The following is a 143,469-nucleotide window of genomic DNA, read 5'->3' as shown; positions in this document are numbered from 1 at the left end:
GAGGAATAATGTTATTATTGAACAACAACCATGTTCTCAATGAACCCAAAAAACTCATTAATATCAAAGCTGAATGTTTGTGGAAGTAGTTTTTAGTTTGTTTTTAGTTTGAGCTATTTTAGGGGGATATCTGTGTGTGCAGGTGACTATTACTGTGCATAATTATTAGGCAACTTAACAAAAAACAAATATATACCCATTTCAATTATTTATTTTTACCAGTGACACCAATATAACATCTCCACATTCACAAATATACATTTCTGACATTCAAAAACAAAAACAAATCAGCGACCAATATAGCCACCTTTCTTTGCAAGGACACTCAAAAGCCTGCCATCCATGGATTCTGTCAGTGTTTTGATCTGTTCACCATCAACATTGCGTGCAGGAGCAACCACAGCCTCCCAGACACTGTTCAGAGAGGTGTACTGTTTTCCCTCCTTGTAAATCTCACATTTGATGATGGACCACAGGTTCTCAATGGGGTTCAGATCAGGTGAACAAGGAGGCCATGTCATTAGTTTTTCTTCTTTTATACCCTTTCTTGCAGCCACGCTGTGGAGTACTTGGACGCGTGTGATGGAGCATTGTCCTGCATGAAAATCATGTTTTTCTTGAAGGATGCAGACTTCTTCCTGTACCACTGCTTGAAGAAGGTGTCTTCCAGAAACTGGCAGTAGGACTGGGAGTTGAGCTTGACTCCATCCTCAACCCGAAAAGGCCCCACAAGCTCATCTTTGATGATACCAGCCCAAACCAGTACTCCACCTCCACCTTGCTGGCGTCTGAGTCGGACTGGAGCTCTCTGCCCTTTACCAATCCAGCCACGGGCCCATCCATCTGGCCCATCAAGACTCACTCTCATTTCATCAGTCCATAAAACCTTAGAAAAACCAGTCTTGAGATATTTCTTGGCCCAGTCTTGACGTTTCAGCTTGTGTGTCTTGTTCAGTGGTGGTCGTCTTTCAGCCTTTCTTACCTTGGCCATGTCTCTGAGTATTGCACACCTTGTGCTTTTGGGCACTCCAGTGATGTTGCAGCTCTGAAATATGGCCAAACTGGTGGCAAGTGGCATCTTGGCAGCTGCACGCTTGACTTTTCTCAGTTCATGGGCAGTTATTTTGCGCCTTGGTTTTTCCACACGCTTCTTGCGACCCTGTTGACTATTTTGAATGAAACGCTTGATTGTTCGATGATCACGCTTCAGAAGCTTTGCAATTTTGAGACTGCTGCATCCCTCTGCAAGATATCTCACTGTTTTTGACTTTTCTGAGCCTGTCAAGTCCTTCTTTTGACCCATTTTGCCAAAGGAAAGGACGTTGCCTAATAATTATGCACACCTGATATAGGGTGTTGATGTCATTAGACCACACCCCTTCTCATTACACAGATGCACATCACCTAATATGCTTCATTGGTAGTAGGCTTTCGAGCCTATACAGCTTGGAGTAAGACAACATGCATGAAGAGGATGATGTGGACAAAATACTCATTTGCCTAATAATTCTGCACTCCCTGTACCAGTTTTTAAATTGTGTTGATCGGACACGTAAAACCAGAGTTATGATAAAAATATCTGCAATGTTTGGTTTTCTTCCTGAATACTGTCGTTGTTTATATTTATATATATTTTTATAAGGAAAACGCCTTGGCTGCATTTTTAGGTAAACAGCTGCAAAAAACTTAGTTGTTTGTATAACTCAGTTACTTTTTTTAAGAAGTAACTATATAATTAATTGCCCAACATTGGTCATTATATCCTGTATTTTGCAGACAGAGTTACAGACTCTCTCCCAGACCACAGACTCATAATACAAGTCAGAGCTTTATAAAAGAAAGAAAGTTGTGTTTTCAAAATTGGAGTTCAAGTTATTTTTACTTCCAATAGTGTTAACATGCTGCACAGGTCATTAACAATTTTTTAAAGAAATTGTCATTGTAAGTGGGCTAAAGCAGTTAATTAAAAGTCGTCTAACATAAATGTAAATGCTGTAATTTGATTATTTTAATAACCATGTAACTTGGATGGATTCGATGCTGGCGTGACCACAATGACCACGCCTGCTGTCGCTCACAGTGGTCCAAGTGTCCGCTCAGGGAGTTTGTGCGTTCGCTCAGACACATGAAACATTAGAGGGAACATTGCCTGTGACCCAGCATTTTTATACTGAGAGAATGTTCTAGTGTTATTATTGTGAGCTGGTCTTAGTTGAGCTTTAGTTTATCTTTATTCCATCTCCTGGTTTCTTTTCCTGTCCTCTGTGTTTCACCTTTAGTTATGTCCGTGCTTTCGTCTGCTTTATCTACGTGTCTCTCGCGTGTCTCCCCAGTCTGTCATGTGTTTCATGTCTGTGTGTTGTCATGTCTACGTCCCATTACGTTTCCTTTTTTATTTTGAAGGGTCCAGTGTTTCCGTGTTCAGTGTGTTTATTTTTGCTTCCCCTGTGGCGTTCATGTTCATTTGTGTCGACTGTGTTTCCCAGGTGTTTCCACTTCTCTCATTACTCTTCTGTGTTTTTAAGTCCTCTGTCTCCCTCTGTTCGGGGTCGGGTCGACTGTTTGTATCAGGTCATCATGATTACGTTCATGCTGTGCTTCAGGTTCATGTTTCTTATCACAGTTTTTGCATGCACATGTTCTGATTCCTGTTCATGTACCATGTCATAGTTAGTTTTAGTTTATCCCAGTTTAGGTTTTAGTTTAGTTTTTCCCCAGCTCGCCTTGTTGTCTGTTTGACATCAGCCTTAATAAACGGCTCGCTTTTTTTATACTTTGTTTTCTCTGCCGTGTCTGCCTTTGGGTCCACGACACAACACCTCAGCTGCTCAGTCATGAAAAACACAGACAGCAAATTTTAAGCAGCTTCAAAGATAAAAGACATTTCATGAAAGTTTGACCTTATCTGACCTTGATGAAGAGGTCAGAGGTCACATGTGACATGATAATTTAAAGCTCTATACAATGACAGGAGCGTGGATGTATGTGTGTGGGGTGTCAGTAATTATAGCCGCTGACTCAGGTCGGTGCTTGTGATCCCACCAGACGCACCGCAGCGTGTTTCAGAAGCAGTGCTGCTAAAACTAGCAGCAGGTGTAATTTTCACCGCAGTCACGTCAGAGCAGGTGATGACAGGAAGGCAGAGCCAGGAGCAGAATCCAGGATAAACACTCCGGCGTGGTCTGCAGCGATGGAAGGTACAACAGTGTCAGAGACGTTCGTCTCACAGTCAGCTCAGACGCAGCGATGACTCCGACTCTGAGTCACAGAGCTCCATCAGGCGTCCATCCTCTGTCTGCCCGGCAGCACCCGGCAGGTGGAAACAGGTGGGACAACTCTCAACACATTGACTTTGCTGTGTGAAAATGCTGCATCGCTGCACTTCAGTACCTCTCAATACATTTTAAACTTAACCTGAATTATCAGACTGCTCAAGGCCAGGAAAACAAAAAATATACACGTTTAATCACTTTCTTTGCCCCCCCGAGTATAAATTCTAGATGTTCATCTAGAGTTTATACTCGGGGGGTTAAAGTAGGCTGTCTGAAGGTGCCTGTCAGCTGTGTTTGTGGTACCTTAGAATACAATTCAATTCAATTCAATTTTATTTATATAGCGCCAAATCACAACAAAAGTCGCCTCAAGGCGCTTCATAGATACAGAGAAAAACCCAACAATCATATGACCCCCTATGAGCAAGCACTTTGGCGACAGTGGGAAGGAAAAACTCCCTTTTAACAGGAAGAAACCTCCGGCAGAACCAGGCTCAGGGAGGGGCGAGGCCATCTGCTGCGACCGGTTGGTGTGAGAGAAGGAAGACAGGATAAAGACATGCTGTGGAAGAGAGACAGAGGTTAATAACAGATATGATTCAGTGCAGAGAGGCCTATTAACACATAGTGAGTGAGAAAGGTGACTGGAAAGGAAACACTCAATGCATCATGGGAATCCCCCGGCAGCCTACGTCTATTGCAGCATAACTAAGGGAGGATTCAGGGTCACCTGGTCCAGCCCTAACTATATGCTTTAGCAAAAAGGAAAGTTTGAAGCCTGATCTTGAAAGTAGAGATAGTGTCTGTCTCCTGAATCCAAACTGGAAGCTGGTTCCACAGAAGAGGGGCCTGTAAACTGAAGGCTCTGCCTCCCATTCTACTTTTAAATACTCTAGGAACAACAAGTAGGCCTGCAGAGCGAGAGCGAAGTGCTCTAATAGGGTGATATGGTACTACAAGGTCATTAAGATAAGATGGGGCCTGATTATTTAAGACCTTGTATGTGAGGAGCAGGATTTTGAATTCTGGATTTAACAGGAAGCCAAAACAGGAGAAATCTGCTCTCTCTTTCTAGTCCCTGTCAGGACTCTTGCTGCAGCATTTTGGATTAGCTGAAGGCTTTTCAGGGAGTTTTTAGGACTTCCTGATAATAATGAATTACAGTCGTCCAGCCTGGAAGTAATAAATGCATGAACTAGTTTTTCAGCGTCACTCTGAGACAGGATATTTCTAATTTTAGAGATGTTGCACAAATGGAAGAAAGCAGTCTTACATATTTGTTTAATATGTGCATTGAAGGACATGTCCTGGTCAAAAATGACTCCAAGGTTCCTCACAGTGTTACTGGAGGCCAAGGTAATGCCATCCAGAGTAAGAATCTGGTTAGATACCATATTTCTAAGATTTTCAGGGCCGAGTACAATAACCTCAGTTTGATCTGAATTAAGAAGCAGAAAGTTAGCGGCCATCCAGGTCTTTATGTCTTTAAGACATTCCTGCAGTTTAACTAATTGGTGTGTGTTATCTGGCTTCATGGACAGGGGCAGAGACAGGTGAGAACTTTCCAGCGCTTGCGGTGAATTATCGCGAGGCCGCTGCCCTTCCCGGAGTTGCGAGGTATTAGATATAAACAAACTCAGATGGAGTGGAGTAATTAAGTGAAACAAAATCATTAGGCTGTTGCCTCGTTTCAGTCAGGCAAAAGAAAAATCCAACTTACGGTCCGAGAGGAGATCCTGGACGAGATGCCCCTTACCAGTAAGAGAGTGGATGATTAATAGACTGCAGTTGATGCTGGAATTACCATGTGTGACAGTAGGCTTAGCTGCCCTAACAAGGTGGACCAGCATGTTGTGGACAACACCCCGATCGGTTTTGCAGGGAGGATGACAAGTTTTGGACCAGATGGACACTATTGAGTTAGTGTCATTGGTATTGAGGTTTCGCTGGAACCCACGGTGGATGTACCTGCAGCGGGGCTTGAAAGCGATTGTACGTGTTTTGGTGTTTGTACGTGCTTTGTCTCTAGGGGCCACCGTAAATCTATTTTTATTTATTCACGCCACATAAAATGCAATAAAACAATTATAAAATACAAAAAGCAACTATTTAGATTTCAACTTTTAACTATTTAAATTTTCAGCTTTTTCTTTTAAACAAATTTAGAGTGAAACAACACAAAACACTGCAAACCAGTGGCGGCTGGCCCATAGGGGGCGCTCGGGCTCCGCCCCCCCAAATGTGGAGGAGTAAAAATATATATTTTTAAAAAATTCATCAATGATAGTTTTACTATGTGTGTGCCCATATACAGCCAGGCGTATTTTAACATTTTCACCAGCTGACTCATTAAAGTTCAACCAACAAACGGTGTTTTTCTTCTTCTGGGGCGCTCGTCAAAGCGCCCTTGATATGCAGCGAAATAGCCTATCATTAAATGGTTGCCAGGGGAAAATAATAAATATTTGACCTATCAGCGTCGCTGAATTAAATGGTTTGGGGGCGCTTAAAATTGCGCCCCTGCAGAAAACGCGCGAAGATTTGCTGTTCTAGAATTTTACCTCAGTCAGTAGCCTAAGTGAGCTATAAGGTCAGAGAGAGACGATGGCAGCGGTATTGTTAACGGTTGAGGCACAGCCTCCCCCAAATTCGGTTAGATCGCTTCTAACCTACCCTTTTGCCAGAAGGACAATGGCAGAAAAACTGCAAGTTAAAGAGTTGGGACCTGACAAGCCCGAAATTCAACTAACCCAGGCAACGAAGGAGAAGTCAAAAGCATACAACAGGACTTTTTGTCGGAGTTGGTTCCAGCGCAAGTCGTGGCTGACAGGCTGTGGAACAGCTAATGCACTTTTTTGTTTCCCGTGCATACTGTTCAAAAGTGACAAGTGTGATTTGACGTGGACACAATCTGGACAAACCGACTTAAAGCACCTCTCCGAACGAATCAAGAAACATGAAAGCTCACGAGTTCATATGGACAACAGTGTAAAGCTAGCTGTGCTAGGGAAAACTAGCATAGCGGCGCAGCTAGATGATGGACATCGGATTGCTTTAAGAAGGCACAACGAAGAGGTAGATAAAAACCGTCATATTTTATCTAATCAGTTTACAGTTGTTGTTTTCAATAGTTATTTTTCATTCATTCAAAAAAAAAAAAAAAATCTGTTCATGTTCATTTTTACAAATCTATACAAATGGCCAGAATATGGTTGTTCATTTTAAATTTAAATTAAAATTGTGTTGTTTGATGTACTCATTAAATGGGTCATTTTAGTCGATATCATAAAAATTGCCCCCCCTGAGATTTTTTTCAGGAGCCGCCACTGCTGCAAACCACAACACAGTAAAATATAAATTAAAATGTGCAAAACAAAAAGAAGATGCACATTCTCTGTCATACAGGCCTGGCATGATTTTTGGGAGAATGTTTTCCTGCTTGGAACTGTATACATAGGATTCAGTGCATGAATAAACTTTCTGAATCCTTTATCATCCGCAACTGAAAATAGTTGTGGATGATTACTATACCTTTCTAATGTGACGTTGTTGTCCCTGCTCTCTTTCTCTCTCTCTCCCTCCCGCTCTGTTCCTGTGCTACTGCGAGTGTAACTACCGGCCCTCCCCCCTCCGCTCAGCGCAAAGCACAAGGCTCGCGTGCGGAGTGAAGCGGGAAAAAATGCGACAGAGAGAGGGAGGGTGAGAGAAAGAAAAAAAACACGGCTCCCAATAAGGAGCCGGCTCGCGTCGTTCACTTCAAAGGGTCGGCTCTAAGATCCATTTCGTTCGCAACCAACACATCACTAGTGCTTAGCTTGGTGCAGCAGCACGGGGTGCTGTGACTGTTTTAACCTCCTAGGACCTGTGTCCACATATGTGGACATCACATTTTGGGTTATTTAGACCAAACTACTCAATTTTGCTCTACAAGGGCCTGATATTCACTTACGAGGACATTATACTGCTACTGTTCTATCAAAATTTTAAACGAATATCCTCGTATGCGGCTCTTATTTTTCTTAAAAACAAAAATAAGGTAAAAAAAAAATCTGGTAATTCTTTGTTTTTACATTCATCGGGCCCCAATATGCCCAAATATCAAAGAGAAATTAAAAATGCATGCCATGGAAGAGTTCGGGTCTTAGGAGGTTGAAGCTAAAAATGGGCAGAAAAGTCTCTGAAAAGTGTAGTAACTGTGATCAGCCTTTTACCATGAAGCTGCTTGTACAACAATGGTAGTGATTTTTCAGCAGGAAGTGGAGGATTTAGATCATTTCTGGCCATGTTGTTTCTGTTCATGTTCTGGACTGTGATTGGCTGCTGATTCAGAGGAACTCATTTTCAATGAAAGTGCCTATGTTGAGTCCCTGAATGCACCATAAGAACAAAAATCCATCGAACAAAAACTACCCAGCACATCTGAAGGGATTTATTCAGTCCTGGGTGCGGCCTCCATGGGTTCGTGTGGATTAGGATCCACGTAGTCTTGGTTGAACATGACGGTGTCGGCTCCCAATTTGAACCTGTGGATGGCAAGCAGGCTCTGCAGCACCTGCAGACACACAGCATGCATGTTAGGGGTTGTTAAAAGCAACCACAATAATCAGATAAAAATTCAGAGAAATCTCTGTGTAAGGCCCAGGTGGACGATAGATGATAACAAGTAAGACTGGTTTCTGAGTTTTACAGCTGGGGTGGACGAGGCTAAGCATCAGGCTTTCAAATGAATTAAAAGTCTGTCTGGGTCTTTGGTTGATTAACCCTTTAAGACCTACCATAGAACCAAGTCCGCCAGAGCTTATATTATATTTTTACATGCTGTGGAGCCATTTTTTGGAGCATTTCAAGTTGCTATACATCAATACAACCATTATAGCCCAAATTTTAATAATATGTCTGCATTAAGTGCATAGTAATTACATAAGTTGCAAAAAAGTGCAATAAACTACAAAAAAATTTAAAATCGTTTTTGTTTTTTTAACATATATTTCTAGTTAGAGAAATTTAAGAGGCTTATCCCTCAAAACTGTAAATACAAAAAAGTTGCACAAACTAGTTTCCCACCAAAGGAAATTTATTTTAAGTGTCTTCATAGTTTTATTTTTGAGATACACCAATTTTCATATACTGCAGGAAAAACGAAAAAATATATTATAGTGCAAATTTGCAAAATAACAGCATATGCATCAAAATAAAATATTTCCACCAGTGCAATATGAGTCCTAAGCATCCCAGAAACGACACAGAAAGTCATAAAGTCAAACATAACTTTTAAAAACACAAGTATAGGCTCATAAGGCCACGATGGTAAAAAAAACTACATTTCCTCAAAATGACGTCACTTCCGGTTTCGGGCAGGTCATGCCGGACATGCGATAGTTCACGCTGATGGACGTAGGAAGTGTTACAAACAGCTGATCGGATCGGCAAAGCGTGTTTCTGGAATATTATGTTTTTGTTGCTGCAAGTGCTTTTTATGCAGTTTTTGCAAAGCTATATGTGGAAGGAAACTGTGACCGAGGACAAGCTGATGGCATAAGATGTAAGTACAACTCCTCCGGTTTTATATGCAAAAAAAATTATTGCGCTAGCTTACGTGGTTGCACTGCTACCGGGATTTAAAAATAGTTACGCAAAACAGAGCGTGTCCGCTCCGACCGGCTCTAAAGGGTTAATAGGCTGGTGTGAAAAATTGCTGCCACACCTCCCCCTCGGCCTGTGCTTCGAGGTTTCTGGTAGTTAGAATGACTCGGGGGTGTTGATTCATTTAAACTAACATAATCATCCTGCTGCAAGCAGGTTTCTGTAAGGCAGAGTAAATCGATTTGTTGATCAATTATTAAGTCATGTACTAACAGAGACTTGGAGGAGAGAGACCTAATATTTAATAATCCACATTTCACTGTTTTACTCTTTGGTTCAGATGTGGATACTGTATTGTTCTTTCTTTGTGATTGTTTATGTTTAAGTTGTTTGTTGCTGGTTTTTAGTTACTTTGTCTGTTTGGGAGCTGACACAGTCTCTATGGAGATGGGTTTTTGGGGGGGGGGGATAGCAGGAGGAGAGAAGCTGCAGAGAGCCGTGTAAGACTGCAACTCTGCTTCCTGGTCCCAACTCTGGATAGTCATATTTTGGGGGGTTAAATAAATTTGTCCATATTTCTAGAAATGAGAGCTGCTCCATCCAAAGTGGGATGGATGCCATCTCTCCTAACAAGACCAGGTTTCCTCCAGGTTTGCCAATTATCTATGAAGCCCACATCATTTCTGGGACACCACTCAGACAGCCAGCAATTTAAGGAGAACATGTCTGTGAAGGTTCTCAGTCATCCAGGCCATCGTAGTCTAAGTAGCTGTCATGGTCCTGAGTCTGGGGACTGAGTGTTTTGTGTTTCTTTATATTATTTTATGTTCTTGTTTATTCTGTTATGTCTTGTTTAGGTTTGCTATGTGTTAAGAGTTTTGTTTTATGTCTGCCTATGTTCCCTCTGTCTGTCCATGGTGTCACTGTGTCTGCTCGTGAGTCTGTCTGTTAAGTTCAGTGTCTTGTCTGGTCCTCTGTGTCTGTAAGTTTCCTGTTTTATTCTGAAGGTCCTTGTCTTATGTGAGTGTGTTCAGTTTACAGTTCCCTTGCCACGTCAGCTGTGATTTCTCCGAGGTGTGTTCCTGTCCTGTCTCCCATCCCTTGATTACTGCTGCGTGTATTTAAGCCCTGTGTGTTCTCCTGCCTGTTGCTGGCTCGTCTGCGTTAATCTCCTCCGTCATCCTTAGTGGTTTCCCTGCGTCTGTCTGCATCTCTCTGTCCTTTTCCACGTTTGGTTATCATTTCATGGTTTGCTCTTTAGTTTTCCCAGTTTAGGTTTACCCAGTTCTGTTTTTCGCCACCCTTGCCTTGTATACTTTCCACCTCCTTTAATAAAGCTTCCCCACATCAGAAGTGCCTGCATTTTGGGTACTTTAACAATTCCACACAGCTCATCCTACGAGCCATGACAGGAGCTTGGAAAGAAAAGCGTCTGGACTTCTTTGAGTTGCTTGAAAACGTTTCACCTCTCATCCGAGAAGCTTCTTCAGTTCTAAGGTCAAATGGTGGAGAGTGCCAGATTTAAACCCAGTGGGAGTATCCCCCCAAAGAGGGACAAAGGACCCCCTGATGATCCTCTAATCACATGAGCCAAGGTGTAAAAACGGGTGTGGGTCACATTCAGCCAGGGTTTCGGGTGAGCTCATTGTGAAACCTGGCCCCACCCTATCATGTGATTTCCTGAGGTCAGAAGGCCCAGGATGTGAGTGGGCGTTAAGGCGTCTGGGGAGGGAACTCAAAACTGGATTATAGATGGCAGACAGTTGGTGTCGTAAGCCCCGCCTCTGTTCAAAGATGGTCGCTCACAGTGGACATAGATGCTTCTTTCACTCCTCTTTCAAACCATCTGTCCTCTCTGTCCAAAATGTGAACATTGGCATCCTCGAAAGAGTGACCTTTGACCTTTAGATGCAGATGGACTGCTGAGTCTTGTCCTGTGGAGGTGGCTCTTCTGTGTTGTGCCATGCACTTGTGAAGTGTCTGTTTGGTCTCTCCAATGTAGAGGTCTGGGCATTCCTCGCTGCACTGTACAGCATACACCACATTGTTAAGTTTGTGTTTAGGAGTTTTGTCTTTCGGGTGAGCCAGTTTTTGTCTGAGTGTGTTGCTGGGTCTGAAATGCACCGGGATGTCGTGCTTGGAGAAAACTCTCCTGAGTTTCTCTGATACACCGGCTACATAGGGGATGACAATGTTGTTGCGTCTGTCCTTCTTATCCTCCCTCGCTGGTGTCTGGTCTTCTTTTCTGTGCCTCTTTGCTGACTTTATAAATGCCCAATTAGGATAACCACATGTTTTAAGTGTTTCTTTTACATATAAAGGAAATCAGACCCAGATTTCAGACCCAGCAACACACTCAGACAGAAACTGTTTCATCCCAAACACAAAACTCCTAAACACAAACTTAACAATGTGGTGTATGCTGTACAGTGCAGCAAGGAATGCCCAGACCTCCCCAGACGCCTTAACGCCCACTCACATCCTGGGCCATCTGACCTCAGGAAATCACATAATAGAGTGGGGCCAGGTTTCAGGATGAGTCCACCCGAAACCCTGGCTGATTGTGACCCACACCCGTTTTCACACCTTGGATCATGTGATTAGGTAGAGGATCATCAGGGGGGTCCATTGTTCCTCTTTGGGGGGAAACTCCCACTGTGTTTAAATCTGGGACTCTCCACCATTTGACCTTAGAACTGAAGAAGCTTCTCGGATGAGAGGTGAAACATCTTCAAGCAACTCAAAGAAGTCCAGGCGCTTTTCTTTCCAAGCTCCTTACATTAAGGAGAACATGCGGCTAAACATGTCACTCCTGGTCTGATTGGGGAGGGGACCAGGGAAAACTACAGAGTCCGACATTGTTTTGGCAAAGTTACACATGGATTCAATATTGATTTTAGTGACCTCCAATTGACATAACCAGGTGTTCCGTCAATCGGCCGACGTGAATTATGATTTTACTGAATTTACGTTTACCCTTAGCCAGCAGTTTTACATTTCCGCCAATGTCACCTGCTCTGGCCCCTGGAAGACAATTGACTATGGTTGCCGGTGTCTCTAGCTTCACATGTCTGAGAACAGAATCGCCAATTACCAGAGTTTGACCCCCGGTGGGTGTGTCACCAAGTGGGGAAAAACTGCTACATACATGAACAGGTTGGTGGTGTACCTGGAGCTTCTGTTTAAGACTATGCTTCTTCCTCACCGTCACCCAGCCGCCCTCTTTCCCCAGCTGCTTGGGGTCTGCCGAGGAACAGCTAGCAGGACCTACGCTGTCTTTGGGTGCACCGCCTGCAGGGGCCTGGCTAGCTACAGGTGTATCAAGGGTGCAAAGCCGAGTCTCCAATTCAGTGATCTTAGCCTCCAGAGCTGCAAATATGCTACATTTGTTACAAGTATCCTTACTGCTAAAGGAGGCAGAGGAGTAACTAAACATCTGACACAATGAGCAGGAAAGTTCAGGAGGGACAGGTGAATAGGCCATGCTGCTAGCGACTTTGCTATGAGCTAAGCTAAGCTAGTAAAACTCAAAAGAGGCAGTGAGTGAATACTGTGAATGTAAATTAGCGAGTGAATGCACAGAGAGTGAGCTTTGGATAAAGCATGTTCCACTGTTACCTTCTCCCTCCACATCTCGTCCAGCTCTTTTCTGAGCCCTTGGTATTTCTCCTGCTTCTTGTCTTCCTTCTTTCTGATGTTGCTGTCATTGGGAACTGCTACATCTATCACTACAGCCGTCTTCTGATGTTTGTCTACCACCACTATGTCCGGTTGGTCAGCCACCACCATTTTGTCTGTCTGTATCTCGAAGTCCCACAGGATATTAGCTCGGTCATTCTCCACCACCCTTGGGGGCATCTCCCATTTTGACCTCGGGACTTCCAGGTTATACTCGGCACAGATGTTCCTGTACACTATGCCGGCCACTTGGTTATGGCGTTCCATGTATGCCCTGCCTGCTAGCATCTTGCACCCTGCTGTTATGTGCTGGATTGTCTCAGGGGCATCTTTACACAGCCTGCACCTGGGGTCTTGCCTGGTGTGATAGCCTCTATGGATCTTGTGCTCAGAGCTGCTTCCCGTGCTGCCATAATTAGTGCCTCTGTGCTGTCTTTCAGTCCAGCTTTGTCCAGCCACTGGTAGGATTTCTGGAGGTCCTCTATCTGTCTTCTGTCTGGTACATGCCATGCAGTGGCCTGTCCTTCCACGATGGCTCCTCCTCTTTCTTGGGTTTCTGCTGCCTGAGGTATTCACTGAGCACACAATTGGTTGGGGCCATCTTCCTGATGTACTCATGGATGTTTGTTGTGTCATCCTGGACCGTGGTGCTGACACTCACCAGTCCCCGGCCTCCTTCCTTCTGCTTAGCGTACAGCCTCAGGCTGCTGGACTTGGGGTGAAACCCTCCATGCATGGTCAGGAGCTTCCTGGTCTTGATGTCAGTGGCTTCCATTTCCTCCTTTGGCCAGCTTAATATCCCAGCAGGATCAGTGGCAGGGAATAGGTGTTGATTGCCCAGATCTTGTTGTTACCGTTCAGCTGACTCTTCAGGACTTGCCTGACCCTCTGCAGGCAGTGATTGCCCGTTTGCCTGTGGGATTCTCAGGTACTTGTAGGTATCCTCCATGTCCGCTCATTTCTGATTGCCCTTTCCTCTCTTCGATACTATCCAACTATACTCCATGAGTACATCAGGAAGATGGCCACAACTGACCATCTGTTCAGTGAATACCGAAGAAAGAAACAGGAGAAAGAAAAGAAGCAAGGGGTAATAGGAGGGGCCATCATGGAAGGACAGCCCACTGCACGGAATGTACCACCGGCAGGTGGCTGACATCCAGAATCCTACCAGTGGCTGGACAAGGGAATTATGTGGTTACAGTTGCTCCAAGACAATACAAGTAACAGACTGAACTAAATACTGCAATATATTACAAAGTTTAAAAATTAAAAGAAATAGCTCAAATATACAAATAACTCAATTATAAATATCTAGAATATTACAGAGGAGCACAAGATCCATAGAGGCTGGGGTCTATCACACCAAGACCCCAGGTGCAGGCTGTGTAAAGATGCCCCAGAGACAGTCCAGCACATAACAGCAGGGTGCAAGATGCTAGCAGGCAAGGCATACATGGAACGCCATAACCAAGTGGCCGGCATAGTGTACAGGAACATCTGTGCCGAGTATAACCTGGAAGTCCCGAGGTCAAAATGGGAGATGCCCCCAAGGGTGGTGGAGAATGACCGAGCTAAGATCCTGTGGGACTTCCAGATACAGACGGACAAAATGGTGGTGGCTAACCAACCGGACATAGTGGTGGTAGACAAACAGAAGAAGACGGCCGTAGTGATCGATGTAGCGGTTCCGAATGACAGCAATATCAGGAAGAAGGAACACGAGAAGCTGGAGAAATACCAAGGGCTCAGAGAAGAGCTCGAGAGGATGTGGAGGGTGAAGGTAACGGTGGTCCCCGTGGTAATCGGAGCACTAGGTGCGGTGACTCCCAAGCTAGGCGAGTGGCTCCAGCAGATCCCGGGAACAACATCGGAGATCTCTGTCCAGAAGAGCGCAGTCCTGGGAACAGCTAAGATACTGCGCAGGACCCTCAAGCTCCCAGGCCTCTGGTAGAGGACCCGAGCTTGAAGGATAAACCGCCCGCAGGGGCGTGCTGGGTGTTTATATATATATATATATATATATATATATATATATATATATATATATATATATATATATATATATATATATGGATTGATTACAAGAAGGCCTATGACTCAATGCCCCACAGCTGGATACTGGAATGCCTAGAATTGTACAAGATCAATGGGACCCTAAGAGCCTTCATCAGGAACTCAATGGGGATGTGGCGTACAACACTAGAGGCCAACTCCAAGCCCATAGCACAAGTCACCATCAAGTGCGGGATCTACCAAGGAGATGCTCTGTCCCCACTGCTGTTCTGCATAGGCCTGAACCCCCTCAGTGAGATCATTAACAAGACTGGCTACGGATACCGACTACGGAACAGAGCAGTTGTCAGCCACCTCCTGTACATGGATGACATCAAGCTGTATGCCAAGAGTGAACGAGACATCGATTCACTGATCCACACTACCAGGCTATACAGCAATGACATTGGAATGTCGTTCGGACTGGAGAAGTGTAGTCGGATGGTAACAAAGAGAGGGAAGGTAGTCAGAACTGAGGGGATTGAACTACCAGAAGGCAACATTGCAGACATAGAGGACAGTTACAAGTACTTGGGGATCCCACAGGCGAATGGGAACCATGAAGAGGCCGCTAGAAAAGCTGCAACCACCAAGTACCTGCAGAGGGTCAGGCAAGTCCTGAGGAGTCAGCTGAATGGTAAGAACAAGATCCGGGCCATCAACACGTACGCCCTGCCCGTGATCAGGTACCCTGCTGGGGTAATAGGCTGGCCAAAGGAGGAGATAGAAGCCACTGACATAAAGACAAGAAAGCTCCTTACCATGCATGGAGGGTTTCACCCCAAATCCAGCACCCAGAGGCTGTACGCTAAGCGGAAGGAAGGGGGCCGGGGACTGGTGAGTGTCAGCACCACAGTCCAGGATGAGACAATGAACATCCAAGAATACATTAGGAAGATGGCCCCAACTGACCGAGTGCTCAGTGAATACCTCAGGCAGCAGAAACCCAAGAAAGAGGAGGGAGACGAGGAACCATCATGGAAGGACAGGCCCCTGCACGGTATGTACCACCGGCAGATAGAGGAGGTGGCTGATATCCAGAAATCCTACCAGTGGCTGGACAAAGCTGGACTGAAAGACAGCACAGAGGCACTAATCATGGCAGCACAAGAACAAGCTCTGAGCACAAGATCCATAGAGGCTGGGGTCTATCACACCAGGCAAGACCCCAGGTGCAGGCTGTGTAAAGATGCCCCAGAGACAATCCAGCACATAACAGCAGGGTGCAAGATGCTAGCAGGCAAGGCATACATGGAACGCCATAACCAAGTGGCCGGCATAGTGTACAGGAACATCTGTGCCGAGTATAACCTGGAAGTCCCGAGGTCAAAATGGGAGATGCCCCCAAGGGTGGTGGAGAATGACCGAGCTAAGATCCTGTGGGACTTCCAGATACAGACGGACAAAATGGTGGTGGCTAACCAACCGGACATAGTGGTGGTAGACAAACAGAAGAAGATGGCCGTAGTGATCGATGTAGCGGTTCCGAATGACAGCAATATCAGGAAGAAGGAACACGAGAAGCTGGAGAAATACCAAGGGCTCAGAGAAGAGCTCGAGAGGATGTGGAGGGTGAAGGTAACGGTGGTCCCCGTGGTAATCGGAGCACTAGGTGCGGTGACTCCCAAGCTAGGCGAGTGGCTCCAGCAGATCCCAGGAACAACATCGGAGATCTCTGTCCAGAAGAGCGCAGTCCTGGGAACAGCTAAGATACTGCGCAGGACCCTCAAGCTCCCAGGCCTCTGGTAGAGGACCCGAGCTTGAAGGATAAACCGCCCGCAGGGGCGTGCTGGGTGTTTTATATATATATATATATATATATATATATATATATATTAGTGCTGTCAAAATTATTGCGTTAATTGTTAAGATCAACGCGAAATGTTTAATGCATTAAAAAAAATTTAACGCTGATTTTGTTTTTTTATTAATTTCCTGTAATCTAAGACCTTTAAATTCATGAGCACCTCTGGAGGAGGGGGCAACAGTGTGCTATGCTGGCGTTTGGCCTGACAGAAATGATTAGAAGAAGAAGTGACACCATGCTACTATCTAGCTAACACTAGCTAACACACGCAAGCATGGACGAGGGCGGACTTTTGGGTGGAAAGTTTCTCTTTAAGAAGTTGCCTGATGGCTTGTTGGACAAAACGAGAGTAAGATGCACAATTTGCAAAGCTGAATTCAAGTACCACAGAAGCAGTTCATCACTGGCGTATCACCTGAGAGCAAAACACCCAACTGAATCCACCTCTACGGGACCTCGCCAGTCTACGCTTCAGGAGTATGGTGCTTGTGGACGAATAACAAAAAATGTGAGAGAAAAGGTAACCAATTCCTTGGTTGTTTGGATAGCTAAAAACTGCCGACCAGTTAGCATAGTAGAAGATGATGGACTGAGAGAAGTCATTCGTGCTGCATCAGGAGATGAGTGTTACAATCTGCCCTCGAGAGGAACCATTGTGTCGAGACTGCACACTTTGTATGGGGACCAGAGGGCTCAGCAGTCCAGCAAGCTTGTGCAAGTAAGGAATGTCGCTCTCACCGGAGACCACTGGACTTCGGTGAACAACGATAATTACTTGGGGGTCATGGCGCATTTTATTGATAACGACTGGACTATGCAATCGTTTGCACTAACAGTGAGTAAAACTGAAGAGAGACACTATGCTGAGGCGTGTGCTGACCATTTTCTGAATGTTGCAAACGAATGGAAAATCAAGGACAAGGTAACCACGCTTGGCACCGACAGTGCTCGTAACATGGTTGCAGCCGCCAGACTACTTCCATTTGAACACATGCCCTGCATGGCCCACATTCTGCAAAGAACGGTCACAGTTTCTCTTAATGACAGCGCATTTGAAAGGGCTCTGGCCAAATGTCGCAAGATTGTTGGACATTTTAAGCATAGTCCAGCAAACGCTCAGGAATTAAAGGCACAGCAAGCTGCACATGGACATCAAACAGAACCGCTTGTTCAGGACGTTCCAACAAGATGGAACTCCACCCTAGAGATGATCAAGCGGATCCAGAGAAACAAATTTGGGCTGACCACCATCCTGACTCAACAAAACAGCAAGGTGACTATGTTGACTGACCAGGAGCTTGACAGACTGCAAAAGCTGGAGGAACTACTGGAACCTTGCAGGTAAATCATTTTGTTTCTCATGATTGTGTGTCTATCTTTGCATTCTAGCTTTGTTTTCAAGTATGTTCTCCACCTCCACCTCTCTGTGTATTTTCATATGTAGTTTTTATGTTTGTCTCTGTGTGATTAATAGAAAAATACAGACTTGATCTTTCTATTGCAGATATGTTACCGAACTGCTGGGAGGAGAGCGGTATGTCTCTTGTTCCATGGTGTTGCCAGCCTTGTGTCATTTGTTCAGGATTATGGAGCCCTCAGATGATGACCCAGTCTACGTTTTGAGGTTTAAGAAGATTTTTACCACAGACCTAGCTCAGCGGAGGGACAGCAGCAATCTCACATGGCTGAAGATCGCTACTGCCCTTGATCCCAGGTTTAAAGATCTTAAATGCCTTTCCAAAGATGAAAGAAGAGAGGTGTGGGCATCAGTACATGACCTTCTGATGTCAGAGACGGATGCACACCAACCATCTGCTCAGACAACAGAGGAACCCTCACCAAAGAAGAGCAAGATGTCCATCTGCTTGCTGGGTTCTCCTGATTCAGATAAAGAGGAAGAGGAAGATGCTATAGACTGCTGTCTGAATCTGTACAAAGCAGAGCCCAAAATTGACATAGGAGAGTGTCCACTACAGTGGTGGTTAAAGAGAGAAGGAGCACATGCCAGGCTGGCACCTATTGCACGCAAGTACCTGTCAACCCCTGCAACCACAGTGCCTTGTGAGAGATTATTCTCACTCTCAGGTCACATCATTCAAAAGAAGCGTGCTTCTTTGTCATCAGACAATGTAAACAGAATAGTCTGCCTCAGTAACTGGCTGAGTGCAAAGAAGGACTAATCCAGATTGCTCCTTTGAAGTGAAAAATGTTCAACATTCTGGGTTTTCAGCTGTGTCTTTTTGTGTTTTAAATACTGAGTTTTGTGCACCCTTTATTGTTATGATATTCACTTTAACCTGTAGGCCTGGGTTCAGTCACTGTTGATGGCCTTAAAGGTTTTTTGTAAGTTTTCACTGTGTTAAAGATTGATGAAAACTATTAAAATTCTCTTTGAATTTCAGCATACATTCTTTGTGTTTATTCTGCATTTACTTCATTGTGTTGCATAAATGTCTGTTACAATCTTAAAATATAAAGAATAAAAAAAATGTAATTGGAGCCAGGCTATTAATAAAGTAATTGAGATTAATCGCAATTAATAACAGAAAATTGTGAGATTAGTTAGTTAATTTTTTTTAATCTATTGACAGCACTAATATATATATATATATATATATATTAGGGGTGCAACAATACTCGTATCGATATTGAACCGTTCGATACAGTGCTTTCGGTTCGGTACGCATATGTATCGAACAATACAAAATTTTTAATTTATTTTATCAACTTTCCTTCTGACGATGCTGTCTGTGTTGAGCGCTCAGTGGATCTGCGCTCGACAGTGCAGCCTAGGCGGAGTAGTCGAACGCAGATTCACTGAGCGCAGGGCAAGCTAGCGAGACAGAAGTTAAGCTCTGCTTGCAACATGGCAAATTGAACCTCCCTCACCCTCATTCAGATCTGGCGTTTGGAACTATTTTGGTTTTCATGTGACGTATGACCCTGAAGGTAAGCGCGTCATGGACAAAAGTAAAACAGTATGTTGGATGTGCCACGCAATGCTCAATTATATTGGTGGGAACTAGTGCGTTAGTGCAGTTAGCTCGTTAACGTGTTGGCCGTCCAACCCCCATGCACGGGGCGATCCGCGGTAGCTCGTTAACGGAGATTTGCCATGTTGTGGCGTTAAGGTCATTTCAGATTAACGCTGACAGCACTAGTGGGAACACAACAAATATGACTGCACATTTACTCCGACATCATCCTAGTGCAAAGACAAGTGGAAGCAGACAAAAACAACAAGCACGCCTGCTACTAACTTTACCCAAGTCATTTAGACAGCCGTTAGCACAGGATTCTCCTTATGGGGACCTGATATGTTTAATATGCTGCTGAGAATATTGCCCAGAAGAAGCGTATAGTATAGCTTTTATTTTGGAAAGAGACATTTCTCTGTAATAAACTCTGTTTTCCAAAGATGAGTGATTTCTCCATCAGATAGATTTATTTTTTTATTACTCTGTTATTTCAGCAACATTAAATTTAAAAACTGTACTTTTGAGTTAAAATATATATTTATAATTTTAATAAATGAGAAATTAAAAAGGCATGAACCTTTTTTTTTCTATCGAAAAAATATCAAACTGTGATTTGTCTGACTGTATTCTTTTTCCTTTTTTAAAATATTTATTCTTGTTCATCGGGCGATCGTGGCTCAAGAGTTGGGAGTTCGCCTTGTAATCGGAAGGTTGCCGGTTCGAGTCCCGGCTTGGACAGTCTCGGTCGTTGTGTCCTTGGGCAAGACACTTCACCTGTTGCCAACTGGTGGTGGTCAGAGGGCCCGGTGGTGCCAGTGTCCGGCAGCCTCACCTCTGTCAGTGCGCCCCAGGGTGGCTGTGGCTACAATGTAGCTGCCATCACCAGTGTGTGAATGTGTGGATGACTGGATGTGTAAAGCGCTTTGGGGTCCTTAGGGACTAGTAAAGCGCTATATAAATACAGGCCATTTACCATTGTTCTGTTCATTGCACATGTTATAAGGACAATAAAGATATTCTGATTCCATTACTGAAGCAGCGTGGAATCACCCTGACAGAGGACAAAAGGCAGAAACATCCAAACAGGAGCTTTGAATGTCCTTCTGGAAGCCTGGAGAGCTATTTCTGAAGATCCTCGTAGAGATGAGAGAGTTGCTTAGAGAGTTCAGATGGAGCTGAAGGATGAAGCTGCTCACACCAACTATTCACTTTCAAGCTCGTTAGAATCATTCAAACTCATTTACTGTATTCCACATACGTTTGCACAGGTTTCAATAAATCACCGCATCTATTCTTAGCTATCCTAAGAATGACTCAAGAGTTTTGCTTAGTACAGTAAGTTTGTTCTTTAGTGTTGCACATAAACCCGACCAGGTGACAGCCAGCAGCAGGGAGCAGTCCATTGTCTCTCCATGGACCATGCTTCTACTTTTAATATGTTAATCTTAATGTCACTTTATTAGATCTTCATACACCAAAGTACATGGTGATATCACATCACACACAACGACATCACTGCAAAAAGAAAACGCACAACATAGTTCATGAATGACTCAGTTACCGCAGCAACAGTAAGGCACTTAGAATAAGAGTTCAGACTGAGCTATGAGGAGGAAACAGAAAGCACATGAAGGCTCGCCCCTGATTAACTAAAAGAGACAAGTCAAGTAAGGTTTGAGTTTCAGGCAAGAGGAGAGCTGAACAGTTTGTTGTATTCTTCCTCAAAGGAGACTCTCTTCAGACGCTCCAGAGACAGCAGAGTGAGACCGCCCTACATACAACACGTCACATCACATGACATGAGGCACATCACATGACATGGGACACAACACACATACGACAACACAGACAGAAGGAAACAGAATCATATGAGTTGTTTGTTACATGTACACAACATATCTTATACATGTGCAAGGGTTTAAATATTTCTAAATAAACGTGTTTGTGCAGTAGTCTGACCAGCAGGTGGCAGCAGTGGAAGCCTTCACATACTTACCCAGGTGAAGATGGAAAAGAAGGAGAAAACAATGGTTGCTCTGGCTGCGTCGGCTCCTTCGTTCAGAGGATTGTCCTCTTTTTTAGAGACCTGCCACTGATTGGCCAGAAAACAGAAGCCCACAAACCAGATGAAGGCCCATAGAGCTGCACACAGCACGGAGGAACCACATTTAACAAAATGCACAAAACACACGTGCCTAATCCCACCGACTACAAAGCACAGGAGATGGACACTCACCTGACACTACAATGTCAGCCATGACGGCCTTCTTCCTGTCCTTCACGCCGCTGATCTGGGGGAAGTAAACATCCAGTGCCAGGAAAGCAGCGCTGCATAGGAACCCCAATGTTCCCATGGTGATGCCATAGTTGCAGGCGTTCTGGTTGCGGTTGAAGATGCAATACGGCTCCACCTCCTCTGGCCTGTTGACATAGCCCTCGTTAGCAACGCAGCCGAGGATGACGATGGAGAAGAGCTGGAGCGAGGAAGTAAAGTTTATTAATGAGCAAGTTTAAACACAGCTTTTACTGATCAAAGTGTACTGACCTTGTTAGAATGTAATTTTATATTTAAGGCTATATATCTCATAATTTGTTCGTTTTGCCTCTGAAAACACTACATCCACATGAACAGGATTTGGTATGGTAATGAGAGTGTCATCTCCACATAAGGAGATGTCTAGAAAGGCGCAGAGGAAGAAACATGAGCTGACGTCAGATGTCAAGGCCACGCTCAACAGTTTTGACCAATCACGTTAACGTTCTGTTTCTGTGACCCGCAGTAACACTGTTTACTGGCTGGGTGTGGGGCTCTTTCTTTCTTTTGGGTCTCCTGAGTGACCAAAGAGACACAGCAGCCATTTTTATCTTGAACCTTTATCTGCTTAATATTCTTTTTTATAAATGCACTTTGAGCATATTTGTCTTCTCTCTCAAAAATAAACCCAACAACCTATAAACATGCATGAAATTACATATTACATGAAAAAGCAAACGCAGACACGGAACCATTACCAGGCCATCAACAGAGGACAGCAGGGAGCAGACAGAGTTTCAGCGGGAACAGCCAATGGGAGATCAGTGGCTCAAAGAGAGAAATGGTGGATTCTTTGAGGCACACAGAATGTCTTTTTCCATGGCCTCTCCGAACTCCTCCCACACAGGAGTTTTTGCGTCGGCCACTGCCCAAGCCACTTTCTGCTAGGCCTGTCGGTACCTATCGACTGCTTTCGAAGTCCCACAGGCTAACCGAGCTCCATACAGCTCCTTCTGCATGATGGACTCCACCACCTTGTGGATGCAGCTCAGTGCAGCAGCTCCAGCAATGTGCTGAACATGGTCCATTTGGACTCAATGTCCTCAGTCTGCCTTGGAATGCTGTCGAAGCTTTACTGGAAGACGGAGGTGAAGATCCTGTGGACTGGGGTCTCTCCCAAGCAAAATCTCGGGTGTGGGAGGAGTTTGGTGAGGCAATGAAAAAAAAATAAACTGGAACATAAAAAAACCCAAATCTATTAGCAGCAACCAACCAACCCAGTGATGTCACACTGTGCTGTAACACAAGATGGCACTAATCACGGTTTAAAAATGTTAAGCACTTATTTTTTAGATCCAGCAGGGTTATCTATGTCAGTTTTTGAGAGCAGGACTCCTTGGTGTGAATTTGCTTTCATCAGAGATAGCAAAGTAGGAACATTCTTTATTTAAGTAGAAGTACGGCAGCACCATTGCTGGAGCTGCTGTACTTCTACTCGAGCTGCTGGAGTATTTTGAACCTGTGTTAAAAAATACTCCAGTAAAAGTTTAAGTACTGAAGCAACTTTTTTACTCAAGTAAAAGTTTAGGTTTAAAGTACAGATTTAACAACATGAGGACTTCCATGTGAGCTTTAAATGAGCATCCTTCCTTTGACTCTAAGCTCTCTGCTTCCTCTCCTCCTTTCTTATCTGTCTCCATCTCTGAGTGAACGTAGCTCTCTGTCTTTTCTGTCCCTGACAAATAAGCAGCTGGACGTTAGCTGCAACACACTGTGGGACAAACTGCACACACACAGTTTGTGTGTTTGCTGATGTTTGTTGAGCTGCTTTGATTTGATTTGACAGTGTTTGAGGTGAGCTGAGAACACTTTATCATCCGTGGTATCAGTCAGAATCAGCTTTCTATTTTAACCTGACTATTATGTGAGTAGCAGGTCACTGTTAACAGTTTCGGTGCTATGAATGGCTCTGAGGCCCGACTGAAACAGTTCCTGTTTCTCGCCTGAGCTGGGACCCGACTGCTGTTGTAAAATGAAAGTTAACTTAGCAACAGGACGGTATGTCCTTGGCATCAAGGTTTGATGTTTTTGTGCCATGGCTGGATTCTGGAAGCAGAGTGGGCATGATCACATGCAGTCTGATGACTTCCTCAAAGAAAGCACTGCAGTCATTAAAAATGCTATCAACACAGCGCAGCTCGAGTGGATACACGGCTCCTGTCACACTTTAATACATTTATACAAAGACAATCACAGTTTTGGAGAGTGTTTTATTTGTGGTCCTTGAATAGCGTCTGTAGATCTGTAAATATTTCACATCAGAAACCTGTTAATAAAGGAAGGTTTTCAGCTTTTAAACAATCAATCATGTACAGCTGGACCTAACAGAGCTCCATGTGACCTTTAACCAGCAAGCAGCTGTTACCCTGCAGCATACACCTCCCAGCTCCACAATTACCTCTTCCATCCTGTGCTATGGAGGCGTGGAGGACTGCATGTTTCTATCCAATCATGGCAGTCTCTCTCCTGAGCTGTCCAATCAGAGTGGCTGCAGAGTCAAACAGTGAGGTTTTGTTTGAGCAGTCTTGTGTTGAGCTCCAGGAATTTTAACACCAATCTCATGACTGAATCACAAAGGACTCTCAGGACCCAGCAGCCAGTAAAGTGACAGCTGACCCCAAACAGAGAGAGAACCGACCAGAACCAGAGCCCCTCAGTCACACATTAACACAAAGGCTGATCACTTAAACATCAGAACAGGCAGACATTTGTGAAGATGCTGATCTCCTGAAGTTTTACTTCCATCATCTCTCAGGTCAGAGGCACATCAGAGGAGGATGGACATCAGCAGACCAGGTGGACCCAGACTCACCTGAACTGGATCAGAACGACAGATCTAAGAGGTTCTGTCAAACCTCAGACTTCATTCAGAATTCGGACAATTCGGGACTCCATTTAAATTTTTTCTGCCTCACTTTGCTGGATTTACTCTAACCTGTCAGACATTCATCCCCCTGCTGGAGGGAGCTTAAAACACGTGTTGGGGAACATGTGGGGCATGTTTTGAGAGGAAGGCATTCAGGGAGGGGGCCAGGCACCAGCGCGGATGTGAGACTGTGCGTTCAGCAGATGAGACTCTGAAAGAACGTGAACTCACCTGAACGCTCTAAGATAAAACAGGTGAGCCTGTCACATGACACCACAGCTTCTTGGATCTGATTGGATGGCACCGTGAGACCTCTCAGGTTTGTCCATAACACTAATGATTGGTTTGTTTAGAGACCCATCTATGACATAATTATGACATCACAGGACTTACCCAGCACAGGATCCTAACGACAGTCTGCGGCTGCCTGATGAAGGTCGCAGGGTCGAACGCTCCGCCGGCCTTCCCCGCCCCGTACGCCTGGAAACCATCCATCCACTTCCTCTTCCTCAGACCACTGCAGTCCACCCCAACCCTCCAGAACCCAGCCAAGTCCAGTTAGTCGCAAACAGACTGGTTCCAGTTCACTGCATCAGGACAGGCCCAGTCAGGCCAGTAGGCTCAGTTGGTTTGGGTGTGCCTCTCTCTTCTTCTTCTCTGCTGTTATAAACTACTCTGTAATCTGTAGTAATCCTCTTCATCCTCCCTCACTGCACAACAGCCTTTAGCCCCCCCCGCACCGACTCACAGGGTGGCCACTGCTGCACCAATCAGAGGAAGCGGCCACAGCTATCCAACCATAGTGAAGGAGGCGTTACTCTGCCTGAGAGGAGGAGCTGCCTGTGAGGCAGAACTCAGGGTGGAAAACTACTCATGTCTGTCTCCTCTTTCCTTCCTTCCTTCCTTCCCAGTAGCTTTGTAAATCCCAGCGATTAGAGGTTTGCAGTGATGAACTCACAGACCGGGATATCATGGCGGCGGCTCTGAGGAAGACCTCCCATCTTCATTGTCCAGTCTGGAGATCAACCATCAGCTTGATTGTCCCTGATGGTGTGGTTGAGGGGTGGGGGGTAGCTGTGACCCCTGTGAAGGCCTCATTAATTAAAAGTACATCTGCAGAGCAACATCTGCTCCTAACCCTAACACCTCACTGAGCTCCATTCCTGACCTGAGTACAGCCCAGCCCCAGACCATCACCCACTGAAACATCTGGAGCTTCACAGAACCCAAAAACCACAAAAACATCTGATTTCAACCTGCAGAAGCTGGTCTCCTCAGTTCAATCAGAGCTGTGGCCTGAACAGCTACAAGTTTTTTATATTTAATGATTGTTTTGATCTTTACTCTTTGACCCTGAACCAGCAGCGATGCTGCAGCTGAGAGAATAAAGACTCCGAGTTTCCTCTCATTCGTTCATGTGCAGCTTGTTCCTGAAAGCAGGAAATGAAGCTCCAGCTGCTCAGACTGAACATCCATGTGATAGTGCGCTGATCCAGACCATGGTTCTGATCTGCTGCAAACACACACCTGAGTATCTGTTCAACCAATCACATTCATTCACTCTGATCTGCGACATACTGCAGCGAGTTCCACTTTAAAGTCTGAGCGCTCTGATGGGGGACGCTGTCAGAGTGGCTGTAAGCATCACAAGAACTTTTTTCTGCCTTGGTCTGTATCAGCTGTTCCTCTGATGATGTTGCCTTGTTTGATGTGAGCATGCTCACCACGGTGACCCCTGTTAACCCCTGAAACAGGCTTTAGGCTTGGTCAGACAGCACAAAGACAGCACAAGGTCAAGGTCAGACCTTGACCTTGACCAAAGAAAGCCTGGGTGAAGTTTCAGTTCAGGGTGACTGAGTGTCCTCACAACGGAGGAGAACAAGTGTGTGTGTGTGTGTGTGTGTGTGTGTGTGTGTGTGTGTGTGTGTGTGTGTGTGTGTGTGTGTGTGTGTGTGTGTGTGTGTGTGTGAGATCAGTGGGAGCTTCGTGTGTCATCTCATTCTTATTTCCTGTTTGTTTGTTTACAGATGGAGACGTTTGTTGTTGAGTTTTACTGAAAGTGAACTTTATTGATAAACATGTTGCAGTGCAGACATTTATTAAGATGTCGATCAATAATTAGAGCACCTCCCGCTTCATCAGTGATCATGTGACACTCGGTGTTATTCAGTCATAAGACCTTCAGACAAACACTGCTCATCCTCATCATCGTCTTCATCTTTGGGGAGAGTTCGCCTGAAGAAACCAAGCTGCACACACACACACACATTTTACATGTGAACACAAAACAAAGACGAAAACTAGCTGAGGCGACTTCAGCGTGGTCGTCACGGTGACTGAGGATACCTGCACAGGTACAAACTGAATTTAGTTCAGTAATCATCACATTACTGTGGAGCTGACAAACGGAATGTGACACGAACCGCTAATTAATCATAAACATCCTCCAAATCAGTGGTTCCCAAACTTTTTTTGCTACGACCCCTATGTTTTACAAGAACCCCCCAAACCACACTCACACACACATATTTTGTTTTCAAACTCTGTTGCAGTTTATTTCACACCTCAAACCTTTTGAAAACAGTTCAGCCAATAAAAGTCACTGCAATACGTTACAGATTGCTATTAAACAAGCCACAGAAAAACAAACCATCTTTATGGTGTAATTATTTTACATATAGTTGTTTTTGTTGTTGTTTTTTTACTGTGTAAGAATATTCAACAGTGCTATCAACACATTTTTAAATAATGTCTCTCTGTGCAAAATGGGTTTAATATAGTGCTGTCAGCGCTAACGCGTTAATGCACCTGACCCGTGTTAGCGCATCAAAATGGTCAAATCCCCGTTAACAAGTTTACGCAGTTTAGTCTGTGTGAGGGTTACTCGGCGTTAACGCATTAATGCAGCTTAAGCGCGTTAACGCCGTCATCACAACTAACGCAATTAACATTTAACTGGTCTATAACGCAGGAGACTCAAAATCACTGGAGGCAGTTTGTCCGAAGTTTGTTCATTCTGCGCTCCAGACGCGTTAAGCACATTAACAATTTTAATCGTGTTAATCGTGATGATCGCGCTAACACATTTAGCTGTGTTAACGGCGTATTAACGCGTTAATATTGACAGCACTAGTTTAAAAACAGAAACACCTGTGGGATACTGTTTGTCCGTGATTTGAACCAGGGGAACAAACTGTGGCAGGATCTGTGTTGCACCAAGGTACCGACAAAATGTGTTCCCCTGCCTAGCGAGCATTAGCACAGAGTGCGGATCCAGTTCACTCCGACTCCATTACAGACATTAGACGTGGGAGTAGTGATGTTTTAGTTTTGTGAAAAAGTGAAAATGAGTGTCGTTACATTACCTTTCAGTTTGAGGGTTACAACAGAAAGTGATATATTTATTGTTCTTACGTGGTATCCAATCGGATTATTTTACCTGATACTTATTTTTATTAGAGATGGACCGATCCGATATTACGTATCGGTATCGGTCCGATACTGACCTAAATTACTGGATCGGATATCGGAGAAAAATAAAAAATGTAATCCGATCCATTAAATATCACGAAAGCACCTCACAAAACTTGCAACACGCCGTAACTCACCTCAGAACGTTAGCACGTCGGAGCAGTATGCATCACGTGATACAGTGGCTGTGGCATGCAGGACCTGTCGGTGGTCTGGATAGCATGTGGAGCTTCGCTAGCAACCCGGCATTTCATCTCCGACAAAGTTATCCCGAGAGAAGTAAAGCAAGTGTGTAAGTCCATCTCTGAATGTTTGTAAAGCATTCCTGCATTAAGCTTAACAAGCGACTGCCTCTCCTGCTGCTACTTCAATCATGAAACTGCTTAACGATCAGCTGATCGGCTTTTCTGTCGCAAGTCCGTGTCTCTTGTTTGTTTTTGGCCCACTTTGCACCAGAAAGAGGAAACCAGCGGCTGAACAACAGCAGCACGTTTAAGCTTGATCAGCTGTTGTTAGAATTTATTTAATATTACTTTCTACTTCAGGATCTTTTTCTACGTAGCTGACGGCTGGTAACTGTGCAGGGGCGGATCTAGCAAAGTTTAGCCAGGGGGGCCGATAGGGCATGAACAGGGAAAAGGGGGCACAAAGACATACTTTTCTTTCTTATTCTCATTTAAAATGTCGAGCTTTTAATTATTTAATATTTATCTGAATCTTACACCCAAAGTTTTAATCTGATGTAAAATGTATAGAAGTCCATTATTGTATATAGTAACTGTTAAGTCTAATATACCCTAGTAAGCTATAGTACTTTTTCCTTTGGGAAGGTACCATCTGTGCAGTCTGCAATTTTGTTGAAGAAAGATGTTGAATCTATTTAATATTTCTTGAAAAATAATTGATTTCTGTGCATTTTTTTCACACTGCATCAAATTAAGGTTGATTACGTCGATTAAGCATCATGAGGTGGAGCGTGAGGGGTGGTTCCCTATTTTTTATTTATTTATTCTTGTTGTTGCTGGGAGTTGGAACCCTATTAGTTAGGTTGCTTAATATTTATGCTAAGTACTCTTTAAAATACCAGAATAGGGAGGATGGTGCAGGTTTGAGTTTATTAGATTGATCAGTATTGCTGAACTATGAAATATTTTTTTTGCATACAGGTATAACAGAATAGCTTTAGTGTAGTTGCTGTTTTAAACTTGAGTATGAACTTATACAAAATGCAGCAAGATATTTAAAAAACAGTTTTGTTGATTAAAAAACACTATATCGGATTCATATCGGTATCGGCAGATATCCAAATTTATGATATCGGTATCGGTATCGGACATAAAAAAGTGGTATCGTGCCATCTCTAATTTTTATCCTCCTGCAACTTTGCTGTATAAAGAGCTAAAACCTCCAAAGTTTCAGGAGTAGTTAGTCGTACAGGAAGTGTTTGTGAACTAAAAATCAAGAATGTGGGATACTTTCAAGCAACTTAAAGAAGTCCAGACGCTTCTCTTTGCAAGCTCCTTTGACTACGATGACCTGGATGACTGAGAACCTTCACAGACAATGTGGGATACTGTTTGTCTGTGATTTTGACAGCCCAGCGTGTGCTCTCGATGCAGGGGAAAGTAATTCTGCAGGGAGACCTACCTACCACGACAGCTGTTGTGCAGGTGAAGCCAAAGGCAAGATATGCTTCATCATATGTTCTAGTCTTTGACTTGGAAGCATATATGGAGATGCTTCATCCTCTGCTTTGTGTGGGAGCCCCCATCAAAAACCTGTCCATTATGCTAGCAGTGTCCAAGATTTCTTTTCTTTTTATTGTACATACCCCCCCCAAGTGTGTCAGAGCTCTAACACACACCTGACACACCGAAATTCACAGACAGGGAATGCTCAGTCAGACCAGCTGTGTCTCTGTTGAATGCTAGACTAGTCTGTACTAGAGATGGACCGATCCGATATTACATATCGGTATCGGTCCGATACTGACGTAAATTACTGGATCGGATATCGGAGAGAAATAAAAAAATGTAATCCGATCCATTAAATATCAAAAAAGCACCTCACAAAACTTGCGACACAGCGTAACTCGGCTCATAACCGTAGCACGTCGGAGCAGTGTGCTCACGTGAGAGCGGCTGTGTATTTGTAGCCTCGCTACCAAACCAGCATTTCATCTCCGAGGAAGTGATCCCAGAGAGAAGTAAAGTAAGTGTGTAAGTTCATGTCTGAATGTTTGTAAAGTATTCCCGCGTTAAGCTTAACAACCGATATATGAAGCGACTGCCTCTTTCTCTCTCTCTCTCTCTCTCTCTCTCTCTCTCTCTCTCTCTCTCCTGCTGCTACTTCAATCATGAAACTGATCAATGATCAGCTGATCGGCTTTTCTGTCGCGAGTCTCTCTTGTTTGTTTTTGGCCCACTTTGCACCAGAAAGAGGAAACCAGCAGCTGAACAACAGCAGCACGTTTAACCTTGATAAGCTGTTGTTAGAATTTATTTATTATTACTTTCTACACCAGGATCTTTTTCTAAAGTTGACGGCTGGTAACTGTGCAGGGGCGGATCTAGCAAAGTTTAGCCAGGGGGGCCGATAGGGCATTAACAGGGAAAAGGGGGCACAAAGACATACTTTTCTTTCTTATTCTCATTTAAAATGTCCAGCTTTTAATAAATAATTATCTGAATCTTACACCCAAAGTTTTAATCTGATGTAAAATGTATAGAAGTCCATTACTGTAGTAACTGTTAAGTCTAATATACCCTAGTAAGCTATAGTACTTTTTCCTTTGGGAAGATACCATCTGTGCAGTCTGCAGTTCTGTTGAAGGAAGATGTTGAATCTATTTAATTATTCTTGAAAAATAATTTATTTCTGTGCATTTTTTTCCACACTGCATCAAATTAAAGTTGATTACATCGATTAAGCATCATGAGGTGGAGATTGGGGGGTGGTTCCTTATTTTTATTTTTATTTTGCTGGGAGTTTGCAACCCTATTAGTTAGGTTGCTTAATATTTCTGCTAAGCGCTCTTTAAAATACCAGAATAGGGAGGATGGAGCAGGTTTAAGTTTATTAGATTGATCAGTATTGCTGAACTATGAAATATTTTGGGTGCAGTGTATTTTTTACATACAGGTATAACAGAATAGCATTAGTGTTGTTGTTTATTTAAACTTGAGTATGAACTTATACAAAATGCAGCAAGATATTAAAAAACTCTGTTATTGATTAAAAACACACTATATCGGATTCATATCGGTATCGGCCGATATCCAAATTTATGATATCGGTATCGGACATAAAAAAGTGGTATTGTGCCATCTCTAGTCTGTACATGACTGGCTGAGTAGTGGTTGATTGATTGATTGATTGATACCTTCCAGAAGATGAAACAGGGAATGCAGAGGAGGAGGAGCGCACAGATGACTGACAGAATGATGTAGCCAATGGGAACACTTTTCTCACCGTCTGGAGGACGCCACAATACTCTGAGCTGAGTCTGCACACACACACAAAGTTACCAAATTAGCACCTCAACTACGGAACTGTTGTGTGTGTGTGTGTGTGTGTGTGTGTGTGTGTGTGTGTGTGTGTGTAGTACCTGTGTGTGTCCACTGTCCGGCAGTAGCGGTTGGACCTTTGATGATGTGTTGATGACGTCATAAGATGCAAAGGAAACAAGCTCATAGTTCTGATAAGGAGTCTGTAAGGAGAAATGCAATAACATCACCACCTACACGTGTGTGTGTGTGCGCGCGCATACCTCTATAAGTGTATTTGTCCACAGTCGGGCTGAGATTCGGATAACCGCACTGAAACCCCGCCCAAAGTCTGTGACATCACACAAACCTGACACAGCCTGCCTCGCCACTGCTGCAGTTCTACACACATAAACATGATCAATCGATGATTGATTAGTGATGTTGAGTTGATAAGGTAATGTTATTGTTATGGATGTTGTGAGATGGTAAATGGCCTGTATTTGTGAGATCAGTAATAAAGTTTCTTCACCACATGAACAGTCTGTCTGTGTGAGTTTGGCTCCGCCTGCTGGACTGATGGAGAAACTGCAGACACACCCGAGGAGTTTCCAGCCAGCTGCAGGCGTGTGGAGGGAGAAAGAGGCATCAAATAAACTGTTTAAAATACAGAGTCCAACTACAACACTGAATATCAAAACTGGGAATTTTTAAAGTTTTCAGAGAAAACTTTTCTTATTTTGGATTTGATGCAGTGACTTGTTTCAATAAAGTTTCCAAGACCAGTGAAAGGTCTTAATGCTGCAAACCAAATACAGCATTGAAGGAAATATAAACAGGAAACGATAGACGAGCTGTGCACTGGTTAGAAACTAGAGGTCATATCAGGCTGCACCGGACCTCAGCACCTGGACCCGTTTCCTTCACTGCTCAGGCCAACAGAGACGCCAGGACATCAACATCATGCTTAGTGCTGGTACCAAAGAAAGCATCCCCTTCTGGCGACTTCAGAGCAGTTGCCTTGATGTCACATGTCACAAAGGTGAACCTAACACCGGTGCTTGCAGGTGAAATATGCTCTCGACTGTCTTCAGTTTGCCTCAGCCTCTCATGCAGGTGGATGATGATGTTATCTACCTGCTGCAGTGTGTTCACTCTCACCTGTGTAGTACTGCCTTTAACACCGTCCATCCACTTAGAATGTGCATCGCCATATCACGTTCAGTGTGTGAATTTTAGAGTATATGTGCACGGTGTTTATCATGAAGACAAGATGAGCAGAATATGAAAGGCAAGGCAAGGCAAGTTTATTTGTATAGCACAATTCAACAACAAGGTGATTCAAAGTGCTTTACAGAGACATTAGAAACAAGAACAAATAAAAAGCATGATTTAAAATTTATTAAAACAAGCAAACAAACTAACTAACTAATTAACAAACAAACAAAACAGTATATAAAATCAAAACAGATAAAATCAGAACAGTAGATAAAATCAGTAGTTAAATGTAAGTTTTGAAATTTAAGCTTAAAAGTGTGGATTTGGTGCTTTATTCAAATGCAGCTGAGAACAGGTGAGTCTTCAACCTGGATTTAAATAAACTGAGTGTTTCAGCTGATCTGAGGCTTTCTGGGAGTTTGTTCCAGATATAAGGAGCATAAAAGCTGAATGCAGCTTCTCCGTGTCTGGTTCTGGTTCTTATTCATAGCCTTTTCCTTTTTTGTTTTCTTTAGGTCACGAGCAGTTGTCCAAGCATTTCACTACATATCGTACTGTGTATGACTGTGTACGTGACAAATAAAATTTGAATTTGAATTTGAATTTTGACTCTGGGAATTGATAAAAGACCGGATCCAGATGACCTGAGGGATCTGGAAGGTTCATACTGGGTCAGGAGGTCATTGATGTATTTTGGTCCTAAACCATTCAGAGCTTTATAGACCAGCATCAGGACTTAAAAGTCTATCCTCTGACGGACAGGCAGCCAGTGTAAAGACCTCAGAGCTGGACTGATGTGGTCCACTTTTTTGGTCTTAGTGAGGACTCGAGCAGCAGAGTTCTGAATGAGCTGTAGTTGTCTGACTGATTTTTTAGGTAGACCTGTAAAGATGCTGTTACTAAACTGAATGACTGATCTGAAAACGCAGAATTGCCGATGACAAAGCAACGGAGGGAAACAGAGGGCTTGAATACATCGGATAAAGATGAAGAATAGAAACAGGTGACAACACCGCTTAACCAAGCCTGACTAACGACACAGGAAGTAGAAGTAACCATACAGTACACAGACAGATGACCGACACAATAAAACAGGAAACATACATGTGAAAAAAGACACTGGGTCAATGATCCAGGAACCCTGACAGCGCATGAGTCACTGATTGGAGTTTTGCATTCGCGAAAGAAACACAAGTGGATTATGATCTGTGAAAACTTGAACGGGCACGAAGCTAGACCCAATGTAGACCTCGAAGTGTTGTAAGGCTAGCAACAATGCAAGCGCTTCCTTTTCGATGGTGCTATAGTTCATTTGGTGTTTATTGAATTTCTTCAAGAAATAGCAGATTGGACAGTCCACACCGTGTTGATCTACTTGCAGCAGGACCGCACCCGCTACAGTTGCGCTGGCGTCCACCTCCAACTTAAAAGGAGACACGAAGTTAGGTGCTACTAAAACTGGGGCACTGCACAGTAAAGTTTTCACTGACTCAAAAGCAGTTTGGCACGCCGCAGTCCATGTGAAGGGTTTGGTCGGGCTGAACAGGTCAGTCAGGGGAGCGACTACAGAGGCAAAGGTTTTACAGAAACTGCGGTAGTAACCACACATTCCCAAGAAGTGGCGTAACGCCCTCCTTGTTTGTGGAATCGGAAACTCAATAATAGCCTCCACCTTTGCGGTTACGGGGCACACTCGGCCATGACCCACCTGCTTTCCGAGCTAGGTGATGGTGGCTTTTCCGAACTCACATTTGGTCAGATTTACAGTGAGCGATGCTTCCTCGAAACGCTTGAAAACAGTTAAGAGGGTTTGGAGATGACTGCTCCAGGAAGCAGAATAAATGACCACATCATCTAAGTAGGCATCACAGTTAGGGACCCCGGCCAAAACCTTAGCCATCAGGCGCTGAAATGTCGCTGGCGCATTACGCAAGCCAAAGGGCATCACGGTATACTGAAGGAAGTGATCGGGGGTAACGAATGCAGACGCTCTTGCGGTTAAAGGAACCTGCCAATATCCCTTTAATAAATCCAATTTGATCACACAAGTAGCGGATCCCACCCGATCAACACAGTCATCCATCCTAGGTAATGGGAAAGAGTCTGCTTTAGTGGCCGCATTCACCTTTCGATAATCCGTGCAGAATCGAGGAGTGTTGTCAGACTCGGGCACAAACACACATGGAGAGCTCCATGCGCTAGCACTTGGAACAGCTAAGCCATGCTCTAGGAGATAATTGACTTCTCTCTGCATTATTTCCCTTTTCACTGGATTCACCCGGTACGCATGTTGTTTAATTGGCTTATGCCCCTCCACATCAATGTCATGACATAAGACAGTCGCTTGGCGCGGGTGATCAGATAAAAGTGACAAATTATTTTTTATCAGAGTAATGATGTCAGTTTGAGCAGTTTCAGGTAAATCGGCAATGATTCAAGATCATTTAAAATTACTGAATTTTTCAGCCCACTACCTAATGCATCATCCCTCCCAGATAATCCGTCATCCGACAGTTTGTAAGCGGGGAGGATGGCAACAGCGCACACCGGGGGCGCTGCTGTATTTTGTTTACAGGGATAGAACAGTTTCAACTAGTGATGGGATTTCCGGCTCTTTTTAGAGAACCGGCTCTTTCGGCTCAGCTCACTAAAAAGAGGCGACTCTTTCGGCTCCAAACCGGCTCTTCAGGTTGTTTTGTTGCTTTAATTAATTTATTATTAACAATAATATAAAATTATGCAAAAAGAAATTACTAATGTAAAAAAAAAAAAAAAAGTGGTTTTATTTATATATATATTTATATTTAAATATAAGCGGTGGCCCCCAGAGACAAAGCACGTACAAACTCCAAAACACAAACACGCACTTCTGTTGTCTTTTGTACGTGTTTTGAGTTTATATGTGCTTCTGAGTTTTTACGTGTTTTGGAGTTTGTATGTGCTTCAGGGTTCGTACGTGATTTGAAGTTTGTACGTGCTTTGTCTCTAGGAGCCACCGTAAATATACTTTTATTTATTCACTCCACATAAAATGTAATAAATAAATCATATAATACAAAAATCAACTATTCACATTTCAACTTTTAACTATTTACATTTTCAGCTTTTTCCTTTTACAAATGTAACAAGTGTCACCTGGCAGTTTGTTGCTCTCTGCCAGGTGATTGGCTGAAGAGCTGTGAAAAGGTAGTGGGTGTGTGGGGTGAAGTCAGCGCTCTTCTGTGGAAAAAACCAGAGGCAATTAATTCACTCAGGTGCGAGTGGGTATACTGTCGTGTGACCACGAATTTTAATAGAAGAATTGATCAAGCCCTAGATCGACTGCGCGCAGGGAAACTGATCAATATTCTGTGCTGTCTCTGCTGTCCTTTTTTTTTTTCTTTTGATTGATTTGTAATTTTGTTTTGGTTAGTCCGTCCAGCCGTAGAGGCGGTTATTGATTGAGAGTAAGTTTTGTAAGGGCGGACTAACCTCTCTTTTGTTTTTTTTTATTTTAATTGTTTGTGCCACTTCCCTTTATCTCTCAGATCACAGGCCATACATAGCACTGATTCCCAGCTGCGCTGAGACCCGAATTGTTTGCAGTGTGTGCCACGATTGCAGTGTCGCTAAGCGGGGTGTGACGGGTTGTAGTGTTATTTCGCACAGTTTGTGTGGTAAGTCTCATGTGCAGCTGGGATATCAGCAGGATGTGTTGTAAGTCCTGTCTGGAAACGACTGGGAATTTGTATGTTTAACTCATGTAATAAATAAATGATCAATTATTTCTTTGCCCCGTTTACTCATCCCTTGTCCTCGGTTACACAAATTTAAAGTGAAACAACACAAAACTCTGCAAACCACAACACAATTAAATACAAATTAAAATATGAAAACAAAACGAAGATGCATATTCTCTGTCATATGGACCTGCATGAATAAACTTTCTGAATCCTTTATCACCTGCAACTGAAAATAGTTGTGTATGATTACTATACCTTTCTAATGTGACATTGTTGTCCCGGCTCTCTCTCTCCCTCCTGGTCTGTTCCTGTGCTACCCCCCCTCTGCCCAGCATAAAGCACAAGGCTCGTGTGCGGAGTGAAGTGTGAAAAAAGTGCGAGAGAGAGCGAGAAAGAAAAAAAAAACCCCACGGCTCGCGATAAGGAGCCGGCTCGCGTCATTCACGCCAAAGAGCCGGCTCTAAGAGCCATTTCGTTCGTGAACCACACATCACTAGTTTCAACGTATTCACATGACAAACCCTGTTTTTTTTGCCGCCGATCTGGGCCCTATTTCAGGAAGCCGGTTTAGTGGAAAAACTGAGTAAGTATACCCTGAGTTAACGAAAACTCTGGGTTTTCGGTTTCACAAAGCGAGTTCAGATGAAGCCTCAGTGAGTCACTATGACGACACACTCCGTGAAGCTAACCTGCCCCCTAGCAGGTTTACTACAACTAACCCTGACTGTCTCCGCCCCTTTGTCGGAAACCTGACAGTAGGAAGTGTCGGACATGGCGTGCCACTTCCTTGAAGAGCCAGTAGATGTTGAAGCCCAAATTCTCCGCAGAGCTCTCCGCCGGGAGAGAGTGATCAGAGCGCGTTTGGACATTTTATCATTTCCTGATGATTTTCTGTGTGAACGTTACCGTTTCTCAGCACAATCTCTAAGTTATTTGGATAACATCCTCAGGCCATATATTACGCATGTGACACATCGCGGACATGCTCTCAGTTCATTACATATTATTTGTATTGCACTTCGGTTTTTTGCAAACGGGAGCTTTCTGTACAATATTGGTGACGCTGAGCACGTTTCCAAGGCTACCGTCTGTCGGGCAGTCAGGAATGTTACAGTTGCACTGAAACGTCTCCTGTACTCGTTTGTGGTGTTCCCCGGTCATAGACCCACAAGATTTATCAAAGAGGGATGCCACAAAATTGCAGGTATCAGGATGACCAAAACTTAATTTATGATGTGGTGATACTTGGACTACTACTTAAATTGTACATTTATTTTCAGGGTTCCCAGGCGTGATTGGCTGTACAGATGGCACTCACATTCCAATCATTGCTCCTTCAGTAAATGAAGGAGACTATGTGAACAGGAAGTCTTTCCACAGCATTAATGTACAGGTACATAGTTCCCTGTAGCATTTCAAACTAACAAATTATTTCATTATAGTAATGGATGCTAATTTGTGTTCTCTGCACTGTGAAGATCATATGTGATGCTGCCAACATTATCACAAATGTGGAAGCCAAGTGGCCAGGCTCTGTCCATGACTCACAAATATTCCGTGAATGTACACTGAGCACAAAATTTGGACATGGTGAGTTGAGAATACTTTAAAATATATAAAGACCAATTGCTACAGGGACATTTGAACTGAAGTGTATCCTTCTTTCTTAGGAGAGTTCACTGGCTACTTGCTTGGTGATAGGGGGTATCCATGTTTACCCTATTTGCTTACCCCTTACCCTGACCCTGAACCGGGCCCACAGCAGCGATATAATCTGGCTAATTGCAGGACAAGAGCCAGAATTGAAATGACTATCGGAATGCTTAAGGCCCGGTTCCAGTGCCTGCAAAGACTCAGGGTCACCCCAGAAAGGGCATGTGACATTATTGTGGCATGTGTGATTCTTCACAACATTGCCACAATTAGAGGAGAACACTGTCCTTCTGAACCAAACATCAGCAGTGATCCAAACCATGAACATCCTGACCCTCCCACGGACATACAAGATGGAAGAGCAGTCAGAGACACCATATGTCACAATCATTTCTTTTGACCCATCACCTCAACATGTTGAAAGAAGAATAAACAGATTTTTTGTTCAACTGGCTTTATTGGTCGCCTGTATTTCCTGTACACAAAGTATTAAAAGATGTAAACCTCATAAAGTGTCTCTGTTGCTTCCTCCTCTGTAACAGCTGTCAATGTTTCTTCATTATTTTCCTGTAGTAAAGAAATTAACAACATTGCTGTTCTACTGTAAACTCATATAATCTGTGGAGTATTACTCACAACTGCATGTTGGTCTGGCTCAACAGGAGGCTGCACCAGATGCAGTACACCATCACCATCAACTGATAGAATATGAGGTTCATACAGGTCACTTAAACTTACAAGGGACCAAATGGCAATTAACAAACATACCAAGCACCTTACACTTCATTGTCATTATGCTCTCAAAGACAACCAAGACTGAGGGAAGGCAAAATCAGTCGGAAAATAACTTCACTACAAAATAATCCATTATGGTAAAGAGTTTATCAAATGAATGAGCAGCACTGCAAAGGTGACTGTGAAGAAAGGATGTATGCACATCATGTATTATTTTGAATTTACCCCCTATGTAGGCACTTGTGTCTTGCGGGGTTATTGCCTCAGAGGATGTCCCCGCAGAGATGCCTTCAGTCACAGGGCGCCCACTGTTTTGGCTGAGGGCCAACTGCTCAGCCTCTGTGAGTGGTGGTGGTGGAGGACCCCCACCTGTTTTTCGGGCCTCCGCTTTTTTTCTGTTGGCTATAACGGGCCACATTTGAGCATACAGAGTAAGCAAATATGTACTTGTAATGTGCTCAGATAATTTCAATAAGTGCTTACAGAAGGAAAATTAATGTAGCCTCTAACTGCAATTGATTTACATGGGACAAACAGACCAAGCACTATGGCTCATAATACAATTACACCTTACCTGTTTGGACTATATTTTTATATTTCATTTTTACTTGCTGCCAGGAACGTTTGGGGCCTGTTGGGTTGCACCTGCGCTCACATCACGTCACAAAATAAAATGTATAAAATAACAAATAAAATAACATATGATAAAATAACGTGTTAAATGGGTGGAAATCCCTAGATCAATGTTTATATTAACACTCACGCATTGACTCTGTCGGCTATGTTTTGCCATGCATGCTCCCCGTCTTTTGCAGCTGTGGCTGTGTTACTTTTTTCCGCGGAATTTGCATGTTATCGGCATATGCTGCCATCAGAATTTCGGCCTCAAGCGCTGTGAAATACATTGACCGCGCCTTCTTTCCCTCCGTCTCCATGGTGACTCGCTTAATCTGTGCTCCGCTTATCAGGGCTTTATGTATCCTCGTCCGCGCGCTTCACTTGGGGTTAAAGCAACTCCGCGTTGACTGAACTAATTGTTATCAGCCTTTCTGAAACCGAATATTCCGAGTTGGACAGTTCGGGGTTACTCAACCCTGAGTATCGTTTTTCACTCTGAGTTTTCTAAACCGGCTTCCTGAAATAGGGCCCGGGTTGTTGTGTCCTTGGGCAAGACACTTTACCCTACTTGCCTACTGGTGTTGGCCAGAGGGGCCGATGGCGCGATATGGCAGCCTCGCTTCTGTCAGTCTGCCCAGGGCAGCTGTGGCTACAACTGTAGCTTGCCTCCACCAGTGTGTGAATGTGAGAGTGAATGAATAGTGGCATTGTAAAGCGCTTTGAGGTTCTCGAAAAGCGCTATATAAATGCAATCCATTATTATTATTATTATTATTATTAACCCCAAGTTAAGCGCGCGCACGAGGATACATAAAGCCCTGATTAGTGGAGCACAGATTAAGCGAGTCACCATGGAGACGGAGGGAAAGAAGGCGCGGTCAATGTATTTTACAGCGCTTGAGGCCGAAATTCTGATGGCAGCATATGCTGATAACATGCAAATTCCGCGGAAAAAAAGTAACACAGGCTCAGCTGCAAAAGAAAGAGAGCATGCATGGCAAAACATAGCCGACAGAGTCAATGCGTGAGTGTTAATTTAAACATTGATCTAGGGATTTCCACCCATTTAACACGTTATTTTATTATATTTTATTTTTTATTTCATACATTTTATTTTGTGATGTGATGTGAGCGCAAGTGCAACCCAACAGGCCCCAAACGTTCCTGGCAGCAAGTAAAAATGAAATATAAAAATATAGTCCAAACAGGTAAGGTGTAATTGTATTATGAGCCATAGTGCTTGGTCTGTTTGTCCCATGTAAATCAATTGCAGTTAGAGGCTACATTAATTTCCCCTCTGTAAGCACTTATTGAAATTATCTGAGCACATTACAAGTACATATTTGCTTACTCTGTATGCTCAAATGTGACCCCGTTATAGCCAACAGAAAAAAAAGCGGAGGCCTGAAAAACAGGTGGGGGTCCTCCACCACCACCACTCACAGAGGCTGAGCAGTTGGCTTCCACATTTGTGATAATGTTGGCAGCATCACATATGATCTTCACAGTGCAGAGAACACAAATTAGCATCCATTACTATAATGAAATAATTTGTTAGTTTGAAATGCTACAGGGAACTATGTACCTGCACATTAATGCTGTGGAAAGACTTCCTGTTCACATAGTCTCCTTCATTTACTGAAGGAGCAATGATTGGAATGTGAGTGCCATCTGTACATCCAATCACGCCTGGGAACCGTGAGAATAAATGTACAATTTAAGTAGTAGTTCAAATATCACCACATCATGAATTAAATTTCGTTCATCCTGATACCTGCAATTTTGTGGCATCCCTCTTTGATAAATCTTGTGGGTCTATGACCGGGGAACACCACAGACGAGTACAGGAGACGTTTCAGTGCAACTGTAACATTCCTGACTGCCCGACAGACGGTAGCCTTGGAAACGTGCTCAGCATCACCAATATTATACAGAAAGCTCCCGTTTGCAAAAAACCGAAGTGCGATACAAATAATATGTACAGAACTGAGAGAATGTCCGCGATGTGTCACATGCGTAATATATGGCCTGAGGATGTTATCCAAATAAATTATAGATTGTGCTGAGAAACGGTAACGTTCACACAGGAAATCATCAGGAAATGATAAAATGTCCAAACGCGCTCTGATCACTCTCTCCCGGCGGAGAGCTCTGCGGAGAATTTGGGCTTCAACATCTACTGGCTCTTCAAGGAAGGAGCACGCCATGTCTGACACTTCCTACAGTCAGGTTTCTGACAAAGAGGCGGAGAACGTCAGGGTTAGTTGAAGTAAACCTGCTAGGGGGCAGGTTAGCTTCACGGAGTGTGTCGTCATAGTGACTCACTCAGAATTAATCGCTGTGTGAAACCGAAAACCCAGAGTTTTCGTTAACTCAGGGTATACTTACTCAGAGTTTGCACTAAACCGGCTTCCTGAAATAGGGCCCTGTGGACCTGCCGGGCAGGGCAGGGACTCCACAGCCAGAGAAACCCCGATCAAAGAACAGACATAGCCATCGCCAGAAAAACAAAGAGCGGGGGAGCTTTCTTGGTTTCACCTGGACACCACCGGCCCTCGCTCACCTTTTCCGTCTCTTGGGGGTGGGAATCCCGAAGGTTGTGCACTCAGATAAGGAGGAAGAAGTTTTTTTGCAGCTGTCCCAGCCGCTCCCGACTGAAATGTTTAACAGTGAATCCCGATCATAACCACCAAACAAATCAGCTGACTGCGAGCGGTCCCAGGTCTCAGGCTTCCATCTCCTCTGGGGTCCGTTCTTCGTACCTCGCTTACTACATCCAAGATCAAATCATCGCGCTAACTTTGAGCTCGCTATTCCGGTTCTTCGAACATACCTGTTGTTGACGATTAGTACAGCTGGATGAAGTAATGTGAGATCACTGGGTGGCTTAACAGGGGCTACGCATCGATAGTAGAAACATTGATCGGCAACCCTCTGATTGGTCGGCGAAAATGTCGAAGGAGCGCGCTCGGTATTTTTCGGCAGCAGAGCAAGAACTCTTGATTGAGGGATTTCAGGAGTTTCAGAGTGTAATTAAAACGCAAGGGAACACTGCAAAGGCTGCAAAAGCAAGGAGAGAGGGCTGGCAGGAAGTTGCTGACAAATTAAACTCGTAAGTAATTTAATAATAACAATAATAATGGAGTGGATTTATATAGCGCTTTTCAAGGCACCCAAAGCGCTTTACAATGCCACTATTCATTCACTCTCACATTCACACACTGGTGGAGGCAGCTACGGTTGTAGCCACAGCTGCCCTGGGGCAGACTGACAGAAGCGAGGCTGCCATATCGCGCCATCGGCCCCTCTGGCCAACACCAGTAGGCGGTAGGGTAAATCTATTATATTATATTACATTATATCATATTATATTACATTATATCATATTATATTACATTATATCATATTATATTATATTACATTATATCCTCTTTCACATTAGAGCCACAACAGGACCCACTAGAACATGGGAACAAGTAAAAGTGAAATATAAGAATATGCTACAGAATGGTAATATTTATCACTTATATTGCTTTTAGTCTCTTGGAAAGAGACCCTGAAATAATCTGTTTGTTTATAACAGCAACCAAGAAAAGGGCAGAGCAAACAAAGACAGGTGGTGGTCCTGCACCCCCTCGTCAACAAGTTGGTTAAGTAAATAATACCCTCACGGGAATATCGATATCTCTCTATGAGCACACTGTCGCGCTGAGCTAAAGGATCCTGTCTGTCCCGCAATATACGCTGAATTCTGAAAACTCTCCTTATCAATCTTGCACCTTCCACAATGGGTGGCTCGCGTAAACGGACAGGACATGGCTGCGACAGACTTCCCAAATCCACCTTCGCTTTTATAGCCGTGGTCTCTCATCTTGATTACACAAAGTAATTTACTATTACTACTCTGAAATATGAATTACATCTGAAATAATCAAATACATGGAATAGAATGATTAATAGTACATTTCACTTTTTTAAGGAAATGACCTGTATGTATCTGTATGAAATCAATAAAAGAATCAAATACTGCATTAACTTCAGTTACATTGATAATATGTATTTATGGTAAAACAGTGGTAAAATATCGCTGTTGCTTTCGTATACATGAAGCGGACATACCTGCGTGGCCGCGATCTAATCCTGTTTACATAAAGTAAGCCTGCTCCCGACCAGGTTTACGCTTACGGATCTGTTGCTATGACAGCAAGTCCCGGATGAGCTTCGGAGAACCGAACGATCCAAGATCACGCGAAAACGTCAACAATCAAATCCAGCCGACTTACTTAGCGAGGTACGAAGAACAGACCCCTGCTGATGGAGACACACTGATGGTTACCTGCTGTAGCTCAGTATCCGTCCAACAGAGGGCAGCAGAGGCACTTCGCCAGCCTTCAGTTGGTGTTGAAGCAGCAGGAGAGAAACCATCTGCTCTTCTGATCAATAATCAATCACACACTGTGTCTGTGTGTGTGTGTGTGTGTGTGTGTGTGTGTGTGTGTGTGTGTGTGTGTGTGTGTGTGTGTGTGTACTCATGAAGGCCCTTCCTGCCACAGATGCCGTCTGACTGGTTGTCACAATGATTTTGTTTATTTGCGCATTAAATAGAAAAAACACAAATTAACAGTAAACATAAGGATGAAAGCCTCTAATAATAATAATAATAGCAATAATAATAAGAACAAGACCTGGAAAAGGAGTCCAGAACGACAGAGAGGAGATCTGTTTACAGAAGGATAAAAACGGGATCTTTGTTAGTTCCATATCTTAGATGATGAGTCTTAACATCGATTTTGGCTTTAGCCATGAGCTAAACTGTTGCAGTGAGACGACCTTCGATTGCTAAACAGAGGAAGTGTGACACGATGGGAGCTGGGAGATTCATAATTCAGTATTACTCAATAATATTCCTTTTTTGAAACACGCTCTGAGGCAATGTTTAACCATGAATGTGTCAGAAACCATCAAAGAAAGAAGCCTGAAGCTTTCACTGGTCGTTCTCACCCTCAGAATGAATCATTTGGGACACACACATCCAAATATGTCCTAAATCTGAGCAGTGACAATATCTAAGTGGTAACAGTGACGGACCAAAGCACTCTGGAACTTTTAACTCTCACACTTGTTCGAGTAAACGCGGCAAAAACACAAATGTAACCCAACAGAAATGTGGAGCTGTAATTATTCCTGACAAAATCATTTTGTTAATATGAGCACATCTTTGTATTTCCATCACCTGAGTCAGTCTGCCTTAAGCTGTCAAACTTTTATGGACCATAAAACATTTCAGCCAGTAAGAAGGAATGAGCCAATAACGTCCATGAACACTGACACAATCATCTATATTTTTGAGTTTGTCTCCTGTTAACGTCGCCGTGCTGTGAGAGACTTTTGGACCTTCGTCATCGCAGCTTCAGTCACGGGGCTGTTAGCTGCTGACGAGCTGCAGCCCAGCTGAATCCAGCTCGTACGTCTTAGCAGGTGGAAGTCTGAGGTCAACATATCTTTGCTGTCATGCTGCTCTGCATTCTGTTACCTGGGACGCATGCACAGGTGACACGCATGCAATCTGCATGGATGTGTCCATGAAATAGGCGTGGCCTCCACATGGAGCCGAAGAGCTCACGCCTGTGGTCCATCGCCTCATCCCTCGCCTCCTCCTGCGTCCTTCATCAGATCCATCAGTGATGACGTCACACACGTGTGAACGTCCTGCTGGCCGAGCCCGCTGTAAGCAGTGCCGACAGCGAGAAGACGAGGAGGAAGAGGCACGTCAGAGTAATGGGACAGATTCATGAAGCTAACATTAATCTGACAGAGAGACTGTGTGTTCCCTGCAGCTGAAATGCAGACTTATCACTGCAGAACCAGCACAACCCGACTGTGTGTGTGTGTATTGTATCCTTATTAAAGCTTATTAAATCAGCCCACATCCTCTCAAAGCACACACACACACACAGATACACACACTCACACAGGAGGGTGGGTGATGCCTCAGTGTGCTTTGGATCAGTTTACCCAGAATGCACTGGAACATGAGTGTGGTTTTAAGGGGGGGGGGGGGGGGGGGGGGGGGGCAGTACGGGGAAGGAAACCCCAACAATCCACTGAGCAGCGCTTGGTGGCAGCAGGAAAAGGCCTCCAGCAGATCCAGGATCAGGGAGGAGCAGCCCTCTGCACAGGTCAGCTGGAGGTCAACCTTACCTGAGCTCAGGTGTGGTGGCTCAGCAGGTGTTTCATGTGTCCCTGGTCGGCCAAATGAACAATGAAGTTTTGTTTCCCGAGACGATCCAAACACATTGCCTGCTGTCCCAGCAGCGCTCCGTTTACTCATCAGCAGTGACTCACCGGCTCAGTCTATTTACTGTGCGCCGGCTGGGTTTATTTCCTAACTCTGACAGGTATTTCTTTAGTGACTCAGCTCTGTCCGAGCCTCCGGCTGTGTTTTCTTGCTGCACAGAGAGCCACAGCAGACTCACGGAGATGACAGGTGAGCCTCTGCCTCACAGTTACAGCAGGCCCTGCTGACAGGATGTTCAGCTGAAAGTGCGGCAGCGACCTCTTTCAGCTGTAATGACTTCTGACAACCGATCTGCTTGTTAGCTCGAGGCTAATCTCTGAGCTGACTGAGCTGCTCGTTAAGATTAATAAACAGTGAGGGTGGGTGTTATTTTCTGCAGGTGAGCATAATCAGAGGTGACACTTGAGTAGAAAAAGAGCAGAACTCACCAGCAGCAGGAAGAAGAGTCAGAGGACCTACAAAATAAAACCCTAACATCACAGCAGCTCTGCAGCCCATGCAGATTTAGAAGCAACATGAGCTGCTGATTGGTCAGTTCTCCAGCTTCCTTCTGTAGACATTGGAGCAGGGCGATATGACCAAAAATATTTATCACGATATGCATTTGAAAATTTGAAATAACGATATAACTGACGATATAACTGACACGAGACAAAATACTTTACAACTCCACAACTTTATTAGTGCAAAAACATCATTGTATTTTCACTTAAACAAGCAGCTGTTTTTTTATGTGCATTAAAGTTATATAGAAATGTAACAGTGCAAATGCAAATTCTTTGCTGACAGTTTAACCAAAAGCCATTTCCAGTAGAAACTGGCCGACATATCCTCAGCATAACCATGTATAATATCCACAAAACTTAAAAAGAGGTTATACACACACAATACAGTAATATTATGTTGAAGCACAGTACGTCTGTGAAGGTTCTCAGTCATCCAAGTCATCGTAGTCAAAGGAGCTTGCAAAGAAATCCACTGTCAGGGGATACAGAGCAGACTTCATTCTGCAGAGAGCACAAAATCACCTTTAAAGTGAAAGGATAAGACAGGTCCATTTCACTATAGATGTCCTCCAGATCAAGCTCAGCCAGACTCTGCAGGAACTGGAAACCCGTCTACCCTCTCCAATCTTAGAAGAGGTTTACAAGTTTGTGGACAAGGCTCAGCGGGCCCAACACTCTAAAGGAAAAGAAAGACAACGCAGGAAATTTCACATCTTGCTTTCAAAGACACACACTCCTCATTCTGAACCTACACAACCCAGAGAAGAAAACACACCTGAAGACAGTCAGCAGAAATGGGTTAAGAACTTTTCAGACCAGAACCTCACTGAACCTGAAAAGAGAGAGTTAGCCAAAGGACTCAATTTTGCCATTTCTCCACAACAGTTGCCCATAGTGGACCTCATCACAGCCACAGAATCTGCCATACGGATTAATAAATTATCACAGACAGAAGCAGAGCAAATCAGGATGGAAGTCTCAGCCTCCAGTGCCAAAGTCCCTCCATCCAACCTCACAATACAGGAAAAGAAGGCCGTCGCTTCCCTGAGCAAAGACCACAACATCACTGTTTTACCAGCTGATAAGGGAAGATGCACCGTGGTCCTAAACACTACAGATTACCATACAAAGATCACTACTCTCCTCAGTGACAACAATACCTACGAAGCCTTAAAGCGAGACCCCACAAGCAGCTACAAAAAGAAAGTTATAGCTTGCCTTCAAGACTTAGAAAAGGACAAAATCATTGACCGCCTTATATATCACAGCTTTACCCAGGGGATGCCATACCCTGCATCTATGGACTTCCTAAAATCCACAAGGAAGCTGTCCCACTCAGACCCATAGTCAGTAGCATAAACTCAGCCACTTATAACATTGCTAAACACCTTGCTACCATCCTTGCACCTCTCGTGGGGAACACCCCACACCACATCAAGAACTCCACCGACTTCACCGACAAGGTCCAGAAACTTACCCTGGATCCAGATGAAACCATGGTGTCCTTTGATGTAGTCTCTCTCTTCACTTGCATACCCACCACGGAGGCCGTGGAGACTGTCAGAAAACGACTACAAGAAGACAGCTCCTTGGAGGACAGGACCAACTTCAACCCCGATCAGATCTGCACACTATTAGATCTCTGCCTCACCACACATATTTAAATACAACGAAGGCTTTTACTGACAAAAACATGGCTGTGCCATGGGCTCCCCCGTGTCACCTATTGTAGCCAACCTTTACATGGAGGAAGTGGAAAGGAAGGCGCTTGGCTCTTTCAAAGGAAGAGTACCCAGCCACTGGTACAGATATGTGGACGACACCTGGGTCAAAATCAAGACACAAGAAGTGGAATCCTTCACTGCGCACATTAACGCTGTGGATAAAAACATCAAGTTCACCAGGGAAGACACAAAGGACGACTGTTTGCCTTTCCTGGACTGCGCCGTGCACATTGAAGAGAACGGCAACCTCAACATCGAAGTTTACCGGAAGCCCACACACACGGACCAGTACCTCCTGTTTGACTCCCATCACCCTCTGGAACACAAACTTGGAGTAATCAGGACCCTACACCACCGGGCAGAACATGTTCCCTCTAAGCCTGAAGGAAAAAGAAGGAACACACACATGTAAAGGAAGCACTCAAAACGTGCGGCTATCCTAAATGGGCGTTCTTAAAGTCAGCAAAGAGGCACAGAAAAGAAGACCAGACACCAGCGAGGGAGGATAAGAAGGACAGACGCAACAACATTGTCATCCCCTATGTAGCCGGTGTATCAGAGGAACTCAGGAGAGTTTTCTCCAAGCATGACATCCCGGTGTATTTCAGACCCAGCAACACGCTCAGACACAAACTGGCTCACCCGAAAGACAAAACTCCAAAACACAGACTTAACAATGTGGTGTATGCTGTACAGTGCAGCGAGGAATGCTCAGACCTCTACATTGGAGAGACCAAACAGCCACTTCACAAGCGCATGGCACAACACAGAAGAGCCACCTCCACAGGACAAGACTCAGCAGTCCATCTGCATCTAAAGGTCAAAGGTCACTCTTTCGAGGATGCCAATGTTCACATTTTGGACAGAGAGGACAGATGGTTTGACAGAGGAGTGAAAGAAGCATCTATGTCCACTGTGAGCGACCATCTTTGAACAGAGGCGGGGCTTACGACACCAACTCTCTGCCATCTATAATCCAGTTTTGAGATCCCTCCCCAGACGCCTTAACGCCCACTCACATCCTGGGCCATCTGACCTCAGGAAATCACATGATAGGGTGGGGCCAGGTTTCACAATGAGCTCATTTAAAATGTCTCACTTTTAATAAATAATTATCTGAATCTTACAACAAACGTATTCATCTGATGTAAAATGTATAGAAATCCATTATTGTACATAGTAATTTTTTTTAGGGTCCCATCATAATTTCGTCAGAAGTAGCTAATTACTGTATATGATGCCAGTATTTCCCACATTTTCTAGATTCTGCACCAGTGCTGTGTGTAAAATGCCATCAAAAAGTCAATTGAGTTTTATTCTTTCTCACCTGTCTTTCTGTCTCCTTTCACTTTTTAAAGGTTGCCATGTGAGAAAAAATATTTTGCCCTGCCATGCTGTTTATTGATGTGGCAAATGAATGGTTTATGAAAATATATCTAAATCTGTCATCAGTAATCAGTAATGACCATGTCTCACCTCTTCTCTGTCTTAATTTCAGGTTTTCACCATGTGTTGTAGATAGTTCAGGAGGTTAACTCGACCAAGCAGTCTGCTTCCAGGTACTGTTTAGAATACCAGAATAGGGAGGATGGTGTAGGTTTAAGTTTATTAGACTGATACATATATACCAACAACACAGTGTACATCACTGTGACAACAGCGTTTGTTTTCATTCAAAGGCTTTATGGTTTTTCCTATAATACCTGGTGGGCCGGTCTCTGTCAAAATGCCCGGGCCGATTTTTTTGTCCCAGTCCAGCCGTGATCGGCACTCGGCCGCCAGCTCACCACGATCAGCTCAGAGAGAAGCGATCGATCAATAATCCATCACAATGAAAAGGTTTCATCCGGTTTCAGTTGTTTTCTATATCACACACACCTGACAAAACACACACACACAGACCCACTGGTGGTTGTTCTCTTTGATTAATCGATTTTTGATCTCTATGTTTGATGGTTTCTTAACCGCCCCCCCCCCCCCCCCATCTCTCCCTCTCGCACTATCCTCTGATTGGCTGGAGCTCTACAGCAGCCTCCTTACTGCCAGCACGCGCTCCTCAGTCGGTCAGTGTGGATGAGAGCACCTTGGAGCGGACCGGGACAGAGCCGTGCTAACCCGGACTCCTGGCCCGGCTCGGCTCGGACTGACATGTTCTGGGATCTAAACCGGACCGGAGCGCGCGGGGCACCAATGTGAGCTGCAGGAAGGCGCATGCCAGAGCGCGCGCGTCCGAGTAGATGAATGAGTGACGGAGATGGACCGGAAACTACTGAGTCAGGTAGGGGGCCGTGTGCGTGTGCACAGTTCCGTGCTGCGCGTGCACCCTCTCAACTTTAAAGTGTGTGCCAAAGTCAGCGACTCTTATTGTGAACGAACGGCCATAATTCAGAGGGGTTTCAAAATAAAGGTTTCCCCCATTAACGATATTTGTTTTTTTAATTAATTGTGGCTTTCATTTTGAAATTCTGACTATAATTTAGTAGCAGGATATCTTTGGAGCATGCTCAGTGTTAATTCACTGCCTGCAGGAGGTGAGCTGATCCTCCTCACAGCTGTCCAGCTGGAAACATCTGGAAAGTTGGGTGACATCAGATTTACTGATGTCTTTTTGTTTTCATCAAGTTTGAAGTTTTTTTTCCTAAACTCAGAACAAAGTTTATTGAAAGGAGGAATAATCTTTGTCGTGTCTCACACTTGTGTGATGCAAAGGTCAGAAGTAGGTTAAGTCTATGCACCTCCCAAACCCAGCAGCACACATGCGTTTCTGTCTGAGAAACACTGTGACGCTGCTGCAGGAAGTGATGTCAATGATCTGACATCAAGAGCGCAAAGCACTCTGATAGATGAACGCTCCATGTTGTGACTGAAGCTTCTGTGAAACACTGGAATGTGCAGCTCTACTCAAACTTTGGATGAAAACCAAACAGCAATTCAGGTTCCTGATGGGCGGGAACCAGCTGCGTCTGAAAGCGGATCAAACCGCGGCCCAGAGATGAGCCTCAGCGTCACGTCCTCACAGACCGAGTCAGATATTAGGAGTACTCTCACTGGTTGTTGCTTTAGTCAGTCTCATCTTTAATTATGTTGTTTTTGCTCCGCCCACTTCCTCGCTGATTTTCCTTCATATTTAAGAATCAACTTAAACATTTCCAACGATCAGGAGCTTTATTTATGTTTTCAATTTAATAAAACTACAATAATTCAGATAGAGCCAGAACAGTATGCATTTAAATAAAGAACACACAACCACACACACACAACTGAGAGTTGTAAGGACTCTGTGTATAGATGGAGGTGTGGCTTCTCTTCAGTGTACAGCCAGCTGTTTTTGTGTGTGTGACACAGTGTGTGTGTGAGTGTGTGTGTGTGTGTGTGTGTGTGAGAGAGAGAGAGAGTGTGTATATGAGTGTGTGTGTGACACACACTGTGACACACACACTCACACTGTGTGTCACAGTGTGAGTGTGTGTGTCACAGTGTGTGTGTGTTTGTGTCACAGTGTGAGTGTGTGTGTGTATGTGTGTGTGTGTTTGTGTCACAGTGTGTGTGTGTTCAAAGCAGCAGTAATGACAGTGAAGAGAGAGAGGATGTAGTGAGGGGGCGAGCGTCATGCATCACCTCCTGTCTCCATCTGTGTGCTCCGTCCATCATGCTCCACGCTGAAGGCGGAGGTCAAAGGTCAGATATCAGGTGACAACATGAAAAGTATAGGAAGTAGTTCCAGGCCACAAAGCTGATTTTCTGTCAACCACTGGCGAATGAAGGGTTAAACTTCCCACAGCTGCACTGTGATTGGTCGGCAGCCTGCTCCTTCACAATAAAAGCCTCCTGCTGTGTGTCCACAGTGAAATTTGAAGCTGTGACAGGAGGAGGTGGGCTGGAGGTGATAATCATCACTCCTCCACAGGGACATGAAGGAGGAGAGCGCCGATTAAAGGAGCAGTCTGCTGCTTAATGATGATGAAGGACGCTGAAGCTCTAAGTGGTTAAAGCTCCGTGTGTGTGAACCGTTATCATCACAAAGTCATCATCGGGCCCTCAGCTCAGCTCAGACGGCCGATCCTCAGGCATAGCAGGGAGGAAAACCAGCAGTGACACACAGCAGGACGTTCCAGGGAAAATGTTGTGAGCCCAGATGTGAGGCCGTCCTGTGTAAGAGCTCGGCTCTGTGTGACATTCAGATTCGAAGATGCTGAACTCTGAAATAAACAGATTAACTCACAGCTGGCTACAATGGCGGTCAGACGAGGGGGTCAGGTCTTTGAGCCTAGTGGCTGGCGCCATGCTGTGGGTGCATGTCAGCCTGACATGATTGCTGGGTTTTTCACATTTGTCAGCATTTCCATGTTCTCCATGGAGGAGGTTCAAGTACTGGCAGAGCAAACTGAGACGGCAAGGTGCATGCTGGGAGTCGTGTGACGCAGAGCGAGAGACCAGTGTCATTGTGCATTATTGTGCATTACTGTGGTCTGTTAGTGTGTGCTGGTGTGGTCCAGGTTGCTTTATTTACACCTGCAGTTAAATTTGTTTTACAGAGAAATGATGGCGTTTGTCGTCACAAAACACACCTATGTGAACCTGACACACACATGTTTGGTCATCAGACACGATGAGTCTAATACAACAGTTCTTATTAAGTTGAGTGAGAGGAACAAAGCTGTTTCTATAACGCCTCATCCTGCATCTTGAAAATCAGCCCACAGAGGATGTAGCCATTATTAAGAAGTGATAAAGCCATCCTCTGTACCTGAATCTATATTTCTTAAGGCTGAAGGAAGTGAGTTACAGAGCCGAGGAGCAGGGCGACTGAAAGCTCTTTGCCCCATAGGGGTAAGGCAAGCAGAAGGAACAACAAGATGAGTGGCGGATGAAGATCTGAGAGAGCGGGAAACTGTGGTGCTATGAAGAAGATCACAGAGATAAGGAGGGGCAAGGTTATGGATGGACTTAAATGTGAGAACTAAGATTTTAAAGTTTATCCTAGTTTCTATGGGCAACCAGTGAAGCTGTTGAAGAATTTGGGAGATATGGTCTCTTAAGAGAGTATGAGTTATGACGGAATTTTGAAGAAGTTGAAGTTTATGGAGGGACTTATTGGGGAGACCAAATAAGAGTTGGAATAATCGATCCGGGAAGCAATAAGACTATGGACAAGGATGGCAGCAACATGGGAGTAAGGAAAGGACGGAGTCGGTTAATGTTACGTAAGTGAAATTCATACCGGGCTATGTAAATGTGAGGCTGAAATGAAAGCGTACTGTCGAGTATGACACCCAAATTCTTTACCTGCGGGGAAGGAAGGATGGGGGGATTTTCTATATTAATGGAGAAACTGTGAGATTTGGTTAAGGTAGAGGCCGTGCCAACGAGTAGGACTTCTATTTTACTACTGTTAAGTTTAAGAAAATTGGAGGAGAACCAAGATCTCCATAAGACAGTTCAAGAGGGAGGAAGGTGGGAGGGATGAATTAGGTTTGGAGGAAATGTAGAGCTGGGTATCATCAGCATAACAATGAGAATTGACATTATATTTTCGGAATATATGACCAAGTGTGTTAGTGTGGTGTGTTGGTGTGTTGATGTGCTAGTGTGTTGGTGAGTTAGTGTGTTGGTGAGTTAGTGTGTTGGTGTGTGGGTGTGGCGTGTTGGTGTATTAGTTTGTTAGTGTGTTGGTGTGTTAGTGTGTTGGTGTGGTGTGTTAGTGTGTTGGTGTGTTGGTGTGTTAGTGTGTTTGTGCGGTGTGTTAGTGTGTTAGTATGGTGGTGTATTGTTTGTTAGTGTGCTGGTGTGTTAGTGTGTTAGTGTGTTGATGTGCTAGTGTGTTGGTGAGTTAGTGTGTTGGTGAGTTAGTGTGTTGGTGTATTAGTTTGTTAGTGTGTTGATGTGCTAGTGTGTTGGTGAGTTAGTGTGTTGGTGAGTTAGTGTGTTGGTGTGTGGGTGTGGCGTGTTGGTGTATTAGTTTGTTAGTGTGTTGGTGTGTTAGTGTGTTGGTGTGGTGTGTTAGTGTGTTGGTGTGTTGGTGTGTTAGTGTGTTTGTGCGGTGTGTTAGTGTGTTAGTATGGTGGTGTATTGTTTGTTAGTGTGCTGGTGTGTTAGTGTGTTAGTGTGTTGATGTGCTAGTGTGTTGGTGAGTTAGTGTGTTGGTGAGTTAGTGTGTTGGTGTATTAGTTTGTTAGTGTGTTGATGTGCTAGTGTGTTGGTGAGTTAGTGTGTTGGTGTGTTAGTGTGTTAGTGTGTGGGTGTGGCGTGTTGGTGTATTAGTTTGTTAGTGTGTTGGTGTGTTAGTGTGTTGGTGTGGTGTGTTAGTGTGTTGGTGTGTTAGTGTGGTTTGTTAGTTTGTCTGTGTGTTACTGTGTTGGTGTGTTAGTGTGTTGGTGCGGTGTGTTGGTGCGGTGTGTTAGTGTGTTGGTGTGTTGGTGTGGTGAGTTAGTGTGTCTGTATTTTGGTGTGTTGGTGTGTTAGTGTGTTGGTGTGTTAGTGTGTTGTGTTGGTGTGTTAGTGTGTTTGGTGTGTTGGTGTGGTGAGTTAGTGTGTCTGTGTGTTAGTGTGTTAGTGTCCAGCCCTCTTCTGGCGTCGGGATTCCAAACCAGTTCAGACCATTTAAACTGATTCTAGGAGCGTGGCTCAGTTTTTTCAAAATAAAAGTCTTTCAGGTCAATAGCACAGTGCTGTGTGCGTGGCAGCCTCGGATTGTTCAGCCTCTGCTTTGTTGAGGCTCAGACCTGCAGCAGGAAGTGCTTCCACTGGCTTTTGTTTAAAGGTTGTGCTGTTGTGTGAGTGGGTGGCAGCTTTCCTTTGTGTTTGCCGAGCTCATTACGATCCTCTGATTCTTTTTATGCTGCTCAGTCACGAGGCTCCGTGTCCTCCACACATAATTCATGTCAGAGTGCAGAGAGCGGGATCAAGACTCCAATCAAAGGAGTTTGATCAGACTCACACTCGGCAGAGGAAGCTCGTTACAGACTCATTATTGTCCTGAATGAGTCTCATTTACAGCGGCTTCATTTCTTCTGAAAACTCTGACATCTGTTTGATTTTAATCTGTTTTTGTGGCTCATCATTGATCAGTGAGGAGCTGCTATGTTGCCTTCACTGCCTTCTGTTCCTCTGAGCCTCCACAGTTTCAAGTCTCTCAGCTGTTGGCCAGTCTGCTGCTGTCTGTTGTGGACTGACGGAGCTTTGATGTATTTCAGGTTTCAGGTTTTGCAGTAAATTCTGTAAAATTAGAAATATCCTCAGAGTGACGCTGAAAAACTAGTTCATGCATTCTTCCAGGCTGGATGACTGTAATTCATTATTATCAGGAAGTCCTAAAAACTCCCTGAAAATCCTTCAGTGAATCCAAAATGCTGCAGCAAGAGTCCTGACAGGGACTAGAAAGAGAGAGCAGATTTCTCCTGTATTGGCTTCCCTTCACTGGCTTCCTGTTAAATCCAGAATGGAACTTAAAATTTCCTGAAACTCTGAAGTTGTGCCAGTCATAGGGAAGAGCACCGATCCTGCTCCACATCCAGAGGAGCTAGCTAAGGTGGTTCAGGATCCTGAGGAGCTGCAGGTCTGATCAAGTTTCTGGTGAATGATGAATTCAAGTGTGCAGGTTAGACAAGACACAGAGGCTCCATATCAGGAGACATATGGACCAGCAGCACCTCTCAACCAATCAGATCGCACACACACAGTGCACCCCTGTGTGTGTGTGTTCCAACTGATCCGATTTGCGGTGTCGCTTGGGCTGGACGAGGCTCCGGAGGCAGAGCGGGCTCAGATAACGAGGATGGTTTCTGCAGCAGCTGCAGGACGCTGACGTAACTCCTCCCACTGAGCTGCTGAACGCGCTGCCAAGATCCAAACATTCATGGCAAGAAGACGGAGAGTGTGCTGCACTCAGCTAGCGATCTAATTTTAGCTCAGAGACACAACAGTAGATCTCTGCGGCCGACACATTTACTGTGTGTGTACGTGTGTGTGCATGTGTTTGTGGGTATACCTGTTTAGGTTGCTCTGTTGGGACCTAAACTTGAATGTTACCATTCTTGTGGGGACCAACTGCCTGTCCTCAGAGTTTGCAGACATGTTTGAATCTCAAATGTGGTTTTCGTGTCAGGGTTACAGTTAGGCTGAGGGTTAGGGTAAGCATAGATGTCCTTACTAAGATATCAAAACGAGAATGTGTGTGTGTGAGACACACTGCCAGCTGAATATCAAACTGTGAAGTCATGCTGTGTGAATCATGGCGACATTAGTGAGGAATTAACAGAAGACTCCACCTTTTCGCAGACTGAGCAGCTGATTGATGATCAATCACTGAGCTGATTGATCAGTGATCACTGGAGCTGTAGAGGCAGAGATGAGCGACAGGCAGGTGAGAGCTGAATATTTGCTCAGACTGAACGCCCTCTGAGGAAACACCATCTGATCTCACACTCAGATATGAAGGAGTCGGCACATGCATTATTACTGCTGTCCAAACAAACAGAGCACCTCAGAGAAGGTCCTGAGACAGAACATGACCCAGCACATAGCTCCGATGAGAGAGCCACCTTGGTACCAATGTAGCAGGTCCACTGATTTAAACAGGCCTCGCCAATCGCAGTGCATTCTGGGTAGTTGCTGTCATGTTATTGTTCATCCAGAACCAAAACAAAGATGGACACCAACAGGAAATAAGAGGAAAACTCATGTGAATGATCAGCAGTTGATCAGATTCAGAGAGAAACAGCGAGGCGGTCCGATGTTCAGCCCGTCTGTGGTGTTTGTGGGCGTGGGCGAGTCACGGCTCTGTGATACACGTTTCTGCATCTCTGACTCTGCAGACAAACACTTTAGTTTCACTAAACTGTGAATCTGAAAAATGAAAGTCATTCATTGAAGCAGGCTTATGTCTCTTATTTTGGTGCAGTCTTCATTACTTCACTTCCTGTTCTGGTGCTGAAGGTGATCTGCCTCCTTCTTCCAGCTGATACCCAGCCACTTGTCATTGGATGGCTGACCTCAGCTGGTTGTTGCTGTGACCAATCACAGCTCAGCGACCTGACTCGCTGCTGTAATGGACGTCCGCTCCAGGCGTGCATTGCAGCAGCGTTGCATTCCTCCTCTGTGTTCCATTATCGCCGTAGAGGCGATGCAGTGCATTCTGGGACTGCAGCTGCATCATTAACAGGAGGATCCTGAGCTCCGTATCATATAAATGAGACATTATTAGTCAGTTAGAACAAAAACACAGAAAACACGCTGACGAACACTGCGCCGCTCAGCTGGATCATCGCCGACCGCTGGTCATGTGATCGATCTGAACCGAAACTCTGCTTTCAGGTGGTCTTCGTGTGCGTGGCGCTGAGCGGGCCAGTCTCCCCGGCTGAGTTAACCTGCGAAACTTTGATCCTGCTGTCGACCAACTTCACAGGTAACTTCCTGTTTGGGATTTCCTTTGACGTGCTCAGTGAAACCGGAGCGCCAACACCTTCTCTGTGTTCTGCCTCTCAGCAAGGACCTTAGTCCTGCTCAACCAGACATTTACCGTCAGCAACTCCTCAGGTCTGTATCACACACTCACCTTTGACTTTTGACAAGCATCAGCACCAGGATCACCATGAGGTACTCTGCTTTTCGCCATGGCTGTACTCTCAAGGTGTACCTGTGCAGTACTGTTTAAGACTCCAACAGGAAAATTAAGAGGTGCTTCCTGTTTGAGTCATTCTCTAACTTTCATTGTAGACTTCAATAATATTTACCAAAGGTGAGTCTCATGAAGTAAAGTTCCCTACAGGTCCTTCTGCCTCTCACCTATCGCTCTCTCTTTGCAGGTGTGTACTGTGACCTGTCGGTGGATGGGATAGGAACCTGTTGGCCTCGGAGTGCAGCAGGTGAGCTGGTCTCCAGACCGTGTCCTGAGCAGTTCAACGGGATCCACTACAACACCACCAGTAAGTGCCACCTGCTCAGATGTAGAGACTATCATGCTAACACGTTCACAGACAGTTTCTGATGTGTGAATGTGACGACAGCTACACACTTTCTCTCAGACACAGGCAGAGTTTTTTCTCTCATAAATTTAGATTTTTGTTTATTTTTTTACCTTTAGGGGCAACGACGAGCTGTTGACCATTCTCTCCTAGAGGGGGCATGTTTTTCACAGTATATACTCTGTCTCCATTGTCTTCAACTGATCTTTATCCACAGCCAATCAGAGGCTGCCAATTAAGTGTCAGCCAATCACAGTTTCACACTCTGTGTTCTCAGTGACGTCCAACACCCACTCCGTACCAGGAGGAGCTGACTTCTTCTGTGCCAACTGTCTTCATTATATCCACTGTGTGTGTGGGTGGCATAAATGTCCTGTTTAATTAAAGGTTTAGGTTGCCAATCGAACTTAATAGCATGAGTCATCTGTGTGTGTGTGTGTGTGTGTGTGTGTGTGTGTGTGTGTGTGTGTGTGTGTGTGTGAGAGAGAGAGAGACCAGCTGGAGCTCATGTTTCACTGGACCTTCATAATTTCTTCACACACAGAAAAAATCTTGCCTCTGATGTAATTTGGCATCTGATCGGGTAACATGTTAATAAAGCGTCTGTCTGTGGGCACTGATGTATTGATCTGATCAGACTGATGTAAATCAAACACAGCGTGCACTGATGAGGTGGGTGATCAGGGGCGTAAGGCCCTGATGACAGCTCAGTAGTTGCCATGGTTACACTGGAGTCGAGTTGGGTTGTGTTGTCTTCAGATTCTGATCAGTTCTCTCTAATAATGATTGATTGAGATATCGATGGATGATGAGGTCCAGTTCTGTTTGTGAGCTGTGAGTCTGAGGACCCAGAACCAGATCCAGAACCTGAGCTGGTTTATCGATGTCAGGGAGCAGACATGTCAGAGGGAATAACTGTGGATGAAATGCTGTTCCTAATTTAAATAAATTCAGATCAAACTGAGGTTATTGTACTTGGCCCTGAAAATCTTAGAAATATGGTATCTAAGCAGATTCTTACTCTGGATGGCATTACCTCGGCCTCCAGTGACGCTGTGAGGAACCTTGGAGTCATTTTTGACCAGGACATGTCCTTCAACGCACATATTAAACAAATATGTAAGACTGCGTTCTTCCATTTGTGCAACATCTCTAAAGTTAGAAATATCCTGTCTCAGAGTGACGCTGAAAAACTAGTTCATGCATTTATTACTTCCAGGCTGGACGACTGTAATTCATTATTATCAGGAAGTCCTAAAAACTCCCTGAAAAGTCTTCAGTTAATCCAAAATGCTGCAGCAAGAGTCCTGACAGGGACTAGAAAGAGAGAGCAGATTTCTCCTGTATTGGCTTCCTGTTAAATCCAGAATTCAAAATCCTGCTCCTCACATACAAGGTCTTAAATAATCAGGCCCCATCTTATCTTAATGACCTTGTAGGACCATATCGCCTCTGTCAGTGCGCCCCAGGGTGGCTGTGGCTACAGTGTAGCTTGACATCACCAGTGTGTGAATGTGTGTGTGAATGGGTGAATGCGTAAAGCGCTTTGGAGTCCTTAGGGACTAGTAAAGCGCTATACAAATACAGGCCATTTACCATTTTATATCACCGTATTAGAGCACTGCTGGTTTACTTGTCTAACTAGGGTATTTCACTAGCTGAGACCACATCCTCATTTAGATCTGACAACAGATGCTGAAGAATTGTGAACTGATGCTGCAGTTTGGGGAAGGCCTCATAATGGACTGACAGCAGCTACTCGGCGGATCCCCAAAGAAGGAAACCCCCTAAAAGTAGTAATGAAGTGCCTTGAGGCAACAGAATTGAACTGAATTGAACTTTACAAAGGTCTTGGAGATTCTTGCAAATATACAATTGGTAGGTTTGTAATGACCGGCCAATTACAAGCCTACCCATGGTCAGAGATTCCTTTGCTAGAAGCGGGTGTTGCTGCACTGATGCAGAAGGAATGGCCAGAGAAAAGATTAGGAGAAACTCCAGACAATGAGAGAACTTGATGAAAGTGTGAAAGAAACCAGGATCTGGTAGAAACGTGGATAAACACAATGATAAACAGTTTTTGAAGGTGAGGTGTGCTGGAATTTTCTAAGGTTGAGGTAATTGGTCAGCGGACCATGGGGGCTTAGACATGAGCTGATTTTGAAGAGAACCACCTTCTGCCATAATAACCACCAATGCAGATAGATGAAGGAGCAACATCTGTTTAGAGCTGAATGTGGTCAGGGTGGGACAACTGATCATCAAAACGAAAGTGATGCCATTCCTGTGAGCGAGACGTTGCCAGAGCGATTATGGCAAGGACTGATGGTTTAGATGCCGCAAGTGGTAGCAATTATGCACAGAGCAAAGTTTAGGTGTCCAACAGGAAGAGCAGCAGTCCTTTAGCACAAGAGGGAACAAGGAGAACGTTTTGAAGGACGAGATTGATACAATTAATGTGACATTAATACTTCTCTGAACAAAGAAGCCTGGAACTAAATGTTGTCAAGGGTTACGCCAAAAAAAACCTCCTGTTTCTCTTCTGACAATGGAACGCCAAGTTCAGTGAAAATTGACTTCAGGGTGGATACCTCAAGAGCTGGAGAGGTGATATGACCAGGAAATCGTTGAGAAGATGGACCAGATATGGAACTTTATGGTTGTTAGAGACATTCCAAAGTAAGTCTCCAAATGTTGATTCTGTTCATCTGGACGTAGCGTTTTGTGGGAGAAACGTTTCATCACTCATCCAGGTGACTTCTTCAGTCTCAGCTGACTGCAGGTTTCAATCTTATAAACAGTACGTTTGCATAATGACTGAAACCAGCCCACTCAAGGAACAATGGGCTGGGAGGTCAGTTCCAGGATCTAAATCAAGGATATTTACATCGCGGAAAACTAAACAACCAAACAGAAGAGCCACCTCGTCAGGCCAGGGCCCTGCAGTCTACGCTGGTTTGAGGGCAGAGTCAAGGAGGCCATTTACATGAAATGGGAAAGACCATCTCTGAATCGAGGAGGGGGCCCAAGGGTACATCTGTCACGATCGTACAATGCTGTGATTGCAGCCATTCTCCACCTCTCTGTGAATGGGTTAGCAGCAACTTTCCTCTGGTTCACCTGATGCTCCACCTCACGAGGCACGTGATCAATAGTGGGACAGGACAAGGACAAGTCCCAATAGGGCTTAATATCTGGGTCTCTCCACTGGCTGGTACTAGAACTGAAGAAGTTTCTCGGATGAAATGTCTCCAAGAAACTTAAAGAGGTCCAGACGCTTTTCTTTCCGAGCTCCTTACACCGTCTCACTGCATTCAATCATTACTTATTATTAACCTTTTCATGCATGAATTATAACAACCTCAATCAGGTTTTTTGTTCATCTTTAGGCATGAAAAAAAGATGAAAAAAAGATTTTTCAACTTCATTTTTTATTAAACACAATATTTACATTACTGCAAAGCAGAATACCAGGAACCTAAGGCTGGAGGGTTGTCTGCTCACTCATCCAGGTAAGGAATCCCAAAAGTTAATTCTGTTCGTCTGGGAGAAACTTTTCATCATCATCAGGTGGCTTCTCCAGTCTCAGGTGAACAGAAGCAACCTTTTGGGACTAAGTAGGGTTAATTCAAAAATTACTATTACTTCTATTACTAATTGGTTTTGTCTCGTGGGAGTGTCTTTATTTCCACAGTATTAACTCCAGTTTTCGGGCCCTGTTACATACATTTCAGGGTAATATTACTCAACTGTTAACATATTTGCTACTTCTATAGCACATTTGATTACAACAGCAACGATGACCAAAGTGCTGTACAAAAATGCAAAAATGCAAAACAACTAGTACCAAATAACTTTGGTACTAGTACTAATTTGATAGTAAATTACAAAATACCACAGTATTACGTTCTTGTTTAGCCCTCGTTAGCCTGCTATTACCACTTTATTACGAGCTGTAATGGAAAAAAGAAAACTTTATTCAGCTGTAAAGTCATAAACAAAGTCATCATTTGTTTGACATCAGGACGTGTTGTTTTAGTTAAGCGCTTCATAAGAGAGCAGCTGGATTCTGTGGTTCACATCTGTCAGAAAACTGTTTAACTCGACTGAAGGCTTCACGGCTCAGGTCATTACTTGGACAGGCTGACAGAAAAAACAGACTTTGTGAGCACGGGTGGGATCAGCTTTTTTAACCTGTAGCTCTGTGACTCGCGTGTCATGTGACTCGTATTTTACCTGTACTGACAGTAACGCGTTGATGTTTGTGTTCAGATCGGGTCTACAGAGAGTGTCAGGTGAACGGCAGCTGGGCGGCTCGAGGAAACTACAGCCAGTGCACCGAGATCATCGTCCTGGTGAGAAGCACCAACGCCAATCACTGATCAATATGCTCTGACCGTGTTTCTATTACTGATGAGCTCGTAAACCCGAACAGAGCCTTAACTAACACGATGTTTGGTAGTAATGCACAAGTCCTTTTAAAGGAGGAAATCATGATCAGTGTGTGGCAGTTTAAAAGGAGTTAGTGCAGGTTTCACTCGTATGTTTGTTATTGGGCCCAAAATGAGGGTAACGATGTGACATCACTAAAGCTCCGCCCACCCTCTGTCATTACTCTGACAGACCAAGGACGACTACGTCCCCAGATGATACATGGGACAGGAAAACACTTTCAGTGTGTGTGTGTCTTTGTGTGTGTTCACACGTCTGCTGGGTGATAATGGTCTTCTCTGATATTCTCATCAATATTGGATTTAGATTCACTCTGAGTGTTGTCTGATGACATCAGAATGCTCATACCACCCGCCCGTCTGTCTGTCTGCCTCAGGCTTATATACTGGTGTCATCAGAGCATGACACACATACCTACACACACACACACACACACACACACACACACACACACACACATATATGTTGGGTCTGTGTTTCCACATGCCCCGCTAGTTTAGAGACTTATTCCTCATGAAGAACGGAAAACAAGACAACATCTTCAACCGGCTTTTTACCCGCTAACAAGGGAAGTTTGGTCAGAACCAGCTCCTCACCTGTCTCTAGCCCAAATCCTTCAAAGAGTAGCTTCCCTCGCAGCTATTTATTCCCATGATAGTTACAGTACACAATACAACACAACACAAGTACCTCCCACCGTAAAACCCCCCAATGGTTACAAAGACAAGGCACTGTGTGTGTGTGTGTGTGCACGTGTATGCATGTGCAAGAATGTGTGTGTGTGTGTGTGTGTGTGTGTGTGTGTGTGTGTGTGTGTGTGTGTGTCTGTGTGCGTGACTTCCTGATCACAACATCCTTGGTCATAAAGGGGGTAATCTCCCCCACACCCAATATATGGTTCAATTCCTGTATTGGTTCTAGGGCTGCCACGATTAGCTTAACTAGTCACGATTACGTCGACTATCAAAATCGTCGACGACTAATTTAATAGTCGATGCGTCGTTTAAAGCTTTGTAAGAACACAAAAGACGCAGGAATAAGTAGTAGGATTTAAGAGTGTAATAACGGACTGAAACAGAAGATGGCAGCACTGCATGTACAAGGATGCCAGCTGCCGTTAAACCCCGAAGAAGAAGAAGAAGCTGTGTCCCAGAATTCATAGCGCGGCCCAGCTCAGTTTCCAAAAATGGCAGGAGCTAGTTAAGTGTGCCTATGCGAAGGCACACTTATTACTATTGCTCGGATTTATTAAGTGTGCCTATGCGAAGGCACACTTATTACTATTGCTCGGATTTATTATTGTGTGGATGCTTTAAGCATCCACACTATTGAGTTCCTCTTGGGACTTCCGTACACTTTTTGGCACTTAACTACTTCCACAATTTTCAGCCGATTTTCACCGTTCAAATTTTAAAATATTCTGCTATTTCTGCTAATTCCTGCTATGTCTTTTGGTATTTTTCACTATTATACTTTTTAAAATATTAAGCTTAATTTGTCCCATTGAAATGAATGGGAAACTTCTGCAATTCTGCTAAAATTTGCTTGTTTCTGAAACTTAACTACTTCCTCATATTTTCACGTAGAACAACCATTCAAACTTTAAAATGTTCTCAAATTATTGGGCTATTCAGGTATGATTCAGCTTTTTCAAATCTTTTACCGTTTTACCTTTATGCCTCTTAAAGTTTTCAGTTGCAAAATTGTGATTTTTCACAAAATACATGCGTTGTTATGGTTGCTATGCACTTGGCTTCCAGTCTGCCACTGAAGGTTTTGCAGTCTTCTCTTCATGTCCGAACAACTTCTTGCTACTTGCTCAATCTTCACTCAACTTCCACAAATTATACATCAAAACGTAGGTATTTTTGCTGGGTTTCCGAAAATGTCACTATCATTGTTGTGGGATTTATAGAATTTTGGCAAATCTCCTCAGACCAACACAAAGTCGCAAAACTCTCCATAGAAAGTCAATGGAGAGCTTGTTCAAAATCACCGCTTGATTTCTGTAATGAGAGGCATATTCGAATCGTCATATCTCCTCAACGAAGCAAAGTTAAGACATAAGGCTTGTCCCAGTATATCTTCAGACACTCCTGACGCTCACAATTCAAGAATTATTTTCTCACCTATTACCGTTCTGAAATGAGTTAGACTTGTTTGAGGGTAGGAAATTCGTCCTTCGCTCAGATTTCTTCAGATTTCAAACTCTGGAAATGAACCACTTATTTCTCTCGTCATATCTTTTTAATGGATTTCCACAGAGACCTGAAAATTTCCATGATTGTTCACCAAAGCCTGCTGTCTCTTACGGTGAAAGAATGATATTGATACTCCAAATAGATTTAGAGTTAGAAAGCGTTGTTTGAGGGCAAGTCAAGGCAGTTTTTGCTTTGCTCTACTCAGTTATGGTGCATTAGAAGTCAATTATCTTTAATAATTCATATTTTAATGATAAATTGTCAACACTTTAAGATTCCCCCATCTCTTCTGAACAAAACGGTGTAAGAATGACCGTTCTAGCCCCTACGGTTAGGAAATTATGGTCATTTGTTTGAGGGGAGTCGTCATTATGAGAAATAGACTGCAAAAATCCTGTGTCTCTCTGTGCTGCATGCACCTGTTTTGGCGGGAAAAAGTGCACAGGCTCTCTGATTGGTGGATTCAAATTCAGCAGCTCCAAGGCTGCTTGACTGAGCTAGAAACTTACTTCTCTGTGTGTGTGTGTGTGTGTGTGTGTGTGTGTGTGTGTGTGTGTGTGTGTGTGTGTGAGAGAGAGAGAGAGAGAGAGAGAGAGAGAGAGAGAGAGAGGAAGCCTTTTTATGGGATGATCTCATTGTAAGATTCAAATTCAATATATTTAGACTGGTTGACTGAATTGGATCTTGTGTGTGTCTCTCTCTGTGCATGTGTGTTTCCATATGTGTCCATATTTGTGATTGTGTGGCTGTTATATTTTTTTTTGCCAATTTTTTTCATTTAACAAGTATATTTGAGGGACCCTCAGCATGTTCAGCATTTTTTCAGCTGTCCATTTTGCTTTTCCAATTTTTCTGTTTAAGTTATTACTATTGTGCTAAATCATACTATTTCTGCTATTTTATAAGATTTGTGCTAAATATAGTATTTCTGTCAAATTATAGTATTTGTGCTAAAACATAGTATTGATTTAAAATTACAATATTCATAGTTCATCACAGTGTCTCTGGTAAATCACAGTATTTCTGCTCTGTTGTACTATTTTTCTAAATCATAGTGTTTCTGTAATGCTTAAGTATTTTTGGCTAAATATATTCTTTCTGTTATCTTATACTATTTCTCCTAAATTCTTGTATTTTTGAGAAGTTATCATGTTTCTGGTAAGTTACAATATTTCTGCTAAGTTCTGCTATGCTATTGTATTTCTGCCAAGTATTATGATTCCTCTAAGATATTGCAGTTCTGCTAAGTTATTCCATTTTAGCAAAGTTCCTTTGCTTCTGCAAAGTTTTTACAATTTCTGCAACTTTTCAGCTTTTTCAGCTAGTTTTTGCATACAGCTTCAGCTTTAAAGCATCCACACTGCATTTTCGCAGGAAATGCAAATCTTTCTAGTTATTATTATTCTTTTTCCGCCTGAAATTTTGGACCTTAACTCGCCCCACAGTTTTGAGACAAGGTTCACATATGATATATCATTGTGTGCGGCTGGAGCTGGAATGAGTTGCTATGACTTTTGGTGTTTATTACTTCTATAGTTTTTTAAATATGAATATTTTAATGCAAGTTTTTGCCCATTCAAATGAATGGGAACGAACGAAAGTGAAACTTTACTTACTTTGTGGTGTGTTTGCTCACTCACTTAATTTGTGGTGTGTTGGCTCACTCTAGTGGTATGTCCCCGTATTTGGATTACCATAATGACAACAATACGAACGGCGCGCACAGCGTTGGTGCTTTCAGGAACCATTGGAATTCTTAAGGTTGCACGAAGCATTGAATAGTTACGGTAACGGCAATGGTGTACGCTTGGTGGAAAACTGCATATCCCACAATTCAAAGCACGCCTCTGCCAGTCAAACAATGGCGGCTGCCACTTGGTTTAATATATTCCTCTTATTTGTGTTTCTAGGTCACAAAGTAAACTTTTAAGATATTTTCAGGTGAGAATGTAGGTGTGTAAACGTCAAATATCTGCTCGTTTTGTCAAAACATCCCATATTAGCAACAGATTTCTCACGATGTTGCTGCTAGCCGGCTAGCTAGTTCGGCCGGCTAGCTAGCGCCGCTTCGCTCAAAAGCACCCAGGCTTGGCTTTCAGTGAGGCGTCTCTAACTCCTTTCACCCCCGATCGCTCCGCAAACAGTCTTTGTCTTAGCTGGACTTATTTTTCGTTTATATGGGCCGATGATGCTGGTCGATGTGGAAAAAATAACTGAGTTGTTCATATACCGGTGGCTAGCTAGCTCCGCGTTAGCCACCGGTATATGTCTCTTCCCCTCGTATGCGGGGAAAGAAACACCGATCGACCGGTGGTGGCTAACGCGGAGCTCAATCGTGGATAAGGGAAACCCAATGCAGGAGAAGCAGGCGGCTGGTGAACTGAATTTCAGGTAAGACGTTATTAACTGCACTCTATTTGGGTCAGATATAAACCGAGTTTAGGTGTAGTTTATTTTCGTTGTGCTGACAGTTACAATAACTGTACTGCGTGCTAGCTAGCACGACGGAGTTTCTATACAGCTGTGCGCGCTAAGTTACTGATTTTGAACTTTATGACAGCCTCCCCTATTTTCAGGCGAGAATGTAGGGGTGTAAACTTCAAATATCTGCTCGTTTTATCAAGAAGTCCCATATTTTATCAAGAAGTCCCATATCTCTCACGATGTTACTGCTAGCGCCGCATGGCAGCTAGCTGGCTAGGGCGGCTTGGCTGACACCTAGGCCGGGCTGACTGATACCCAGGCCGGCTCACGCTCTCGTTTCACCGCCGCATGGCGGCTAGCTGGCTAGCGCGGCTTGGCTGCCACCCAGGTCGGGCTGGCTGACACCCAGGCTGGGCTGGCTGACACCCAGGCCCGCTCACGCTGTCGTGTCACCCCTAGTCTTTCGTGATGACTCTTGGTTGGCTGCTGGACTTATTTTTCATTTATATGGGCTGGTGATTCAGTATGAGTGTCCGGTGAACTGAATGTCAGGTAAGACGTTATGTATATGTAAGGTAGTGACTGGAATAAGTCACAAGGTGTCGCTGTTGAGCTGCATATATGTTGTAAATTTTAGCAATTTTGACCATTTGTCCTCTGCAGGACACCGTAGTTCAGATTTCTCGTTCGCGTGGGCGCCATCTTGGTTCAGTGTTTACTGTGATGTGCAAAGGTAAGCACTGTCAGTGGCGAACTGCATTGGTTTTGTTTAAAAATAAGTGTTCCACTGTGTAAAATAGCGGTTTGTCATTTAAGCCGAGCAAATATTTTGTTTATTGAGAGGTTCATGTATTGTCTGATGAGAGTATGAGACAAAGATATACTTTTCTTTCTTACTCTCATATAAAATATTTAGCTTTTATTAAATAGTTATCTGAATCTTACAACCAAAGTTTGTATAATAATACACAAGATTGGCTGTAGACCATTGTTAATCATTCAGAACACTGTGTAAAAATAACAAAAAACAAAAAGTGAATGAAAAGTGCATAAATATTTATTTTACGTGTTTGATGTGTGTGGCAGGGCGTGGTCTGCAGTGCCGCTGCAGGGGAGGTGGACCCACCTCAGCGGCATCTGCAATCACGCCTCTCAGGTGTAAAGTCTGTGCTCTCTGCTTTTTTTTTTTTTTTTTTTTTTGTGTATGTGTCGGGCTGTGAGATGAAAAGCTACAGCCGGCTGTGTGGGTACAGCAACTATGTGTGAAAAGTGGTCCATAACGTAATGCTTCAAAGTGTGTTCATGCAAACATTGTCGGGTCTGCTTATGAACCTCTGCGCACAGCGTCTACAAATTGGGGCTGTACGAAGTCACCTCATCTTTACACAAAACTGTAAGCTGTCATCTGTGAGGCGCGAGCGGTGTTTGGTTTTACCATAGTTCATGGTGGAGAATGGCTGCTCCGGTGAGTTTTGCTCTCTGTAGCCGTTTGAATGGAAAACTATACTGATTAGCGGCGGCATAGGCACACTTAAAATTTCTTCAGAAATTTTCGCTTTCTAGTTAGTTTTAATGTTACTCTTATTATTCTTTCTGGGTCACAAAATAAACGTTTAACATATTTTCAGGCGAGAATGTAGCTGTGTAAACCTCAAATATCTGCTCAGTTTATCAAGACACCGCATATTTTCAAAAGCGCTCCGACGTTTTCGGAGACGTCTGTTACCCACTAGCTCGATAGCTAGCCGGGGGCTAGGCTAACTAGAGCCGTGAGAACAGCGGACTCCCCGCAAATCGTTTTCAAACCCACCGCTGTCTTTCGCTACTCAGGTTAAACATGATATATAAGTCACTTAGATAACTTAACAATGTTATTGTTTGGCTTTTTTTAGTATTTTATTTGTTCCTGAGTAAATCGGTTTGGCTGAGATTAAAGTTATAGTTTTTACACAGCGGAATAAACGTCAAGCAGACAGCTGATCATCAGAAGTGTGAGATGCTCCAGAATTTACTCCGGTGTCCTGTTATATTTTAGATAGCAAGGAGTTTATTAAACTTCACCGAAACAATCTGCAAATTTCATTCAAATTTACTAAACTATCATCTTGTCTTTATTTTTAGTTAGCACCTTAAACACTTAAAGATGTAAGCTAATGATAGTTATATAAGAGCAGATGCTGCTGGTGCAATAAGCTGTACGTTTTACGTCCAACGGATGCATGATCTGATTAGTCGACTAACCGCAAAAATAATTGGTGAGTAGTTGACTATCAAAATAATTGTTTGTGGCAGCCCTAATTGGTTCACCATATGCACAACACAGTGAAACCATAAAAAGGGCAGGAAGGTTAGCAAACATCAAACAGAATCTTCACATGGGATGAGCTTGTGATAAAACACTGCAGCCTCCCCCCAGAACCTCGAGAGGCTGGGGGGAGGGCCTTTGAACACAGAGTTTGAAACAATGTAGAGGTGGTAAGCATAAAACATTTAACAATTCACTTTAACAATATATATATAGGTACATATTTAAGAGAAACAGGAAAAAGTTTGGAAACACCTTCTCATTTAGTGGTTTAAACTGGATCTGCTGGGATCAGTATAACCGGTTTCTGCATCACCCCGCTGCAACAGTTCGGCCCAAACCAACTCCTCGACTCTGCTTTGTGTTTTTAAGAAGACAAGGAGTCTCTGATCGATCGTTGCCACTTTATTTCCTGAATGGAAACAACGGTGTTTTATCAGTGCAAAAGCTCGCCACACACCACTCCGCACAGCACACTCTCGTATGGCTACGGCAGACTGGCAGCGATTACTGCAGCAATATTACAATTTTTAATGTACAATAAAATAACAGCAACAACAAATGATGTACCTGAATGGAAACAACGGTGTTTTATCAGTGCACAGGCTCGCCACACACCACTCCGCACAGAAACACTACAGCAGAACATCCCATTAGCATTCTGCTTTAGCACACAGTTTTACACAGTAATAAACAAATGAAAAGTACATAAACTGGTGTTGGACATGTGTCCACTAAGCACTTATTACACTTGGTGCCCATCAGCTAATCAAACATGTTTTATGTTTTATGTGTACTACTTAGCTATATCGTGTGCCGAACAATACAACTCACCTCTCGTATGGCTACGGCAGACTGGCAGCGATTACTGCAGCCAGCCTCACCTAACCAGCCACACTGAGGGGGGGGGGGCTGTTTCCCCATTACACTGACATTTGTGGCAAGTGGAATAATACCACATAAACACTGTTACATCAGCACCTCACTGTGAAACTGGCTGCTGGATTTCCTGACAGGAAGACAGCAGACAGTACGGGTCAGCAGCATCACCTCCAGCACAATAACACTGAGTACATGGGCTCCCCAATGATGTGTGCTGAGCCCCCTGCTCTTTACTCTGCTGACCCACGCCTGCACACCATCACACAGCTCCAACCGTTTCATCAAGTTTGCAGACGACACAACTGTGGTAGGTCACATCAGCAACAACGATAGGGCCTGCTACAGGAGTGAAGTTAAACATCTGGCTGAGTGGTGCAGCAACAACAACCTGTCCCTGAATGTGGAGAAGACCAAGGAGATCATCACAGAAATCAGGAGAGCTCACACCCTGCACACCCCACTAACCATCAATGGTGCTCCTGTGAGGGTAAGCAGCACCAAGTTCCTGGCTGTGCACATCTCAGAAGATCTCTCCTGGTCAAGAACACAGCATCACTGGTCAGCGAAGCCCAACAGCTACTCTACTTCCTCTGCAAACTGAGGACAACGAGAGATTCAACCCCCATTATGAGCACCTTCTACAGAGGCGCCGTGGAGAGCATCCTCACCGCTGCATCACTGTGTGGTATGACTCCTGCACTGGGCCCTGCTGGAAAAGTTACAACAGGTAGTGAAAGCAACAGAGAGGATTGTGGGTACCTCTCTTCCCTCCCTCCAGGACATCTGCTGCACCCGCCTCATCTGGAAAAGCCTCTGCATCACAGTGACTCCACCCATCTGTCCAACAGCTTCTTCAGTTTGCTGCCACCAGGAAGGCGACTGAAGAGCCTCGGGGCCAGAACCAGCAGACTGAGAGACAGCTTCATCCAATTTTTATTTTTATAAAATTGGATCGTTGCACCCCTAGTATTTATGTATATGTATTAGGGGTGCAACGATACACAAAATTCACGGTTCGGTTCGGTTCGATACTTTGGTGTCACGGTTCGATATTTTTTCGATACAAAAAAATGTTCATGCCTTTTTAATTTGTCATTTATTAAAATTATAAATATATATTTTAACTCAAGTACAGTTTTTAAATTTAATGTTGCTGAAACAACAAAATAATAGTAATAATAAAAAAATCTATCTGATGGAGAAATCACTCATCTTTGGAAAAGAGAGTTTATTACAGAGAAATGTCTCTTTCCAAAATAAAAGCTATACTATACGCTTCTTCTGGGCTATATTCTCAGCAGCATATTAAACATATCAGGTCCCCATAAGGAGAATCACGTGCTAACGGCTGTCTAAATGACTCGGGTAAAGCATGCGTGCTTGTTGTTTTTGTCTGCTTCCACTTGTCTTTGCACGAGGATGATGTCGGCGTAAATGTGCAGTCATATTCGTTGTGTTCCCACTAGTGCTGTCAGCGTTAATCTCATTAATATGACATTAACGCCATAACCAGTGATGGGAATAACGCCGTTACAAGTAACGTTTTTTTGGCCTGTCCCATTTGGTTCTTTAGCCGTCAGAATTGTTGTCTGAAGACCAACAAGGATACCCAATGGATTTACTTTGCCAAGTGGATCATCACGGCCTTGCCGTATTGGTATTTGATCGACCTTTGTTGTTATTGTTTATAATATTTTATTTTCAGTTGTTACAGATGGGACAGACATGACTAGAGGATAGGAAAGGGAGAAAGAAAGATGAAGGAAAAGAAAAACAGAAGGGAACAGGGACAGTGAGAAAGGGCACTAAAAAGAGAAAGAAGAGAAAAAAATCTCCTGGATCACCTGTTGAGAGAAAAAGAAGAGAAAACAAGCAAAAAAAACCAGAGCAACATACTAAACACAACACCATCACGTTAATCTAGCTAAGTGTAAACTGCAGTAAATACTAAATATTGAATGTTGTTGTGCAGCAAGCAGGACCGACAGCGCACAATGTGCTTTGAGGTAGCAGCCAAGAAAGGTGTAGTTTATGTCTATGAACAGTGAACACCTGTGTGCACACCTGTGTGGATCAGCGCGCTTGTATTCAAAAGGTTTCCCCATGTAATCGTCTGCAAGAGGGTGTAGAGAGCCATAGCCCCGCCCCCAGGGCATGAAGCTGGCATGGAGGAGATCCAGACATGTAGAGGCCCCAGAGTGCGAGAGCCCAAGGAGGAGCACCAGGGGGGCATCCGTGCCACCCTCCTGGGAAGAGCTGAGGAGAGCCCCAGACAAGGGGTCACCCAGTAGCCACGGAGCAGAAACCAGAGGGGGCTGCACTGGCGTGCCCGCCAGCTGTGCCAGAGTGAGCCGAGCCGCAGGCCCAGAGGCCGGAGGCCCGAGGGCCCCCTTTGCCCCGGAAGAGGCACCAGGACCCGCCAAGTAGCCACCGGGAGTGAGCTGGTACATACCAACGCACCGACCCCTGAGGGCATCAGTTACCGGCAGGGAGTAAGGTGTTACTAACGGCGTTACTTTTTTCAGTAACGAGTAATCTAACTAATTACTATTCCTGTCGTTACAACGCCGTTACAGTTACTAACAAGTAAATGCGGTCCATTACTATTTTTCAACAAACAGACGGTTGAAGCTCTGTTCAGCTTACCGCATCTTATATCAGTTGAACGGATTAGCTGACTACGTAAGTAATCTGGACGCTACAGCTGTTAAGAGATATACTCTAAAGCACTTCTTCAGTAGAGACTCAGAGAAGAGAAACACACAGAACTTCTTGCTAGCAAGGGCAGTCTCCAGAACTGGGACTCGCACTGAGAAACTGCCCCGGTCTTTATTTATACTTCAGTGGGTGCTTGTGTGTGTGTGTGTGTGTGTGTGTGTGTGTGTGTGTGTGTGTGTGTGTGTGTGTGTGTGTGTGTGTGAGACCCCATAAACGACTTCATCTAAACAAAAAGCACTTAGACTAGAACAGATATAGCTACGTTAATCCTACCGTAAAACAATAAGACAAGGTACGACCTCTCCCATACTCCTAGGATGTGGGGGTGAAGCCAGAACACCCTGGAATGTCACAGACCTCCTAGGATGAGACATTCTTTCAATATGCCACCAACTATATACTTCTAAACACAAATGATTACATGCAGTATTCTACCATATGCAAACTTACACCATTAAAAGATTATACTGACTACTAAGTACAATTTTCCTATTGACAACAGCCCACTCACATCCTGGGTCATTTCACCTGAGGAAATCACATGATAGGGTGGGGCAAGGTCTCACAACCTCGGCTGGTAGTGACCCACACCTGTTTTCACACCTTGGCTCATGTGATTAGATAGATTCATTCATTTATTTGTTCATTTCAGGCACAACAGAAATACATATATTGAACATAAAGTGCACAAAACAAAAACAAAAATTACCTGAAAAGGAGTGGGACGAAGAAAACTTATTAAATCCCACCCCTATACTCACTGATCAATAGTGGGTCAGCGACCCCCTTAGTGACTCTGCATCATTTGCTCTTAGAACTGAAGAAGCTTCTTGGATGAAACACCTTCAAGAAACTTAAAGTCCAGACCTTTTTTTACCAAGCTCCTCATATCACCATGAACCTTCAGCAGACCTACTGATCTCTAATCTAGCACATGACCTATACCAGGTTACTTCTGCAGCTTTAGTTACCATGGAGATGAGAACCGATGAGTTAAGCTGGAATGTACTCTGCTTAATACAGAGCTCAGGTGTTTGCAGGTGGCAGGAAGTCACTGAAGCATGATTTCTGCCCTCTCAGCCACACAGCATCGATTTGTAACCTTTGTTTGATTTTAACAAGTTTTCTGCATTCTCCTGATCCACACACCCTCTCACACACACAGAATAAACTGAAACAGTCAGTGACAAGTGTGAGAACATGAGTGATCAAACGTCAGTGTGAATGAGTCCTCAGAGAGCGAGAACCATCTGGAGCCTCTGTGTGTGTGAGCACTAAGGGGGCGGATCCCTTTGAGGTCCAGGTGGGAAGCTGGTTTCCCTGGGGTCCTCACAAAGGCACAAAGAACAACGTGTGTGTGTCTATAAGTCCATATGTAATGTCATGTGGTCTGCTTTGTGTGTGTGTGTGTGTGTGTGTGTGTGTGTGTGTGTGTGTGTGTGTGTGTGATAGAGAAAGAGAGAGAGAGAGAGGAGAGAGCATCTCCCACTGAGACAATCTGTCACCCATTTCCTGCTCTCCTGTGATTGGCCAGAAGAGCTGGCTGCTGGTCAATCACAGACCGTAATTAACAAGCAAGGTGTGCGTGTGTGTTTACAGTGCAACGAGGCTGAGCATGAAAGGAAAGTTGCATAACTGTTCATTATTATTACGGCACAAACACATAGTTGTTTTGATTACACGTTTGGCATAATTTTTAATCATCTAAATGAAAACAACATGTTGCTATGGAAACATGCACACAGAGAAAGGATGTGATTGTAAACTGATTATTGGATAGATTTTGTAAAGGGCATGACCCCTGTTACACCTCAGCATCTCATGTGAAAGCTGCGACTCTGAACAGAAACATAACCTAAACTAACCTCGTATTGTGGCGATACGGTCTCTCAATCACACCACCACACAGTACTGACCCACACATACAGTTCTTACACACACACTGGACTTTCTGGACTTTGGTTTTGCACAACACTGGTCACTATATTCTTCATTTCCAGTTAATACTTGTACAGCTGCTGTTATTGTGTATATATTTATTTATATTTAGATTTCTTCATACATTCTTATATAGTTCTATATTGTGTATTTTGTTGTACAGTTATTTTATTTTCAACTTTAATTTATATATTTTATCTTATTCTTCCCAGTTAAATTTACCCTTCATTCTAATTTGTGTTGTACAGTTATTTCATTTTTAACCTTAATTTATATTTTATTCCTTCCTAGTTAAATTTACCCTTTTTAATTTTTCATATTTATTTCCTATCTTATTCATAGCCTTTTCCTTTTTTGCTTTCTTTAGGTCACGAGCAGTTGTCCAAGCATTTCACTACATATCGTACTGTGTATGACTGTGTACGTGACAAATAAAAATTTGAATTTGAATTGGGTTATCTCAATTGTTCAGTTGTTCTCCTGACTGAAGTTTGGTCCGTGTACAGCGTCCTGCCATGCAATTGCATTTGTTCCTAACCCATCCAAACTTCAGTAACCCTACAAACGTCACTGCTGTTTAGTTTTCTGTCTTCATTTCATTTTAAATCCCTCACTCAGAACATGGTATTGTATATTATTTAATCTTAAAAAAATTTTTGGAGACCTCCCACATACCACTAGAGGGAGCCCACATACCACCAGTGTGGTATGAGTTTGAGAACCACTGCTACAGAGGTCTTAGAGAACATGAGCTCCTTCACCAGCTCCAGATAAAAACCTTCACCAACCAGGTGGGAATTATTTTTTTATAGGTCAAGACTATAGGATCCAAGGAGAGATCAAAGGTCAAAGACATGACCTCAGATATGCTGTGGTCGAGTCTCAGGGAGCTGTTTATGAAGAATGTTTACTAGTTGATGGATTGGCTGATTGATTTCATTCCAGCACATATTGAAGAAATATCCCATTTACACATACCTGACTGTGGGTGGGACTTCTTTGAAGCTCTTTCCTCCTTTGTTTCACTGATTAAGATAAACCTTCAGCTTTGTACCTTCATCTAGAGGAGCAGGAAAAATGTGAGCTCAGTGGGCGGGGCCTTTTCTCCATGACCTTTGAACCTGTTCTAGTTTTACTCTTTCAGACATTTTCATGATGGGGGGAGACTGAGCTCAGAATTTTATAATAAAGATGAAAACATGAAACTGTTGAACTGCTTGGTTGTTTCTGGAGTCATGGGTCAGATCTGACAGGTTGTCCTTTCTCGCTCTACTTCCTGTTTCAGAGGAAGAGTAAAGTTCACTATCAGGTGGCTGTCATCATCAACTATTTGGGCCACTGCATCTCTCTGGGAGCGCTGCTGCTTGCCTTCACGCTTTTCATGAGGCTCAGGTAATGCACCTGTTTGTCTGTGTGTACACCTGTCTGAAGACATGTCGCACGCTTGCTGTGAGGACAGCTGAAGGGTTAAGCTTCAGTTCCTGGTTCAGGTTAAAGGATCAGTTATGCGCATCCTCACAAAGAAAGGAGCACAGGTCCAGCCCCCTTGTGGACGGTGAGGGTAATGCAGGTGACTGTACCATGAAGAAGATTAAACAAACCCATGATATCCTTCCATCATCTGGACTCACCTTTACAATGGCGCTCACACAAAGCTAGTTATCAACTCACTAATCCTGCACATTCACATGGAGGGCATCTGACCAATCACAAAGGGGCATTTCGTGGGTCACATGACTCTTCTTCCACAGAAAATAATCCCTGTGAGCGCAACCTGATGTTACAACATGGTGATAAAAAAAATCTCTAAAGAACAGCGAAGTATGCAAATAAAATGCAACATTGTAGTAAAAAGGGTGAGATACGTGCCACAGAAAATTCTTAATCAATTTAATGCACGCAAACATTTGAATTCCAGGTGATAGTTTATTACTGAGCACGCTCAGTGCTGCTGTTTGTTTCCAAGGTGATGGCTGGAACCACTGAAACATTGTAGCTTCCTGTCCCACAGCCCGATGAAGGAGGCGTGGAAATCAGATCAGAGTGAATGAATATGATTGGCCGATCAGGTGTTCAGGTGTGTGTTCCATGTTTCCAGCAGAGTGGCGAGACTCAGCATCATGTCTGAATGAAGCAGAACACCACATGCACATCCTGTGACAACACCATTATCGACCATAAATCGACAGTGCGTCTTAAGTATGAATTCTGGTTGTGCTTACTGACCTCAAACCAATTTTATGTGGTACACGGCGCTCAAAAATCTGTCAAGAAATGTTTTAATATGACTTTGGTAAGCTACAAAGCCGCACCGCTTGATGGATTGTCGGAGCATCACGGCTACCATAGTCAGGAGCCTCGTGGAGTGATACGTACTGTGCTTCAACGTAATATTATGGTGTGTGTATAAGGACCTGGCACACCTGGAACACCTAGCTGTTAGGATGCTACATGCTTATGAAGTAGATTTCAGACTTAAGGCTATCAGTCACTTTTTGTTTCGCTTAATGCACCTTATGTATGAAAATAGATCCGTTCATTGATACTGCACCTTATAGTCTGAAAAATATGGAAACTGAGAACATTACCTGCTCTGGACACTTTGAGTTTTTATTGCTGCTGTTCAAGGTTTGAAGCTAGATGTGATGACTGAATTCAGACCTCAGGTCAGCAGGTACAGTGCGCTGGTCCTGTTTAAGGATAGGATATTAGAGAGAAAAAAACTGTTGTAAATTTGTTTGCTGACAACAGACAAAAACCTATAGAATAAAAATCAATATGTTTATTATTTACTGATCATCAGGGAAGCACAAAGACAGTGCACTGTAATGAGGGGTTTTCCAGGAATGATGATGCTATTTTCTGGCGATCTGATTGGTCTATAGGTGGCGATGTCATACCAATTGATCTGTAATCTGGAACCTAAGCAGGTCTAGAGAAGGTTGGAGTCACAGCACATGTTACCATGGCAGTTTTTCCCAGTAAGTAATAAACTACCTACAGAAAGCCCAGGTTAACCCTGAAGTTATCTGGATAAGCCAAAACCCAGCTTATCTGTATCTATATATCTATATCTGTAATACAGACCTCTGAAGCTGTGATCCAGTAATTAATTACTAAGTAAAACAAGATCAGAATTAATCTGTGCGAACGAAGATGTATAAATCCTGGCAATCCCTCCTGCACTTAACAGCGTACACTATGTTACTCTGTGTCGGGGGACCCGATCCTTTGGGTGGTCTAATGTTTTGGCGCAGCGTGTTTTGGGGTTTAAAAGCCACAGAGACCCAGTGTTTAGAGAAAATGTGTCTCAGCTGCTCCGATACTCCTGACACGTACGGGATCACTACAGGTTTTCGATTAGGCAGCGGTTGTCCTTCTCTCCTGGAGCTTTCTTTAGGAGCCTTCCCAGCTTTGACAAAAATCCAGCTGGGATAACCACATTTACTCAGGGCCTTCTTGATGTGCTGTCCTTCTGCTTCCCTGGCCGCTGTGTCTGTGGGGATGGTGTTCGCTCTGCGTTAGGCGATATGTAAACCGGCAATCGTCAGTCCAATAATTGTCGATGTAATGTAATAATAATGTGTATGTTTTAGTCCCCATAGGGAAATAGTTCCTCTGCATTTAACCCATTCACCCAGTGAAGCAGTGGGCAGCCACTAATGCAGCGCCCGGGGAGCAGTGTGTAGGGACGGTACCTTGCTCAGGGGTACCTCAGGGTAGCCATTCAGTGGAGTCGAACCCCCGACCTTCCGATCATGGGGCCACCACTCTACCTACTGAGCTATCCCTGCCCCATCCCTGTGGTGACTTTTTGATGGGCGGAGCAATGTAATCATACATGTTTACAACACAAGTTCAAACATGGACGAACTAATTTCCCCCAAGAAATTAGGGCTGTCAGCGTTAATGCGGTCATCACGACTAACGCGATTAAAATTTGTAACGCTCTCAACCCATCTGAAGCGCAGAATGAACAAACTTTGGACAAACTGCCTGGAATACGTTGGCAGAAACATTTCAGGGATTGTAGCTCAGTCCGGTCCTGATAGGTTAGTTGTTAATCGTCTTTGTCATAATGACGGCGCGTTAACGCTGACAGCACTAAAAGAATATTCACATTCACTAACCACTCCCTTGGTAACGATGAGCAATGAGGGATGAGGAAGTGTGATTAGTGCTGCGGTTTGGGGAAGGCCTTGAAGGGGGACTGGCGATGGCTCTCGGGCCGGGCTGAACCCCCTGTACTAACGAGAAATAAAGGGAGGCAAGGAAGAGAGGAGAGGACAGGAGAAGAGAGAAAAAAAGGGGGGGCAGGGTGGGGCATGAAAATGAGATCAGCGTTTCTTCTCTTCACATTGGAGAAGGGAGGCTTTTATAGGCTGAGGCCAGAGGGGGCGTGAAGGAGGAGTGGTCCCGCTCATGAAATTCAGATGATATCTCCACTAAAGTCGCTTATTTTGGATGAAAGAGGTAAACCTAAGGATGTAACCAAAGCAGTGTGCCACTTGTGCAGACGTATAGTGCGAGCAAAGTTCTCAAAGGCGGCTAACTGGCATGAGCATGTACGTGTTCACCATCCGGCTGAGTATCAGCAGCTTCTGCAGCTCTGTCAACAAGCGTTTGGGCGCTCTCTGAGGAGGGGGCTGTTACAACAGCGCTATCATTGTTTTTTCTGTTGACTGGATCTATTATCGCCATCATTCTTAGCAAACGTACTCATGGGCAAATAAACAAATGAATCGCTGATGGGCTCAGCCTTTTGACGATAGTTGATATAGTCATCCTATCGCCCAACCCTACTCTGCATTGTAGCGTCCTGGTGACACCCAGTTTGTGCTCCAGTAGATGATTATTAATAACAAAGTGATTCTGTTCCCATTCAGACCGCGCAATATCACCCAACAGTTTTTCATCACGTTCGTTTCATCTCCCCGTCATATGCTACTACTCTCTTTTATTCATTGGCACAATACTATGCCACTTTTAGAATCACCTGCACTGATAGCTAAGCTGTTTATTTTTCAGGATATAGTTATATTGTTACTTCATTAGAGTTATTTAATATTATATTTGCACTACCCTACAGTATATTACTGTATACTAGTATTGTATATATTGTATATCTTATTCCTCCGTTCCTCTGTCTCTCTTGCTGCATTGAGCATGTGTATGACATAAAAATTTCCCTCGGGATAAAGAAAGTTCTTCTTATATTATGATGAGAGTCAAACCTTAAATACTGATCTGTATGTGTCGGTTTACGGTACACATCAGCTTTTAGATGTCCCCCATTACTGATGGAGATCTCACAGTCTAAGAAGGCTAACCTGCCACTTTGATGTGTCGGTCCACTGAGTGAATGTGATCCGTGAAATGTGAAACGTCCTGAGATTTGATTTTCACCCAGGTGTCATCCATATACCTGAACCAATGACTTGTTCCAGAGTAGGATAGCAAAGCCCTCTTTTCCACTTCTTCCATGTACTAGTTGGCCACTCTTGATAGTCCAGGGTCTATCGAGCAGTTTCAGTAGAATGAGCTTGTGAAATGAATGGACCCCACGCAGCCTCAGGTGACAGTTTTGTCATGTTTTGTTTGCACAACACGTCCTTTCTTTTTCCTTAGGTTGGGAAGTTGGCTTTTCAGCTGCTTCTCCACTCCACACTCAGCTCCTCTCTCGAGCCCCAGCATCACTGAAATAGTCTGATTACTGAGTGGCAGCAGCTGTCCTGCCAGCCACCCTGGCACTGCCCCTCCACTGCATCGGAGCCAGATACCACAGCCCTGCCACAGAGCTCTGCAAAAGCCAGGCTGGAAGATAGAGGCACATTATAAGACAGTTGTAAATAACTAGTTTCCTCCACCTGTGTTTGGTGTGCAGCACACCTGCACCGTCGTGTATGCTCCCAGCGTCATGTAGCTTTGACATGATTCAGGTCCTCGCAGACGGGAGAGTTTTTCAACGTTAGAAATGACACCCTCAGGATGTGATTGATGTTCAGACCCTGATCTTCAGCCTGACCTATTAAACTGAACCATTTCAGCCGTTTTCCTTCTCAGCCTCTGATTGGCAAGCTCAGTTTACCTGATGGTCTTTCAGACTTCAGTTTGAACCCCCTGTGGCGAACCTGAACAATGAGCCGAAGCTTGCTGTTCTCGGCCATCGCCCTTCCTCCACTATGTCTACACTTCACGTTGGTGCTTCAGACCCTTCTTCGTCTTCTCTTCTGCATCACACAGGTTGGTTTTGTTTTCATGGGTCCACCGTTCCAGAGCTTGCTGCCTGGTCTACTTTGTCAAGTCTGATTTTTCTGTTCCTGAGCCTGATTGATGCTTTGAAGCTTCTGGATTTTCTCTGTGATTCTTAACTTGGTGAACAGCTGGGAAACACGGCATCTTCCTCCAGGAGAGTCTTCCTCACTTGACTGAATGTTGTCCTTGACAAACTGCTCAGCATTCTCGCTGATATGCTCGTTTCTTCAGCCCAATGATGACCTCCTTCACACAGCTCCTCTCCTCTTTGAAGCCGGTCACGATTTCTGATGAACGAAATGCTAATTTAACACTTGACTCTAAATTAGTCCTGAGAGTAATGAGAAAGCAGGCTGACTTGGACTCGCAAGTGCTTATTGGCTGATAGTTCTTTATTTATCAAAATGATGCGAATGAAAACAAGCTTTAAAACAAACTGAAAGCTCTCCAATTAAAACATGAGAGGGTGATGCAGGGATGGTGATTGCTGTTAAATATTCTGTCATAATGTTTAAATAAAACAAATTGAAGCCTGTTAAAATGTAATGTACTAAAACCACCAGAAGGTGGCAGCAATGATCTGAAAGGTGTTTCCTGATGCTGCTCTGAAAAAGTCTGATGTTGTGAGATTAGCTGCTCACAAACAGGACAAATGCACAAACACAAAGGTGACCAAAAAGGCGAACATGATGAAATCCAGTTTAAACGACTGAGCGCAGCAGGAACAAGCTGCGGAAAGTTCAGTCCTGAAAAGCTCACCTGACTGTATAGTGTGGAGGTGTTTAAGGAGGAGGCAATCAGTTCAAGTCTGTGTGTTTCAGGAGCATTCGCTGTTTGAGGAACATCATCCACTGGAACCTGATCTCCGCCTTCATCCTGAGGAACGCCACCTGGTTCATCGTCCAGCTAACAATGAATCCCGCTGTTACCGAGAGAAACCAGGTGCTCACGCACTCACACGCACAGACACATACTGACAAACACACTGATGCTGACCGTGACGCTGACTCTGGCCTCTGCAGGTGTGGTGCAGGCTGGTGACGGCAGGTTATAACTACTTCCATGTGACCAACTTCTTCTGGATGTTTGGTGAAGGCTGTTACCTCCACACTGCCGTCGTTCTCACCTACTCAACCGATAAACTCAGGAAGTGGATGTTCATCTGCATCGGGTGGGGTCAGTCCATCTGTCCCCCTTTCTGTCTGTCTACCTGTCCTCCTGTCCCTCTCTCTGCTCACCCGTCTCCCTCTCTGTCTGTCTGCAGGTATTCCATTCCCCATCATCGTGGCGTGGGCTTTTGGGAAGCTGTACTACGACAATGAGAAGTAGGTCATGTGACCAGATAAGACTTCTGCTAAATATAATGTGTTGCAATATTGAACGTGAGGAGTCATGTGACTGTGTTTTGATTGACAGGTGCTGGTTTGGAAAGAGGGCGGGAGTTTATACAGACTACATTTACCAAGGCCCCATGATCCTGGTCCTGCTGGTAGGAGCACAGCCAGTCCACCTTAAAAACACTACAGTCCTCCTTAAACACAGCCAGTCCATCTTAAATTCTGTCAGAGACTGATGCTGATGTTTTGGAGATTCCTTTGACCAGCAAGTGGTGCCGAAGCCTCCATCAGACAGTAGAAACCAGTAAAATCCCATAAAGTCTATAAATATCAGATTTGTTACAGACAGCTGAGAGGATGATTTATCGAGAGAGGAAGAGGAGTGAGATGGTCTGGTTTAACGTGAGAAGACACGTCAGCTGACAAGCTGTCATGTGATGTGGTCTCTGAAACCTGCTAACCTGATCAGACTCAGAGATGTACACACACTGTGAAGTCACATGTGTGTGAGAAACACCTGCACAGGTAACTTGGCTCATAGTCCAGCTGTGTATAAACCTGGAAGTCTTCTTCTCCTCAGATTAACTTCGTCTTCCTGTTCAACATCGTCCGGATCCTGATGACCAAACTCAGGGCATCAACAACCTCAGAAACCATTCAATACAGGTAGAAACACACCTGTAAATAGGAAGAGCGTGACAGCTGAGCTGGGTTTGTGATTGATTGATCAGAAATAAGTCATTGGTTTGGTCTTACAGACAGATGAGAGCAGGTGTGATGTACAGGTGATAGTTAGCTGTCGCCTCACCTTTGCATGTCTCTTTGGAGGTCATCAAACACTCACACTGGCCGTGTCTTTACGGTCTGTCTTCACTGATGTTTATGCAGCTCCTCACATAAACCAGCTTATTTTCCCCTCTTGCTGCATGAGCCTGTTTGCTGAAGGTAAAGAATGCCTGTGTGGGTTAATGTGCTTCTCTGGTGCTGCAGGAAGGCGGTGAAGGCGACGCTGGTGCTGCTGCCTCTGTTAGGAATCACCTACATGCTTTTCTTTGTGAACCCCGGAGGAGAGGACGAGGTCGCTCGGATCGTCTTCATCTACTTCAACTCCATCCTTGAGTCCTTCCAGGTTCAGACTGCCACCCACACCAGAGGGAGCCTAACACAGTTTAATCGATTATCAGAGAGCCTCGGTGTGGTCACTGAGCACTAATACATGAGCTGTTGCTGTCAGACCAGGTTCAGCTTACTAAATCCAGTTTACTATGCTGGTCTCAGTCCAAGACTAAATTGGCCGAGCTTTCTTAGCTCAGTTTACACAGACTGATCTAAAAAGAATCATAAACCTTTAGCTTAGCTATTAGCCAGAACGTTGATGGACACATCCTTTGATGATGTCACTTCTAGGCTGGACTCTTGTAGCTCCTCCGCCCATCAGTCGCTGTTGGCTAACTTGTCGACTCTCTGTGTCCCTGCAGGGCTTTTTCGTCTCTGTGTTTTACTGCTTCCTGAATAGCGAGGTTTGTCATGTTAATCAGGATTCCTCTTGGTTTCACATCATGTATGAATCGTATTTACATGACCGTTCTGATGTCTCTGTTTACCCGTTTACATATCTAGGTGCGCTCCGCGGTCAGGAAGCGTTGGATTCGTTGGCAGGACCGTCACTCCATCCGGAGCCGTGTCATACGTGCCACGTCACTGCCCACCTCACCGAGCAGAGTGTCCTTCCACAGCATCAAACAGTCCTCAAACCTCTGACAGACCTGAACTCACCCAATGGCGGTCTGAGATGTGATTCTCGTTGGCCAATCTGAGCTCTTATGATGCATGAGGACCAGACAGTTAGAGGGGGGGGGGGGGCTCTGTGTGGCCCCGCCTCTCTTCACCCTCACTAGACTCTCTGTCTCTGGACTCAACCAATCAGCTGCTTCATATGTTGCACTGAGCAGTAGGGATGGGTATTGATAAGATTTTCACGATTCCGATTCCATTTTCGATTCTGTTTAACGATTCGATTCTTTATCGATTCTTTTTAAAAAAGGAGAACACTAAGGTCAACTAGCTTAGAACTTTGTTTTATATCTTCTCTTTGAACAAGATAGAAATTTAGGAGTAACATGGCCTTACAAACCCAACAGTGAGATCTTAGATCCAGCCTACGGCTCTTCAATGGGGTGTCACAGGGTCCCCAGGAAAAAAATTGTAAATGTAAAATAATAAAATAAATATTCTTCTGTAGCAATAACAAAGTATAACATAAATTATTCTGTAGCAATTACACAAGAATATCCAGTAATGTCCCTGCCTACAATTAAACACATTCACTTACTGAAAATCATCTGCTGTGGCAAATGGGCCTTTCAAGCCTTTGACCACAAACTGAGTCTCTGCTCGGTGACATTCGTCTATCCTGGCCTGAAAGGAGACGCTACCGGTAGACTGCAGCGAGAACTGCCAGCATCTGAGCCAGACTCTGTGTGCCTCTCTCATCATGGTCACTAAATGCACAGTAATGGCAGGTTTTGTAATAAGGCAGATCACGCTAACATAATATGCACTGTTAGTTGATTATTTACCTGCCGCATTAACGGGAGAGGACGTGCAAACGTTACCGCTGCTGCTGGGTTGAGATTCACGAGTCCGGAGCGGAATTAAAAACACGACATTCATTTAAGGTCATCGTGTGTTTTGTGAGCAAATGCTTTTGCATATTCGTAGTGTTTCCTCCCTTAAATGAAATATCTACTTTGCAAATATTGCAAGTTGCCCTGTTGTCATCTGTTCTCGTAAAGTATAATCAAACTTTTGAGCGTTTAAGCTGCCGTGTTTCCTGCCAGGTAAATGACGCTCCGCAACGTGGTGACGTCATTCGGGGCAACTGGAATCAATAAGGGAATCGTTTGCAAAAATGGCAAACGATTCCAAGGAACTGAAACAGGGGGAACCGGTTCTCAACAAGAACCGGGTTTCGATACCCATCCCTACTGAGCAGCCAGACTGCATTTTATAATCGGTTTAGTGGTTTATTGATCAGTGTTTTATTTATCAGCTATTACTGTATGTATTACTGATCACCAGCTTTCTGCTCTTCACACACACGCACACTGATCATCACAGATTCAGAGGTGTGTGGTGAGAAACCTAACCCTAACTTAGACTGTCTGATAACCCTGACCCAGTACTCACTCTTTACTGCCTGGACGTCAGCTTCCTGCTCTACTTCCTCTGGTGAACATTTATTCAGATTAAATCTTCGGGCAAGTGGATTAAGGATTTGTACCATTTCCACCAGTGGCAGGAAAGTAAAGCTGGATTATCAGCAGGTTTTATTTTGCATCAGATGGAGTCTTTATAGCCACAAGAACGTCTGCTTGATGTTTGGTGTGAGTGCTCCGCCACAGAGACACTGCTGAAGACACACAGCAGCAGATCCAGGAGTGTGTGTGTGTGTGCACACGTGTGTGTACGTGTGTTTGTGCATGCAGTTTAATAAATTAACCCAAGCTTAACTTGCTGTGAAAGGGGCGGAGTTTACATCATGTGACCAATCAGAAACATGGACAGATCAGCAAACTGATCTCTGTTTATTTCCTTCATGAACAAATGGAAAAGAGGCCGTTTATACAATGATTTCCACCTGCAATCCCTGGCCAGGTAAAAATACGTGACACACACAAGTTGACACACAAGCCACCACGGCGAGTGGACTATGGAACGCCAGGACTGCCATAATGAATTAATTAAATACACCATTAAATAATTAATTAAATGTGTCAATAATTGATTAAAATTGGAATTAATTAAATAAATAGTTATGACACATGTAATTAATTAATTATTGACACATTTAATTAATTATTGACACATTTAATTAATTATTTATGTATTTCACATGTTAATTAATTATTGACACATTTAATTAATTATTGACACATTTAATTAATTATTTAATGATATATTTATTTATTTCATTTTGGCAGTCCTGACGCCTGGCTCTCATCATGAAATAATTTTATCTGTCAGCCTCACCCATCAAACTCAGGGGGCGGGGTTAACGCTGCCCATGCAGCTTCTCTAACATTTGATTGGTTGCCGTGCAAAGTAAGTCAAAACAGGTCGATCCTAGATAATCGATTGCTTGTGTAGACTTGGGGCAGCCAGGTATCCCAGAATGCAGATCAAATCACAGGCAGCAATGGTGGTGGTGTAGTTTTAAAATACCCCGTTTTTCTGTCACCAGCTACACTTTTAACAGTGTTTTAGCCGCGAATGTCGCGCCGTATGTCTGGTCAGGTTGTCAACATAGAACATGTTTGCAAAAGTGCTCAGATGTTGTCAGAGATTTCACTAGCTCTGCTAACAATTAGCATGCAGAGTGCACCGAGGGGGTTACGTTAACCGGTTTGTTTACATATTCCACTCTCCGTGTTCCACATGTTGCATTCGCAGATTCTCATTTTCACCGAACGATCGTCTCTTTCCGCCTGGTCTTGTGTCTCTGTGCTTCTGTAACATAAAGAACGAGCTGACATTTTTCTCACGAAACCAGCGATCAGCTCAACAGACCCTCAGTTTACCTGCATGCATCCTCCTCCTCACCTGTCAGCTGTTTAACACCTGCTGCTAATTCAAGAAACACGCCTACGTTACCTGGTGATAGTCACAGTTTAACTGGGCAGCCGGTGCTCGATATAAAGCAATGTCAGCGCATTTTTCTGCACAAGATAAGTAAATATAGTATTTTCCCCGAGCGCAGAGCTGCTGGAGCTTGTTTCCTTACAGAGCACTTTATAGGCGAACAGCTTCATCAGCGGCTGATGTCCAATCACCGGCACACAGCTTTGAAACCTCAGCTGAGTTTTAGCTCTCAGTGGTTAAACGCTGGACTTCATTCACTCAGGTTCTGTCTGTCGGGTCACGTTTACTTCGCTGTTTTATTTACAACTGAGCAAATCGGTTTGGCTGAGGTTAAAGTTACGTTTCATAACTGCATAGTTTCACAGACGTTTAATGGTTCACTGGCACATGTGTTAGACTGAACTATCATCTAAATATCATCTGTTTTTTAATAGTTATTCATCTGTATTCTAAGCACCAGCTGTCTGTTAGAATGTGATTTTTTTCTCTCTCTGTTGGCAGAGGTATAAAAATGCGCAGGAAAATCTGACGTGCATGGCGAACTTCACCGACGATATTTAGGGAGGAATAAACACACGTCAAACATAAATGAACCATTTGCCTGTCTCCATAATTGAGAGCATTTTCTCTTCTTATGTCAACACTCTCTCTCTCTCTCTTTTTTTTTTTGCTTTTTCGGTCATGTTATGTTTACCTGTCAAAGGCTTGTTACAAACTATGAAACACATCGTGCAGACTTCTGGATGTTAGAAGAAAACGAATACTGCTCATGAATGAGACTAAAGGCAGGAAGGTGTCCTTTAAAACTAAACATGTTAATAGGACCTCCCTATTTATATCATAGTTTATGATATAGCACGTGTATTTCAGTAATAGCCTGCTGATTTCAGTGTAGTGGTGAACAGTCGCACAGCTCACGTAGGCGTTATCTGTGATACTCCTTAACTATAATTTATCCAAGTTAACTTCAGTTAACCATTCAGACGGTTCTTTTGCAATGAAAAACATAAACACCCATGCTGCCGGGAGGTTTCCTCAGTGCCAGCTGTTAACATTATAGCTGATTATGCAGTAACCATGGTAACCACGGACTCTGAGCGGCTGGATCGACGGAGGTCAGACAACAATTTTACATGTATGATCTTAAAACAGGACACAGCCACTATACGTGCTGGCCTCATATCAAATGTGAAGGCAGACTGAGTTTGACGTTTTTTATATCTAATCTTCCTTTTCAAACATTTAAACAGCAGCGAGTCTGCAGCTGAGGGAACACAAACTCAGGTTTGCTCGTTTCTTGGATTCATTTGGTGATTTATTAAATGTATAACTGTTATTCTAATCTGTTGCTGAGTCTCTTACACTTTTCTTTATGCTGTATATTTTCACGTCTCTGGAATAGTTGGCAGTTAGATAGTCAGGTGGGAAACTTTGTGTTAACTCATGGAGCTGAGGATATCGTGGATATGCTGACCTCGCTGCGTGGTGTACAGAGCGAGGTCAGTATGATTAATATTCACAATAAAAATATTAGCCGAACATCATGAAGTCTGTATGTGGTTCATAGTGTCGAACAACCTTTGTACAGTTAAAGCCAGCAGTTACTACATGACGGAAACACCAACGTTATCTCTTTTATGTGTTTATACACAGGTCACGCTGATTACTGAACAAAAACCCAAAGATCAGATGTTAAACAGATTTATTTGCTCTCCCTCCTCCTTAAACATGTTTTTAATGTTAGTTATAATTCAGACTGAAACCCGTAGGACACATAAGAACATCAGGAAATAAAACACCGATAAATATAACCTCAGTAAAAGAAGTCAGCGGGGGTTACTACAGCTGTGTACCGGGGCCTGCGCTTTGTCGGTGGGATTGCTTGCGAGGCGAGCGGGTCTATCCCACGCTTTGCCGTGAGACTGGGCAGACATCTCCGAAATCATCGAAACACTTTTGCAAAGAGGCTGTATCTTGACAAACCGACCAGACACATGAAGATTAAACCACTACATTCTCGGCTAAAAAAATATTAAAACGGTATTTGGTGACACACAAACAGGGTTTTTCAAAGCTCAGTTCTGTTAGCTTCCACATGCCGGTTGTTGTGTGCTAGAAACAATGGCCACCAGGCCTAAGCAATGGTTTTGACTCGATCAGCGTTAACCCCGCCCCCTGAGTTTGATGGGTGAGGCTGACAGATAAAATTATTTCATGATGAGAGCCAGGCGCCAGGACTGCCAAAATGAAATAAATAAATATATCATTAAATGATTAATTAAATGTGTCAATAATTAATTAAATGTGTCAATAATTAATTAAATGTGTCAATAATTTAATTACATGTGTCATAACTATTTATTTAATTAATTAATTCCAATTTTAATTAATTATTGCCACATTTAATTAATTATTTAATGGTGTATTTAATTAATTCATTATGGCAGTCCTGGCGTTCCATAGTCCACTCGCCGTGGTAGCTTGTGTGTCAACTTGTGTGTGTCACGTATTTTTACCTGGCCAGGGATTGCAGGTGGAAATCATTGTATAAACGGCCTCTTTTCCATTTGTTCATGAATATATATAAATATATAAATATAAATATAAATACAGGCCATTTACCATTTATTTAAGTAAAATTTCAAATCTACAGTAACAAAAATCATGCAGCCATTTTCTTCTGCTTGTCTGAAGTCGGGTTTGGGGGCAGCAGCAGGAAAGCCCCTGCCCCTTTCACCTCATCCTCCAGGAAAACAGAGACATTCCCTGGCCAGCCGATCAATCTGATCTCTCCAGCATATCCCGGGCCTCCTCACCCTAGGACATGCCTGGCTGAAACACCTTACCCCGGAGGCGACAGCGTTAGCCATCTCCTTTCGATGTGGAGGAGTTCCCCTCCTGAATGGCTGAAGTCCTCACCCTAACCCTAAGGGAGAGCCCATCCACCTTCTGGAGAAAACTCATTTCTGCTGCTTCAATCTGCATCTCGTTTTACAGTGTTCACAAAATGATATGTGCGAGATTAACAGATTTATGGCGTTTCTCAACAACAAAGTGCATTTGGTGCCAGATGGCTGCTTAGGACACTCTAACTGGGCATGAATTAAAAATATAATTCCATTAAAGCAGTAGTCCCCAACCACCGGGCCACTGACCAGTACTGGTCCGTGAGAGCTGAGACTCTGGTTGAAATTTATGGTTTTCAGGGTTTTTATTGTTAGCTCGGTTTTCCTGGGTCTTTTCCTGTGTTGTAGTTATACGTCTTATTTTGAAAGAAATATTTACACGTTACCATAGCGACCAGAGAGCATTAAGGGGCAGAGAGGAGGATGTTACTCTCAATGCTGTTGATGCATTTCAGGAGGATGCTAATAAAGTTACACAATTACAGAGTGATTTTGCATTTATTATTATATTTACAAAATCCCTCAGTTTTTGTCTCTGTCGTATTGTTTTATTTGTTGTATTTATCCGCCACACCGTGAAAATATTGTCTGACATCAAACCGGTCTGTGGAGCAAAAAGCTTTGGGGACCGCTGGATTAAAGCACTAGTAAGTCTGTTACTGACAACAATGATGAAGGGGAGGGAGAGCATGGTCCCCTGAGGGGCCACTGTGCTGCCTCACACATACGGTACAGAAGCCTCACATACTGTGGTTGAGGTGGTAGATCGTCTATGCAGTCAGGTGACTGAAAATCAATATGATATCAGCATTAGGGAGCGTTGCATTCTTCAAGTAAAGCCCTGGCTCATCTCTTCGCTTTCATTAAATAAATTTAGAGTTCTGATTAGACGTTGACAGGTGTGTCATCCAGGTCATGGCAGCTATCCTGTGGACTATCCTGTGCTGGTAGATGTTCTGCAGAGAGGCCACTGGACTCCTAACGATCTTTTTGGCAGCCTTCACCACTTTCCAGGCATTTGCAGTCCATAGGATTGGTGTTGCCGTATCACGATGCAGAAGGTCAGGATGCTCTCAGCTGCTGCAGCTGTAGAAGTTTCTACATATGAAACTCATCGTCCTCAGGAATCACAGCCACTGCTGAGCCCTCCTAACCAGTTCTGTGGGGTTAAATGTCCCACTGAGGCCCTCACTGATGTAGACACTGTTGGGATTTGTTTTTATCTTTAAGACTAATATCTCACAATTAGAATCACATATTTGTCTTTTACTACACACACTGTATTGTAGAAGAGTTTTGGATTCACTCTGATAAAACAGACCATGTTTCCTCGTCATCTCCACACAGGAATGTGGCCTCGGGCGTAAATCAGGTGCTGCTGGAATGCACTCCACAGCTCTTCTTTAACTCTACAGGCCTGGCCGGAGGACCAGAGATGGTTGTCATGGTAATGGGAGCATCGCCATAGGAAGGGTCATATCCAAATAAGGAGATGCCAAGAAAGCTGCAGAAGAAGAAACGTGAACTGGATCTCAGCCAGATAAGCCAATGACCTTAGTATCCTGTTATTACACATAATGAAAAGTGCTGCTGCCTGTGCGCGATGCATCCTATCACTGCAGTGTCATCTGCAAACTTTAGAATAGAATAGAATTCAATACAATAATACATACAGAGAAAAACCCAACAATCATATGACCCCCTATGAGCAAGCACTTTGGCGACAGTGGGAAGGAAAAACTCCCTTTTAACAGGAAGAAACCTCCAGCAGAACCAGGCTCAGGGAGGGGCGGGGCCATCTGCTGTGATTGGTTGGGGTGAGAGAAGGAAGACAGGATAAAGACATGCTGTGGAAGAGAGACAGAGGTTAATAACAGATATGATTCAATGCAGAGAGGTCTATTAATACATAGTGAGTGAGAAAGGTGACTGGAAAGGAAAAACTCAATGCATCATGGGAATCCACGGCAGCCTACGTCTATTGCAGCATAACTAAGGGAGGATTCAGGGTCACCTGGTCCAGCACTAACTATATGCTTTAGCAAAAAGGAAAGTTTGAAGCCTAATCTTGAAAGTAGAGATAGTGTCTGTCTCCTGAATCCAAACTGGAAGCTGGTTCCACAGAAGAGGGGCCTGAATGACTCATCGACTATCGCCCTGTAGCCCTCACCTCAGTAGTGATGAAGTGCTTTGAACGCCTGGTCAGAGACTTCATCATTTCTTCACTACCAGACACACTGGACCCACTACAGTTCGCTTACCGTCCAAATCGTTCCACAGACGATGCCATCTCTCATCTCCTCCACACATCACTCACTCACTTGGACACTAGAAGGGGGAATTATGTTAAAATGCTCTTCATAGACTACAGCTCTGCATTTAACACCATAATTCCCTCCACACTCACCACCAAGCTGGAGCATCTGGGACTCAGCTCATCTATGTGTCAGTGGATCTCCAACTTCCTAACTGGCAGACCACAGGCAGTAAGGATGGGCGGACATGTCTCAGCCTCCACCACTCTCAGCACTGGAGCCCCCCAGGGGTGTGTTCTGAGCCCCCTGCTGTACTCTTTGTACACATATGACTGTGTGGCCACTACCAGCTCCACCACCATCATCAAGTTTGCTGACGACACCGTCGTGGTGGGCCTGATCTCTGATAACAACGAGACGGCCTACCTGAAGGAGATTAGGAATCTGGAGAACTGGTGCCAGAGGAACAACCTCCTTCTAAACGTCAGTAAGACAAAGGAGCTGATAGTGGACTTCAGCACTAAGCAGGAGAGGAACTACCAGACCCCTGTCATCAACGAGTGCCCAGTGGAGAGAGTGGACAGCTTCAAATACCTCGGAGTTCACATCACGCAGGACCTGTCATGGTCCTGTCACATCAACACCGTGGTGAAAAAGGCCCGTCGGCGTCTCTACCACCTCAGACGCTTGAGAGACTTCCAACTGCCCTCCAAGGTGCTCAGGAACTTTTACTCGTGCACCATAGAGAGCATCCTGACGGGAAACACCTTAACCTGGTTCGGGAACAGCACCATGCAGGACAGACGAGCTCTACAGAGGGTTGTGCGGTCAGCTGAGCGCACCATCCGCTCCGAGCTCCCTGACCTGCACTCAATCTACAGCAGGCGGTGCTGGACCAAGGCCAGGAAGATCGTGAAGGACCTCAGCCATCCCAACAACAGACTGTTCTCTCTGTTGAGGTCAGGAAAGCGATTCCGCTCCCTGAAGACCAACACAGAGAGACTGAGGAGGAGCTTCTTCCCGCAGGCGATACGGTCTCTCAATCACACCACCACACAGTACTGACCCACACATACAGTTCTTACACACACACACTGGACTTTCTGGACTTTGTTTTTGCACACATTGTTTTTTTGCACAACACTGGTCACTATATTCTTCATTTCCGGTTAATACTTGTACAGCTGCTGTTATTGTGTATATATTTATTTATATTTAGATTTCTTCATACATTCTTATATAGTTCTATATTGTGTATTGTGTATTTTGTTGTACAGTTATTTTATTTTCAACTTTAATTTATATATTTTATCTTATTCTTTCCCAGTTAAATTTACCCTTCATTCTAATTTGTGTTGTACAGTTATTTCCTTTTTAACCTTAATTTATATTTTATTCCTTCCTAGTAAAATTTACCCTTTTTAATTTTTCATATTTATTTCCCTTTTTAATTTTTCATATTTAGTTCCTTTTTTAATTTTTCATATTTAGTTCCTATCTTATTCATAGCCTTTTCCTTTTTTGTTTTCTTTAGGTCACGAGCAGTTGTCCAAGCATTTCACTGCATATCGTACTGTGTATGATTGTGTACGTGACAAATAAAATTTGAATTTGAATTTGAAAACTGAAGGCTCTGCCTCCCATTCTACTTTTAAATACTCTAGGAACAAACAGTAGGCCTGCAGAGCGAGAGCGAAGTGCTCTAATAGGGTGATATGGTACTACAAGGTCATTAAGATAAGATGGGGCCTGATTATTTAAGACCTTGTATGTGAGGAGCAGGATTTTGAATTCTGGATTTAACAGGAAGCCAAAACAGGAGAAATCTGCTCTCTCTTTCTAGTCCCTGTCAGGACTCTTGCTGCAGCATTTTGGATTAACTGAAGGCTTTTCAGGGAGTTTTTAGGACTTCCTGATAACTTCCTGATAATAATGAATTACAGTCGTCCAGCCTGGAAGTAATACATGTATGAACTAGTTTGAACAGCTCTCTATTGTCATTGTACATGTACAATGAAATTGTGGGTGCTCCACACCAGCTGTGCCAGAATAAAATATAAATAGTAGGCAGCAGGGATAAATAACAAACAGGAGACATATGTCCAATCAAGAGGCACAAATACAAATCAAAAGGCACACATTATCGATAAGTTGCAGAGTGCTTGGAGGAAATGCAAAGACATAAAGAGTGGTCTGAGTGATGAGGGTCACTCAGACCATGGCTCAGATTGGTGGGTGGGGTGTGGGGATACAGTGTTTGCTAACAGTCTGAATGGCCCAGGGGAAGAAGCTGTTGCTGAGTCTGGAGGTGTGGGACCTGATTGGCCTGAGGTGCCGACCAGAGGGCAGCAGGTCAAACAGGTGGTGGGAGTTTACCTGAGACAGGAAGATCTGGTGATGGCCTCCAGGAGTGTCAGAGGGCAGCCAGTGTTAATTATCCTCTGCGCAGACTTCCTGTTCTCAGTCGTGGCCCCTCAGTTATTCCTCCTCAGCACACTGTTAAATATCCCAATTCTTTGATCTTTGGGCTGAAGGAAGAACAACACTGTGTATAAATGCTCAATCAACAATCTCTTTATTCCATACAACACTATGAGCATTAAAAAACGTCCAGACAGGAGAAGTGGACAGGAAGGTGTCCGCCAGATCTCCAAGTGTCTGACTGTTTCTGACATTCTTATAGCTTCAGCCGCCCTCCAAAGTCATAAAACCTAAACATCCACATTCTTTCGTGCTTTCATTATGACCTTGGCCTCCTGTGCCGTATGTTCTGTTCTTTCTAATCAGACAAATATGGCCATGCTTCTCTGAAAACAACATTTCTTATAAATCAGCAGTATAATGCATCATAACACAATGTCATTCATTCGCTAGCAGTCTAATGTAATACAAATCAGTCTAATAAATCTAATAATTATCACCTTCTTCTAAGTCAGGAGTATAATGCAAACTAAAACTACATAATGATTTCACAATCTTTAATTAGAGGTATAACGTGCCATAAGATAATATAATAATTTCACAACACGGAGAAAGAGCAGCAGCTGCTGGGCCTTCTTTACCATGGCTATGGTGTCATGGGTCCAGGTGAAATTGGCGGAGCCTTGATCTGTCAGAAAATCAGTGAGACACTGAGACACATCTTCTAGAAACACTTAATGACGACAGACGTGAGGACTATAGGTCAGTAGTCACTGGGGTGTCCACGCCAGTGTTTGGGGGGATGGGAAAATGGTGGCGGCTTTCAGACATGTGAGAACGGTGGCACGAGTCAGGGAGATGCTGCACAGCCTGGTGAGGATCCCTGCCAGTTGGCCCGTGCAGGCCTTGACCGCAGCTGCTGGGACACTGTCGGGACCGGCAGCTCTCCTGGGGTTCACTGCTCTCAGTGACCTCCTGACCTCATGCTCTTGCAGGGAGAATGAGGGGGAGGTGTGGAGCAGGGGGAGTGGTCTAGGGTGTGGTCTCAAACTAAGCAAAAAAGGAATTGAGCTTCTTGATGCATGCCCAATCATCCAGGTAAGTAAATCCCCAAAAGTTGATTCTGTTGATCTGGACGTTTTCAGTGGGAGAAACATTTCGTCACTCATCCAAGTAACTCCATTTGCATTTGATCCAATGCAAATGTCCTGTTTATAAGTTTGGGGAAACCTGCAGTCAGCTGAGACTGAAGAAGTCACCTGGATGAAGAACGAAATATTTCTCTCACTGAAGATGTGCAGATGAACAAAATCAGGTTTGGGGGAATTGAGCTCCTCTTTGAGTTTGAGGCTGCTGTTGGGGTTGGGGGCTCTGGCCTTTGTAGTTGGTGAGGGCTTGGTGGGGGTTGAGAAAACCCTCTATCCTCTTCCTGTCGGCCTCCTTGGCCTGTTTGAGGCTCTCCCCAGGTTTGCTCTGGCAGTGCTGTGCAGAGAACTGTCCCTCAGCCTGAGTTACGAGTTGTGATCAGAGGATGATAATAATAATAATAATAATAATAATAATAATAGTCAAAGGAGCTTGCAAAGAAAAGCGTCTGGACTTCTATAAGTTGCTTGAAGACGTTTCACCTCTCATCCGAGAAGCTTCTTCAGTTCTAAGGTCAAATGGTGGAGAGTCCCAGATATAAACCTAGTGGGAGTTTCCCCCCACAGAGGGACAAAAGGACCCCTGATGATCCTCTAATCGCCTGAGCCAAGGTGTGAAACTGGGCGTGGGTCCTAATCAGCCAGAGTTTCGGGTGAGCTCATTGTGAAACCTGGCCCCACCTTATCATGCGAATTCCTGAGGTCATGATAAGGTGGGGCCAGGTTTCACAATGAGCTCACCCGAAACTCTGGCTGATTGGGACCCACGCCCAGTTTCACACCTTGGCTCAGGTGATTAGAGGATCATCAGGGGGTCCTTTTGTCCCTCTGTGGGGGGAAACTCCCACTAGGTTTATATCTGGGACTCTCCACCATTTGACCTTAGAACTGAAGAAGCTTCTCGGATGAGAGGTGAAACGTCTTCAAGCAACTTATAGAAGTCCAGACGCTTTTCTTTGCAAGCTCCTTTGACTACGATGACCTGGATGACTGAGAACCTTCACAGACAATAATAATAATAATATTGCATTTTATTTATAGGCACCTTTAAAGACCTCGAAGGTTTCCCTACATTAGTGCTACAAAATAAAAACATAAGGTAAACAAATCTAAGAATAAGTATGGAAGTATAAAAGCTAAACAAGGTAAAATGGACTAAGACTGAGTCATGATGAAGGGAATGCAATTCTGAACAGATGGTTTTAAGACGTGATTTAAAAGTGGTGAGAGAGTTGGTGGTCTGAAGATCTGCTGGAAGTGCATCCAAAGTCTCGGGCAGAACAACTAAAGGCTCTGAGTCGTGTGGTAGCCAGGCGAGCACGTGGAACAGACAGAAGGGAAGCTGAAGAAGAGCGGAGTGTACGAGGGGGCGAGTACATATGAAGATCAGATAAATATGGAGGAACGAGGTTATGAAGCAGGATAATGTTGCACCGCAGGGGTTTGGTATGTGGTTTTAAAGGTGGGCAGCACCGCTCTCTCTCAAAACACTTCCTACTGGTTACAGTGAGTGCTGCTAGCCTGTCCTGCTGCCTCCAGTGCTTTATTTACCTGACCCGATGAAGCCGTTAGGGGAGGGCAGGAGGGGCAGGTGGACTGGGTCGGGCCTACTCCCTGTGTTACAAAAGTATCCAAATGTTAATCACATATAAACAAAAACACCATGTCATGATGAATTGGATTACATGGACGCTTTAACGGTTTTATAGGCTGATCGTACAAAGCCATGCTTCACTTCAGTACACTAGAGCGCCCCCTTGTGGTGGACCTGCTAACTTCTTATCTGCTAAGGGGAGCTGGAACACCATTATGTTTAAACTTATACCTGAACATGTTTAGATTATTAAAGCTAAAAGTATATGCCACTATACATTATAATTTATGGATGGATGGCTGAACTGTGCTGGACTCCCATGCTTCTGAAGATTAAATGTATTTATTTATTTTTACTTTTCTATTTATTTGATTTTAATCAGGTCATTTAACTTAACTTGTTATAACTTCTTCTCGTTGTGTTGCGTTTCTTCATGGTGAGTGACAATAAAGAACCCTGAACATTGTTCTTTATTGCATCCTCTTTTTTAAGTCTGCTGTTTCTGATGCTCCTCGGAAAGTTTCCAAAACCTACAAACAGCAGCGGATAACACAGCTCACCTGTGCTGAGTCACACAGCTATGCTGAGCTGATGGACACAGCGAGAGCCTAAGATTTGTTAGTTTCCTCCTGCACTGATTTTAACGGTGCGTCTTCAGAGCATCAGGTGCACCTTCTTGTCCGCCACAGGTGAGAAACTGAAGAAAATACAGGAACCACGGCGCTTCAACAGTCATTCGCTGTTCTTCACCTTCTGCTTCTCGCATGCAGAGAATGAGAAACGCACATCTGTACCTCAGGTGTGGCTCAAAGTTTCAGGACATTACAGACAGGAAACACCACCAACTACATGCAGCTCTACTGCACTCACACTTGAGGACTGCAGAGCAACCGCTGCAACACCTGTGACAGGTGTTCAGTCTTTACGTTACAGTCTTGTCAACACAAAGTTCTTTATTTGGAGCACATTTCTACAAGAAAGATAAGCTATCCTGTTTTTCAGACCATAAGGCGCACCAGATTAAAAGGCGCATTAAGCAAAACCAAACAGTCAGATAAATCGAACTTTACTCATCTCATTCTTCTCGCTTCCTGCACTTCTGTACCATTGATTCATTAATGTTGAATTCTCTCGCAGCTGCTCTGTTCACATGTTCTACTGAGTGACTGAGTTTGAAATCCACTTTGTAAGCATGTCTCTTAACAGGAGCTATTTTGGGGTCCTTATACGCACACAATATGGTAATATTACGTTGAAGCACGGTACGTGTTACTCTGCGAGGCTCCTGACTATGGCAGCCGTAAGCTCCAACAATCCACCAAGTGGCTTCGTAGCTGACCAAAGTTGTACTAAAACATTTTGATGTAATTTTTGAGCGCCATGTAGCACATAATATAGGTTCAAGGTCCGTAAACACAACCAGAATTAATACATTAGGCTAGGCAGCGCCTGTATCACCTACGACAACTGAGGAAGTTCAGGGTCTCTCCAAAGATCCTCAGGATTTTCTATACAGGCGCTGTGGAGAGCATCCTCACACAGAACATGACATCGTGGTTTGGGAACAGCTGTGTGAAGGACCAAAAAGCTCTCCAGAGAGTGATCCGTACAGCAGAACGCTGCTGCAGGATTGCTCTCCCCCCGCTTCAGGACACCTACACCAGGAGATGCCGGACTAGAGCAGCGCAGATACTGAAGGACCCGTCCCATCCTGGCAACAAACTGTTCCAGCTTCTGCAATCTGGTAGAAGGTTCCGCATCATCCGGGCAAGGACAGAGAGACTCAAGAGGAGCTTCTATCCCCAAGCCATCCGTGCCCTAAACACACACACCCGCCCTCTCACATCATCAGAGGCCCAGGCTCTTCCAGCAGCCACTAGGCCCCAGGCTCTTCCAGCAGCCACTAGGCCCAGGATCCTCCAGCAGCCACTGGGCCCAGGCTCTTCCAGCAGCCACTGGGCCCAGGATCCTCCAGCAGCCACTGGGCCCAGGCTCTTCCAGCAGCCACTAGGCCCCAGGCTCTTCCAGCAGCCACTAGGCCCAGGACCCTCCTGCTCCACCAGGCCCAGGATCCCCCAGTAGCCACTGGGCCCAGGCTCTTCCAGCAGCCACTAGGCCCAGGATCCTCCAGCAGCCACCAGGCCCAGGCTCCTGCAGCAGCCACTAGGCCCAGGCTCTTCCAGCAGCCACTAGGCCCAGGATCCTCCTGCTCCACCAGGCCCAGGATCCTCCAGCAGCCACTGGGCCCAGGCTCCTCTAGCAAGGCACCAAGAAGTAAATCAACAGTGATTTCAACGGGCCATCACAAGGAAATACCAATCTCATCATTTTCAAAATGCCGCCTAAAAAAGCAAACCCAGCAGTTGAAGAGGAGTTGGAGGAGATTAGGAAATCGCTTAATTTCATGTCTGATGAACTGAGCAAAGTGGCTAAACAACAAGGTATGCTACATGACCTAATGGATGAAATAAAACAACTAAAAAACCTCATAAAGGACAAGGACAAGAAAATAGACGACTTGGAATGGCGAATCGAGGACCTTGAACAATACACAAGAATGGATGATTTAGTCATAAGTGGACTGGAGACGCAACACCGAACCTACGCCAGAGTAACAGCTGGTGGAGGTAAAGACGGTGAAGATGCCCCGGTAGAGGAGCTGCAAACGCTTGAACAGCAAGTGATAAAATTCCTTCAAACGAAGAATGTAAGCAGAGACATCATATTGCAGCATGCCACACGCTCCCCAGAAAAGACAGTAAAACAAAGCCATCAATCATTCTTCGGTTTGTGAGTCACAAAACAAAGATTGAGTTACTGAAACAGGGTAAGAAGCTAAAAGGGACTGGTGTGTATTTAAATGAACATTTAACGAAAAAGACTGCTGAAATTGCAAGACAGGCACGCAGCCTGAGAAAACAAAATAAGATACAAGCGACATGGACGAGGAACTGCAACGTAATGATAAGACTAAATGGCAATCCCAAAGAAGCGAAAGTTGTGATGATAAGAGAACTCAAAGACTTAGAGCAATATAAATAATCAGGAATCTGCTATGGAATCTATTGGAAAAGTGACGATTGGATAATGAACAATGGGTATGGAAAGTGTTTCTGGCCTTACGGCTCAAAAACAATGGAAACAACAACAACAAAAACAAAAACACATAAATGACAAGTTTGGACACAGATTATAGGTTTCCATTCAGAGATATTGAAGAGAAAGAATTTGATTATGAAAAGGACTGTCAAGGTGGTTAATTTGCCACACTCTGAGAAAACAAACTTCAAAACGTTTAACTATGCAGAGCACAACATGCATGACCCTGAAAGTAACATTGACCCAGATACCCACTTCTACAATAACACCAATAATACTTGTGAGTACTATACAGATGACCAATTCAATGTGAATATTAAAATGGCAAATGCATTGTCGGTCATACATTTCAATAGTAGAAGCCTGTATAAAAAATTTTCTAAAATTACAGAATGTTTAAGTAAGTTAAAAAAGTTTAATATAATTGCAATATCAGAAACATGGCTCAATAATGAGAAAGTTAGTGAAATGGGACTGGAAGGATATGAATTATTTACAATGAACAGGGTGAATAAAAAAGGAGGCGGTGTTGCTTTATATGTAGATAAAGTTTTGAAATGTAGTCTGATTGAATGCATGTCAAGCACCATAGATAACGTATTGGAATGTGTCACTATTGAAATTCATGTTGAAAAAGCTAACAATATAATTATAAGTTGCATCTATAGGACACCAGGTTCATGCCTTGAGATATTCAATGAAAAACTTGCTGCTATGTTTAGCAACCTAAATGATAAAAAAGTGCAAATAATTTGTGGTGATTTTAATATAGATTTGCTAAACCCAAATGGACATCAGAAAACAACAGATTTCATCAATACAATGTATAGTAACTCCCTTTCCCCTGTAATTATAAAACCAAGTAGAATAACAACTGATACAGCTACATTGATAGATAATATATTCACAAATAAAATTGACCATGAAATAGTAGGTGGACTTCTTATAACTGATATAAGCGATCATCTTCCTGTTTTTGCAATTTTTCAAAATTATTTTGGGATTAAAACTAAACAAAAGAATCAAATATTTGATATGATACGACATAGAGCAACAAGAGCCATTGCTGCCCTCCAGGTGGACTTAAAGGAACACAATTGGAATGAGGATTTTGCAAATGAAGATTCAAATAGTGCATATGATGCATTCTTATCAACAGTAATTTCACTATATGAAAAACATTGTCCTTTAATGAAGATCACTAGAAAGCATCACAGATCCAATAAGCCATGGATCACAAAGGGGATAGAAGATGCATGTAAAAAGAAAAATAATCTATATAAGAGATTCATAAAACAGAGGACAAAAGATGCTGAAATAAAGTACAAGTTATATAAAAATAGATTAGTAAATATTATAAGAACAAGTAAGAAAGAATATTACCACAAATTATTGGAGCAAAGTAGTAACACACAAGAAACATGGAGGATATTAAACAGTCTAATCAAAAAGGGCTCAAAAAATAAGAATTATCCAGATTATTTTAAAAAAGATAAAGATATTGTGCTTGATAAAACTAAAGACATTGCAAATGAATTTAATGATTTCTTTGTAAATGTTGGCTTTAATTTAGCAAAAGAAATTCCAGAGTCAAGAAATAATAACAACCTAAATAAACATATTACTCAGAATGTGTCCTCCATGTTTATTGGTGCTGCAACTCATAGAGAAATAATTAACATTGTGAAGACATTTAAAAATAAAAAGTCCACTGACTGTTTTGGTATTGACATGATATTAGTTAAAAGTATTATAGAATATATAGTGCAACCTTTCACATACATTTGTAATCTGTCCTTTCAAACTGGTGTGTTTCCCTCACAAATGAAAATAGCAAAAGTTATTCCAATCCATAAAAACGGAGAGAGATGTCAGTTTACCAATTATAGGCCAATATCACTGCTCCCACAGTTCTCAAAAATTTTAGAGAAGTTATTTGTTAATAGACTTGATAAATATATTGAGAAGCATAATCTCCTAAGTGATAACCAATATGGCTTTAGAGTGAAAAGGTCCACTTCGATGGCAGTGATGGAACTTGTTGAAGGGATATCTAATGCTATAGATAATAAGGAATATACTGTTGGTATTTTTATAGACTTAAAAAAGGCATTTGATACAACTGATCATTCTATATTAATGAATAAACTAGAGAGATATGGCATAAGAGGGATAGCATACAAGTGGATGAAAAGTTACCTGGATGAAAGATATCAATATGTCGAATTCAATAATGTAAAATCTAAGCAGTTGAAGGTAACTTGTGGTGTTCCTCAGGGCTCTGTGCTGGGCCCTAAATTATTCATATTATATATAAATGGTATATGTAGTGTTTCCAAACTGTTAAAATGTGTATTGTTTGCTGATGATACCACTCTGTACTGCTCAGGTAAAAACCTAGAACAGCTTCTGACTACAGCGGAAAAGGAGTTAAATATATTAAAAAACTGGTTTGATGTAAATAAGTTATCATTAAATATAAAGAAAACAAAATTGATTATTTTTGGCACTAGACAAATGAAAAATGTATCTAAAATAAGGGTTAATGGAATTGAAATTGAAAGAGTGTACGTAAATAAATTTCTTGGAGTGATAATCGATGATAAGCTGAGTTGGAAGTCTCATATAAACCATGTGAAAACAAAAATGTCAAAAACCATTGCTATCCTCTATAAAACAAAGCATGTCCTGAACAAAAAATCATTATACACACTTTATTGTTCTCTGTTGCTTCCATATATGACTTACTGTCTGGAGATATGGGGTAATGCATATAAAACGAACACTCTTCATATTTTCAAGTTACAAAAAAAGAGCTATAAGAATTATAAACCAATCAAACTATATAGAACCAACTAACATTGTGTTTATTAATCTGAATACCCTGAAATTTTATGATTTAGTTGAATATAAAATGGCACAGATAATGTATAAAGCACAAAATAACTTGCTTTGCCGCAGTACTCAGAAGCTGTTCAAAGTCAGAGAGAGTCAATATGACTTAAGGGGAACAGATTTCTTTAAGGAAAACAAGATGAGGACAAATATAAAGCAGAGATGTGTTTCTGTTAGAGGATTTAACCTGTGGAATAGTTGTGACAGTGATTTAAAAAGGTGTGGTTCATTTTCCTTGTTTAAAAATATGTTTAAAAATAGAGTATTAGAAAAATATATAAATCAAGAATGAAAAGAGCAAAAAACAAAACAAAAAACCTCTTGATTCTTTTGCTTTGATGTAGTTACTTATCTAAGGTGGAAAGTTTTTTTTTCTTGTTTGTTTGTTTTGCTTTGTTTTATTATTTGCTTCGAGCCCTGTGTACAGGAGCTGCATGCAAAAATATCTTTTATTAAAGGGTTGGCGTAATAAGCAAATGCTTCAGCCAATACCTTTTGATTAGCCTTGTCTCATGCTTTCTTGCTTTGTGGTAGATCTTTGTTCTGTTTTCACTGAGATATTTGAATGCTAATCAATAAAAATCAAATCAAATCAAAAACATCATCTATAATTGACTGAGACAGGACTCTCTTCCAGACACTAAACCAAGGTACAATGTACATTTCAATTCCTTTCATTTTAACCCTTGTATGGTGTTCGGGTCTGTGAGACCCGTGTTCAGTTTTTTTCAAAAGAAAAATTAAACAATTAATTATTTTTTCACGTGTAAATGTGTTGTGTCTTTCCACTCACTCTACTTGATTATAACTGATTTATTTATAACATTTTATATAAAAGAAAAACGAGAAGCACATTAATTCATAAATGTGATCTAACAAAGGTAAAGGGAAAAAATTAACCATGTTTACTGTGCATATGTCTTGTAATTGGGATGAAGTAAACATCTGTTGAGTAATTTAACATAAAATTGTTTGATAGTGTTAATTTGGAAAGCCAAAACTCTAGCGGGTCCACCAGACCCATGAACACTGGCTGAGTAACAAAAATACGAACACCACACAAGGGTTAAATATGTTTATATTGTCCATCCTGTAAAATAGTCAGATGTCTGTTCATATTAATGTACAGAATTCACCTGCTTGCTGCTACTACTGCACATTCACCCAGAGTGTGTGTGTGTGTGTGTGTGTGTGTGTGTGTGTAACGCGCGGCGGACACTAAAGCGGTGGCGCCAGAATGTCACGCTAAAAAGAAAGATTCTTTAAAATACAAGGGGGAGCAAGCGAGTCAGATACCACGGGCACAGAGAGTAAGCAGGTCTGATCAGGAACAGTTTATTACTGGGCCAGAGAGCACAAATAAAAACACCCTTAAAATGTACGTAATAAAATGTTTGCTCTCTACTAAAAACAATTCTAAAACCCGTAAAACTACCATTTTCTACATTCACTAAACCCCCCCCCCCCCCTGCTATAATTAGGCCACATGTTCATTATGGGTCCATCAGCAGGCCAGGAATTCCTCCTTTAGAGCAGAGTCCACGCCAGCCCCGTCTTCAGCAGACAAGAAAGAGCCTCCCATCTTCTTGTCCTTCCGCTGGCCCATCACTTCCCAGTCCGGCTTGCGTTCTGCACCCGAATCCATGATGCGACCACCGCCACAGCTCCCCTTGTGTCGGTGTCCTGTAACATAACAAATAGGGGCCAGAACAATGGTCCCAGAAGCGGCCCTGGCTCATGGCCATGGTGACCCTCTCCCAATCCAGCTGCACCCAGTAAACAACAGTAGAGACCCTACTCACAAATGCAGGCAGAGGTAAACCTCTGCCCTGCTGCCAATCACACGCGTTGTCTCTTACTGTTGCCGTTCCATGAGGTCAGGACTTGGTCGCCGCATCACACTGGCCATCTTGCATTAACCTTCCAGTCTGGGGCCTCTCTCTTCAGTGCTCAGCTAGCCTGTTTTTAAAAGGTCTTTACACAGCTGATAGGCCACCTCTGGACACACCCCTGCCTCAGCAGGTGGTCCCTATCAGCTAATTTGTCCCATGTGCAGCCAGTCCACAGTGGATAAAAACCATGTCACATAAAACACTAAAAACCATGCAATAGAAACAGAATAAAACCATGCAAATAAAACAACACTCATAAATAAACACTAAAAATCAGAATAAAAACAATATACAAGATAAATACAAATTTCCACTGTGTGACATGTGTATGTATGTATGTATGTATGTACACACATATATACACACACACATACATATACATATATACACACACACATACATATACATATATACACACACACATACATATACATATATACACACACACATACATATACATATATACACACACACATCCAATAAAAAAGGTTTATCACTGATTGAAATTCATTCAGAAATGTTTAACGAATGAGCTGTCACAACTTTCAAGTACAAAGTTGTTATGAAGTCTGTCACATTCCCCCCTTTTTCTTTTTTATCCTTTATTTATTTATCCTTCTTATTTCATTGTACTGTATATTGTTACTCTTATTTGCCTTGTATGTCTACTGTACAAACTGAACTGGAATGACTGACTGTTCGCTTTATCATTTCAATAAAGTTTGGGAAAAAAAACCTCTTCGGCCGCTCGCTTTTGCCGTATTTTGCGGCAAAATTATCCACATCCACCGCCGCGCTATGAATTGTGGGATATATGGGACCACGAAGCGTGCACCGGACCACGCTTGATATTTGGGGAAATCGACGGCGCATTTGGAGTATGCATTTGAATCACACTTAGAATTGGGACAGCCGTCGTCGCGTGGCGGTGACGTAACCGCACTTAAAATGCGTACTTCAAGCGTGCAGACTCTTAATTGGGACACAGCCTGTGTGTCTCTGTGTCCCAGGCAATCACATATCAGGTGATGTTGTTTTATTCTCACCTGTGTGCAGCTGCAGTTCCGGTTCAGATTACTGTGACCCCTCTCACACCTGTGAGAATTTCACTCTTCGGAGCAGAATCGCGTTATTTAAGCTGGTTTAATGTCTATAAAGAGAGCCGGAACTTCATCGCCGTCATCGCGTGCGACCTGAGACGAGAACGCGACACTTTCTCTCCTCCGTCTGGATGCAACGGATTGCCATGGTAACGGCAGCTTCCTCCCGGCATGCAGCAGCCTGCGCCCCCCTCCCTCCCTGTTAGAGCGGCGCAGGGTGGAGCAGCAGACGGACCGACAGCAGCAGCAGCAGCAGCAGCAGCAGGAGGTAAGAGCCGGACAACGCCCGTCCTCCTTCTCTTCACCCTCTTCATCCTCCTCCTCGGAGATTCTCGGAGCAGCTGCGGCGGGTTTGCGGTGACCGGATCAGTCCGCAGGCTGCTGTTAGGCCCGGAGCTAACACGGAGGAGGAGGAAGAGCGGGCTCGGGTGTAGCTGCGCTGACACATTCAGACTTTTATGATTGTATTTCTGCATTATCATCATCATCATGGTGATTCACCGTGCCTGAGCATGCTCACTGACTCCTCTTCATCACCTCTCCTCTCTGTGTCCTCCCCTCCTCTGTAGGAGTGAAGATGGATGGAGACTCCGCCCCCCTCACAGATGGCCCCGCCTATGAAACGCAGAAGATGGAAGGTTGGTAACAATAATTACTGACATTTTTATTTATTTATTTAACCTTTATTTAACCAGGAATGTCCCGTTGAGATCAAAGACCTCTTTTTCAAGGGAGTCCTGGCCAAGAGGCAGCACATTTCAAGACAAATACATACGAACAAACAAAGTTAAAATTACACAAAACAATTACACATTATTGAGGCAGCCTGTAGGCCTTTGAGTTTAGTTTTAAAAACATTTAAAGACAACAATTCAATTTGATCGATAACTAAAGGTGTTACGAGAAACTGATTACTTGACTGAGCTTTAATCCTAACCCTACTCCCAACTTATTTTGCTCCACCCCTCCACTCTGATTGGATGGCTGTTAACTGGAGCCGGAGAAGAAAGCGACTCTTGCTCCACATAAGATGAACATGAAAAAAACCTGACGAGCAGCAACTTTTACCAAAGTCAGAGAGTCAGCGATCGACGAATTCTGGCTGTTCTTTGATTATTAGTCCACATTAAGATATTTTTTTAATCCTCCCACAGAAAAAGCCGCTGTGAAGGCAACTTCTGAAGAATCAATGAAGGTAAATCTGTACACTTACTGATCGGAATCAATAATCAGCTGTTCCCAGAGGCTGGCGCCATGCACGAGGCCAACACGATGATGGGAAATGTTCACGAACTGGAAGATTTTTCCCAAATTCACAGCTTTCAGACCTCGCTCCTTTTCACCATGGTAACCGACATTGTGTTTCAGGCCTCCAGGACAGCAGGAGGCGCCAGAGCAGCCAAGATGATCTCAGCCAAGAGCACAGGTACACTGACCCAGTATAACCAGTCACACCAGTTTAACCCATCAGAGCCACTAACCCGTGTCTGTCTGTCTGTCAGAGTCCGTGGACGGCGTCAGCAGTCCAGGAAGTCGTTCTCCCGCCAGCCGATCGTCCACGCCTAACAGAGAGGTGAAGAAGGTGAGAACACCTGAGATAGGTGCTGAAGTATTCATACGCTTTACTGCAGTCAAACCAGCAGTACAGCAGTGTATAGATACTCTGACAGAGGGTTACTGGTTCAGCAGGGTCGTTCTGTCTGCAGTCACTATGTTGTTCCAGAGCACGCATGTTACTGAAATGATCCGTACACAGTGTTGGGGAGTAACGGAATAGATGTACCGCCGTTACGTATTTAAAATACAAAATAATCAAATCAAATCAAATTCAAATTTTATTTGTCACGTACACAGTCATACACAGTACGATATGTAGTGAAATGCTTGGACAACTGCTCGTGACCTAAAGAGAACAAAAAAGGAAAAGGCTATGAATAAGATAGGAAATAAATATGAAAAATTAAAAAGGGTAAATTTAACTAGGAAGGAATAAAATATAAATTAAGGTTAAAAATGAAATAACTGTACAACACAAATTAGAATGAAGGGTAAATTTAACTGGGAAGAATAAGATAAATATATAAATTAAAGTTGAAAATAAAATAACTGTACAACAAAATACACAATACACAATATAGAACTATATAAGAATGTATGAAGGAATCTAAATATAAATAAATATATACACAATAACAGCAGCTGTACAAGTATTAACCGGAAATGAAGAATATAGTGACCAGTGTTGTGCAAAACCAAAGTCCAGAAAGTCCAGTGTGTGTGTGTAAGAACCATATGTGTGGGTCAGTACTGTGTGGTGGTGTGATTGAGAGACCGTATCGCCTGCGGGAAGAAGCTCCTCCTCAGTCTCTCTGTGTTGGTCTTCAGGGAGCGGAATCGCTTTCCTGACCTCAACAGAGAGAACAGTCTGTTGTTGGGATGGCTGAGGTCACCGCCTGCTGTAGATTGAGTGCAGGTCAGGGAGCTCGGAGCGGATGGTGCGCTCAGCTGACCGCACAACCCTCTGTAGAGCTCGTCTGTCCTGCATGGTGCTGTTCCCGAACCAGGTTAAGATGTTTCCCGCCAGGATGCTCTCTATGGTGCACGAGTAAAAGTTCCTGAGCACCTTGGAGGGCAGTTGGAAGTCTCTCAAGCGTCTGAGGTGGTAGAGACGCTGTCGGGCCTTTTTCACCACGGTGTTGATGTGACAGGACCATGACAGGTCCTGCGTGATGTGAACTCCGAGGTATTTGAAGCTGTCCACTCTCTCCACTGGGCACTCGTTGATGACGGGGGTCTGGTAGTTCCTCTCCTGCTTAGTGCTGAAGTCCACTATCAGCTCCTTTGTCTTACTGACGTTTAGAAGGAGGTTGTTCCTCTGGCACCAGTTCTCCAGATTCCTAATCTCCTTCAGGTAGGCCGTCTCGTTGTTATCAGAGATCAGGCCCACCACGACGGTGTCGTCAGCAAACTTGATGATGGTGGTGGAGCTGGTAGTGGCCACACAGTCATATGTGTACAAAGAGTACAGCAGGGGGCTCAGAACACACCCCTGGGGGGCTCCAGTGCTGAGAGTGGTGGAGGCTGAGACATGTCCGCCCATCCTTACTGCCTGTGGTCTGCCAGTTAGGAAGTTGGAGATCCACTGACACATAGATGAGCTGAGTCCCAGATGCTCCAGCTTGGTGGTGAGTGTGGAGGGAATTATGGTGTTAAATGCAGAGCTGTAGTCTATGAAGAGCATTTTAACATAATTCCCCCTTCTAGTGTCCAAGTGAGTGAGTGATGTGTGGAGGAGATGAGAGATGGCATCGTCTGTGGAACGATTTGGACGGTAAGCGAACTGTAGTGGGTCCAGTGTGTCTGGTAGTGAAGAAATGATGAAGTCTCTGACCAGGCGTTCAAAACACTTCATCACTACTGAGGTGAGGGCTACAGGGCGATAGTCATTGAGAGAAGCAGGGTGGGGTTTCTTCGGGACAGGAACAATGATGGACTCCTTGAAGCATGTGGGGATCACCGACTGAGATAAAGAGATGTTGAATATCTCAGTGAACACAGGAGCTAGCTGGTATGCGCAGTCTCTGAGGATACGACCTGGGATGCCGTCTGGTCCTGCTGCTTTCCTGGTGTTCACTCTCTTGAAGGCTCTCCTTACTTCATGCTCGGAGATGACGAGCACGTTTCCGGTGCTGGCAGTATCTTCCTGTCTGCAGCCGTTAGCGCCGCTAACACTAGCATTGTTGGAGACCTTAGCTGCAGCCTCGAAGCGAGCATAGAAAGTGTTCAGCTCGTCTGCCAGAGTCACGGCCGCGTTCGTCATACCAGTTGTTGGTGCTTTATAGTCCGTTATTGTCCTTAGTCCCCGCCACAGGCTCCTAGAGTCACTCTGTTGGAGTTGTGACTCTAGTTTCCTCCCGTAGCGCTGCTTCGCCTCTTTCACCGCCCTCCGCACGTTATATGACGCGGCTTTGTACGGGTCCATGTCCCCCGTCATGAGTCCCGTGTTGTAGGCAGCGGTGCGGGATCTCAGAGCGTCGCGGATGGTTTTATCCACCCACGGCTTCTGGTTGGGAAACGTTGTGATAGTCTTTGTCTCCACGGTATCATCCGCTAGTTTCCCGATGAATCCCACAACGCTTCCGTAAACACGTTGACGTCATCGTCGGAGCTGTTTCTGAACATGCCCCAGTCTGCGTCATCGAGTGCGTCCTGTAACGCGGCCACCGATTGATCCGTCCAGCGCGCGACCTTCCTCTGAACCGGAACTTCCTGTTTCAGCCTTTGTTTGTATTTTGGGATGAGGAAGATGGCGGCGTGATCAGATTTGCCAAACGGGGGGCGGGATTGTGCCTTGTAGCCGTCCTTGACCGTAGTGTAGCAGTGGTCCAGTGTCCTTTCACCCCTGGTGGGGCAGGTGATGTGTTGATAAAAGTTCGGCGCTGCGCGTTTGAGGTTGGCGCTATTAAAGTCCCCCGTCACAATAAGCGCAGCGTCCCGGTGTTGTGTCTGGTGCTGTGTGAGTGCCTCATGCAGCTCGCATAAGGCGGTGACCGTGTCCGCTTGTGGTGGAATATAAACGGCACTTACAATGACCGATGTAAATTCCCGAGGTAGATAAAAAGGACGACACATGATGGACAGTAGTTCCAGATTTGGTGTGCAGGAGCGTGTGAGAGGAACAACGTTCGCACTGTTGCACCAGTTGTTGTTCACCATTAAACACACGCCGCCTCCCCTTGACTTCCCCGAGTCCCGTGTCCTGTCCATGCGGTGAACCGAGAAGAACTCGGCCGGCTGGATGGCGTGGTCCGGCACCGCTGGGTTCAGCCATGTCTCGGTGAAGCAGAGGAGATTGCAGTCCCGAATGTCTCTCTGGAACTTTATCCTGGCCCTGAGGTCGTCAAGCTTGTTCTCCAGTGACTGGACGTTGGCGAGCAGGATGCTAGGCAGAGGTGTGCGGTGTGCACGAGCTCTCAGCCTGTTCCTGACGCCGGCTCGCTTCCCTCTAGGCCGCCGCCGCTTCCCTTTGTTCTCCCTCGAGATCTCACTCGGCCAGCTCGGATCCGGAGTTAAAAACTTCGAATTGTGAGTACATTGTGTACCAATAGAAACAAGAGTGTCACTGTCATACCTAATGTACCCAATGGTGATGATTTTGCCGATTTAGAAACGCTGAAAACTAACTTAAAAAACAAAGACAAAGAAAAAGTGGTCGGAGCAGTCGTGACGGCAGCCGACCTCACCGGCGCCATCTTTATAAGTAACTATGAGTAACTGTATTCCGTTACAGTTACCGTTTAAAAAGGTGGTATTTAGAGTACAGTTACTTTGTTGAAATAAATTGATTACACGGCGGTACTTTCCTGTTTCATATTGTGGCGGGTCGGGACTGTTTCGGTTTTGTTGGACAGCTACGTTCTGTTGTTCCAGGCGGCAGCGTTACGGTTGCCATGGTTACAGGGTGACGCGCTCTCTTTGTGACTGTGTTTCCTGGGTGAGAGAGCGCCTTTTTTTGTTGTTGTTGTTGTGCTAAGCTAAAAGGTAGAGTGTTACAGACATAGCCCTAAAGAATGTAGCCTCATGGGCAGTGTAGTCCGTGCTGCAGGGAGAATGGACTGCCATACACGTTATGTGTCTGTGAGCGCGAGGAGGGAGAAAAAGGAGAGTCGAAAAGCAGGAGTTATCGTCAAGCAGAAACGGGAGCTGGAAGCATGTAAATATAATAATAACCACTGCAGCCAAGAAGAGTGCCTGACAAGCCCAGTTGTAAGTAAGCTATTACGACTCGACTGTACGCTGTGTTCGTGTTTTCATCCGAAACAATAAGTTCTGTTGGAGCAGCCTTTCAACGCCTCTCTCTGTCTCTCTCTCTCTCGCAAGCAAAGTTGACCCAGACAACAAAGTAAAGCTAGTTTTCAGCTACGAGCCCAACAGGGAACCTGACGTATTAGCCAGAGGTCCCTTTACTACGGTTCAGACCCGCGGAACTTCAGTAATAGTAATAAATCACATTCATGTAGTTGTAAAAGCATGATAATATATTAAGTAATCCGAAGTATTCAGAATACGTTACTCTCATTGAGTAACGTAACGGAATACGTTACAAAATACATTTTGGGGCATGTATTCTGTAATCTGTAGTGGAATACATTTTAAAAGTAACCTTCCCAACACTGTCCGTACATAATGTGTGTAGTTCTGTGTGATTTACACAGCATTAAGTAAAACTGCAGGTCTTCATTTTCACTGATGAGCGCATCACCTCACAATTAATGTAACGACTGTTTGGACTGCCTGTGCGCGATGCATCCTATCACTGCAGTGTCATCTGCAAACTTTAGAATAGAATAGAATTCAATACAATAATACATACAGAGAAAAACCCAACAATCATATGACCCCCTATGAGCAGCACTTTGGCGACAGTGGGAAGGAAAAACTCCCTTTGAACAGGAAGAAACCTCCGGCAGAACCAGGCTCAGGGAGGGGCGGGGCCAGGGTGATATGGTACCACAAGGTCATTAAGATAAGATGGGGCCTGATTATTTAAGACCTTGTATGTGAGGAGCAGGATTTTAAGAGCCAATAACAGAAGGACTGGTTCTGACAGTGTCTGTAACTGGTACCGGTGGTTAAAATGGTTCTGCCATTCTGCAGGTGGCGGTGGTCCGAACCCCCCCCAGGTCTCCTGGCTGTGCTCGTGGACGGACGCCCCCCCTCCCCTCTCATCCAATGCCCGACCTCAGCAATGTGAAGTCAAAGGTTGGGTCCACGGAGAACCTGAAACACTCACCTGGAGGGGGCAAGGTAACGTACATCCGTCCACCTGCTGTGCAGAGCTGACTCTCAGGTAGATCCTGACACTCACCTGTCTGTCTGTAGGTTCAGATCATCAACAAGAAGCTGGATCTCAGTAATGTGACGTCAAAGTGCGGCTCCAAAGACAACATCCACCACAAACCAGGTAACGTTCCACACCACAATCACATATCTCGAGATTAAGTGGAGAGCTGATCAATAAAAAGTAGCACAGACGAGTAGTACCGGCTGATCTCTTCGCTCTACTCCTCAGGTGGAGGGAAGGTGGAGATCAAGTCAGAGAAGGTGGAGTTTAAGACCGTTCAGTCCAAAGTCGGCTCTCTGGAGAACGTCACTCATGTGCCGGGAGGAGGGAAGAAGAAGGTACGCACTAACATCCACCTCCTCATGGGGGTCGGAGGAGCAGAGTCAGCACTCCCAACTCCTCTGTTACACCGCAGTGTCATAGAAACTTCAAACAACGTCCTGCACGCAGAAGACCTGCTGTCTCCTCCGTAAATGGAGACGTCTTCGGCCCTGCTCACGCAGGTCACCGGTGTCACGTGACCTAATTTGTCCTTTGCTGTAAACTCTGTCCGCTTACAGTGGAAGCATAATTTCTTTTGTCCTTTTATTTGGCGCTTTACACACCCAGCTCAGGAGCAGCACATTTTTGTCATGTGACCTGATTCCCAGTCATGTGACACCTGCGTGTGTGTTTGCAGATCGAGACTCAGAAGCTGAGCTTCAGAGAGAGCGCCAAAGCTCGAACCGACCACGGTGCTGAAATCATCATCCAGGCTGACTCCTCCCCTTGTCATCTTAGCAACACTTCCTCCCATGGAAGTCTTAATGCAACTGAAACTCCACCCCTCGACACCCTGGCCGATGAGGTAAGAAGTCCGGGGAAGAAAAAAAAAAAATTAAAAAAAAAAAAAAATCACAAAGTAAAAACATAACATATGCTAACACACCACTTCCTCTTTCCGTAAGGTGTCCGCCTCTCTCGCCAAACAAGGCCTGTGATTGGACAAACCCTGTGCCTACAGACCCTGCCCCCCCTGCTGTCACCAAGGAAACGGCCTAATGGAAGAAAAAAAAATCATCATACATGTTACACAAAGCTACCGAGGATTGGAGAGATTTTATGAATCAGAAATCACCCAGAGTTCACCCAGGGTCACATGATCAGCCTCACTTATATTTGTTATCTCCACTGCGAATCAACTTTAAGCTGAGCAGTGACAAATGAATGAATAAATATGATAAATGTTTAACCTTAAGAGTTCCTGTGGTAAGCTGATCAGCTCAGCGTTTAAAAACCTGATCAAAGACCCAACGGCGTTAAATGCGATTAAACACACACAGACTCCACAAACCTGTGATGCGTAAATGCCCACAGCGCCCCCCCCATACCCGGAGCCCGCTCTTTAATCTGACCTTTGAAGAAAATTTGAGCTCGTTTTGAATTTGGCGACAGACGCACGGCCGTGAACGTGTCCCAGTTAGTCCACCGCACGATATCCTCGTGTCGGTGTTGTTCCCACATCATCATAATAAATGTTGTTCCAGGTTCAACATTGCAAGTGACCAATCACATTGTTGTGACGTCATACTTTTGCGACTTCGGAAAAAAACACCTTAAAAATATAATCTACTTGTGAGAAACCGCCTTTGTCCGACAATACAGCAATTTGAATTCTTTGCATTTCAGGATACTGTTTTTAATAAACTGTAAGCATTATACAGATTGTCCTTGCAACATTGTAATTTCATAAATTAATAAATCGCTTGGCTTGCAAAAGTATGACGTCACAACAATGTGATTGGTCACTTGCAATGTTGAACCTGGAACAACATTTATTATGATGATGTGGGAACAACACCGACACGAGGATATCAGATCATCCTTAGTCCGCCTGCGCTGTGCAGAAGTTTCGTTTTGAGCACTGAGTCGATGAAAAAGCATCTGAAGCTTGAACTCGCCATTATTTTAACATCTGTCTTGAGCACTTCCTGGAGGAAACAGGAAGTGTGAGAACGGTGGGAAAAAGTGAAACATTAAGTCACGTGACTCTGGAAACAGGAAGAGTGTTATTAGCGTTGTTCATAAAATGTGTCCAATCATCGAGCCTCTATCTCTCTGATGTCATCTTTCTACCAATCATATCTCTTTTGTGTTTTTGCTGACGTGCTGTACCAACCCCTCACCACCACCATCATTAAAAAAAATACCCAGAATGCCGTTTGATACCAGGTGCCAAAACATTTGTGTCTCTCTGCCTGTTGGCTGTTCAAGTGCTTTGTACCAATAAAGTTTCTCTTGAATCTGACAAGTTTTTCATCACTGCAGAGAAACGCCATGACACCAGCCTCATAACCGCTGTCAACAACATAAAAAGGAAGCAGTTTTATCAGATTTATGTGCTTCTTCCACTTATCCGGGGACGGGTCGCCTAAACAGAGAAGTCCAGACCTCCCTCTCCCCAGTCACCTTGTCGTTCCCAGGGTTAGAAAGATATCATGTCTCCAGCGTGTCCTGGGTCTTCCCCGGGGACTTCTCCCAGTGGGACATGCCTGGAACACCTCACCCAGGAGGCATCCTTGTCAGATGCCCAAACCACCCCAACTGGCTCCTTTCGAGCAGGCTAAGCTCCTCACCTGATCTCTAAGGGAGGCCAGCCCCCTTTCAGAGGAAGCGCATTGTATCCGCTCACTCTACACCATGAAGGACAGGTACAGCATCCAGATCACTAATCCGTCTGCCGATCTCCCCTAAGCAAGACCCAGTGATGAAACCAAACCAGAAAAACGCCATTCTGAATACTACATCAGGCGCAATGGTTAGCACTGTTGTGAGGTTCCTAGTTTGTATCCCAGCTCGAGCATGTTCTCTGGGTTCCTCTCACAGTCCAAACACCTGCTTGTCTGTTAGACCTGTGACAGACAGGAGTACAGCTGGGATAGGCTCCACCCCCCCATGCCCTTTGTCTGGATGGACAGATGATGTAAACAGTTCATGGTAGGCCAGAGTGAGGTTTTTAGGTTGACTATTATGAGATATGCACAATCGCGGCAAAATCAGTTTAAAATTTTAGCTTGGAGCCGCAGTTAGCAGCTATCTGCAGCCTTTTATTGCCTCGCCCCCTATCACAGCTGGAATAGGCTCCAGCACCCCCGCAACCCTGAAAAGGATAAGCAGAAGCGAATGGATGGATGTTATGGGATGTCTTTCAATATGAAACTGGCTGCAATTAGTCCACATCAGCTCAAAACCACAAGAATCATCACCTGTACAAACCAGTGTCACGGCAAAACATGTAATAGCCTTGCCAGTCCACTGTGTGCAGTTCACACTTTGGTTCTCCAAAACTTGAAACGGACACGCCTGCAGAAGTAGCATTACCAGATAGAAAATATAGTTAAATCCATGAAGACAGTGGCAAAACAATAACCAAAAACGCACATACCGGTAGGTCCACGGTCCTTAAATGCTGGAAACGATCTAGCTGTATTTTCATGTAAATGCATTAATGTCTATTTAAACACACACTCGTGATTAGCTTCATTTTGGCCTGAAATTAAAATCTCCCTCTGCTGCACGCATGTCCTCAGGCAAAGCATGAAACGTGATATCATGTTCCCATCTAACACCTGTTCATGTTACCTGTGGTGACTCACCTGAGCCCTAATCCAGGAAGCAGATTCATTAAAACAGAGTTTAAAAACAAACTCTGCTGGTCTCAGTTCAGCAACCAGAGTCGTAGGTTCACCCTGAGTGACAGACCGCCATCATCAGTGGAGCTCAGATACCAGGATACTGTTGTGATCGCAGAATGAATAAGTTTGATTCAAATCCGTCTATGGTCACCTTCAAGATCAGATGAAGCTGAATCCTGACCTTTGACCTTAAATCTAACAATCTGATCAGGTCATTGACGGCAACAGACTCAACATCTGTTCAAGACAGCTGAACAGCCTCGTGGCAAATGCTACGCTAATGTTTCTACTGTCATCTAATGCCAGCTTCACTCACAGAGCAGTTAAAGGTCAGAGGTCAGCCACAGTTTCACATCGATAAACCTATAGTGTGAAGAGAAATGTTTTTGGTTACAAACGTGAAGAAGAGTTCACCGATCTGAGTCATTACCTGTTACCATGGTAATATTAGCAAACTCAGTTTTAGCTGAACTTGCTTCCTATAAAAGGACTCTGGGCTCTGGCTGGCTACAGAGGAAGCAGACAGCAGTGGGCGGGGTTTAAATGTTTATTGATTATTACCATCAGGATGGAAAACAAAACAAAAGAAAAATATTAAAAACAAAACAAAAAAAACCCAGCTGTGATGACATGACAGGAAGGAAGTGTCAGGGGGCGGGGTTTCAGGGCACCAGCAGTCCGTTTCAGCCAACAGGAGGATGGGGAGAGAGGCGGAGCTAAACTGAAGGTCTGTCATTGCCTAGGAACAGTACGCCTCTGGCCAATCAAAACAGGGGAGGGACTGGCTCAAGCCAGGGTTGGGGCGGAGCCAAAGGGCGTGGTTAAAGAACGTCATCACTCTCGGCCGTGTGGAGCTGCGTGTCGTCGGCGTCCGTCATGATGCTGCTGTCCTGACTGTCGTCCACCTCGGCTGCTGGAGGGAGACAGGTTAGACCTTTTTTTTTTTTTTTTTTTTACAAATAAACTCGGAATAAGCTGACAACAGAATTCAATAAGTAACGTTTCCAGAAGAACGTGAAAGATCAAAATGAATCTGGATAATGTGTGTGTGCTAAAATAATGAACGGTTAGAAAGACATCAGCACATTTCAAACTAGTGACTGCAGAAGCAGAAGGCTTCCGCTCCTGCTGCTCTGCTCTCACTTGGCTGCGTTCAGCCACGCTTCCCTCGTTGCTCATCAGTTCCCGGCTCACTCACACGCTCTGCTCAACATCCCATCTTGAGCCGTGCAGTAGTTACTCATCTCTTATATTTATTTATCAATCACAGCTAGCTTGGTGTGGCTTGTGTTACAGTTCATTGTCAAATGCTTCATGTCAAAATGTGTGTAAACAATCGTGTTGCTAGGCACCCGTCGGGCCGCAGCAGCAGTTTTTCATTTCTGTGGGGTGGAAATGACGTCCTCGATGCTTCCAGGTACAAGTGTTTTCTTTCGCGTTTGATCCACACACTCCAAAATTCAGTATTTGTCAGAAAGCCCTGAAATATTTTATTTTAACAGAGATACAGAATTTTTAACCCTTGACGGACACACCGGCGTGTCCGCGTCACATGGCAACGCAGCCTCACCAAGTCTCCGTTTCCACTTGTGTTGAAAATTCAAACTGTAAACCTGACTTGGTGTTGATTGGCCGAGTAAAACCAGAGTTACGGGGAAAAACAAGATTTTCTAATGACAATACTCAGACATGGGCCCAGGTGGACAACAGGAGGAGGGATACACCTGCAGGTGTCAGGGCTGTGACCTGCCCTGCTGCCCTGTAATGGACAGGAACGACTTTTTGGCACAAATCAGTTGTGTGGCGTCCTATTGTGACAGCTTCTGTAACGGGTTTAAATACATGCGTGGCCAAGGCCCTTGCTGCGTTTTTACATCAAGTTTATTGTTTGCAAGATTTCTACACACATTTTAAATTTACGTTTGTAATTCTGGAAATGATGTTAAACACGTTTACAGTTTTCTGCTGTGAAAACATGTTTGTTCTGTGAAGTGGTGCCGAACACAGTGATTCTACAGAAGAATCAAACCCAGGACCACAGACGGTAAAACGCCATCAACTAAACATGAGTGTGGACTACTTCCTCTCTGCATATGACATCACCAAACAGTGGCAACAGTGCGTACCTTCGTCCTCAGGCAGGTATCTCTTGTCGATGGCTTCCTTGATCTGGTTGTTGGCTCCTTTAGGGTCCAGGTCCATCGCCCAGCTGAAGTTCATCAGAGCCAGGTGAGTCTGCCCCAGCTTCTTATACACCTGAGGCACAGGTGTAACAGTCATCAGAACATTTATTCATCACTCAGGAAATTACGGGCTTACAGTTGCTCCAAGGATTGCTCTGACTAGCTGCTTAATTTCTCTGCACACCTGAACAGCTTTCAGTGATGACAGCGTTTCTGATGACAAAAAGAGGTCAAAGGTCACACTTACCTTTCCAATGAGGAAGTAAACCAGCGACTCTTTAGGAACAATCTGCTTCAGCTCCTCCAATTCCTGCAGAGCCGCCTGCACGCATGCACGCACCCACACACACACACACACACACACACACACACAGATCAGAGAGGCAGACAGCACAACAGTACAAGCGTCTAACAGCAGGGGGCGCTGTCTAAGTGGCGTGTGGCCTCCTGCTGTTGTCTGAGGTTTTCATGCTCCTTTTTTCCCTGCTCGTTTACATTGCAGTGAATGCTGCTGTCGCTCCCTTTCTGATGCCGTCAACCAATGAGAACTCAGCGTGCAGTCCACGCATCATGCATAGAAGAAGCCACATGTGACCACGATGGAGAAACATCAAAGCTCCTTTAAAATTAATCTGAGGTCAGACGCATGCGAACGTGGATGCTGCCTGCGAACGTGGATGCTGCCTGCGAACGTGGATGCTGCCTGCGAACGTGGATGCTAAACCGCAGACTGCATCTGTCTCAGCCGCACGGTCGCTGAACCGGCCCGCCTGCAGTCCAGACCTCTGGCCAGCTGACAACATCTGGAGCATCATGTAAGCAACAACAGGACGAAGCAGAGCCAGGACTGCTGAACAGCTGGAATCCTCCATCACAGGATGGAGGATTCCTCTCCAACATCACAGACTGATGTTAGAGAGGAAACACGGAGCTGTCCTACCTGCCCAGAGCATCCTTGTCAGATGCCCGAACCACCTCAGCTGGCTCCTTTTGATGTGGAGGAGCAGCGGTTCCCTCCCGGATGGCTGAACTTCTCATCCCATCTCTAAATGAGAGTCCAGCCACCCTTCAGAGGAAGCTCATTTCCACCGCTTGTATCCACGATCTCGTTCTTTCCATCATGACCTACAGCTTGTGACCATAGGTGAGGATAAGGACGTAGATACACTCAGCTCTCTGTTCACCACGACAGACCGGTATAGCGTCCGCGTCACTGCAGTACTAATCCATCTGTGGTTCTCCCGCTCCCTTCTATCAAACCCCAAGAGCCTGAGATACTTAAACTCCCCCACCTGGAGCAGGAGCTGTCCCTGAGTGGGCGCTGCACCCTTTCCTGGCTGAGGACCGTGCTGATTCTCATTCACGAGCTCATCAATTTATTAAAAGGATTCATTTTCTCAGTTTTAACATTTGAAATGTTTTTATGTTTCTGTATGAATAACATGACTTCACACAGACAAAGGTCAAAGGTCATGCTTTATGTAATCTGATTACAGAACAGGGTTAGAACAGAAGAGTATTGATCAGGGAGTCACTGGCTCTGGGTTTTAATCCACAGAGCACTTTATGATGTCACACAGTTTCCTTCCGGTCAGCTTTCAGACCCTCAGTGTGTTTTCACACCAGCCGATTACATTCATCACAGTCAGTTCTGACAAGTATTGATTACCTTGTACTTGTCGTTGGCGAACAGGATGGAGGCTCTGTGGAACTTGCAGAGTGGGTTTTTGGGGTCGATACCGATCGCTCGGTTCAATGTTTCTAAGGCTGCATCAGACTTCTTCAGAGCATGCTGCACCTGCGTGCGCGAACACACACACACACACACACACACACACACACACACACACACACACACACACACACACACACACACACCAGAGGGTCAGTGCTACGAGCTAACAGCTCATCTGTTGCAGTCATTGCACTTCATTAGTCTCACTGGTCAGAAACCGGTTGATGTTTATTTGTTTGTCTCCTATGCGGAGAAGCAGCAGGTGGAAGTAAGGCTCTCACGAGATGACTGCTCGCTTCATGCCCCAAACCAAAATGGAGGATGCTGTAAAGCGGCTCATGGTGTCGTGACATCCCTTTCACACAGAAATCTTGTAAACATCTAAAAAATTGGAACTGTAACGGTTCATTCTGCACGTGCTCAGGTGCGCCTCCAGTGGGCGTGTGAAAACTTACCACTCCAATGTGGCAGAGCAGCACGGAGCTCTGAGGGTTGATGCTCAGGGCTTTCTTAAAGTGGATCTCAGCCAAGTTAAACTTCTCCTGTTTGTAGTAAATCATTCCCAGACCATACCTGCGCGCGCACACACACACACAATGAAGAAGATTAAAAACGATCATTACGGGTTTAAAAAAAAAAATAAAAAATTGGTGTCAGTGTCTATGAGTGTGGAGCAGGAGTGCGGCCCACAGACAGCCCACTATGGTGTTCAAGAAATATCTGCGTTTTTTTTAAATGATGAAGAAAAATCTGCTGTGACAATAAAAACACGTTGTGTTACCTCACTGAGTAAGACTGTCGTTTAACTGTAGTCGTAAGAAAAAGAAAAATATCTGCGTGTGTTTGTGGTGAGCAGCAGGTCAAAGTTCATCATGTTCAGGCCTGTGGACCTGTGCGCACACAAAAACTTTGTATACAGTTGATTTTATGTAACAGTCAACACTGAACTGTAACTTTACTCTTTTACTCTGTGTTTTCATAACTTCTAACACGAGGTTTAAGTTTGAGACCTTTTGTGCTCCACTCTGGAAAACGACGACGGTGTAGGTTCTGCTCTCAGCAGTAAAGCTGCTCACATTCTCACTGGTTTATTCCCACATGTCTCTCTGCGTACCTTGTCTGTACCACTACACTTGCTGTCTCAGCATCTGCTTGTTTCTAAAGAGGCTACACCTATCAGGGAGAGCAGGGCCCCGTGGTGGAACCTTTATACATGTACTGTCAGTGGGCGTGGTCAATGTGGAGGCGGTATCAGTGTACCAGGCATTGTAGTGTCTGTTGTTGACTCTTATGGCGTTCCTGAAGCAGGCGAGCGCTCGGTCCAGCTCCTCTGTCAGAACGAACTCGTGACCCAGCAGAGTGTACGCATACGCGAAGCCCGGGTCCACCTGAGACGGGTACAGAGAGGGAGGGGCATCAGCTGACTCAGAACACAAAACCATTTCTGTACAGGTGAGGTGGCCCCAGCTGACCAGAGACCTTCTTCCCAGAATCAGTGCTTGTAACCGTGGCATACCTGGATGGCTCTCTGGAAGAACTTGATGGCGATGTCGTGCTCTCTCTGCAGGCTGAAACAGTTTCCTGCTACACACCAGGCCTGTAGACACACACACACAGTACATGTGTCTCAGTGTCACACAATCAGTGGGTTTCTGACCTGGACAGGTGAGCTCCTTACCTCGGGACAGTTCTTGTCCATGTCGGTCAGGTCTTTGGACAGCGCCGACAGGGCGACGTCTTTCTGCAGGTGCCACAGCGTGGTCGAGTAAATCTCCATCCCCTCCACTCTGTACGACTCGATCCTGCGCACCTCGCTGAACATACGCTCCGCCTACAAACACACATTGTCATGACAACGGACAAGCACCAGCAGTATCCAAATGAGGCTTCACCTGGACTGGAGGCAGTCTGCAGGTGCGCCATGAGATGACCACAAAGACACCGCCCCCTTCCTTATTTTTTCCCTCCCCATGTCTGTGACACAGATACGTTTCAGATAAAACTGAGTCCAGTGCCAGCGGTGCTAGTACAACCAATCTGAACACACCTGCGCTGTGTGCAAAGGTAACCGCCCCTGCTGTTAAATCACGATGAGACCACGTCAGCACGTCACACCACCATCTAAAGACAAAGTGAGGTGGTCTGAAAAATTGACGGAGACATTTCTACAGTCAGACGTGGTGGTGTGACGGTCTGGGGCTGCTGCAGCACCTGGACCACTCTCTGCCAGAATGTCCAGCCATCAGTTCACACCCTGAAGCTCAAGAGCACTTGGGCAGCAGGATGGTGATCTGAAACACACCAGCAACTCCACCTCTGATTGGCTCTCCAAAGAATCTGAACTCAAACAATCGGTCACTGACAGTCATCAGGTCAGGGAAGTTACTTTTGCACAGCACTGTGTATAGGTGAGTCGCAACCAATGTTCCCTCTGATGTTTCATGTGTCTGAACACACAAACTCCCTGAGCGGACACTTGGACCACAGTGAGCAACAGCAGACGTGTTACATGGTTTATTAAAATAATCAAATTACAGCATTTACATTTATATTAGACTACTTTTAATTAACTGCTTTAGCCCACTTACAATGAAAATTAAAAAAAAAAAATCTTGTTCATGACCTGTAGCATGTTAACACTATTGGAAGTAAAAAATAACTCCAATTTTGAAAACAACTTTCCTTTTCTTTTTTTTTTTCTTTTTTTTTTTTTTTTTTATAAAGCTCTGACTTGTATTGTGAGTCTGTGGTCTGGGAGAGAGTCTGTAACTCTGTCTGCAAAATACAGTAAATAATGACCAATGTTGGGCAATTAATTATGTAGTTACTTCTTCAAAAAAGTAACTGAGTTATACAAACAACGAAGTTTTTTGCAGCTGTTTACCTGAAAATACAGCCAAGGCGTTTTTTCAACAAACATTTCAAACTATTTACAGAACAATCAGCTGTTCTGCATCAAATCTGATGCCACACAAATTATTTGTGCCGCTCCAAAAATAATTTCTGTCCACTATGAGATGAAGGAGAACAACAGCCTGATACCTGCAGGCCTGTGTGCGTTACCTGTGTGTACTCGGCCAGCTCGAAGTAGCCCTTGCCGATGTGCGTGAGGACCCAGCCGGTGTTGTAGTGCTGGGGGGGCAGCGAGGTCAGGATGTTTATGGCTTCTCTACAATTGTACGAGCACAGCGCCAGGTAGCCCCGTCCCAGTTCCCGTAGCAACGCCATTATGCTGTCTGAAAACATAACAGGTGCGTCACATAAACTGTACTTACTGCATTGATTACAGCAGCCCTGGAGGAGGCGGAGCCTGGAGGCGGAGCCTGGAGGCGTACCTGCGGCGGCCCTCTGGTACTGTGGGATCTTTGTCTCAGGTAGACTCAGGCTGGGATCCAGTCTCAGGATGTCCAGGCTCTCGTTCAGGTTGGTGCTGTTGGACGTCTTCGCCGATTTACACTTCGTCTTCCTGTTCGGGATCTTTGTCGGGAACTTCATCTTCAGCTTCTTACTGTTCTCCTGCAGAGAGGAGAAGGACAGTCAGGAGGAAGGCTGGAGGCACCAAACAGGTGCTACTACAGCATGTAGTGGTTAGATTTAACTTACTACTACAGTGAGTACTACAGTGAGTACCTTGGCAGTAGAGCTGGCGCTTGTAAACAATCTGGAGCTTCTTCTGGGCTGAACATTTGGCGGCCCCGACATGCTGGGACTGAGGACCTGAGGAGAGCCACTGAGACACAGACAGGTGATCAGAGGTGGACACACTGGTACCTGCAAGTCCATCAGAGGTGGTAAAGTGAAATTACGAGTCATCATATACAATTTTCAGCTTCTCATCTTCCTCCTGAAGATCACCTAAAGAAGATCAAAGCAGCTGAAGGGCCGACACGTTTGGATCATCGGGCAGTCGGAACTGATCCCTGCTGTGCAGCAGGTCCTGTGATTGGCTGCCATAGTTACCTGCTGTGAGGTGCAGAGGTCTGCGATTGGTTGAAGGGGATGGGGAGAACGTCTCTGCTGTTACCGCTCTGACTGAAGACAGACTTGGACTGACTGATCCTGGAAACAGCCTGAGACGGAGAGACAGGTACAGGTGAGCAGAGGAAGAGGGGTGGATATCATCCTACGGCTAGGGACTGTTTGTGTTTCTCAAAGGGAATGATGTAACTTCCTGTGAGGTGAACAGGAAGTGTTTAACCTGTACTAGCCTTGTTGTGAACATTACTGGGGTCAAGAAGAAAAACTGAAACATGTCATTGTTGTCATTTATTTCAGAACCACTGAGTTAGGATTAAGGTCAAAGGTGTTGACAGGAAGTCCCTTATTTTGAAATGCAGTGTTAAGTGCGAGCCATTTGATGATGTTATGAAGGTTACGTGTGAAGTATGACAGTAATGTGCTTCTTGTTTGTCACATCTCTGTTATTATTCAAAGCTTCGACATAGCTGACTGGTGACCAGCAGGGGGCGACTCCTGTCTGTTACATGAGCAAACATCTTCCTGATTGGCTCTTTTCAGCTCCAGAACTCAAAGGTGAAATCACAGACACTCCTGTCTGTTTGTGTGTGTCTGTGCTGTTACCTTCTTGCTGGGGGCTGTAGTTTGTGTTTCCATAGTGGATGAATAGTTCTGTAGATATGTGGGGTCTCCTGGGCTGGGATCCAAGGGCAGGATGCCAAAGCTACACATACACACACACACACACAGTTTGTAAACACACTTCCAGCTGCAAAGGTAAGACTCCAACTCACCTGTGCAGGTGTTGTACTCACCTTGGCGTTAGTGGGCTGAGGGCTGCAGGACCTCCAAGTAAACTCCGCCCACTCTTGGGCTTGTTCTGTTTAGCTAAAAGTGAGCCAGCTGACGCCATAGAAACCGTGTTCCCCAATAAGGAGCCGGTGTCTGGAGAGATGAGGGAGGAGTCGATGTAGGAGACGGACAAATCAGACGCCAGCTTTCCGTTTGACGATTCCAGATTCAGACGATTCAACTCCTAAAAAACAAAAACGCTGTCAGCTGCTCATGGGTCAAAGCTCAAACAGCCGCACTGCAGGTGCATTTGTGTTGCTCACCAGCGTGTCCTGTGGCGTCTCCATGAGGGCGGTGTCTAATCTATGGGAGGAGTTCTGGGCAGGGCTTACAGATGGTGGAGGTGGGGCAATGGAGCAGTTCTGTAGCGAGGACAACCTGAACACCTGATCTGGGTCTGGTTTCTCTCCTAAAACACAAAGCATCAAGTGTAATTGAAGTCACGTGGAGCCTGACAGTGCTCATGACTCCACAGGAGGATGTGTGCGTTACCTAGGTGACAGAGGTTCTGGAAAGGCGACCAGAGGAACGGGTTGAGAGTTAGACTCCTCTGAAAACACTCGGCACCTTTGGCAACACGATCTGTCTTACTGCTCACAGAGAGAGAGAGAGAGAGACAGGTGAGTCAGCAGAGCATCCTCACCTGTGGAGCGCAGGTGAGTTTGGTTCTTACCAGTAAATGTGCCCCAGTAAAGATAGCGTGAAAGAGGCGGAGTCTCCAAACTCTGTGATGATGTCATCCTGACTCTTCTGTTTGTTCAGCACACCACCAATCAGAACCTGCTCTCCTTCCGCCAGCCTGAGAGACAAAGAGGCGGGGTCAGAGAGGCGGGGTCCGAATGGACTCTATTTCCTGAAGTTTATCATTTCTGACTACTTTTACATTTACCTCTGTGTGTGTGTGTGTGTGTGTGTGTGTGTGTGTGTGTGTGTGCCATGTGTTCTTACTTGCTGAGCTCCACGCAGCACTTTGCCAGCAGGAATCGAACCTGTGGCGTGGAGCAACTGTGAGCCTTCAGCAGCCGGTAGGCTTTGTAGGGCTTCCCCGAGCGATAATAACATGTGGCCAACAGATAAAGCGCCTCCTCTGACCTCACTGACACACACAGGTGAGACACACGGGTGAAAAACAGGTACTGACAGGAGTGTATGTGGACACACAGACAGGTGTTACCTTCAGCGTAGAGCCTCTCTGCGAGGAAAACAGCGTCCAGGTAGGCGTAGTGGTTCAGAGCCTGCCACACTGCAGCCTGACAGAGACAGATAAGTGAGGCGCAGCTGGGAGGGGCAAGTCATCTTACAACAGGTCACATGATAAACTGTCGGGGTCCACAGCAATGCGCTGGCCTCAGGTGTGCCCGACATTCATTTGACTCTTTATGAGCTCATTGGTACCAGAGGCACTGAATCGAAGAGTCACGTCATCACTGCCACGGTGGATCACGGAGCTCGCTGAAGTTAGCTTCCTGAAGTTAGCCACGTATGCTAGATGAGCATACCACATAACATTAACTTGTCGGCCACGCTGGACATGTAATAATCCTGAAACAGTGAAAAACCTGCTAAACATGTAGATGTAGCTAGGGCTGGGTGATATGGCTTAAAATCCATATCGCGGTATAATTTGAAGCATATGCGGTAACAATACATGTTGCATATATTCTTTTCTTCTGTATAACGTATTTTACACACTATAAGGCACAATTAAAATCCTTTCTCAAAAATTGACAGTGCGCCTTTTCTATGAATTCTGGCTGTGCTTACTGACCTTGAACCGAATTTATGTGGTACACGGCGCTTTAAAATCTGTCAAAAATGTTTCAGTCCAACTTTGGTAAGCTACGAAGCCGCACGGCTTGAGGGATTGTCGGAGCATTACGGCTGCCGTAGTCAGGTCCCAAAGTCACACAAATACTGCGGCATCACTGAGAGTTAAAAACTGTCTAAATTCTTCCATCTTTAATAAAATGATCAGCGTTGCTGCTTTACCAGGTGTAACAATTAAGTTCAACATCCAGGCATCCATGAAAACAGAATTTATTACATTTAACGGAGTTAGAAGTTAGCTCGCTAGTTTCCACCTAAGCATGATATAGCATGTTCTGACTGAGAGATTGATAAAAAAAATTCAAACGTACAGCTCTGCTGTCACTTCCAACATAAAGTTAGACAGAAAATTAAACAGCAGTGATGTTTGTAGGTTTACTGAAGTTGGGCTAGCTGGTATATAATGATGTGCTACGTGATCGCTAGCAAAACAGTTAGGTTAGCATAACATAAACAGAGTGAAGCTGGAGGATGAACGCTAACTTTTTTCCATTCGATAAAATTTAGCGTGAGGGTTCCTGCTGGTCAGGAACAAATGCAATCGCATGGCAGGATGCTGTAAACGGACCAGAACAACTGAGATAATCCATCCACAATACGAGGTTAGTCATTAATATACTGCAACAACATGGGAACAGAGCAGCTGCAGAGAATTCGGCATTAATGAATCAATGGTATGGAAGTGGAGGAAGCGCAGTATAATTTGCAGATGATGTTGTTTGCAGACGCTGCAATGCTTTCGACCAAAACAGGCGCAGCTCGATGACACCATCAACATACGCTATCGCGTATATAGTCAAACTCTCTACCGTTGGCCAAATTTATATGGTTTCTACCGTATACGTTTATACCGCCCACGCCTAGATGTAGCTAAAGTAAATAAACAAGTGTAAATAGGCTGTCGCAACAAGCATCTTGCTCACTATGTGGAGCAAGACTTTGTTCAGTGATGCTGTGGAGTGTATCCCTGCCCGACTTCATGTCACACAATTTTCACCACGTTACCGACAAACCCTCAAATGACAGTGGACGAGATATGAATTTTCATGCTTATCAGTCTTTTGTGTCACGATAACAAACCTCAGTTACCGGGTCAAGTGTCCACGCTCATTGCTCAGGTACTTATTTACCTGATTGTATGTTTTTATTTCAAGAAGTTAACTAGGGTTGGAAAAAAAAAAAGATTTCCTGATTCAAATCGATTTTAACTTGAATAACGCACTATCGAAGAATTAAATCCTGACATCGATTTTTAAATATAAATGTGTTTGAAACTCCAGAATCAGCTTAAAGCTCACAAAAGAAAGACCAGGTCAACGATTCCACTAAAACGTGGAAACACGTTCACCTGACGGCACGGACACGGCGCTGAAAGCCGACGCCTCACAGGTTTCGTCTCCGACCAAGATAGCCTCCCGTGTCCCCCAGCTCTGTGGAGTGTTTTATACAGGCCTGTATCAGGGTCAAATTCAAGCACCTTTTAAGGTTCATTTTCAAGCACATTACCAAAAAAAAAAATAGATGTTTCACGTCACATCACCTCAGTAAGACCATGTGAAATTTAAAGCAAAACACCCTCGGCTTAAACACCTTTGTTAAAAAGCAACTCAAAACACACATTTAGCTTAAAATTAAGATGTGGAAATACGAACAAATTAACTTGTTAGAGATATTCATCTCCTGTTGGAAACAACAACCCAACAAAACAAGAGACCTGTACCAAACACCACAAAATAACACACAGATGAAAAAGTCTTCTCAACAAATACTGATGCTTCTTTACTGTGTGACACTCAACATAAAACTGTAAGATGTTTAACTACACTGCTGTGTGTATTATTGTTGAAGTCCTAAATGATCACCTTGAAAGTGTTTGTGCTAATAACATCATGTATAGTAAACAGGCAGGGAGAAAAGCTCTGACTGGGAGGGGCTGTGGACACATGACTCACTCAGTTCATTCGACATAGGAGACTTTAAGAATGCACGAGCATCGAAAACCTGTTCATTTAATCTATCATCTGTAATATTAATATGTACAGCCATCATGTATCATCTCCCTTAAATAAGCAGGCAGCCTTAAAGTATGAAACATATGTGTCTCCTGATAGTGCCCAAAGGCCTCAGTGTGAGCTTGTTTCATGTGTAGGTGCTCACAATAAACACGTTTTGAATGAAGGCCGGGGAACTTCGGGAGCACAAAAACGTGTCAACTCTGTGCACGTATGAATCGTATTACCATTGTTTCCCCCTGAGGTGTTGCCAAAGACACAGAGTTACATAAATCACCATAACTAACTGCGTAGCGCTGCTGTATTGCATCACACTCAGTGCACTTCAATCATTTGTCCAGTGAGTTTAATAGCTAGCAAAAAAATAATAATAACTTTAAAAATTAGCATGCGTAATGTAATACTCAAACACTCATTAAAACGGCAACCTGGAGTAATGTTAGTGCACCTACCCATGTTGGGGGGGGGGGCAAACTGACATGCAGAGGTGCAAGCAGCCCCAGGCGGACAAACTTGCGACTGATTTTATGTCTCTGTGTGATAAGAAAAGTATTCAGACAGTTATTTGTGCTGAATGAAAAACAGTTTGCAGCTGTTTTAAGCACCACAACCGAAATCTTTAAACCTTGAAAAGACATTAAAGTCCACGAATTTTCAAGGGTTTCAAGCACCTGCATGAACCCTGTTCGTAAACTGTTGATGATGAGTCTGCACATTCAGTGAGAAACTGAGATTACCCATAATGCATCACTGAACGACACAGGAAATCTTTTCTGCCTGTGGATATAACTGAACTCCTTCCACCTAACACACAGCTCACAGTGCAGCAGCAACAGCCTTTTGCAGTAAAATAACAAAGTTTCCAGGTTAGAGTAAAATCTTGATCGTGTATATTTCACCTCTGTAATATTTATAACTGAGCTATTTCTTATATTTTGTAAACTTTATAAAATATTGTCATTTGTCTGTTACTGTTATTGTCCTGAAGCGACTGTAAACTAGGGTTGGGCGATTGGAAGAATCTATCGATTATCAGCCTATTGCCCATCGTTTTGATTTATTTGCCCATGAGTAAGTTTGCCAATAATGATGGCGCTAATAGATCCTATCAACAGAAAAAACAGCCCCCTCCTCAGAGAGCGCCAAATCCTTGTTGACAGAGCTGCAGAAGCTGCTGATAGCCTAGCATTCTCAGCCGGATGGTGAACACGCACATGCTCATGCCAGTTAGTCTTTGTCTTTTATCCTGTCTTCCTTCTCTCACCCCAACCAGTTTCTGTATCTATGAAGCGCCTTGAGGCGACTTTTGTTGTGATTTGGCGCTATATAAATAAAATTGAATTGAATTGAAAGTAGAGCTGGGCGATATAAGATTTTTTCATATCACGATATGTTTTTTTCATTTCAGGCGATAACGATATCTATCACGATAAATTCAAATTCAAATTTTATTTGTCACACACACACACACACAACCATACACAGTATGACATGGGGGTGAAATGCTTGTAGCTGTACAATGCCCGACCATTAAATGACAGAAGAAAAGTTCTACAATATTTACAATTTACTACAAAAATGACATGAGGTGAAATGCTTGTAGCTGTGCAATGCCCGAAATGACAGTGGTTTTACAGTATTTACAATTTACAGGTTATACAAAATTTACAGATTTAACTTAGAAATTTACAGTAAAAAAAATGTGCAAATAGCAGAAAGAGATTATAAATTATAGGAAGTGTGCATGAAGAAAAAACAGAGTGCATGTGGTGATGTGATATGTGTGGGAGAGTCCAGTCCTACACCTGGTTCAGGGCCCGAATAGCCTGGGGGAAGAAGCTCCTCCTCATTCTCTCTGTTTTGGCCTTAAGGGAGCGGAAGCGCTTCCCAGACCTCAACAGTGAGAAGAGTCCATTGTTGGGATGGGAGAGGTCCATCATAATCTTCCTGGCTTTGGTCTTGCACCGCTTGGTGTAGATGGACAGCAGGTCAGGGAGCTCTGATTGAATGATGCGTTCTGCCGAGCGCACCACCCTTTGCAGATCTCGTCTATCCTGCTTGGTGCTGTTCCCAAACCAGGTGCAGATGTTTGATGTCAGGACGCTCTCGATGGTGCAGGAGTAGAAGTTCTTGAGCACCTTCAGTGGCAGATGGAAGTCTCTAAGTCTTCTGAGGAAGAAGAGACGCTGACGGGCTTTCTTAACCAGGGTGTTGATGTGACAGGACCATGACAGGTCCTGAGTGATGTGGACACCCAGGTATCGGAAACTGTCCACTCTCTCCACTGGCGTGCCACTGATGATGAGGGGCTTGTAATTCCTCGCCTGCTTTGTAGTGAAGTCCACGATCAGCTCCTTAGTCTTGCTGATGTTTAGGAGGAGGTTATTCTCCTGGCACCAGGTCTCCAGGTTCCTAATCTCTTCCAGGTAGGCCGTCTCGATGTTGTCGGAGATCAGGCCCACAACAGCAGTGTCGTCAGCAAACTTGACAATGGAGGTGGTGTCGGATGTGGCTACACAGTCATAAGTGTACAGTGAGTACAGCAGGGGGCTTAAAACACAGCCCTGAGGCACTCCAGTGCTGAGTGAGATGGAGGGGGAGACTTGTTTTCCCACCCTCACTGTTGGGGTCTGTCTGTGAGGAAGTTGAGGATCCACTGACACAGTGATGAGCTGAGTCCTAGATCCGTCAACTTGGTGAAAAGCTTAGAGGGAATTATTGTGTTGAATGCTGAACTGTAGTCCACGAACAGCATCCTAACATAATTCCCTCTGCCAGTGTCCAGGTGACTCAGGGATGTGTGGAGCAGGTGAGATATGGCATCGTCTGTGGAACGATTAGTCCGGTAAGCAAACTGAAGTGAGTCGATGGTGGGAGGAAGTGAAGAAGTGATGTGATCTCTCATCAGTCTTTCAAAACACTTCATCACAATTGAAGTCAGTGCTACTGGACGGTAGTCATTGTGGCAAGCGGGCTGTTGTTTCTTTGGAACAGGGACAATAATGGACCGTTTGAAGCACGTGGGAACCACAGCTTGGGCCAGGGAGAGGTTGAAGATCTCCGTGAACACCGGTGCTAGTTGATCAGCGCAGGCTCTAAGGACCCGGCCAGGGATTGCATCTGGTCCTGCTGCCTTCCTGGTGTTCACCCTCCTGAAGGTGTTCCTCACGGCATGCTCTGTGATGACGAATGCATTTTCTTCACTGGTGCACTCCGAGCGCGCGCAGCCGTTTGTTGTTTTAATTGCTGCGGCGTCGAAGCGAGCATAAAACGTGTTCAGCTCATCAGCCAGTGAAGCATCGGCATTCATCATTGAAGAAGCTGGTCGTTTATAGTCCGTTATAGTCCGCAGTCCTTTCCACAGGCTCCTAGAGTCGCACTGTCGTAGCTGTGACTCTAGTTTTTCCCCGTAGCTCCGCTTTGCCTTTCGGACCGCGCTGCGCACGTTGTAGGACGCAGCCTTGTATAGGTCCATATTACCGGAGACAAGCCCTTCATTGTAGGCAGCGGTGCGTGATCTCAGAGCGTCGCGGATGTTTTTATCCACCCACGGCTTCTGGTTGGGAAACGTTCGGATGATAGTTCTTTCTGCTGTGTCGTCCGCTAGTTTCCCGATAAATCCCACAACCGCTTCCGTAAACATGTTGATGTCATCAGAGCTGCGCCGAAACATGTCACAGTCTGCGTCATCCAGTGCGTCCTGCAGCGCGGCCACCGATTGGTCCGTCCAGCGAGCGACCTCCCTCCTGATTGGTGGTTGCTGCTTTAGCCTTTGTTTGTAAGCAGGTATGAGGAAGATGGCGGAATGGTCCGATTTTCCAAATGCCGGCAGGGGTTGAGCCTTGTAACAGTTCTTGAACGGGGTGTAGCAGTGGTCTAATGTCCTCGTGCCCCGGGTGAGGCAGTTGATGTGCTGGTGAAGGTTGTGAAATGTCCGTTTGAGATTCACTCTGTTAAAATCTCCCATAACAATGAGTGCGGCATCTCAGTGAAGTGTTTGTTGATGTGTGAGAGCCTCATGTAGCTCACATAAGGCAGTGTCCGAGTCCGCGTGAGGCGGAATGTAAACAGTTCAGGCAATGACCGCAGTGAATTCCCGAGGGAGATAGAAAGGGCGACACTTAACGATCAAAAGCTCCAGATTGGGCGAGCAAGAGCGTGTGAGTGGGGAGATGTTTGTGCTGTCGCACCATCTGTTGTTCACCATCAAACACACTCCACCACCTCTTTTCTTCCCCGACTCCATTGTCCTGTCCATGCGGTAAACCGAAAAGAACCCCGTCGGCTGCACGGCGTGGTCTGGTATCGCTGGGTTCAGCCAAATAACTATATTTGTAAGATTTAAATGTGCCGTTGCTCACAAGTAATTTCCCATAATAAGTTCAACAGGGTAGATGTACTTAAGGAACATGAGACTTTTTCAGATAAATAAAGGCAAATATTGCAAACTACACAAAAGGCAGCCGCTAAAGCGTTTAAGTTTCAAAATAGAACAAATGAAACAGACTAAATTGTCAATTCCACTTAGAACCAAAATATTAATTCTAAAAATAAATCTTAGTTTGTTTTACAGAAGAACAGACAAAACTGACTAACTTTTGTCAATATCAAATAAACTGAGAACTAAAAGGAAATTCTCAATCTCTCCTTGTTGTATAGCTTAGCTTTTCAAACAGTTTTAACAGTTACTTTAGTCTGACAAAAGCCGAATGACGAATTAGCGCTTCCAGTCAGAGACTGAGGCTACGTCCACACGTACACGGGTATTTTTGAAAATGGAGATTTTCCGTTTTCATTTTAAAAAATAATCCCGTCCACACATAAAGGCAGAAATGAAGGAAAACGCTGCTATGAACATGCCAAAGCAGCAGGTGGAGCTAGATTCCTAACCGTGCAGAAATGTTGGCCAATCAGAAGTCTAGAAGCCTCGGTGGGAAAAAGTAAACAAAGCTGGGGCATAGAAGCAGAACCGAGCCGTATGTGTGGAGGGACAGTAACTGTGTGTATATGTAAGCATTTAAACACTGCAGAGAGTAGAATTAACAGTATTGTAGAAATTCATTTCACCGAAACAATAACGTGGCGCACAGTGTGACGTCAAAAAATGCGCACACCTTTGACGTTGCGTTTTCTCCGTTTTTCTAGTCCACACGTAAATGCAAAAACGGAGTTTTAGAAAATATCCACCCTGGCCGGAGTTTTTAAAAATCTTCGTTTTCAGTGACCAAAAACGCCGTTTACGTGTGGACTAAAGGTGCAAACGCATAGAAAAATCTGCGTTTTCAAGAATGCCCGGGTACGTGTGGACGTAGCGCATGCACCAGTTTATTGTATTTCCAGACTTGCTTTCGGCACATTTACAGTGCACGCTACTCTGTTTTTTGTCAGACTTGAAATAGCCGAAATACCTTCACACTACGGAACTTCTATGGCTCTTCCGTTCGACAATCTCTCCGGCGTTGGAACCATCATCTGTTTTCTCTTCGGTAGCGCTCGGTTGATTTTTCTAGTCTGCACACTCATTTCCTCCATTACCCGGGCGGTACGGTGGCTGGCTGCTTCCCAAACAAATACACATGTGGCTTGGCACTTGTGCTGTACGTAACAAGTCACGTGACATGACGCTGCGGCTGTGATTGGTTCGGCTCTGCGCTACTTAATTCGGATTGGCTGTTCTTTTTTTTTTTTTCAAAGAGGAGAAGAGCGGCGAGGTCTATTGCGATAGTTAAATTTTTCTATCGAGAAAAAGTTATATCGCGATACATATCGTTATCGTTCTATCGCCCAGCTCTAATTGAAAGTTAGCCGCGTTTGAGAGCTTTGCTTGCACTAGGGCTGGGCCATATTATACCGTTCACGGTAATACCGGTATAATGTTAGGCAACGATAGGAAAATGAAATATCGCGATAGAATGGGAGTAAAACACGCATGCGCAGTGCCTTTGTTTTCATACGCACATGGCCGATTGTTGAGTGAAACAGATGAACCAGAATTGGTTTGTAAAAATGGTGCAACTTCAGTGATGTGGAACTGGTTTGGTGTTTGTCCGTCAGATACACGACAAAGCACATTTTTTTGCAGAACATGCAAGCAGCCGTCGTTATTGTCGTATTTGTCGGACTAAGATGCTCTTAAATCTGGGAGTAATCTGGGTCCTAAACTCCATATATTTCAGGTCAAACGAACACTGCAGCATCACTGAGAGTTAAAAACTGTCTAAATTCTTTCATCTTTAATACGATCAGCATTGCTGCTTAACCAGGTGTAACTATGAAGTTTAACTTCCAGGCATCCATGAAAACAAAATTTACTACATTTAACGGAGTTAGGAGCTAGCAGGAAGCTAGCGGAAGTTAGCTCGCTAGTTTCGCTAGTTACCTAAGCATGATATAGCATGTTCTGACAGAGATTTCTGAAAAAATTCAAACGTACAGCTCTGCTATCACGTCCAACATAAATGAAGACAGGAAACTAAACAGCAGTGACGTTTGTAGGGTTACTGAAGTTGGGCTAGCTGGTATATAATGATGTGCTACGTGATCGCTAGTGACACAGCTATGTTAGCATAACATAAACAGTGAATCTGGAGGACGAACACTAACACTTTTCCACTTATAAAAGTTAACGTTAAGGTTCCTGATAATTAGAGACAAATGCAATCGCATGGCAGGATGCTGTAAACGGACCAAACTTCAGTCAGGAGAACTGAGATAATCCATCCACAATACAAGGTTAGTCATTAATATACTGCAACAACATGGGAATAGAGCAGCTGCCAGAGAATTCAACATTAATGAATCAATGGTACAGAAGTGGAGGAAGCAAGAAGAATGAGTTTAATAAAGTTTGATTTATCTGATTGCTTTGTTTCGCTTAATGTGCCTTATAATCCCGTGCACCTTATGGTCCGAAAAATACGTACTGCACACTGCAGCTTAATGTTGCAAAGCACCTCTTTTTAACTTCAGTGGATATTATACATGGTTATGCTCAGGATATGTCAGACCATTTCTACTGGAAATGCCTTTTGGTTAAACTTTAAGCAAGGAATTTGCATTTGCACTGTTACATTTTTATAAAGCTTTAATGTACATAAAAACCAGCTTCTTGTTTAAGTGAAAATAAATGGAAGGTTGTCTTTTTGCGCTAGTAATGTTGTGGAGTTGTATTTTGTCTCGCATCAATTATATCGTTATCGCAAATTTTCAAATATATATCGTGATAAATATTTTTGGCCATATCGCCCTGCTCTAGCTTGCACTATACGTCTGCACAAGCAGCACACCGCTTTGGTTACATCCTTAGGTTTACGTCTTTCATCCCAAATAAGCGACATTATGACAAAGACGATTAACAACTAACCTATCAGGACCGGACTGAGCTACAATCCCTGAAATGTCTCTGTCAACATATTCCAGGCAGTTTGTCCAAAGTTTGTTCATTCTGCGCTTCAGATGGGTTGAGAGCGTTACAAATTTTAGTCGCGTCAACACCGGATTAACGTGTTAACGCTGACAGACCAAATTTTTTGGGAAATTAGTTTGTCCATGTTTGGTCTTCACATCAGTCCGTGCATGATTACGTTGCTCCGCCCATCTTAATGACTGCGCATCCAAGAAATATGATCATCATCATCATCATGACATTTGTGACTGAGTCCCAAACCGAATCTGAGTCGGGACCTTTGAATCAGTTGTCGAAATCAGTGATGATCCCAGACCTGAGTCGACGTAGCTCAGTTGTGATTGATGACAGCGACACTGAGGTGAACTGCCGAGTACAGCGCTGCTGTAAGTTTCTCTTCTCCTCACGGCCCTATATGAGACTTCTTTTAAAGTGGATCTATCTCAGTGGCACTTAGGAAAATAAACTCTCGTGATGTGAGAACGTAATCAAACTGTTGATCAGAGGGAAATTAGTTTAAAGACACTACAGTCTAATGTTATCTGGCATGAGCTCGAGTCTGTCTTGCTTTGTTCACAGAAATAGGTTTCTAAACCAGCGGGGCCTGCGAAGCGCAGACCCAACAGACATCATGCTGTTGTTCAGCCATGTCTCAAACGCTCGCATGTCTGATCTGCTGACCGTAACTCAATGCGACAATGTTGAGATTAAATACATTCCTGTAGGATTTCTTATGTTAGAGCCCCAACTACAGTCCAGGAGTGAGGCTTAAGGTGAGGAGGAAGATCAGAGTTCAGAATCCAGAGCTCAAGGGCTCCAATAGGCATGACCCTCCAACTGCCCACCCTACCAAAGCCAGGTCAGGATAGGCTGAGCCACAGAGCGTGGAAGGACCACACCTGTCCTAACAGTAGGAGCCTGAGTGAGAAAAAGGAAATGATGTCAGAAAACATCAATGAAAAGTCAAGACAAGCTGAGGCTCTGAAGATGAGGACGCCGCTGAAAAGGAGGTGGGAGGAGTTAGAGTGTGGAGATTTGGGCCGTTTGAAGTTGGAAAAAGAAGCAAAGCCGCTCATTTCCATAGAGACAGCAGCGTTCTCACCACTTACGACACAACGGCACGCAGTGACATCATAAATGTATTTGCCCACTTCACTGTAACAATGCAACGACAGCAAGCAGAGCAGAAAACATCCAACTTCAGTCACCGGCCCTCGTTACCAGACACACAGCTGCATAGATGTGTCTCACATCACCTCCACATGTGGAGACACGGACGAGCTTCTGTAAGCCTACTGTTTCCACACACACGTTGGTGTATCTGTGCAGCTTCTCAGATTGATTTTGCATTAAATCTGCATTATTTAGCCAGAACTCCTGGCTCAGTTTGCTGTGAGAAACAGATCTCCTCCCACACTCAGCTATAATCAGTGTATTTCAACAGTAAACACAAAGTTATTGATCAAACGCTGGTATTGTTCATTAGAAAGCTGAACGACTACCAGCAGTACAGGTTTACCTGACTGTAAACAGTTTTTGACTCCAGGTTAAAATAAAGGCTGTGTCACCTGTACCTGCTCACAGCGAGCCATACATAATCAATAGCCAATACCGTAGTTAGATCAACACTCTGTGTGCTGCCATTGGTCAGCACTCCAAACACACACCTGAGAGCATCATGTGAGACAGGACGTGTTTATGCCAGACTGTTATCGATGGGTCAAACTCAGGAAAGTTATTGATCAATACGCTGATCGATCACTGCAGCAGTTCCGTTACTGACGTCACTTCACTTTAACTCTGCAGTCACAGTTTACCCGAGTGAGATCAGAAACACACCTGTGAGGAGACATTACCCATCAGTCCGCGGCTGACATGGCAGCTAACAGCTAACGGCGGTTCATGTTACCGGGCAGTTAGCTGCCATTAGCCTGTGTTAGCTGTGAGAGTCTAACGGCCGCGGGATACCTTCATCTGTTCTCTGATCTGCGATCAGACTCTGACATTAACAGACCCCGAAGGAACGGATTTGATCGTTTTATGAACTTTAAAGCAGAGTTCCTTCTCACTGAAGCTCCATTGAGTGCTAGCAACTGCGTTAGCTGCTAACCGAGTCATGCTAACACAGAACTCCATATGAAATCCAACAGTTTCTCTCGGCACTCTCACCTGCATACATCTTAAACTCCGTGATATACTTAAGAACATCGGGTCCTGTTCTATGACAAATACTGCTCACAGTCAGTGATCCACCCACAGTTGGTTCCGGTGAAATACTGACTTTAAAGAGTGTCTGTTCGCTCTCCGCGGGTCATTTCCCCTCAGCCGGACTCAGGCCTCTTCAGATGGACCTGCTCGGATTCCGGATTTATTTTAAAATTAGACAGTGTTCGTTTTTTGGATCTGAGCCCAAAAGATGTGCGGAACAAAACGAATCATGAAATATCAAATAAACTGACCAATTTCCCCTTTAATTAGATCGGAAATACCTGGAATCTTAATCTGACAAATCTTTAAAAGGTGTCTGGCATGACATATCTCAGCTGTACCGGGTGTAAATTAACAGCTCTGCGTGACCCGAACGGGCCGTGACAGAAGGTACTAACGACCACCAATAATCGCAGAAAACTCTCTCTGTGCCGTCAGCGGGCCTCTGTAGGGCCTGCGGCCGAGGAACAGCGCTCTCACCACGGATTGCACCCGCCGCTAAGGCCGGGCGCAGAGACAGGCACAAACTTCATACATGCTCCGCTCCCCACGCGTGACAACGAGCCAAAGATGTGTTTTCATACCTGGACAGGTTCCTGCAGCACCGTCATCCCGCTCTGAGACTCCTTCTGTCCGGTCCGGGGGTCTCTTTTCTCTCCGCTCTTTCTTCACTTGAGACTCAGGAGGAGCTGCAGCCGAACATTTGAACATACCGACCGTTAGCAACCGAGTACCGCCGAAGATACCCGAGGAGGGAAAATGCCGCGACGGACATGAGCGACTGTGAAACGGAGAAAGCCGATGTATCTCCTGCGCCCTCTGGTGGTAAAACGTATTACAGCGGTGTTCAGTGTTCTGTCGCTTCCTGGTGCTCAGACTTGTTAGTAGCAACAGCAGACTGGCTGACATGAAGTCGTGAGCCATTTACAATGGCGGTTTTAAATAACTGGCGGTTGTGGTCTTGGGCAGATTGACTATCTTTGGGGAAGATCCTGAACCCAGAGTTTCTCCTAATACATCCATCAATGTCTCCAAAAGTTGATTCTGTTCATCTGGACGTAGCGTTTTGTGGGAGAAACGTTTCGTCACTCATCCACGAAACTTTTTCAGTCTCAGCTGACTGCAGGTTTCAATCTTATAAACAGTACATTTGCATAATGACTGAAACCAGCACCAGTGAATGAAATTCACAGAGATTTGGGGAATGGCTGCAATCACAGCATTGTAAGATGGTGACAGATGTACCCTTAGGCCCCCTCCTCAATTCAGAGATTCTCTTTCCCTTTTTACGTAAATGGCCTCCTTGACTCCTGACTTGCAGTCAGCTGAGACTGAAGAAGTCACTTGGATAAGTGACGAAACGTTTCTCCCACAAAACGCTACGTTCAGATGAACAGAACACACACACTCTCCACCCTGCTGCCAACAAGAAAGAGGTATCGGAGCATCCAGGCCTCGCTGCAAAACTGCAGAACAGTTCTTCCCCCAAGCCGTCAGACTCCTGAACACACACACACACACACACACACACACACACACACACACACACACACACACACACACACACACACACTTTCAACTTTCAGACACCAGGTTACTATTTGCACATTTTGCACATTTCCATTGCACTGCCTTGTGTTATATGTCATGTGTAGCACCAGAGTGAGAGGAACGATGTTTCCTTTCACTCTGTGCTGTACCACTGTACATGGCTGAAATGACAATAAAAGCCACTTGATTTGACTTTGAATTAGACTCGCAGTAGAAAGGTGTTGTATTATTACTGCTCCCCTCTCATCTGATAGCAGAATACCTCACTGCCAAGGCTGAATAGATGTTCCTGCATCAGCCACAGAATGGTGAGGATGGCCCACCTGTTTCCAACTCAGATCTCCACAGAGAGGGTGAAGGGAGACATGATTTATATTGGTCACTTCGTGGGTGGGTGTTACATGTGTTTTTGGTTTGATGTCTGAAATCAGGTCTGTGTTTAACACCAGTTTAGAGTTATTATTTTAAATCCTTCCTGGCAGCTTCAGAATTTCTACTCCTGCACCATCGAGGGCGTCCTGACGGCAAACATCTGCACCTGGTTTGGGAACAGCACCAAGCAGGACAGACGAGATCTGCAAAGAGTGGTGCGCTCGGCAGAACGCATCATTCAGAGCTCCCTGACCTGCTGTCCATCTACACCAAGCGGTGCAAGTCCAAAGCTAGGAAGATTATGATGGACTTCTCCCATCCCAACAATGGACTCTTCTCACTGTTGAGGTCTGGGAAGCGTTTCCGCTCCCTTAAGGCCAAAACAGAGAGAATGAGGAGGAGCTTCTTCCCCCAGGCTATTCGGGCCCTGAACCCAAACACGTCACTATAAGACTGGACTCTCCCACACGCACCACCACACATTTCCTATAATTCCTATAATTTATAATCTTTATAATCTTTATAATCTCTTCTGCTATTTGCACATTTTTTTACTGTAAATTCCTAAATTAATTTGTAAATTTTGTTGTAACCTGTAAATTGTAAATACTGTAAAACTTTTTTTCTGTCATTTAATGGTCGGGCATTGTACAGCTACAAGCATTTCACCCCCATGTCATACTGTGTATGGTTGTGTGTGTGTGACAAATAAAATTTGAATTTGAAAGAATTATGATCTGAATGCACCATGGTGCCAAACACATTTTGCTTTTCCAAGATCAGCTCTAAAAACTCTCTATAGGCTCTTCCTGTTCAGATGTTTCTTTAATCTGATTATTTCTTCATTTCTATTCTTGTTTTTACAGTTCTTCCATTATGTGTAGTATACAGTATGACAACGCCTGAGGACAACAAGGGAAGATGGAACAAAAGGATAGAGTACAAATAGAAATGCAATGTAATGTAACTGCTGCACCTGTAAGAAAAACAAACATACGACACCTGGAACACAAAAATTGACCATGTCCTGCAGGGGCCGAGGTGTCCAACATAAAACACGTCAGTAAAAAAACACTGTGAATGCCGAAGCTTCGCAACCAAAAGGCCCGGCAAGAAGGTTGTGGGCTCGAATCCAGGATGTGCCCGAGGCCTGTGTGCAGTTTGCATATTCTCCTCGTGTCTGCGTGGGTTTCTCTGGGTCCAAACACAGGCAGTTATTGTGTGAATGTGAGTACGAACCATTGTCCATCTTGTGACAGGCTGGCGACCTTTCCACAGTGTACCCCGTCTCCTGCCCTATGAAACCCCCTTGTGATCAGTAAGAGTACAGACATCACACCTAAAGCCAGATGGTGCTGAAGTCATGTGACTGTCATGTCCAAGCTGGTGCACAAGCGGTGGAGTTTATTAGAAGAACTGTTGGCATTAATTAGACCTGTTCATGTATCGGTTGGTTAAACTGTCAGCTAATGTGCTAACGTAAACATCAGAAAAATAAAAGAAAGTTTCCATCACAAATTATTTTTTGTGGATTCATATCTAATATTTTATAATCCATAAATGTATAAATGAGACAAACTGATTACAAAGTTTTGTTCATCTTTTCCTATTGATAAGACTCCCCTAAATAATTAAATGTTTTTTTCCACCGTCTGCCACAGCGATACCTTGTTGTGGGTGTTTGGTTTTTTACACTGATTTCACCTTAAAAATTGACATGCTGGAGAACTTTTTCTGCAATGTCACTTTTTTATCAGGTAGTTCCACTGGTCCATCTCACCTAAGCATGTTCTTTTTCTCTGTATGTATTATTGTGTGAATGTGTGTGTGAATGGGTGAATGACTGAATGTAGTGTGAAGCGCTTTAGGGTCCTTAGGGACTAGAAAAGCGCTATACAAATGCAGGCAATTTTTACCATTGTAGGGTCTACCTTACAATATAAAGCACCTTGAGCCGACTGTTGTTGCGATTTGGCGCTGTGTAAATAAAATTGAATTGAACTGAACTAAGACCAAAGTGAGGGTCACCCATCAGTCTGGGGTGATGGGATGAAGACAGGACAAAGAGCCAGTGATAATAATAACTAATGATTCAGTGCAGAGAGGCGTAAAAACACATAGTGAGTGAAGAAGAAACACCCAGTGCATCATGGGAATCCCCCAGCAGCCTAGGTGTGTGGCCATGAGCCTGACACAGACACTATACCTCAAGTCAGTATTCAATTCAATTGTATATATGCAGCACCAAATCACAACAACAGTCGCCTCAAGGTGCTTCATATTGTAAGGCAGAGGCTAGAATAACAGAGTCTTATATGGTTACTATGTGCACAGACAACACGGCAGAAAGGTAAAATTCTGGCTTCATTTTTGTACAGTGGGATGAAGTGCAGCCAGGTCGGCCATCTTTTCTACAGTCACTGCTCTGTAGTTACTCTTGTCTG

General features: G+C 44.2%; 5 protein-coding genes across 18 annotated transcripts; 3 read left to right on the top strand and 2 right to left on the bottom strand.

Moving 5' to 3' along the window:
- The first annotated feature begins 16,529 nt into the window (after window positions 1-16,529).
- On the top strand, window positions 16,530-18,928 carry LOC308411307 (E3 SUMO-protein ligase ZBED1-like). 2 transcript variants are annotated; one of them, XM_080905192.1, is made up of 3 exons: window positions 16,530-17,122; window positions 17,312-17,736; window positions 17,900-18,928. In XM_080905192.1, the coding sequence occupies exons 1-3, from the start codon at window positions 16,670-16,672 to the stop codon at window positions 18,573-18,575; spliced, it is 1,554 nt and encodes a 517-aa protein (XP_080761318.1). In that variant the 5' UTR covers window positions 16,530-16,669; the 3' UTR covers window positions 18,576-18,928. The 2 variants fall into 2 exon arrangements, with proteins under 2 accessions (XP_080761318.1, XP_080761317.1); XM_080905191.1 differs by having other exon boundaries at window positions 16,530-17,736.
- Window positions 18,929-20,055: 1,127 nt separating this feature from the next.
- On the bottom strand, window positions 20,056-42,383 carry syngr1a (synaptogyrin 1a). 8 transcript variants are annotated; one of them, XM_080904727.1, is made up of 8 exons: window positions 42,019-42,383; window positions 32,042-32,128; window positions 31,880-31,911; window positions 31,632-31,733; window positions 31,407-31,529; window positions 21,610-21,794; window positions 21,370-21,515; window positions 20,056-21,144 (listed from the first exon to the last, which is right to left on the bottom strand). In XM_080904727.1, the coding sequence occupies exons 4-8, from the start codon at window positions 31,715-31,717 to the stop codon at window positions 21,055-21,057; spliced, it is 630 nt and encodes a 209-aa protein (XP_080760853.1). In that variant the 5' UTR covers window positions 31,718-31,733; window positions 31,880-31,911; window positions 32,042-32,128; window positions 42,019-42,383; the 3' UTR covers window positions 20,056-21,054. The 8 variants fall into 8 exon arrangements, with proteins under 8 accessions (XP_080760853.1, XP_080760852.1, XP_080760855.1 ...); XM_080904726.1 differs by lacking the exons at window positions 31,880-31,911; window positions 32,042-32,128 and having other exon boundaries at window positions 20,057-21,144; window positions 42,019-42,376; XM_080904729.1 differs by lacking the exons at window positions 31,880-31,911; window positions 32,042-32,128; window positions 42,019-42,383 and adding an exon at window positions 24,947-26,899 and having other exon boundaries at window positions 20,062-21,144; window positions 21,610-21,847; window positions 28,162-31,529; window positions 31,632-31,653.
- A 7,678-nt stretch (window positions 42,384-50,061) lies between these two features.
- Window positions 50,062-86,167, top strand: crhr1 (corticotropin releasing hormone receptor 1). Of its 2 annotated transcripts, XM_080905505.1 has the most exons (14): window positions 50,062-50,261; window positions 57,296-57,386; window positions 57,467-57,517; window positions 57,787-57,906; window positions 62,218-62,300; window positions 76,151-76,257; window positions 81,942-82,062; window positions 82,143-82,296; window positions 82,385-82,445; window positions 82,537-82,609; window positions 83,038-83,123; window positions 83,448-83,586; window positions 83,936-83,977; window positions 84,078-86,167. In XM_080905505.1, exons 1-14 carry the CDS (start codon window positions 50,238-50,240, stop codon window positions 84,216-84,218), a joined length of 1,293 nt encoding a protein of 430 aa, XP_080761631.1. In that variant the 5' UTR covers window positions 50,062-50,237; the 3' UTR covers window positions 84,219-86,167. The 2 variants fall into 2 exon arrangements, with proteins under 2 accessions (XP_080761631.1, XP_080761632.1); XM_080905506.1 differs by lacking the exons at window positions 50,062-50,261; window positions 57,296-57,386; window positions 57,467-57,517; window positions 57,787-57,906; window positions 76,151-76,257 and having other exon boundaries at window positions 59,011-62,300.
- A 10,619-nt stretch (window positions 86,168-96,786) lies between these two features.
- On the top strand, window positions 96,787-117,325 carry maptb (microtubule-associated protein tau b). 4 transcript variants are annotated; one of them, XM_080905917.1, is made up of 10 exons: window positions 96,787-106,673; window positions 106,975-107,043; window positions 107,560-107,600; window positions 107,774-107,831; window positions 107,908-107,987; window positions 113,063-113,212; window positions 113,288-113,369; window positions 113,478-113,587; window positions 113,929-114,096; window positions 114,197-117,325. In XM_080905917.1, the coding sequence occupies exons 1-10, from the start codon at window positions 106,577-106,579 to the stop codon at window positions 114,227-114,229; spliced, it is 888 nt and encodes a 295-aa protein (XP_080762043.1). In that variant the 5' UTR covers window positions 96,787-106,576; the 3' UTR covers window positions 114,230-117,325. The 4 variants fall into 4 exon arrangements, with proteins under 4 accessions (XP_080762043.1, XP_080762044.1, XP_080762045.1 ...); XM_080905918.1 differs by having other exon boundaries at window positions 96,788-106,673; window positions 106,978-107,043; XM_080905919.1 differs by lacking the exon at window positions 107,560-107,600 and having other exon boundaries at window positions 106,602-106,673; window positions 106,978-107,043.
- Window positions 117,326-117,457: 132 nt separating this feature from the next.
- Window positions 117,458-139,844, bottom strand: cdc27 (cell division cycle 27). Of its 2 annotated transcripts, none has more exons than XM_080905915.1 (20): window positions 139,687-139,844; window positions 126,825-126,900; window positions 126,599-126,746; window positions 126,324-126,449; window positions 126,143-126,240; window positions 125,914-126,059; window positions 125,614-125,834; window positions 125,423-125,522; window positions 124,802-124,911; window positions 124,472-124,571; window positions 124,177-124,357; window positions 123,905-124,077; window positions 122,520-122,672; window positions 122,358-122,438; window positions 122,102-122,229; window positions 121,297-121,414; window positions 120,776-120,904; window positions 119,354-119,428; window positions 119,050-119,179; window positions 117,458-117,836 (listed from the first exon to the last, which is right to left on the bottom strand). In XM_080905915.1, the coding sequence occupies exons 1-20, from the start codon at window positions 139,711-139,713 to the stop codon at window positions 117,745-117,747; spliced, it is 2,412 nt and encodes an 803-aa protein (XP_080762041.1). In that variant the 5' UTR covers window positions 139,714-139,844; the 3' UTR covers window positions 117,458-117,744. The 2 variants fall into 2 exon arrangements, with proteins under 2 accessions (XP_080762041.1, XP_080762042.1); XM_080905916.1 differs by having other exon boundaries at window positions 117,458-117,833.
- Window positions 139,845-143,469: the final 3,625 nt, after the last annotated feature.

Source organism: Rhamphochromis sp. 'chilingali' (genome assembly GCF_963969265.1).
Source record: "Rhamphochromis sp. 'chilingali' genome assembly, chromosome: 15".
NCBI classification, from domain to species: domain Eukaryota; kingdom Metazoa; phylum Chordata; class Actinopteri; order Cichliformes; family Cichlidae; genus Rhamphochromis; species Rhamphochromis sp. 'chilingali'.
This window is presented reverse-complemented; position numbering and strand designations above follow the sequence as displayed.

Coding starts and splice junctions, on each gene's coding strand:
- maptb (XM_080905917.1), top strand. CDS start 106,577: ATGCAGCAGCCTGCGCCCCCCTCCCTCCCTGTTAGAGCGGCGCAGGGT. Junction 107,988..113,062: donor CTAACAGAGAGGTGAAGAAG/GTGAGAACACCT, acceptor GCCATTCTGCAG/GTGGCGGTGGTCCGAACCCC. Junction 114,097..114,196: donor TCGACACCCTGGCCGATGAG/GTAAGAAGTCCG, acceptor TCTTTCCGTAAG/GTGTCCGCCTCTCTCGCCAA.
- cdc27 (XM_080905915.1), bottom strand. CDS start 139,713: ATGACGGTGCTGCAGGAACCTGTCCAG. Junction 126,450..126,598: donor TGCTGCGTGGAGCTCAGCAA/GTAAGAACACAT, acceptor TTTGTCTCTCAG/GCTGGCGGAAGGAGAGCAGG. Junction 121,415..122,101: donor AACAGACACTACAATGCCTG/GTACACTGATAC, acceptor GTGCGCGCGCAG/GTATGGTCTGGGAATGATTT.
- crhr1 (XM_080905505.1), top strand. CDS start 50,238: ATGGACCGGAAACTACTGAGTCAG. Junction 50,262..57,295: donor ACCGGAAACTACTGAGTCAG/GTAGGGGGCCGT, acceptor CTCTGCTTTCAG/GTGGTCTTCGTGTGCGTGGC. Junction 82,063..82,142: donor CTGTTACCGAGAGAAACCAG/GTGCTCACGCAC, acceptor TGGCCTCTGCAG/GTGTGGTGCAGGCTGGTGAC.
- syngr1a (XM_080904727.1), bottom strand. CDS start 31,717: ATGAGCTTGTTTCCTTTGCATCTTATGACGTCATCAACACATCATCAA. Junction 31,530..31,631: donor CGGACAGTGGACACACACAG/GTACTACACACA, acceptor GTGTGTGTGCAG/ACTCAGCTCAGAGTATTGTG. Junction 21,145..21,369: donor TCTTTTCCATCTTCACCTGG/GTAAGTATGTGA, acceptor TGTTGTATGTAG/GGCGGTCTCACTCTGCTGTC.
- LOC308411307 (XM_080905191.1), top strand. CDS start 16,670: ATGGACGAGGGCGGACTTTTGGGTGGAAAGTTTCTCTTTAAGAAGTTG. Junction 17,737..17,899: donor GAACTACTGGAACCTTGCAG/GTAAATCATTTT, acceptor TTTCTATTGCAG/ATATGTTACCGAACTGCTGG.